The 133334-nt window shown below is 43.0% G+C and overlaps 1 protein-coding gene across 1 annotated transcript; it reads left to right on the forward strand.

The window, feature by feature from the left end:
* The first annotated feature begins 34210 nt into the window (after positions 1-34210).
* On the forward strand, positions 34211-121186 carry LOC111957536 (glutamate receptor ionotropic, delta-2-like). Its single transcript, XM_023978389.1, has 2 exons — positions 34211-35062; positions 119845-121186. Exons 1-2 carry the CDS (start codon positions 34975-34977, stop codon positions 120093-120095), a joined length of 339 nt encoding a protein of 112 aa, XP_023834157.1. The 5' UTR covers positions 34211-34974; the 3' UTR covers positions 120096-121186.
* Positions 121187-133334: the final 12148 nt, after the last annotated feature.

Raw genomic sequence — 133334 nt, forward strand, 5'->3', positions numbered from 1 at the left:
TGAGAATGCGGGCAAAGCAAACAGACTTGGAGCACAATGGAAGCATTGGTGAAACAACTGGTGGAGGCAAACATAGCGCAACAGGCTATGTATCGGGAGCTGCTGGAGGAACAGTGTCAGCAGACCGCTCTCCTGCGAGCTGAACTCAGCCAGCTGACAGCCGCCCATGCCGACGTGGCTGCAGGCGCAGCAGTCTCTCGTCTCAAACCCAGTATGTTTATACTGAAACTGACAGAGGCTGACAACATCGAGGCTTACCTCCAAGCCTTCGAGAGGAGAGGCTAGGGAGAAATTGCCCCATGAGCAATGGGCCAGCCTGCTAGCACCCTTCCTGTCAGGCGCTGCACAGAAGTATCAGGATCTGACGGCTGACCAGGCGACGCATTACGAGGGGCTGAAAAAGGAAATTCTGCGCCGATATGGTTACACCCTGATTAGCAGGGCGCAAAGATTCCATGATTGGGCATATGATGCCACAGCGCCCCCCTCCCCCCCCGATCACAAATGCATGATCTGATTAGGCTGGCCAAGAGCTGGCTAACTGCTGAACCACTGACGATCATGCCCATCTAGAATGTGGTCATAGATACATTTCTACGCTCTCCCCCATTCTAAGCTAAAAAGTTAGCAAGTCAAGCTAACCCGCAGAGCACGGATCAGCTGGTGGAACTGGTAGAAGGTCAGCAGGTGGCTTTGGAGGTCCTGCACAGCGGACAACCACGGAAGGCTGAACCCTCCACTTGCCCGAAGGAGTGAAAAAGGATGGAGGACCCTGCCTAGACCCCGGCCAAGGATGGAGGGACACCAACAGCCAGCTCCCCGAGTAGACGCCCCGTCCTGAACCTGGACAGCAGGAAGTGCTACGAATGTGGCGAGCCGGGACACATCGCCTGGAACTGTCCAAAACGCGATGTCCCGATGCCTTCGGCCTCAGCTAGTGAGGTAGCCACCGGGCATCCCTGCAGCTTGCTGGTGACATGCTGGGTTAAGGAGAGTGGTCCTTCCCCTGTCACCCCGATAAGAGCCAAAATAAAAGGACACCACAACACTTTTTTTACTCCGGGAGTATGGTGACCCTGATCCGACCTGACTTCACCCAGTCCCCAAACCTGACTGACACCGTGGCCATCACGTACATACACAGTGATACCAACGACTACCCTACCACACTCCTCCACCTACAGACCACAAAGGGACAACACACGGGGCCAGTGGGAGTCGTCCCAAACCTGCCAGTGCCGGTCCTTATCGGGAGGGATTTCCTGATGTTCCGCCAATTGTGGACCAGTATGTCCGGAGCCGTGGGGAACCGAGGGAACCAGCAGGGAGGAGGAAGCCGGAGATGCGGAAGGGACACCAGAAGGAGTGATGCCCGGATATGTGGATTCCAGGAAGTGGACCCCCAGGCGTCAACAGAACATCTCTCTTTATCCCCCACTTTGCCTCCCTAGCCAGCCCCCTGACAGATCTGACCAGGAGCCGATGGCAGGGAGTGGTGAAGGGAGTGGTGATTGAAGGAAGATATCTTGCAGCTCGCTGGCTCCACCCCCAAGCCTTATATGGACTTCCTGCCTCAACGAGGCAAGCCGGTGGATTATTGAGCCATTGAGTACTTGGGGATAAAAGAGGAAGCGGGCTGCACAAAGAGGGAGAGGACCGAGAGGGAAACAGGTGTTATGGAGAGTGTGAGAATTATCTGTACGATTACCCGCTGTGAACTGGTTGCTGGATTCCCCCCCTTTCCCACCGTGTGCAAATATCCCTTATAAATTCTCCATTTGCATTCTTGTTGTGCTCCCTGTGCGTGTTTGGTTATTGAACTTGGTGACGTGGAAACCCCACACCCTTGAGCCTGCTACAATATATATATATACAGTTGAAGTCGGAAGTTTACATACACCTTAGCTAAATACATTTAAACTCAGTTTTTCACAATTCCTGACATTTAATCCTAGTAAAAATTCCCTGTCTTAGGTCAGTTAGGATCACCACTTTATTTTAAGAATGTCAAATGTCAGAATAATAGTAGAGAGAATGATTTATTTCAGCTTTTATTTCTTTCATCACATTCCCAGTGGGTCAGATGTTTACATACACTCAAATAGTATTTGGTAGCATTGCCTTTAAGTTGTTTAACTTGGGTCAAATGTTTCAGGTAGCCTTCCACAAGCTTCCCACAATAAGTTGGGTGGATTTTGACCCATTCCTCCTGACAGAGCTGGTGTAACTGAGTCAGGTTTGTAGGCCTCCTTGCTCACACACACTTTTTCAGTTCTGCTCACAAATTTTCAATGGGATTGAGGTCAGGGCTTTGTGATGGCCACTCCAATACCTTGACTTTGTTGTCCTTAAGCCATTTTGCCACAACTTTGGAAGTATGCTTGGGGTCATTGTCCATTTGGAAGACCCATTTGCGACCAAGCTTCAACTTCCTGACTGAATGAAACTTCCTGACTGACATTCCTGAATGTCTTGAGATGTTTCTTCAATATATCCACATAATTTTCCTGCCTCATGATGTCATCTATTTTGTGAAGTGCACCAGTCTGTCCTGCAGCAAAGCACAGCATGATGCTGCCACCCCCGTGCTTCACGGTTGGAATGGTGTTCTTCGGCTTGCAAGCCTCCACCTTTTTCCTCCAAACATAATGATGGCCAAACAGTTCTATTTTTGTTTCATCAGACCAGAGTACATTTCTCCAAAAAGTATGATCTTTGTCCCCATGTGCAGTTGCAAACCGTAAACTGGCTTTTTTATGGCGGTTTTGGAGCAGTGGCTTCTTCCTTGCTGAGCGGCCTTTCAGGTTACCCGGATATAGATACTTTTGTACCCGTTTCCTCCAGCAGCTTCACAAGGAACTTTGCTGTTGTTCTGGGATTAATTTGCACTTTTCGCACCAAAGTACGCTCATCTCTAGGAGACAGATTGCATCTCCTTTCTGAGAGGTGTGACGGCTGCGTGTTCCCATGGTGTTTATACTTGCGTACTATTGTTTGTACAGATGAACGTGGTACATTCAGCCATTTGGAAATTGCTCCCAAGGATGAACCAGACTTGTGGAGGTCTACACATTTTTTTATGAGGTCTTTCCTGATTTCTTTTGATTTTCCCATGATGTCAAGCAAAGAGGCACTGGGTTTGAAGGTAGGCCTTGAAATACATCCACAGGTACACCTCCAATTGACTCCAATTATGTCAATTAGCCTATCAGAAGCTTCTAAAGCCATGACATAATTTTCTGGAATTTTCCAAGCTGTTTAAAGGCACAGTCAACTTAGCATATGTAAACTTCTGACCCACTGGAATTGTGATACAGTGAATTATAAGTGAAATAATCTGTCTGTAAACAATTGTTGGAAAAATTACTTGTGTCATGCACAAAGTAGATGTCCTAACCGACTTGCCAAAACTATAGTTTGTTAACAAGGAATTTGTGGAGTGGTTGAAAAACGAGTTTTAATGACTCCAACCTAACTGTATGTAAACTTCCGACTTCAACTGTAAATATAAAAACATTTATCAGGGGGTGCTGCAGCACCCTCAGCAGCCCTAACTCCCATGGCTATGCATGTACTTCTATTTTATTGTCCATATGCAGCCTACATAAGTGTGTTTTATGAGCAATCAAGTGGTGGATATTTAGTGTGTATTTCAGGCTAGAGAGGAGCGTAAATCTATATGGCAGAAAGTGGTGGTTCTCAGATGAAGGACTCACAAGACACAGCCTGGAGCTACAGTACAGTCGAACAATGATGGATGACAATCCTCAATATGTGCACCACTTTAGCCTATTACATTCACACCAAACTTTAGTGACTGCAGGCCCTTTCATTTCTGTGACATGGGTGCTAGTCACAGTGTGCTCTCTACATTGTGTGCCCATCGTTGTTCCACATGCACATTAACAGCCCATTATCAACATCTATGCAGGCCCACACTTCCTGGAACTCTCCCGGATTTCCACTCTGAGAGAGACTATATATCCTGTTCCGTTTTGGATTCCACCACAGCTGCTCCCATACACTGATACGCACCCCAGTTTAATTTCAGCAGGTGTCTACACGTTCTACAGCCGAGGCTAGAGAGTATTCATTTATCAGGCTTTACGGCACCCAAGATGTATTGCAGCAGTGAGCAGTCATGCATCTCGGTGATAATGATGACCCACCGACTCTGTGATTGCATTAAATCTGTGTCGCTGCGACTGTGGAAGAGTAAACGCTAGCACGTGGGCTCTCACTTTGGTTCCTACCTGCTTCAATTAAGTTCCTGCTGTTCTTCATTTGGGGCATGCGGCTTCTTTAACCTCCTCTTCAACTTGTTTTCCTCTATTAACCAACCAAACAAAATCTCCCTCCACTCTGCTCTCTTCACGGGGCCGAAGGGCCGCAGAGAGACTCAGAGACTGCCTTCAATCTCAGCAGCGGTGAAAGAGGATGTTCTCATCTCACGGCTCGGCTCCTCTGCTACTCGCCTATACGTGAGTGGCCATTTTAATCCACGCAAAATTCTCTCATTTTCTCCCGGCAGTGTCTCAGGGTGGCCGCAGCCCAGACAGTCCACCTCATTTCATCTCAACTCGCTTTCTCCTGCTTTCAGGGTGTCAGCTACAAAGCCAATTAGACCGTCTCTTTTTATCACCTGTATGTGTACATGTGTGTGGGGCTGTTGGTGATACAGAGGCGAACGTCTTCCTTTTGAGACCCTGAAAGGCCTTAATAAAGCACACCTAGTGAAAAGCTGTTTATGAAGTGCACCTTTTGCCGAGGGTAACCAGACCAAACTAGACAAGTGCAAGGGCAAGTCATTTCCAGATGAAATACTCAAACTCAGATTGAGGCACTGAACACACAACTACAAAAGTGCATGGTGTTCTATCGGAACAAATTGTAAATCATAAAAATGAATGACCCAATTTCTCCCTCCACAAAATAATCCTGCTCTTCGCGCAGAAGAGCTCTTGTGTAAATAAAAGGAAACACAATGGCAGGGCACAATGCGACGACAAATTTAGAAAACAGATCACCAAAACACCAGCTTTCTCACAAATCGCAGTACATGGAGGATTGATGGAACTTATATCCGTGCCCGAATTGACAATTATTCGGAAGATGAAATTGGAATTGGGTCGTAGATGTGCCAGAGATCTATTTCAATAAAGCAATGCAAATATTGAATAATTTACATGAGGAGTTGATGCACTGTGTGCCTCATATAGTTGGTGATTTAATAGGCTAGTTTGACTGAAATTCATAGGGCTGATGAGAGAGAGGGAGCAAGAAGGAGAGCTAGCTGTGGGTGATAGTCTACACTCCATCTCTGTTCCCCTGAAGTCCCTCCTCTTCCCCGCCTCTCCTCTCCCAAATGCATCCCGCTACTTTAATGGTTAGGGTATTGGGCCAGTAACCCAAAAGGTTGCTGGATCGAATCCCCGAGCTGACAAGGTAAAAATCTGTCGTTCTGCCCCTGAGCAAGGCAGTTAACCCACTGTTCCCCGGGCGCCGAAGACGTGGATGTCGATTAAGGCAGCCCCCCGCACCTCTCTGATTCAGAGGGGTTGGGTTAAATGCGGAAGACACATTTCAGTTGAAGTCATTCAGTTGTACAACTGACTGGGTATCTCCCTTTCCCGTTCCCTTACTTCAGGCTACAAGCAGCAGTAGATATTGTTACCAGTCTGCAAGGTGATCCATTAATTATGCAAAGCCAATGACTACAGAGACTAAGGAGGTCACCCAAATGGCACCCTATTCCCTACATAGTTTACTACTTTTGAAGGGAGCGCTATGTGTCCTCTTAAAAGTGGTGCACTATATAGGGAATAGGGGGTCATTTGGGAAGCAACCTAAGGACATTTCCCAGGAAGTACAACGCTTCCACTGCCCCCGTCAACATGTCTGCTTGTCTCCAGGGGGGCAACTCTGCACCTCTTCAACATTTATTACAACCAGTGGCGATTTTAGCATGTAAATCTTGGCGGGGCATGCAGGACGGACGTAGTCGATATAACTATTTGTTTAGCACTTTTGAAATGTACAGCGACAGAATTCAGAACAAGGGCTGTTCTTACAGTGTTCTCCCTGTACACCAAGTCAGAACCGTAGGATAAATAAAGGGGGCATATAAGCAGACAATGAAAGCTACAATATTCAGAGACCATGTTTGTATGCGGCTTCATTAACTGAATGATATATATTTTTTACATTGTTTGCAAACTGATATGTGACACGTATTAATGCCAATATAACATGCAAAACAGGCAAGTCCCACCTGCCCTGAATGACGGGTTGTCACTGATTACAACTATCCATGTCCTTGAAAATATGGGCTGTATATGAGATGAGAAGTCACCCCAACACAACCTAATGCAGGCAAACATATACTTTTTAGTTACCAGAGGGTAGGACTTTCACATATGAGTTAGAAACACATATTGCCTCACCTGTGTGTGGATCTGTCAATATCCCTATGAAGTGAGCGGAGAACTGTGTGTGTGTATCCATGCGTGCGTGCGTTAATTTGTTTGTTTCTTGCCACCATGCACAGGGATATGTTGCAGGTGTGTGTTGTTTTGATGCTGTGTCATTGTTCTTTGGACAGGTCTGTAGGTGATAGCTCCTCTCTAAGGACAGAGGCTGATTGATTTAAGCACTGTCCGATTCACCTGATACCCAACTGTAAATAATCTACAGCTCCATTAGTCAGTCTCTTCTGCAGGGATATTGACCCTAGTACACCATACACACACACACGCACGCACGCACGCACACGGCACACACGCACACGCACACGCACACGCACACACACACACACACACACACACACACACACACACACACACACACACACACACACACACACACACACACACACACACACACACACACACACACACACACACACACACACAGTCACACAGTCAAGATCGTGGAAAACCCCATCCACACACACACACACACACACACACTAAAAGAGGGATGACTCAAAGGTTTACTCTGCATTAGCCTTAGATAGTAAAAACAAGCAGGGAGTTGTGCCAGAGCCCAGGAACATCTCTTGGTTACATCAAAGGATACATTTATATGCACAAATATTCCAGATACTGATCTGTTACTTGCTGTAGTTTGTTTCTCTGTGAACTTAGCAAGCGGATAGATGATATATGGCATCTGTATCATCAAGCTGAAGTTTTGCATTTTGACATCTCTTTACCTGGTGTGAACTGCCTTGTGTATTCAACCTAATGAGCCAGGCAGTTTAAATATAAGGGAGACCTCTGCTGTTTAGTACTGGTACTCCAGACATCATGATTTGAAATAACAAAAAATACCTTTGAAAAAGGAACACAATGTTCATGATTAATGATAGCCTATATTTCGCAGTGTATTATATTAACTTTATTTAGTACAGTCAAATATTGCTTTCATGTGATTATATACCATGTCCAGGTCAGCTCCAATGATGATGATGGTGATGAAGACGTTCAAGTGGGCCGCAGCTGTTTTAAAGTAGGGCATACAGCCTGAGCAGACAGCTCTACACCTGTCTCTTATACACATCTGCCGCAGCTGTTTTAAAGTAGGGCATACAGCCTGAGCAGACAGCTCTACACGGTGAATAGCTCCTTCTCCTAGCACTGAGAGACTGGCAGGGATTGTGTTGGAGCAGACCCTTGTTTTAGCACCGGCTTAGTGGACAGCTCCACTGTTCTAAGCTGGAGCGTGGGAAATGTCTTGTGCCTCATTTCCTCTTGACATTTCCAACCATCCTTGACTCTCACCTTATGTCGAGAGTTACTACTGTATCATTACCCCTGAGCCGCTCCTCTCCTTGACTCGGTTCAATACCCCGCCTGAGGGGCTAGCTAGGGTTCTCTCAAGGTAGAGAGAGAGGAAGGAGGAAAAAGCATCTTGGGACAGCGCAGTTGAAACATTTGACCGCCGAGTGAATGTTGTGAAAGACAAGTCTATCACGAAGAGCTTGTTTGTTGAGGAGGCCATCAAGTACAACATGCTATTTGATCAGGACAGCAGGAGTTCAACACTGTAAACACTGTTACCACCAATCACACTCATACTCTGTTAATATACGTTCCTCGTTCAGTATCAATATGTCTTTGCCTCCAGGGTCTTGGTTTATTCTTTGATCAGCTGTCACCCATCTCTTTCCATCAATATTTATCCTCCCTGGATATGATCTGCTGCATGGTAATGCATCTTTTGTTACGCTCCGGGGTGAAGTTTCCGCTAGGTGCAGATCTAGGATCAGCCCCGCCCCCTAATCCTAACCTTAACCATTAGTGAGAAAAATTATAAACTGACCCAAGATCAGCTTTTCTAGAGGCAACTTCTCCCTACACCTCTCTGTACTCCTCAAAACCACACTTCAATCCCTTCTGTCTCTATGGCAGACAACCCATTTATTACCCTTTACCCGATTTTATATAGTATACAGTATCTATCTACCATATGGCAATGAATCTTATAGCAGAGCAGGCTGATTGGTTACCAAAGAATCCTCTCAGGCTCTATTCTCTAGGACGTGTCTGAAATGGCACCCTATTCCCTATATATGGCACTACTTTTGACCAGGGCCCATATGGCTCTGCACCACTGATAGGTCTCTGGTCAAAAGTAGTGCCCTCTATAGAGAATAGGGGGGCATTTCAGATGCAGCCTCTATGCAAAAAGATCTCCTACTGACTCCATAGACGCCATGATGTCAGTCACTGCATGCACCGTACAAAAAAAGTCTCGCCACTTCATAAAGCTTCTATTTACACGGGATAAAGTGGAAGGCGCTGGTAACTCCTGAATCAACTCGATTGCTTTTTCCCGCTCCAATGTCGAGAAGGCAGCACTTTGATTGCATCTTGTTTGTTTGTTGCTATCAATTATTCACAGAGTGCAGATCACAATGTTTGGGTCTCTTCATTCCAGCCGCAGATTTAGTGCCAGAGAATAGGGAGTGATATAATGGTGCTCAGAGTGGAGCATCTCTCCGTTGGGTTCAACTGCTAACAAAACCATACACAGTGAGCTCCAAAAGTACTTCAGGAGCTCACTGTATTTCTCTCTCTCATTAAGGCGCTACTAAGTAGGAATTAAAAAGGAGCATAGGCACATAGCACTTCAGAAATAACCTAGGGAGATAGACAAAAGACAAAACAAGGTAAGGAAGCTGGTATAGGAAACAGTGGTCATTCGTCAGCGCTGTGTGGAATCAATAGGATACCCAGGGAGAAACCAACTCGTGAGAAGCGAACTCATGAACAGTGTCTTTGTCTGTGTTTGTACCTCTGAACTAAACAAACTTTACTCTAATAGCTTTTCAGCGATGTGTGTGTGGTTACGTGTCTTCCCCCCAGTCAAACAGAAAGGTTAATAAACGCCTGCCTTTCGGTTAATGAAAGGAATCACAAGTTGAAATACAATAACTGCAAGGCTTTTCGTCACCATCCACTTCAATGGTCTTCAGTCCAAAGACAGACATGCAGGCTGGCAGACGGACAGACAGACAAGACAGACTCTGCTCTCTGGTTTAATGATGTAGCAGCATCTCTCCAACACAGAAGTGTCCTTGAGGCAGCATACTATGTCAGTCATCACACACCTGAATTGCTCTTTTTATCTCTGTGATGCTGGGTCTCACAAGCTGCTGTAAGCTCATCAGAAACATTTATACACACCCCCTGATTAGATCTTAAGCCACACGCCACCCTCCTCACCAAGGTGACATTCTCCCAATGTGCTATATACACAACCTGATGGTGAACCTGCACGTCTTGGAATAGAAACATCCCCGCTGTGCTTTAGTCAACGTTATGTCTACAGCAAACATTTGCCTCACACTTAGTTTCAGGTAATGGTGTCACATGTTTTTAATTGTATAAGTTATGTGCGGTGTCCGTCTGCTTGTCTGTCTGTCTGCTTGCCTGCGGTAAAAAGGGCCCATGAGCACCAACGGGAAGTTCACAGGAGCGTGTCAAATTGGGTGTCAAATGAAAGCTGAGTGTACAGTTGAAGTCAGAAGTTTACATACACCTTAGTCAAATACATTTAAACTCAGTTTTTCACAATTCTTGACATTTAATCCTAGTAAAAATTCCCTGTCTTAGGTCAGTTAGGATCACCACCTTATTTTAAGATTGTGAGATGTCAGAATAATAGTAGAGAGAATGATTTATTTCAGCTTTTATTTCTTTCATCACATTCCCAGTGGGTCAGAAGTTTACATATGCTCAATTAGTATTTGGTAGTATTGCCTTTAAGTTGTTTAACTTGGGTCAAATGTTTCGGGTAGCCTTCCACAAGCTTCCCACAATAAGTTGGGTGGATTTTGACCCATTCCTCCTGACAGAGCTGGTGTAACTGAGTCAGTTTTGTAGGCCTCCTTGCTCGCACACGCTTTTTCAGTTCTGCCCACACATTTTCTATAGGACTGAGGTCAGGGCTTTGTGATGGCCATTCCAATACCTTGACTTTGTGGTCCTTAAGCCATTTTGCCACAACTTCGGAAGTATGCTTGGGGTCATTGTCCATTTGGAAGACCCATGTATGACCAAGCTTTAACCTCCTGACTGATGTCGTGAGATGTTTCTTCAATATATCCACATAATTTTCCTCCCACATGATGCCATCTTTTTTGTGAAGTGCACCAGTCCCTCCTGCAGCAAAGCACCCCCACAACATGATGCTGCCACCCCTGTGCTTCATGGTTGGGATGGTGGTCTTCGGCTTGCAAGCCTCCCCCTTTTTCCTCCAAACATAACGATGGTCATTATGGCCAAACAGTTCTATTTTTTTTTCATCAGACCAGAGGACATTTCTCCAAAAAGTATGATCTTTGTCCCCATGTGCAGTTGCAAACCGTAGTCTAGCTTTTTTATGGCGGTTTTGGAGCAGTGGCTTCTTCCTTGCTGAGCGGCCTTTCAGGTTATGTCGATATATGTAGGACACGTTTTACTGTGGATATAGATACTTTTGTACCTGTTTCCTCCAGCATCTTCACAAGGTTGATTTGAACTTTTCACACCAATGTACGTTCATCTCTAGGAGACAGAACACGTCTCTTTCCTGAGCGGTATGACGGCTGCGTGGTCCCATGGTGTTTATACTTGCGTACTATTGTTTGTACAGATGAACGTGGTACTACACATTTTTTTCTGTCAAGCAAAGAGGCACTGATTTTGAAGGTAGGCCTTGAAATACATCCACAGCTACACCTCCAATTAACTCAAATGATGTCAATTAGCCTATCAGAAGCTTCTTCAGCCATGACATCATTTTGTTGAGTTTTCCAAGCTGTTTAAAGGCACAGTCAACTTAGTGTATGTAAACTTCTGATCCACTGGAATTGTGATACAGTGAATTATAAGTGAAATAATCTGTCTGTAAACAATTGTTGGAAAAACTACTTGTGTTATACACAAAGTAGATGTCCTAACCGACTTGCCAAAACTATAGTTTGTTAACAAGAAATTTGTGGAGTGGTTGAAAAATGAGTTCTAATGACTCAAACCTAAGTGTATTTAAACTTCCGACTTCAACTGTATATATTTTTTTTAAGGCATATACATTTTAATTAAGGCATATACATTTGAATCATGTTCCATCCTAAAAATTTGGAATGAGCAAAGTTTTAGATTTCTTGATGGAAAAGGCATCTTAGAAGACATCTACCAGAAAAAGTATTTGAAGGTATTAGAAATACATAAACACAATAATAATAAAGTAAAGACCCCTGCCAACTAATATTTGTTTCTGTCTTCTGTAAGTTTAAAAAACATTGCTTTGTGCCTTGAAATTCCATTACCAAAACCCCATATATTTTAGATATTTTCTCATTTCTCTCCTTCGTGAGGGAGGATAATGAAAGTTCACCGTTACAAGTAAAGGTAGACCTACCAATTAGTGTTTTTACTGATTGATCAATTTTGTTTATGAATTAAGTGATTCAAACTCGAAACCCTGTTATTAAATCGGTAACAGAATTTCAGAACAAGCGGTAACGGAATTTCTGCAATTGATTTGGCTACAATAGGAAATCATAGTAGTCACAAACCACAGTTGGGTCCCTGCTACTGTCCTCCCTTCCACTGGCATACTGTTATGTTCAGCTGAGAACTGGTTGTCAAAGCAAGAGCGTGAAAAGTCTGGACAACCCATCTCTCTCTCTCTCTCCTCTCTATATCCAATTAATGTCACCTCTCCCGGCTCTTTCATCCCATTCTTTCTGCAGACATCTTTGAATCTTAATTCGGAGCAGATATTTAATTAAGAGTTTTTCGAAAACATGGTCATATAAAAACGGAGGGAAATTTTAACGAAATTCTGTTCTTCCAGTAAATGTGTTCTCGTACAATTTTCAGCGTAAATTGTTAAAAGTAGTAGTTGTGCATAGAATGGTATGGTTTGTTAAACTTTGAAATCAATGTTTTTTATTTGGCATACATTTTAAGTGAAGAGTCTGAGTGGAATTTCCCCTGCCTGTCTGCCTGCCCCTCTATCTATCTGCCCGTTTATCTATCTGTCTGCCTCTGTCCCTCTGTCCACTCTTAAACAGTCGACCTGTCGTTATTGATGACCCCTGCATTATTAATCCCAGCATGCATTAACATGCTGCACCTTCCCTTTTCTTTATCACACACCTCATCCAATCACTGTAGTTAATGGGGTCGCACTGGCTCATTCAGTCTTCTCAATACAGCGTGACAGCAGCAACTGTATTCTCCACTCCCATGAGCCTCTCTGGTTCCGCCGGGTCACTCTGCTCTCTCATCAATCTGGCCTATCCATAACAACCAAGGCACACGGACATAAAATTATATGTGTGCCAAACTCATATTGACAGTGAGAGTAGCCTGCTACAGTAAATGCTTTATTGGAGATAGTGGTGATTTTAGCACATGCACAAACAATCGTGTTAAAGTATTGCATTGATAGAAATGTGGGTTTATGTCATTGATTTTGTTTCACTGCATGGTGCTGTGGCCAATGTAATAAGATTAATAGCAGCTAGAGTAACGTGTAATTACACTGTAACAAGCATTGTAGCTAATTGTACAAACCAAGTTACACTGTAATAACAACATGTAACTGGTGGTAATTGCAGTCTGTAATTACAGTGGTGTAACAACGAATGCTTATTACCGTGCTTGTTAGAAATGGGCAAGTTTCCACTAAATTCACCAATTTAGTGTTTTGTTTTTAAGTCAGTTGCATACGATTCTGTAATAACTATCACAAGGTTGTAATCTCTTATTGACAGATGCGCTGGGTGTCTCGAGATTGCATAGGCTCTATGCTGTGAATGCACACTTCAACATTTCCACTCACTGTTGATGCTAGCACTTGCCCCCAAAAGGTGTACAATCTGGGTTAAGTTTAAGTTTACAAAAACAAATCCTCAAGTGAGAGGATAAACCACGGAGTACATGTCAAATCTGCATAAGTGCAATGTTACACCAACACAATCTCACGCTCAATTCCTGCAAATATGTACAAAAAGTATTTCAGCATATTTCATGTGTTTTTGTGCGTTTTTTTGTGTAGTTTAATTCGTGTGAAAAGACTAATTTGGGTGTGACTTAATTTGTAGAAAAATACCCATTCGGCTATGGGTTTCACAGCCCTATAATAATGATACAAGTTACACTACCGTTCAAAAGTTTGGGGTCACTAAGAAATGTCCTTGTTTTTGAAAGAAAAGCACATTTTTTGTCCATTAAAATAACATCAAATTGAGCAGAAATACAGTGTAGACATTGTTAATGTTGTAAATGACTATTGTAGCTGGAAACTGAATATTTTTTATGGAATATCTACATATGTGTACTGAGGCCTATTATCAGCAACCATCACTCCTGTTCCAATGGCATGTTGTGTTAGCTAATCCAAGTTGAACATTTTAAAAGGCTAGTTGATCATTAGAAAACCCTTTTGCAATTATGTTAGCACAGCTGAAAACTGTTGTTCTGATTAAAGAAGCAATAAAACTGTCATTCTTTAGACTAGTTGAGTATGTGGAGAATCAGCATTTGTGGGTTCGATTACAGGCTCAAAAAAGCCAGAAACGAAGAAATTTCTTCTGGAACTTGTCAGTCTATTCTTGTTCTAAGAAATGAAGGCTATTCCATGGGAGAAATTGCCAAGAAATTGAAGATTTCGTACAACGCTGTGTACTACTCCTTCACAGAACAGCACAAACTGTCTCTAACCAGAATAGAAAGAGGAGTCGGAGGCCCCGGTGCACAACTGAGCAAGAGGACATGTACATTAGTGTCTAGTTTGAGAAACAGACGCCTCACAAGTCCTCATCTGGCAGCTTCATTAAATAGTACCCACAAAACACCCGTCTCAATGTCAACAAGGAAGTGGCGACTCCGGGATGCTGGCCTTCTATGTCATGTCATGTCACCTTGTGGGACTGTGGATCAATTAACCTTGTCGGAGTGGGCACCCTGATTCTAGTTTGTGAGCTAGGTAGACTACTGCCTGGGAAGGTCTCCTACTCAGAAGTACGAGATGGGGAGGGGGGTCGGGGGTAGGTTGACCTCAGGTCTCCCCACTGGAAACCCGAGGTAGGGGGAGTGGGGGAATCTATCAAATAGCGCACCTCTAACTTTGTACAGTACTAATGCAATTAGTAAAATCAGTCACGTCTACGTAATGCTACCAAATAAAACACAATTCATTCATAATACTGTGAATATATAGTTTCACAAACATATTGTTGCATTTTTTTCTGGTTTCTGCGAAATCGTTAAGAATAATGTAAAACCAGTCTGCATACCACAAAGGTGAATTGGTTTAGTCTTGACTTTTGGTTGACAGTGTTGGGGGATGGGTAATGTATTGATGCTCGAGTGCCAAATCAACACAAATTTGTTTCTATTTGTCTTTGTTAATTCTTTTTGATATGTATGACTTATTTTTGTATATATATTTATTTATATATAGTTTTAAATGTTATGATTATTTATTTGTGTTGTTCCAGATGTCTGAATAAAAGTTACAATTTGTGGAGAATGGTGCTTTTATTTATTTTGGGGGGGGGGACGCTGAACGGGGGGTTCGCCCAGGGAGCCATACAAGCTAGAACCGCCACTGCGTGTGATATCTGAAAATGTAGCTAGCTAGACTATCTTACCCATATACATGGATGGACGCTTCACCCTCTCTGTCACGGATGCCATGGTTGCCCTTAGTTTGAAGATGTAATCCAGAGACAGGTGTTTTATACAACAGCCTTCTGTGTGTTCTCTTTTCAAATCTGTCTGCATATTTGCAGTCAAACTCCAGAATTTTCTCCATCTCCTTAGCTATCATACTCTAATGATTTCATAACTCAGTCCTCCAGAAAGTGGAGGGCAACACTTATGCAGTTATACTACGTGATATCGTTCAAAAAAGCAGCATTAGAAAGGATTACCTACACATACTGACCAGCTTATGTTATAAACAGTTGGCTCATCTCTCGGCATGTCCAACCCACTCAATCTCAGCCAGTCATGGCTAGTGCGAAGGTTGCCCGCTTTTTCCCTGGCTAAACCAACTAGGCTTATAATTTAACAATTGTATTCGTATTTACAGATGGCATACAAATGTGTTATTAAGGCAAATGAAAGTTCACATGTTCCAGAAGGCATTTCCACCAAACCTTCAAATGGCTCTCCTGTGAAGTAGTGACACGTGACATACGCCTAGTTTTCTGAAACGAGTCACATAATATAAGTATTTCGTGACAACCTGGTTGATTAATAATATTGGGTTGTTAACACGTTTTCTTTTATATAAATAAATGTGGGACACAAAAAAGGAAGTGTAGAACACACAAATGCATTGCTCCAATAACTTTCAAAATAAGTTTGTCCTCCAAAAATGTATTTTCCAATGAATGAAGTCGCATAAAAATGTGTGTCATTTCCTACGGATTAAGTCGCACAAAAATGTGTGTATTTTCACACTAATTAAGCCACACAAAACGCACTAAATCTCCTGAAATACTTTTTGTACATATTTGCATGAATTGAGTGTGAGATTTTGTTGGTTACACAGGATTTAGCTAGTTAAAATGAAGCGCATCTTGCGGAATTCTTACTTGTAATTTATGTGTACTTATATTCCATTACCGATCCAGACAACCTGACCGTAATTTTAAAGCTTTTGGAAGCAACATCCAAGTAAGAAATTAAACACACTTGTACACCACAAAGTACATGTAATATATGCATTGGTACATTGTAATTACTAGGTGTTACACAGGATTTAGCTAGTTACAATTCAGTGTATCTTGAGGGGTACTTACTTGTAATTAGTGGACCTACAACGTATGTTACCCATCCTGATAATCTAATCGGCAGATTCTGAAATTGTCATCCAAGTGAGAAAATAAACACACTAATACACCACAGAGTACATATTTGTAATATCTGCGTAAGTACAAGGTTGTCACTAGTTGTAACACAGGATTTAGCTATTTCAAATTAAGTGTAATTTTAAAGTTACCTATGAGCAGTTTCCATATAATCCCTTACTACTCATTACCAAGTGAAATACCTACGAACAAAATATTTGCTTTTCCTTTTGTCAACTTTATTGCAACATGTAAAAATGTATTTCTACATTTCAAGGATTTTTATTGTTCGATTAATAATTTGATTAATTAGATTAAACAAAGATGTAGGCCTACTCAATAACATGAAAATAACTATTCTAGTGGTGGTGAGTAGTATTCTAGATAGCTCATTTAGAAAAACGGAATTGCCTTTTACTTCCCTTTTAATATTAGAAGTAATAGTGGAAATCGACACATTTGTATCTGTCTTCATCTGGTAGTTTGTTTTAAGCATTTTCCAATCCTGGAGTCTGAGACCTTGTGGGAATCTGTGGTAGAGAAGAAGAATGTAGCTATGACAATTCACCCTCACCGGCCAGTTTATTAGGTTCACGAAAATGGATCGCTCCTACAGACATATAAAGCAGGCAGACGGGCATCTGCCTGCGGGCTCTCCTTCACTGCAGCCGAGGTGAGTAAAACATTTAAACGTGTTAACCCTCGCAAGGCTGCAGGCCCAGACGGCATTCCCAGCCGCATCCTCAGAGCATGCGCAGACCAGCTGGCTGGTGTGTTTAAGGACATATTCAATCAACCCTTATCCCAGTCTGCTGTTCCCACATGCTTCAAGAGGGCCACCATTGTTCCTGTTCCCAAGAAAGCTAAGGTAACTGAGCTAAACGACTACCGCCCCGTAGCACTCACTTCCGTCATATGAGTGCTTTGAGAGACTAGTCAAGGACCATATCACCTCCCACCTTACCTGACACCTAAGACCACTCCAATTTGCTTACGCGACCCAATGGTCCACAGACGACGCAATCGCAACCACACTGCACACTGCCCTAACCATTGGACAAGAGGAATACCTATGTGAGAATTGCTGTTCATCGACTACAGCTCAGCATTTAACACCATAGTACCCTCCAAACTCGTCATCAAGCTCGAGACCCTGGGTCTCGCCCGCCCTGTGCACTGGGTCCTGGACTTCCTGACGGGCCGCCCCCAGGTGGTGAGGGTAGGTAACAACATCTCCACCCGTTGAATCCTCAACACGGGGCCCCACAAGGGTGCGTTCTGAGCCCTCTCCTGTACTCCCTGTTCCCCGACTGCATGGCCATGCACGCCTCCAACTCAATCATCAAGTTTGCGGAACAGCACTACGTGGTAGGCTTGATTACAACAACGACGAGACGGCCAACAGGGAGGAGATGAGGCCCTCGGAGTGTGGTGTCAGAGAAATAACCTCACACTCAACGTCAAAAAACAAAGGAGATGATTGTGGACTTCAGGAAACAGCAGAGGGAGCACCCCTATCCACATCGACGGGACTGTAGTGGAGAAGGTGGAAAGTTTTAAGTTCCTCGGTGTACAACATCACGGACAAACTGAATTGGTCCACCACACAGACAGCGTTGTGAAGAAGGCGAGCAGCGCCTCTTCAACTCAAGTGAGGTAAGAAATTCGGCTTGTCACAAAAAGCACTCACAAACTTCTACAGATGCACAATCGAGAGCATCCTGTCGGCTGTATCACCGCCTGTACGGCAACTGCTCCACCCACAACGTAAGGCTCTCCAGAGGGTAGTGAGGTCTGCACAACGCATCACCGGGGGCAAAATACCTGCCCTCCAGGACACCTACACCACCCGATGTACAGGAAGGCCATAAACATCATAAAGGACAACAACCACCCGACCACTGCCTGTTCACCCGCTATCAATCCAGAAGGGAGGTCAGTACAGGTGCATTCAAAAGCAGGGACCGAAGACTGAAAAACAGCTTCTATCTCAAGGCCATCAGACTGTTAACAGCCACCACTAACAGTTAGTGGCCGCTGCCAAAATACTGACTCAACTCCAGCCACTTTAATAATGGGAATTGATGGAAATTATGTAAAAAATGTATCACTAGCCACTTTAAACAATGCCACTTAATATAATGTTTACATACCGTACATTACTCATCTCATATTATATGTATACTTACTGTACTGTATATCATCCACTGCATCTTAGCCATCTTTATGTAATATATGTATCAATAGCCACTTTAAACTATGCCATTTATGGTTTACATACCCTACATTAATCATCTAATATGTATAGACTGGTACACTATACCATCTACTGCATCTTTGCTATTGCCGTTCTGTACATCACTCATTCATATCTTTATGTACATATTCTTTATCCCTTTACACTTGTGTGTATAAGGTAGTAGTTGTGGAATTGTTAGGTTAGAATACTTGTGGTTATTACTGCATTGTCGGAACTAGAAGCACAAGCATTTTCGCTACACTCATATAACATCTCTAAACATGTGTACTGTGACAAATAAAATTTGATTTGATTTGATTGAGGCATTCAGTTACTGTTCGATTGAATGTTAGAATGGGCAAAACAAGTGACCTAAGCGACTTTGAGTGTAGTATGCTTGTCGGGGCTAGGCGTGCCGGATCCAGTACCTCAGAAACGGCTGCCCTCCTGGGCTTTTCACACACAACAGTGTCCAGGGTTTACCAAGAATGGAGCGACCAACAAAAAACATAAAGTCAGCAGCAGTCCTGTGTGCGAAAAAAGCTCATCGATGAGAGTCAAAGGAGAATGGCAAGAATCGTGCCAGTTAACGGGGGCCACAAACAAATAACGGCGTAGTACAACAGTGTGCAGAACGCCATCTCGAAACGCACAACAAGCAGCAGACGACCAAACCAGGTTCAGCTAAAAAGAAGAAGTGGCTCCAATGGGCACGTGATTACCAACACTGGACAATTAAGGAGTGGAAAAACATTGCCTGGAACATGACAGCGAGTTCAGTTTACTTGAGTGGCCTGGTCAGTCCCCAGACCTGGTCAGTCCCCAGACCTCAATACAGCATATTTTTAAATGAGATGGAATGGGCTGTACACAGCATTAATGTAACGCCATCCAATCTGCAGCAACTGCGTGATGCCATTGTGTCAGCATGGACCAACTATACTGTGGAATGTTTCCGACACCTTGGAGAATGCCCCAGATAATTCAGGCTGTTCTGGAGGCAAAGGGAGGTTCGACCCGGTACTAGATGGGTGTACCTAATAAACTATACTAGTTATCATCGTAATATCGATAGTTTAGGCATGCTACCTAGGTAGTTGTTGTGCTATCCAGCTAGCAATAATAGAGCATGCTTAAAACTAAGTTAGCTAGTGTTTAGTTACATTGAAAAGGAACTAATGTTACTTAAAATAAGATCCTTCGATTGTCATAAAACAATGTGACAAAGGAGGAGGAATTTGTATACAAAACAAATGTGACTATGTGAGTGAATGTCGCCGACAACTATCTAAAGGTGACTTCTGTCACAAACTGAATAATGACCCTCCCCTAGAATTACAGCATAATATCACATCCACATTGGAAAGCTATTAGGAATCAGGACAAATCACCAAAGAAGTATGTGAATTTCTACGTGTGAAATTTCCTAAGATACCAACACTAGAGTCACTAAATTACCCAAACAAGTGTCTCCTCCCCCAGGTAGACCCATTGTAGCAGCAATTGACTATGTGATGTCCATCATTTCTAAGTTTGTGGACCACCACATTAAACTGAAGGTTGAGAGTCTCCCATCTTATGTCAGACACTAGTCACATGATCTCATTGATAGAGGGCTTAAGAAGGATACCAGAGGGCACCCTGCTGGCCACTTTTGATGTGGAGAGCTTGTACACTAACATCCCACACACTGGAGGCTTGCAGGCACTGCAACACTTCCTTCAGCAGAGAGACCTTACCCTCGCTCCATCCAATAATTGCATATTATTATTTTGCATCTTACTGAACTGGCATTATCCAATAACTACTTATTCTTTGAGTCAGATTTTTTCCTTCAATTTCGGGGTGTAGCCATAGCCCCTTTTGCCCCCAACTATGCGAAGCTGTATGTGGGACAATTTGAGAAAATATTTACAAAACAGAGAGACACCCCCTACTTTCTAAAATCCTCCTATGGAAGAGATACATAGATGATGTCTTTGTGCTCTGGGAAGGAAGTCAGCAGGAACTAAATTAATTCCAAACTCTGTTAAACGAGAAAAAAATGAATTACCTGGATCAACAAAGGGAATGATGCATTACATACAGACTAATACACAAAGCCCACAGACCGCAATACCATGCTATCCCCTCAAGAATGGTCTACCATATAGCCAGTTATGCAGGGTTAAACACAGCTGTGGCCACCAGTCAGATTTTGACAGCAATGCAATTCAAAATGAGAGGCTACAAGGACAAAACTCTTAATGCTGCCATGATGAAAATATCGCAAAAGCCCAGAGAGGAATTACAAAAAACGAAGAACAACAGAGCAACTGTGTTTTGCACCAAGTACACCAAGTGTTCGGTGAAAATGAAAGGAATCCTGAAAAAGCACTGGCATATTTTGCAATCAGACAAACTAATTGCACACCTCTTCAAGAAACCACCACTGGTGGTCTATAAGCCTGGTCGCTTATAACCATTTTTTTAATGAAATTGGAAATATTTAAATATATACAGTATCAAGGTTTGGACACACCTACTCATTCCAGAGTTTTTCTTTATTTTTTACTATTTTCTACATTGTAGAATAATAGTGAAGACATCACAACTATGAAATAACACAATCTTTAAGTCATACCACAGATTCTCAATTGGATTGAGATCTGGGATTTGACTATGCCATTCCAAGACATTTAAATGTTTCCCCTTAAACCACTCGAGTTTTTCTTTAGCAGTATGCTTAGGGTCAATGTCCTGCTGGAAGGTGAACCTCCGTCCCAGTCTCAATTCTCTGGAAGACTGAAACAGGTTTCCCTCAAGAATTTCCCTGAATTTAGCGCCATCCATCATTCCTTCAATTCTGACCAGTTTTCCAGTCCCTGCCAATGAAAAACATCCCCACAGCATGATGCTGCCACCACCATGCCTAACTGTGGGGATGGTATTCTCGGGGTGATGAGAGGTGTTGGGTTTGCGCCAGACATAGTGTTTTCTTTGATGGCCAAAAAGCTCAATTTTAGCCTCATCTGACCAGAGTACCTTCTTTCATATTTTTGGGGAGTCTCCCACATGTCTCCCACATGCCTTTTGGTGAACACCAAACATGAACACCAAACATTCTTATTTTATTCTTTAAGCAATGGCTTTTTTTCTGGCCACTCTTCCGTAAAGCCCAGCTCTGTGGAGTGTACAGCTTAAAGTGGTCCTATGGACAGATACTCCAATCTCCGCTGTGGAGCTTTGCAGCTCTTTCAGGGTTGTCTTTGGTCTCTTTGTTGCCTCTCTGAATAATGCCCTCCTTGCCTGGTCCCTGAGTTTTGGTGGGCGGCCCTCTCTTGGCAGGTTTGTTGGGGTGCCATATTCTTTCCATTTTTTAATAATGGATTTAATGGTGCTCCGTGGGATGTTCAAAGTTTCGGATATTTTTTTATAACCCAACCCTGATTTGTACTTCTCCACAACTTTGTCCCTGACCTGTTTGGAGAGCTCCTTGGTCTTCATGGTGCCGCTTGCTTGGTGGTGCCCCTTGCTTAGTGGTGTTGCAGACTCTGGGGCCTTTCAGAACAGGTGTATACAGTGGGGAGAACAAGTATTTGATACACTGCCGATTTTGCAGGTTTTCCTACTTACAAAGCATGTAGAGGTCTGTSATTTTTATCATAGGTACACTTCAACTGTGAGAGACGGAATCTAAAACAAAAATCCAGAAAATCACATTGTATGATTTTTAAATAATTAATTTGCATTTTATTGCATGACATAAGTATTTGATCACCTACCAACCAGTAAGAATTACGTCTCTCACAGACCTGTTAGTTTTTCTTTAAGAAGCCCTCCTGTTCTCCACTCATTATCTCTATTAACTGCACCTGTTTGAACTCGTTACCTGTATAAAAGACACCTGTCCACACACTCAATCAAACAGATTCCAACCTCTCCACAATGGCCAAGACCAGAGAGCTGTGTAAGGACATCAGGGATAAAATTGTAGACCTGCACAAGGCTGGGATGGGCTACAGGACAATAGGCAAGCAGCTTGGTGAGAAGGAAACAACTGTTGGCGCAATTATTAGAAAATGGAAGAAGTTCAAGATGACGGTCAATCACCCTCGGTCTGGGGCTCCATGCAAGATTTCACCTCGTGGGGCATCATGATCATGAGGAAGGTGAGGGATCAGCCCAGAACTACACGGCAGGACTGGTCAATGACCTGAAGAGAGCTGGGACCACAGTCTCAAAGAAAACTATTAGTAACACACTACGCCGTCATGGATTAAAATCCTGCAGCGCACGCAAGGTCCCCCTGCTTAAGCCAGTGCATGTCCAGGCCTGTCTGAAGTTTGCCAATGACCATCTGGATGATCCAGAGGAGGAATGGGAGAAGGTCATGTGGTCTGATGAGACAAAAATAGAGCTTTTTGGTCTAACTCCACTCGCCGTGTTTGGAGGAAGAAGAAGTATGAGTACAACCCCAAGAACATCATCCCAACGTGAAGCATGGAGGTGGAAACATCATTCTTTGGGGATGCTTTTCTGCAAAGGGGACAGGACGACTGCACCGTATTGAGGGGAGGATGGATGGGGCCATGTATCGCGAGATCTTGGCAACAACCTCCTTCCCTCAGTAAGAGCATTGAAGATGGGTCGTGGCTGGGTCTTCCAGCATGACACGACGCACGAACCACACAGCCATGGAAACTAAGGAGTGGCTCCGTAAGAAGCATCTCAAGGTCCTGGAGTGGTCTAGCCAGTCTCCAGACCTGAACCCAATAGAAAATCTTTGGAGGGAGCTGAAAGTCCGTATTGCCCAGCGACAGCCCCGAAACCTGAAGGATCTGGAGAAGATCTGTAGGGAGGAGTGGGCCAAAATCCCTGCTGCAGTGTGTGCAAACCTAGTCAAGAACTACAGGAAACGTATGATCTCTGTAATTGCAAACAAAGGTTTCTGTACCAAATATTAAGTTCTGCTTTTCTGAATGTATCAAATACTTATGTCATGCAATAAAATGCAAATTAATTACTTAAAAATCATACAATGTGATTTTCTGGATTTTTGTTTTAGATTCCGTCTCTCATAGTTGAAGTGTACCTATGATAAAAATTACAGACCTCTACATGCTTTGTAAGTAGGAAAACCTGCAAAATCGGCAGTGTATCAAATACTTGTTCTCCCCACTGTATATACTGAGATCATGTGACAGATCATGTGACACTTAGATTTTACACAGGTGGACTTTTTTAAACTAATTATGTGACTTCTGAAGGTAATTGGTTGCACCGGATCTTATTTAGGGAATTCATAGCAAAGGGGGTGAATACATATGCACGCACCACTTTTCAGTTTTTTATTTTTAAGATTTTTTTTAAACAAGTACGTTTTTTCATTTCACTTCACCAATTTGGACTATTTTGTGTATGTCCATTACATGAAATCCAAATATAAATCAATTTAAATGACAGGTTGTAATGTAACAAAATAGGAAAAACGGTAAGGGGGGTGAATACTTTTGCAAGGCACTGTATATTCAATATGCTGTGGTCTTTTAACAGTTTCGCTCAATTTATTCTGATCAACCTAGCAATTACGACCCACCCCTCACTATTGTCATTGGTTGCACTAATTGCACTGTTTGTCTACATTACCTGTTTCAAGCATTCATGACATAACCCAAACATTGTTTTTTTTACCCAATAAATTACTGGGAGGTTTTACATAATGGAGTGTGCAACTCTCTTTGTTTTTATAGCTTACAGTTTATTCACCTTTCGTGAAATAAACAATAAAAATCAACAGTAAACATTACACTCACAGAATTTCCAAAAGAATAAAGACATTACAAATGTCATATTATATATAGATACAGTGTTGTAACGATGTACAAATGGTTAAAGTACAAAAGGAAAAATAAATAAGCATAAATAATTGTTGTATTTACAATGGTGTTTGTTCTTCACTGGTTGACCTTTTCTTGTGGCAACAGGTCACAATTATTGCTGCTGTGATGGCACACTGTGGTATTTCACCCAGTAGATATGGGACTTTATCAAAATCGGGTTTGTTTTCGAATTCTTTGTGGATCTGTGTAATCTGAGGGAAATATATGTCTCTAATATGGTCATACATTGGGCAGGAGGTTAGGAAGTGCAGCTCAGTTTCCACCTCATTTTGTGGGCAGTGTGCACATAGTCTGTCTTCTCTTGAGAGCCAGGTCTGCCTACGGCGGCCTTTCTCAATAGCAAGGCTGTGCTCACTGAGTCTGTACATAGTCAAAACTTTCCTTAAGTTTGGGTCAGTCACAGTGGTCAGGTATTCTGCCACTGTGTACTCTCTGTTTAGGGCCAAATAGCATTCTAGTTTGCTCAGTTTTTTTGTTAATTCTATCCAATGTGTCAAGTAATTTTCTTTTTGTTTTCTCATGATTTGGTTGGGTCTAATTGTGTTGCTGTCCTGGGGCTCTGTGGGGTGTGTTTGTGTTTGTGAACAGAGCCCCAGGATCAAGTTGCTTAGGGGTTAAGGGACTCTTCTTCAGGTTAATCTCTCTGTAGGTGATGGCTTTGTTATGGAAGGTTTGGGAATTGCTTCCTTTTAGGTGGTTGTAGAATTTAACGTCTCTTTTCTGGATTTTGATAATTAGATGGTATCGGCTTAATTCTGCTCTGCATGCATTATTTGGTGTTCCACATTGTACACTGAGGATATTTTTGTAAAATTCTGCATGCAGAGTCTCAATTTGGTGTTTGTCCCATTTTGTGATTTATTGGTTGGTGAGTGGACCCCAGACCTCACAACCATAAAGGGCAATGGGTTCTATAACTGAATAAAATATTTTTTGCCAGATCCTAATTGGTATGTTGAATTTTATGTTCCTTTTGATGGCATAGAATGCCCTTCTTGCCTTGTCTCTCAGATCGTTCACAGCTTTGTGGAAGTTACCTGTGGCGCTGATGTTTAGGCCAAGGTATGTATAGTTTTTTGTGTGCTCTAGGGCAATGGTGTCCAGATGGAATTTGTATTTGTGGTCCTGGCGACTGGACCTTTTTTGGAACACCCTTATTTTGGTCTTACCGAGATTTACTGTCAGGGCCCAGGTCTTGCAGAATATGTGCAGAAGTTCTAGGTGCTGCTGTAGGCCCTCCTTGGTTGGTGACAGAAGCACCAGATCATCAGCAAACAGTAGACATTTGACTTCAGATTCCAGTAGGGTGAGGCTGGGTGCCCTTGCCAATTCGTTGATATATATGTTGAAGAGGGTGGGGCTTAAGCTGCATCCCTGTCTCACCCCACGGCCCCGGGGGAAGAAATGTGTGTGTTTTTGCCTATTTTAACCACACACTTGTTGTTTATGTACATGGATTTTATAATGTCATATGTTTTTCCCCCAACACCACTTTCCATCAATTTGTACAGCAGACCCTCATGCCAAATTGAGTTGAAGGCTTTTTTGAAATCAACAAAGCATGAGAAGACTTTGCCTTTGTTGTGGTTTGTTTATTTGTCAATTAAGGTAGGCAGGGTGAATACGTGGTCTGTCGTACGATAATTTGGTAAAAAGCCAATTTGACATTTGCTCAGTACATTGTTTTCACTGAGGAGATGTACGAGTCTGCTGTTAATGATAATGCAGAGGATTTTCCCAAGGTTGCTGTTGACGCATATCCCACGGTAGTTATTGGGGTCAAATTTGTCTCCACTTTTGCGGATTGGGGTGATCAGTCCTTGGTTCCAAATATTGGGGAAGATGCCAGAGGTAAGGATGATGTTAAAGAGTTGTTGTCTGTATATTTGATCATTTCATTGAGGATATCATCACAACCTCAGGACTTTTTGGTTTGGAGGGTTTTTATTTTGTCCTGTAGTTCATTCAAGGTATTTGGAGAATCCAGTGGGTTCTGGTAGTCTTTAATAGTTGTATTTGATCATGTATATGTTTTTTCTGTTTGTTCTTTGTTATATTTAAAAGCCAAAAAGACTGGAGTAGTGTTTTACCCATACATCTCTCTTTTGGATAGATAATTCTTCGTGTTGTTGTTTGTTTAGTGTTTTCCAATTTTCCCAGAAGTGGTTAGAGTCTATGGATTCTTCAATTACATTGAGCTGATTTCTGACGTACTGTTCCTTATTTTTCCGTAGTGTATTTCTGTATTGTTTTAGTGATTCACCATAGTGAAGGCGTAGACTCAGGTTTTCCGGGTCTCTATGTTTTTGGTTGGACAGGTTTCTCAATTTCTTTCTTAGATTTTTGCATTCTTCATCAAACCATTTGCCATTGTTGTTCATTTTCATCGGTTTTCTATTTGAGATTTTTTAGATTTGATAGGGAAGCTGAGAGGTCAAATACACTGTTAAGATTTTATACTGTCAAGTTAACACCTTCACTATTACAGTGGAATGTTTTACCCAGGAAGTTGTCTAAAGGGAGTTTAATTTGTTGTTGCCTAATTGGTAGGTTTACAGACTACATTCCTTCCATCTATAGCATTTCTTAATATTACTCAGTTCCTTGTGCTTTGATGCCTCATGATTGAGTATTGCTCTGTTTAAGTAGACTGTGATTTTGCTGTGGTCTGATAGGGGTGTCAGTGGGCTGACTGTGAACGCTCTGAGAGACTCTGGGTTGAGGTCAGTGATAAAGTAGTCTACAGTACTACTGCCAAGAGATGAGCTATAGGTGTACCTACCATAGGAGTCCCATCGAAGCCTACCATTGACTATGTACATACCCAGAGTGCGACAGAGCTGCAGGAGTTACCCATTTTTGTTGATTATGTTGTCATAGTTGTGCCTAGGAGGGCATATGGGGGAGGGAATGCTGTCACCTCCAAGCAGGTGTTTGTTCCCCTGTATGCTGAGGGTGTCAGGATCTTGTCCGGTTCTGGCATTTAGGTCGCCACAGACTAGTACATGTCCCTGGAAATGATTGATTTTACCCTCCAGGATGGAGAAGCTGTCTTTATTAAAGTATGGGGATTCTAGTGGGGGGATATAGGTAGCACACAGGAGGACATTTTTCTCTGTTAAGATAATTTCCTTTTGAATTTCTAGCCAAATGTAAAATGTTCCTGTTTTGATTAATTTAATGGAGTGAGTTAGGTCTGCTCTATAACAAATTATCATACCCCCTGAGTCCCTTCCCTGTTTCACACCTGGTAGTTTGGTGGATGGGACTACCAGCTCTCTGTAACCTAGACGGCAACCAGTGGGTCCGTCTCCTCTATACCGGGTTTCTTGTAGGATGACAATGTCTGTATTTCTGATTTCTTTGATGAAGTCCAGGTTCCCACTCTGTAGGCCAAAGGCAGATGACCTCAGGCCTTGAATATTTCAGGATGAGATAGTGAAGGCTTTGTGTTCCATAAAGTGTCCAATGTTGTTGGTCGTGTGGTTTGGCCTCAGGCCAGTAAGTGTGAGCAGAGCCTGCTGAGCATCTGGTACATGCCATTGGCTTGGGCTAGTGTAAGAGTTTATAACTCTTCTGCAGTAAAGTCTTGTACACTCAGGTACATCTCTGCAGCTGCCACCTACACTCATTCAAAAACCAGTGTCCCATAGCACTACTTTGACCCTATCTGCTCCTGCACCATGCCAACGGCCTGGGAGGACGGTACACCACCACTCAACACACCCTGGAACTCTTCTCAAGTGAAATCTCGTATACCCAAATACTTCTCTGCAGCTGCCACTTGAACATGTATTTTCTGTGATTTCTGTTCCATTTCTGCAGTACAGTTAATAACCATTGCTACGAACGCTAAGAAGCCAACGTTACTGAAGCATATTTCACTCGTTGGCCTATCCCTCTGTGCAGCAACAAATATCCTCTCAGGATTCTTCACCCTTGACCCATCCGCCTCTATTTTCTTCACTGCCTCAGCTTTCGACACCTTATACAAAACTCTGACTCTGGCCACTTCAACCTGCCTCACTTGCACCGGACACTTCCGATCCCCAGCAACATGGGCACCCCTACAGTTGACACATACTTTATCCACCGAAACTACACAATCCTCTGTCCCATGTCTTCCTGCACACTTGTCACATCTTGGAATCTCCCTCCTACAAACTGCTGCAACATGACCATAAATGTTGCACCTGAAATAGCGCAAGTGGATTTCGACACAAAAGCTCGAACAGGATAACTGATATACACTAACATGACTTTGCCGGGTAGAGACTCTTGACTCAAAACTCAAAAGGACTGACAGTGACTCCTCTGTTTCACCACGCTCCCCACTAGGTCTGTGTTGCACCAAAAGGCGGCCGTCACAAAAACCTGGAGTCTTCAACTTGAATTGCTCCACCTCCACACTACCCCAGAAATCGACGCTACCCCAGGAATCACTCCATTAAATGGTGCCCTGTTCCTAAGAGCAAATCAAGAAACGGATCTTGACCCAAGTTTATGTCTGGATTTTGCACAATGACCTTCTCAACCCGTTTTTTGCCCCACTGTCACAAGACGTCAGTGTCAACAAATTTGGTCCTATTCAAGGTTGTCGTTATTTTGAGCGTGTTGCGCAGATGGGTAGATGTTGACATGATATTAAATAATTGCAACGATGCATCCAAAGTGAGAATGTTCCTGAACAGCGAAACCCTTGCAAGGTTAAATGATGGAATAAGAGTTTGTTTTATGAAAATGTCAAGTCCATTGATAAACCATTATTCAACCAAGCTTAATAGGCTTACAATTTGGCAAGCACAAATGACTATCTCACAATTTTAACCATAACTGTTTTTATGTGTCTATAATTGTTTCATTTATGGTTAAAGTAATTGACCCATTGTCAATTGATTAATTGATTTAACAATTTAAAGTATGTTTAGATGTGAACCAAACTCCAGAGGCCTTTACTGCAGACTTGTGTCAATGAGGTGGTCGGTTTTAAATTGGCTAACACTTATCACATGGTTTGTGCAGGCTGACATATGGTGCATTTGGATATATAGTTGGGCTGCTATCAGCTACTTTAACATTTCTAACAAGCATGGTAACACACATTCATTGTCACACCTACACCTCTGTAATTACAGCCTGCAATTACCACCAGTTACATGTTGTTATTGTAGTGTAACTATGTATTACTACAATCAATTACACTACTTGTTAGTGTAATTACATATGTAATTGCACTCTAATAATTACCCCTTAAAATGAAGTGTTACCGACGTGTACTTTCTTTCATTGCTATTGAGTTTAAAAATCCAACTTCAGATTTGACCTCACTTTCAATGACATGGGTAGATTAAGCTTTTAATTGCTCAAATTCTTATCATGTTTTATGGTTTAAACATTATAGTTTAAAAATTGTGCTGTACATTAAAATATACAGATCAACTTTATGGGTATGTTACAGAATATGATATTGCATTTTATTAATGTGGTCCATGAATTGGTAATATTGAGCTCATCAAGGTTTTGCTTGAATTTGATTTTATGTATGTTGGAAACTTACACATGTACATAATTGTAGTTTAGTTTGAAGGTTGAATACCTATTTAAAAGGCACATACAATGGAAAAAGTTGGATGTAGGGTTCTCCAGTGACGACTTCCTCTGGTGTATTAGGGTGGAGGCGTATCAGTTTGTGTGTGTGATGCCTTTTGTAAGTGGTGTAGGCTATGTCCAGTGTCCACTCTACTGCACTCCCATTGGTCTTCTCTAGCTAATGAGAAGACAGACAGTGTGATGAAGAAGGCACAACGTCGCCTCTTCAAACTCAGGAGGCTGAAGAAATTTGGCTTGGTCCCTAAGACCCTCAGAAACCTTTACAGGTGCATCGTTGAGAGGATCCTGTCGAGCTGTATCACCGCCTGGTATGGCAACTGCACCGCCCGCAACCGCTGGGCTCTCCAGAGGGTGGTGCAGTCTGCCCAACGCATCACCGGGGGCACACTGCCTGCCCTCCAGGACACCTACAGCACCTGATGTCACAGGAAGGTCAAAAAGATAATCGATGACATCAACCACCCGAGCCACGGCCTGTTCCCCCTGCTATCATCCTGAAGGTGAGGTCAGTACAGGTGCATCAAAGCTGGGACCGAGAGACTGAAAAACAGCTTCTATCTCAAGGCCATCAGACTGTTAAATAGCCATCAGTAGCCCGGTTACTCAACCCTGCACCTTGGAGGCTGCTGCCCTATATACATAGACATGGAATTACTGGCCACTTTAATAATGGAACACTAGTCATATTAATAATGTTTACATACTGCTTTACTCATCTCATATGTATATACTGTATTCTTGTCACGTTCCTGACCTGTTTTCTCTTGTTTTTGTATGTGTTTAGTTGGTCAGGGCGTGAGTTGGGGTGGGCATTCTATGTTATGTGTTTCTATGTTTAGGTTCATTGTCTGTTAGCCTTAWATGGTMCTCAATCAGGGACAGGTGGTATTCATTTCCTCTGATTGAGAATCATATATAGGTAGGCTGTCTCACACTGTTTGTTTGTGGGTGATTGTCGCTGTGTCTGTGATTTTTTGCACCACACGGTACTGTCTCGTCTCGTTCGTTCTTTCCTGTTCATGCGTTCTTCGTTATTTTATGTGTTCTCATGTTCAGGTCTGTTTAGTTCGTTTTGTTATTTTGTAATTTCTAAGTGTCGCTTTGTCATCGTCCTTTTGGTCAATAAATACATCATGTATTCATCACCGCTGCGCCTTGGTCCACTCTCTCACCAAAAGACGACCGTTACAGAATCACCCACCACAAAAGGACCAAGCAGCGTGTGAAACAGCAACAGGACCCACCTACACAGGATTATGGCAATGGGAGCAGGATCTGGCTACACTGACGGGAGGATCGACAGTGTGGGCGATCGACCAGGGCGAATGCCGGAGCCCGCCTGGGATTCTCTGGCGCAGTGTGAGGAGGGATACCGGCGAATGGAGGCAGCACGACGACGCGGTAGGAAGCCTGTGAGTCAGCCCAAAAAATGTCTTGGGAGGGCTAAAAGGGAGTGTGGCGAAGTCAGGTAGGAGACCTGCGCCTACTCCCTGTACTTACCGTGGAGAGCGGAGAGTACGGGCAGACACGTGTTACGCAGTAGAGCGCATGGTGTCTCCTGTACGTGTGCATAGCCCGGTGCGGTACATACCAGCTCCTCGTATCGGCCGGGCTAGATTGAGTATTGAGCCAGGTGCCATGAAGCCGGCTCAACGCGTCTGGTCTCCAGTGCGTCTCCTCGGGCCGGCTTACTTGGCACCAGCCTTACGCATGGTGTCCCCGGTTCGCCTACATAGCCCGGTGCGGGTTATTCCACTCCCCGCACTGGTCGGGCGACGGGGAGCATACAACCAGGTAAGGTTGGCGGCTCAGTGCTCAAGGGAGCCAGTACGCCTGCACGGTCCGGTATTTCCGGCGCCACCTCCCCGCCCCAACCCAGTACCACCAGTGCCTACACCACGCACCAGGCTTCCTGTGCGTCTCCAGAGCCCTGTTCCTCCTCCACCACTAGCCCTGTGGTGCGTGTCTCCAGCCCATTACCACCAGTGCCTACACCACGCACCAAGCCTCCTGTGCGTCTCCAGAGTCCTGTGCGTCCTGTTGCTGCTCCCCGCACTAGCCTGAAGGTGCGTGTCCTTAGCCCACCGACCTCCAGTTCCGGCACCACGCACCAGGCATACAGTGCGCCTCAGCGGCCAGAGTCTGCCGTCTGCCCAACGCCGTCGAGCTGCCCGTCTGCCAAGCACTGTCAGAGCTGCCCGTCTGTCCCGAGCCGTCAGAGCTGCCCGTCTGTCCCGAGCCGTCAGAGCTGCCCGTCTGTCCCGAGCCGTCAGAGCTGCCCGTCTGTCCCGAGCCGTCAGAGCTGTCCGTCTGTCCCAAGCCGTCAGAGCGCCCCGTCTGTCCCGAGGCTTCAAAGCCGCCCGTCTGTCCCGAGCCGCTAGAGCCGTCCGCCAGACAGGAGCCGCTAGAGCCGTCCGCCAGACAGGAGCCGCCAGAGCCGTCCGCCAGCAGGAGCCGCCAGAGCCGTCCGCCAGACAGGAGCAGCCAGAGCCTTCAGCCAGACAGGAGCAGCCAGAGCCTTCAGCCAGACAGAGCAGCCAGAGCGCAGCCAGCAGAGCCAGAGCTTCCGCCAGACAGGAGCAGCCAGAGCCTTCCGCCAGACAGGAGCAGCCAGAGCCTTCCGCCCGACAGGAGCCAGCCAGAGCCTCCGCCAGCCATGAGCAGCCAGAGCCGTCAGCCAGCCATGAGCAGCCAGAGCCGTCAGCAGCATGAGCAGCCAGAGCCGTCAGCCAGCCATGAGCAGCCAGATCCGTCAGCCAGCCATGAACAGCCAGATCCGTCCCTCAGTCCGGAGCTGCCTTCCCTCAGTCCGGAGCTGCCGTCCCTCAGTCCGGAGCTGCCGTCCCTCAGTCCGGAGCTGCCCCTTAGTCCGGAGCTGCCCTCATTCCGGTGCTGCCCCTTAGTCCGGTGCTGCCCCTTAGTCCGGTGCTGCCCCTTAGTCCGGTGCTGCCCCTTAATCCAGTGGGGTTAAATTGGAGGGTGGTCATTGGGAGGAGGCTACAAAAAGCGGGGATTGACTATGGTGGGGTGGGGACCACGCCCAGAGCCTGAGCCGCCACCGTGGACAGATGCCCACCCAGACCCTCCCTAGACTTTATGCTGGTGCGCCCGGAGTTCGCACCTTGAGGGGGGGTTATGTCACGTTCCTGACCTGTTTTCTCTTGTTTTGTATGTGTTTAGTTGGTCAGGGCGTGAGTTGGGGTGGGCATTCTATGTTATGTGTTTCTATGTTTAGGTTCATTGTCTGTTAGCCTTAAATGGTGCTCAATCAGGGACAGGTGGTATTCATTTCCTCTGATTGAGAATCATATATAGGTAGGCTGTCTCACACTGTTTGTTTGTGGGTGATTGTCGCTGTGTCTGTGATTTTTTGCACCACACGGTACTGTCTCGTCTCGTTCGTTCTTTCCTGTTCATGCGTTCTTCGTTATTTTATGTGTTCTCATGTTCAGGTCTGTTTAGTTCGTTTTGTTATTTTGTAATTTCTAAGTGTGCTTCGTCATCGTCCTTTTGTTCAATAAATATATCATGTATTCATCACCCGCTGCGCCTTGGTCCACTCTCTCACCAAAAGACGACCGTTACAATTCTATTCTAATGTATTTTTGTCAATGCCACTCCGACATTGCTCGTGCTAATATTTATATATTTCTTAATTCCATTATTGTACTTTTGAATTTGTGTATTGTTTTGAATTGTTAGATAATACTGCACTGTTGGAGCTAGGAACACAAGCATTTCGATACACCCGCAGTAACATCTGCTAAATATGTGTATGTGACCAATGCAATTTGATTTGATTTGATTTAGTTGGTTTTGGGTGTGAAACTATGTAATTTGATTGAAAAGATATATAAGTGAAACACACGATTATTTCACTTTACACCTATCAAAAGCGATCAGATGATCCAAAGTGTTTTCCTACTGAATCTTTAATAGACGATTGTCATCAGATTTAAGATTAGCCTATGCCCAGGGTCCCCCGGTCTATGAGGAAGGAGCATGGAGATGCCCACCACTGAACCAGGGCGGAGCCAGAGCCTGGCCAGATTGCCTGTCTCGGTTCATGTGAGATATCCCCGCCCTCTGTGCATATCATCCTCTCTCTGCCTCCATCAGTCTTCCTTCCAGGTAATTCTGTTCCAGAAAATGCGCGGCTGGCAACTGCAGCTGCTGTCCCTGTAGTTGGCTCTCTCTACCGGGCCTCCTTCCACTCAGTATACCTCACCCACCGACTGCTAGAGAGAATCCGCATGCGGAGCCTCATCGCGCGCACCGTGGTGAATTTAGACTTGATTTTCTGTCGCAGAAGAGTGGTATCTAGCAGAAGAGTGGTATCTACGCTTGCCAAATTCTTGAATATGGAGGTCCTTGTGAAATATAAATGTTATAATTTTTTTGTTTTATGTCTTAAATATCAGTGATGGATCCAGTCTTTGAAACCGCATGAAAATGCAAGTTTTTCAGTTTATTTTCATTCGTTCAAGCTGAGCAAATGCGTCGTGTCTGAGGCAGAATCTACGGTCTCCTCCAAATCAGCCCAGGATTTGCGTATGAGAAACGCAAACCACAGCGTTCCTATTTATCAAACATTGCATTTGGCTTGCCTTTATCCCCCCGTTTCGGATTGATCGGATGCACCTGCGTTGGATGCGACTGTGGAGAACTGCATAGCTTTCAGCATGATTTGATGTAAAGGGTTTTTCAACAGGGTAACTGGACGTCTACCTTTCTGAAAACAGCTACATTCAAGTCAAGTGCGAAAGCCATCGATAGATCATCCCTATATGGACTAAATCTTGGTTCCTCGGGATTTTAAAACTAGCAGGTCACACTCATCTTGGTTTTGGCGCTTCTTGGGGAAATTGCCTTAAACTGCGGGAGCCATGAAAGTTGTTTCAGCAGTGTTGTTCCTTGCCATATTTTGGAGTCAGGAGTGGGAGCCCGTGAATTCTGATTCGATCATACACATCGGTAAGTGCGCCTTCTCCCAAAATGAGTACGCTAATAAGGGTGCCATCCCTCTGCATGGATTTGCCTCGGCATAGATTTGGGTAGCCTATCTGTAATTGGCAAATCATTTGTGCCACCACACACCTCTAACGACATGGACATTGTCAGTTCCGAAGCATGATATTGGTACGGGATACATTATTGTTCAATAATACAATTCATTTTAACCTCATACTGCAAAGCAATTTTTGATCTAACATCTCATGCGCAATTATACATAATGACTATTGAAGTTGCCAGCTGAGTTTTGCATATAATTATCGTGTATGTTTTAGTTAGGGATTGCATGAATTATAATATGTTTTTATATTCAATAACCTAAAGATGGGAAATGTGAATACATGTTTTATACCGTAGGCTAACATGTAATATTAACTTACTGTATAGAATGGGTCTCCTGTTCATTGCGTCAATTCTCCTGCCGCCTGAAAACAGGTGGTTTGAGAATTGCCTGATGTCTGCGGATTAGGAAGGAATATGCTGATATTCAATTTCTTACAGCAATATCTCCACAATTACATGTTAGCTACATGCAATTCACCTGGAATAGCCTCAACAATATAGGAATGGGACCACTGTAGCAGAGGAGGCTGGTGGGAGGAGCTGTAGGAGGATGGGCTCATTGTAATGGCTGGAAATGGAATAAATGGAACAGAGTCAAACATGTGGTTTCCATACGTTTGATGTGTTTGATACTGTTCCATTCCAGCCATTACAATGAGCCCGTCCTCCTATAGCTCCTCCCACCAGCCTTCTCTGCACTATAGACAATGAGGCTATGTTGAGTGTGCAGATTGAAATGGGGTGTAGGAAAAATTGTGCTTAGATGTAGGCAATGAGAGGAGGGTCGGCTGAGAGATAGTGTATACGCTCATGCGTGTCTTGCTTGTGTGCGCGATAGGTTCATATTTGAATGGACACACATTGTGACCTCAAATAGAGCTTGCCAACTTGTAGTCCTTAAAACCAGAAATGAGTTACCTATGGTTCGTTCAGCCATTCCTGGGGGAAATGAATGGGGGAATCAAAAATAAGGTCTGAGGTTAACACAGGCTTCAGCGATCTTATACCTTTTGTTCTATGAGATAATATCAGTCAGTTAACATGACCTTTATGAAATATGAAGACTTGCCTAGTTAAATAAAGTTTAAATACAAAAAAGTATTTAAAAAATGTGCCGTATATGCTTGTTTTGATTACATAAATGCTTAAATTCACAAAAAGTGACGTTAGCTGATGAAGATGACCTCATAGAACAAAACGTTTAAGATCTCCTAAGCCTGTGTTTATCCCCAGCCCATATTTTCAGTGTTTATCCCCCCAAAAAACATGAATTTCCCAATAGGCTTTCCTTTGGTCAATGAGCCATGGTGGAGTTGGCCTCCGTTAGTGCCTAAAAAAAATATGATCATTATTGCTCTCTGTGGGGGATGGAGAGATGGAGAGAGAGAGAAATGCACACCAATTTAGGGTCTCAACAATGGTACATTGCAACACACTGATGGTTAAAATGTTATGAGCAAGATAAACCTGATAGTGTTAGGTGCACTTAACACAAAACGCTTTACCTCATCTTAAACCACCCTCTCTATATAGCTGTCAATCTCTCAAGTAAATTGGCCTTATTTATCTGATCATTCCAATCCCCAAGACTTTATGATAGCCTATTGTGAGGCCATTGTCATGCAATGCAGAGAAGTCAATTTAGTGCATCAGAAAAATTGCCAGTGTGAAACAAGGTAGGTGTAGGTGATTTACAGTAGCCTATTTGTAGCTGTAGCTATTTGGGAAGATCAGGGACTTGGTTTATGGATGGTCTTTGGACAAGCGGCTTCTCCAGTGAAAAACGGGGAATTTTCAGCCTACAGTATTAGTTACGTCCTATTATATGTACATTTCATTTTTCACCCAGTTGTAATGTGATTTTAATGTCATTCTCTTTCTAATGAATGACAATAAGCCATTGTTTGTTCATTTTTCCTCGATAAACAACCTTTGGTGGTGCTTTTGAGTCATTACTTTCTTCCCCACCCTCAATCGATAGCTCATTTCCCTTGCTAGACGTTCCTATTTTGAATCACTAGGCCTACATGAAAGGTTACCCTTACGATTCCCCTCCCTGGTGGAAATGGCAGACTAGGCCACTTATTTGTTGTGATATTTCCTTGCATGTCACTGTCAAGTGAGAAAAGACAGCAAAAAAAAAACATGTCAGGCCTAGGTATAGGCCTAATTATTAAAGGAACAACATTGTGTTTCATTGAAATACTTAGGTCTACATTGTCTACCAAAACAAGTGAGTGGTCAGGAGAATGAAAAGCTACGTTAAGTATAACTTTGACGATGTCAGAGGTAATCCCTTTCTAATCTATTTGTTGCTGTTAAAGAAGGAAAGGGGAAAACCTGAAATCAACAGACCGATATAGCCTAGTTGGCATAGCTTATAGCCTACTGCATCATCCTTTCCTGTGACGCTAGAATTTGAGGGGGCCATTTTCATATCGCACGCGTTACTTGATTGCTGAGGAGCCTTCTAATGATCTGCATGCTGAAGGGACAGGCCATGCACCGTGCACGGCATCGCAATGGCGTGCCACTTTACGAGGCTATTCAGAAAGTCACTTTGATTTATGTTGCAGGAAAGCCCCAAAGTCCCTCATATTATCCGAGCTGCCTGGCATCGTCCTCACACAGCACATCCACCCGCTCACCATACACTAATGCAGAGGAGCCAAACATTCCCACATGACAGTCCCACTTCAGGCTACTTTGTTCCTTCCGCAGACTAACAAAGATTCACGATTCCCTGTTTAATGCAGATGCCCTCTGTTTATGTTTTGCACCTAGTCAATTGAAATACAAAGTGCCCAAATCGAAATGCAGGAGGACAGGCTTATTATATTCCCCGGCCCCCCTAGTGGTCGTATTCCCCGGCCCTTCTAGGGGCCCCACTAGTGGTCGAGTCTTTAAAGCTTTTCAAGCTGTAATGTTGTATTAATATTCAATACTCCTGAGGGGGAAAATCTCATCTTCATTATTTATTTTTTAAATTATGTAATTTTTACGTGATGTATTATGGAAGTGACCTTAATAAATAATCTTCTTTTAGCTGTAATATGACAGGAGAACATTTCTGTTTTTCTCTTTGCCATGGTAGTGAAATTCAAAATGTATGGGTTTATAGATTTGGGTGTTCCTGGCGTTTTGCTAACCCATTTCGCAGCTGTCAAGGCTACGCCCTTTTTAACGATGAGCTACACGTTTGTATGAAGTGCTTCCTATCTATCCACCCATTGAGTACTGGAAGTGACATCGACCTACAGTGTGCATGTTGGTGAGGCACTCATCCAGTAGCAAGGGTGTAACTTTGTGTTGGATATTTGAGGGTGGGGGGGGNATTTGAGGGTGGGGGGGGGGGGGCTGTCAATGTGTTCCGGTGTGAAATGGGTAGCTGTGAAATGGTTGTTTCTGGTGAATTTTGAAGGGAAATATTTTTTTTTAATCCTGATAATTTGGTTACTATACCCCAATCACAACTGAAAGGATATTACTTTAAACTGTGTTCTTACTCTTAACAGTGAAGAAAGTTACCACCATGCCCCTTCTTTAACTACATGTAAATGTCAAAACCCCTTTAATTCTAGTTGTGTACCTTTCACCAATCTTGGCTAGTACATGGTCTTGAATAACACATTTCTTATACCCAGTTAACTCAAAAGGAGTTAAAGCAATTTGAGTCTATACACTTCTTACTTAGTTACACAATTTAATTGCACTATTAATTAATTAAATAATTCAGTGACAGTGAGAATATACAGTAAATCTTCAATATGGAATCAAATGTTCACGCAATTGACTTAAAAAATATGGCGCCTTCAGAAAGTTTTCACACCTCTTGACTTTTTTCACATTTTGTTTGAATTTAAGAATGATTAAATTGAGATTTTGAGCCGCTGATCTACAGTCGTGGCCAAAAGTTTTGAGAATGAATATTAATTTCCACAAAGTTTGCTGCGTCAGTGTCTTTAGATATTTTTGTCAGATGTTACTATGGAATACTGAAGTATAATTACAAGCATTTCATAAGTGACCAAGGCTTTTATTGACAATTACATGAAGTCGATGCAAAGAGTCAATGTTTGCAGTGTTGACCCTTCTTTTTCAAGACCTCTGCAATCCGCCCTGGAATGCTGTCAATTAACTTCTGGGCCACATCCTGACTGATGGCAGCCCATTCTTGCATAATCAATGCTTGGAGTTTGTCAGAATTTGTGGGTTTTTGTTTGTCCACCCGCCTCTTGAGGATTGACCACATGTTCTCAATGGGATTAAGGTCTGGTGAGTTTCCTGGCCATGGACCCAAAATATCGATATTTTGTTCCCTGAGCCACTTAGTTATCACTTTTGCCTTATGGCAAGGTGCTCCATCATGCTGGAAAAGACATTGTTTGTCACCAAACTGTTCCTGGATGGTTGGGAGAAGTTGCTCTCAGAGGATGTGTTGGTACCATTCTTTATTCATGGCTGTGTTCTTAGGCAAAATTGTGAGTGAGCCCACTCCCTTGGCTGAGAAGCAACCCCAAACATGAATGATCTCAGGATGCTTTACTGTTGGCATGACACAGGACTGATGGTAGCGCTCACCTTGTCTTCTCCAGACAAGCTTTTTTTGCCCCAAACAATCGGAAAGGGGATTCATCAGAGAAAATGACTTTACCCCAGTCCTCAGCAGTCCAATCCCTGTACCTTTTGCAGAATATCAGTCTGTCCCTGATGTTTTTCCTGGAAAGAAGTGGCTTCTTTGCTGCCCTTCTTGACACCAGGCCATCCTTCAAAAGTCTTCGCCTCACTGTGCATGCAGATGCACTCACATCTGCCTGCTGCCATTCCTGAGCAAGCTCTGTACTGGTGGTGCCCTGATCCCGCAGCTGAATCAACTTTAGGAGATGGACTTTCTTGTGTGCCCTGAAGCCTTCTTCACAACAATTGAACAACTCTCCTTGAAGTAATTGATGATCCGATAAATTTAGGTGCAATCTTACTGGCAGCAACATCCTTGCCTATGAAGCCCTTTTTGTGCAAAGCAATGATGACGGCACATGTTTCCTTGCAGGTAATCATGGCTGACAGAGGAAGAACAATGATTCCAAGCACCACCCTTCTTTTGAAGCTTCCAGTCTGTTATTCAAACTCAATCAGCATGACAGAGTGATCTCCAGCCTTGTCCTCGACAACACTCACACCTGTGTTAACGAGAGAATCACTGACATGATGTCAGCTGGTCCTTTTGTGGCAGGGCTGAAATGCAGTGGAAATGTTTTTGGGGGATTCAGTTAATTTGCATGGCAAAGAGGGACTCTGCAATTAATTGCAATTCATCTGATCACTCTTCATAACATTCTGGAGTATATGCAAATTGCCATCATACAAACTGAGGCAGCAGACTTTGTGAAAATTAATATTTGTGTCATTCTCAAAACTTTTGGCCACGACTGTACACACAATACCCCACAATGTCAACGTAGAATTTCGTTTTTATACATTTTTACAAATCAATAAATTTTTTCAAGATTAAATGTCTTTGGTCAATGTGTTCAACCCCTTTCTTATGGCAAGCCTAAATATGTTCAGTAGTATACATTTGTTTAACAATTCACATAAGTTGCATGGTCTTACTCTGTGTGCAATAATGGTGATTAACATGATTTTTTAATGATTACCACATCTCTGTACCCCACACATACAATGATCTGTAATGTCCCTCAATCATGTAGTGAATTTCAAGCACAGATTTAACCACAAAGACCTGGGAGACAAATTCACCTTTCAGCAGGACAATAACCGGTTGTTATATTTTACTGTTGAAATAGGGCTTCAGAATAAATAGTGATTAAAATGCCTGCATTTTTATGTGCACTCAGATTTTAGGCAAATTTAATTGGGGGGTAATTCACCAACAGTGTAGGCCTATTTGGAAACTCAAAACACATTAGCTAGATTGCTAACTCTAAAAATAATACCCACTCCTAGTAGCCATGCATTCATCTAACAGTTAATTTAATGTCCAAAAAAAACGTTGCAGGTGTGGCCTACCGACCAATGAGGACTATGCTATTGCAATGGCCAATATGCGCATTTCGCGTGCTCCGTATCTCAAAAACATCAAATATCTTGGTTGTCAAATAGTTTTGAGCTCAAAATTGACAGTTGAAAAATAACAATTATACCTACAGAAAGCTGAGAACATCCTCTCTTCAACTGTGACAATATGATAGTTGTGTTTTGCCCACAATTGGATTTTAAAATGTTATACAATCAGAACACCTTTTTTCTCACAGAGCATTTTCTTCCCCGGGAAAGGAAAGAGAGAGAGAGTGGCTCGCTGGACACAGCAGCAGGCAGCGGTTTAAAAAGTAGGCCTACTCAATTGTCATACCTGAGAGAAAGTTGTTTTTTTGTTTGTTTTGGGTAGGTATGTAGACATGGAAGGAGTTGCAAGACGGTTTTAAAATGGCCTTTTGTCCGGGCATCTCGCAAACACACTGTCAGCACCATCTGTAGTTATCTACTTGAACCGACTCCGAGCTGGGGTAGTTTGTTTCAGGACCTCGGCCTGTGCCGCAAGAGGGCGGAGTTAGACGTTTGAGAGAGTGGTGAATGTGCAGATATAAAAGCACATCTGGGAGGCAAATCCGGGGGACGCAGGCGAACATAACGAACAAACTACTGTTCATGATTCCACTCGTTCACAAAGAGGCAGGCACGATTATAACTCAGTCAGATCAAGAAAATAAGCATTCTGAGCTTTGATCAATGTTGGGAGCAATATTTAGATGACCCGTAATTGATTTGATTTATTGTGTACAAGTGTGCCTTCTTAAAAGTTAATTTGTGGAATGTCTTTCCTTCTTAATGTGTTTGAGCCAATTAGTTGTGTTGTGACATGGTAGGGGTGGTATACAATGTAGAAAATAGTAAAAAAAAAATAGAAAAACCCTTGAATGAGTAGGTGTGTCCAAACTTTTGACTGGTACTGTATATATATACCTACTCATTCAAGGGTTTTTCTTTATTTTTACTATTTTCTACATTGTAGAATACTGGTGAAGACATCAAATCTATGAAATAACACATATGGAATCATTGCTTTGATGACAGCTTTGCACACTCTTGGCATTCTCTCAACCAGCTTCATGAGGCAGTCTAATTAATTCGAATTAAGTTAGAATGGATGCAAAAACATTTGTTGTAGCACTTGGTCTACAGTGCTCTCTCTCTCTCACTCTCTCTATTGCCTGTATTTTAACTCTGCCATAATCATATGACCAAATACCATTATCATATGAGAAAAATGGCTGGCCTTATTGTCAATGATGGGGTTAGCTTATTAACATAAATTTGTTTCTGATTTTATGTGCTGAATTATTTATTTACTGTCTGGCTAGCTGACTACATAGTACCAGTCTATTATGAATTGTACAGTGTAGTTAGCTAGCTAGCTATGTAGCCATTTATTCATATACAGTCCTATGCGCTCCCCGCAAAATATGATGTCCTGCTCTTTTCTCCTCTTTGTTGTTGGCAACACTTATTCATTGACTCACTGAGTGCTGCTCATCTAAAACTGCACTTGAAAAGGGGAAGATACTGTGCTAACGTTAGCCTAGCTAAAATAGCCAACCTAGCGTTGTATCACTTGGTATAAAACCATTTTTACACAATATGATCTCATCACCATGGCAATAGTTCACTAGTTACACAACAACATAGAAATGCAGTTGAAGTCGGAAGTTTACGTACACCTTAGCCAAATACATTTAAACTCAGTTTTTCACTCAGTTTTTCAATTCCTGGCATTCAATCCGAGTAAAAATTCCCTGTCTTAGGTCAGTTAGGATCACCACTTTATTTTAAGAATGTGAAATGTCAGAATAATAGTAGAGAGAATGATTTATTTCAGCTTTTATTTATTTCATCACATTCCCAGTGGGTCAGAAGTTTACATACACTCAATTAGTATTTGGTAGCATTGCCTTTAAATTGTTTATCTTGGTCAAACATTTTGGGTAGCCTTCCACAAGCTTCCCACAATAAGTTGGGTGAATTTTGTCCCATTCCTCCTGACAGAGCTTGTGTAACTGATTCAGCTTTGTAGCCTCCTTGCTCACACACACTTTCAGTTCTGCCCACAAATTTTCTATGGGATTGAGGTCAGGGCTTTGTGATGGCCATTCCAATACCTTGTCTTTGATGTCCTTAAGCCATTTTCCACAACTTTGGAAGTATGCTTGGGGTCATTGTCCATTTGGAAGACCCATTTGCGACCAAGCTTTAACTTCCTGACTAATGTCTTGATGTTGCTTCAATATATCCACATAATTGTCCTTCCTTATGATGCCATCTATTTTGTGAAGTGCACCAGTCCCTCCTGCAGCAAAGCACCCACACAACTGATGCTGCGCCCCCCGTGCTTCACGGTTGGGATGGTGTTCTTCGGCTTGCAAGCTTCCCCCTTTTTCCTCCAAACATAACGATGGTCATTAGCCAAACAGTTCTATTTTTTTTTTCATCAGAAAGTACGATCTTTGTCCCCATTGGCAGTTGCAAACCATAGTCTGGCTCTTTTATGGCGCTTTTGGAGCAGTGGCTCCTTCCTTGCTGAGTGGCCTTTCAGGTTATGTCGATATAGGACTCGTTTTAGTGGATATAGCTACTTTTGTACCTGTTTCCTCCCAGCTCTTCACAAGGTCCTTTGCTGTTCTGGGATTGACTTGCACTTTTCGCACCAAGTACGTTCAATTCTAAGACAGAACGCGGTCTCCTTCCTGAGCGGTATGACGGCTGCGTGGTCCCATGGTGTTTATACTTGCGTACTATTGTTTGTACAGATGAACGTGGTACCTTCAGACGTTTGGAAATTGCTCCCAAGAATGAACAAGACTTGTGGAGGTCTCCAATTTTATTTCTGAGGTCTTGGCTGATTTCTTTTGATTTCCCCATGATGTCAAGCAAAGAGGCACCGAGTTAGAAGGTAGGCCTTGAAATATATCCACAGATACACCTCCAATTGACTCAAATGATGTCAATTAGCTTCTAAAGCCATGACATAATTTTCTGGAATTTTCCAAGCTGTTTAAAGGCACAGTCAACTGAGTGTATATACACTTCTGACCCACTGGAATTGTGATACAGTGAATTATAAGTGAAATAATCTGTCTGTAAATAATTGTTGGAAAAGTTACTTGTGTCTTGCACAAAGTAGATGTCCTAACCGACTTGCCAAAACTATAGTTTGTTAACAAGAAATTTGTGGAGTGGTTGAAAAATGAGTTTTAATGAATCCAACCTATATGTATGTAAACTTCCGACTCCAATTGTACATTTATGAAATGTTAAAGAACTTTTACTCGTTTCAAACTTTCAAAACATTCATATATTGAAGTGTTCGTGAATATATCTTCGTCTCAGCAAACACCACAAATAGAAAGAGAGAGGGAGAGAGTGTGTAGTGCGCGCTGCTTAACTGCTAATGCAGACCAAAACAGTACATCGCAAAAGGGAAAGAAAACATAAAGCCAGTAGCTGCCTGGCACTTTACAGTTACGCCTGTTGGACCAGTTGTGTAGAGAGAGAGAGAGAGAGAGAGAGAGAGAGAGAGAGAGAGAGAGAGAGAGAGAGGGATTTAAAATGTATGCCAAACAAAATGTACTGGAAGAACTGTGGCGATGCAAAGGTTGGTAACAGATTTACTCTAGAATCTCCCTTAGATTCAAAGATGTCTGCAGAAACAAGGGCAAAAAAATCTATTTTGGTTATTGAACTACAGTAAGGAAAGGGATTTACACCCGGTAACAAAATTACATCATGGGTCCCTGATCTGTACTACATATATATGCATAATTATGGATTTAAATGTCTTTCTCTTCATGGTGATGTATCCTGAATAGGTACACAAAGGTAGAATTATGCAATATCATTCTTTGCTTATATGGGTATTATTCTAATGAATAACACATTTGGTTGGTTCGGACCAAATCTGAACCAATCATAGATGTCTGTTTCAAAAGTTTGGACATCACAGTATAGCACAGTAGAGCACAGCACATCAGACTACAGTAAAGTATAGTACAGTAGAGTAAAGTATAGTACAGTAGAGTACAGTATACTGTACTCTACTTTAGTGTGCTCTACTGTACTGAACCATATTGTACTGAACTGAACTATACTCTTCTTTACTGTACTGTACTCTACTTTTCTTTACTGTACTGTACTCTACTGTCCTTCACTGTAATGTACTCTACTCTTCTTTACTGTACCTACTGTGCTTCACTGTACGTAACTCTAGTGCTTCACTGTACTGTACTGACTACTCTTCTTTACTGTACTGTACTCTAACTTTTCTTTACTGTACTGTACTCTACTGTCCTTCACTGTAATGTACTCTACTCTTCTTTACTGTACTGTTACTGCTACTGTGCTTCACTGTACTGTACTCTACTGTGCTTCACTGTACTGTACTCTACTCTTCTTACTGTACTGTAGCTCTACTGTGCTTCACTGTACTGTGTCTCTGATCTGTGCTTGCACTGTTACTGTTGATCTACTGTTCTTACACTGTACTTGTATCTACTGTGTGTTCACTGTACTGTCTTCTACGATGTCACTGTGGTATGTCTTCTGTTATGTTTCATTGTTACTGATTGGACTTACTCTACTGTGCTCACTGTATGTGCTCTACTGTGCTTCACTGTCTGTAGCTCCTACTGTTCTTTCACTGTACTTTGTGCTTCTACTTGTTTTCTACTGTAACTGTACTCACTGAATCTCCTGATACTGTCCTCTATCCCTGTTCTTTCACTGTACTGTACTCTCGTGTTGGCTTCACTGTGACGTGTATCTTGTTGCTTTTAGCTGGTGACTTTGTTCAGTATGCATGGCGCTTAGACTGTTTAATGTCTACTGTACTGTGACTTCTAGTGCTTACTGAGTGCTCACTTTCTTCGACTGTACTTGCTCTTATGGCGTTCATTAACTTCTCTACGGCTTCACTGTACTGTAGCTCACTAGAGTGCTTCTATGTATTGTCGTCTAGTAGCGTGGCTCTCACTGTACGTGCTCCGTTTCCATGACTGGCTATTGTACTGTAGTCTCTACTGTCTTCACTGTACTGCTCACGTGCTCCAGAGTACGTTCTGTGCTTCACGTACTGTGCTCTATGACTTCATGTCTGTGCTTGACTATGTTCTCAGTACAGTACTCTACTTGTGCTTCACTTCGTGCAGACTGTGCTCTACTATGATTCACTGTACTACTTAGTGCTCACTGGTTAGTGCTCTCGGTACTGTCTGTTCTACTGTGCTTCACTGTTGTCCACTGCTTCTTCACTGTATTACTCTTCTGTTTTAGGACTGTTGCATACTGTACTCTTCACTGTGCTGTACTGCTACTGTGCTCTGATTGCTGCTGTCTTCACTGTACTGTGCCTACTGCTTCACTGTATGTTGCTCTACTTCTGCACCTGTACTGTACTCTACTGTGCTTCACTGTACTGTGCTTCGTGCTTACTGTATCTGTGCTCTATGTGCTTCAACTGTACTGTACTCTACTGTGCTTCTACTACCCGTGCGACTTGTATACCGTACTCTCGTATGTTCTCTACATGTTACTGTACGTGCTCTACTGTGCTTCACTTAGACTTACGGTTACCTACTGTTCTTCACTGTAAAGCTGTACTACCTACTTGTACATGTTACTGTGTTGTCTATGTGCTTCAATCTGTAACTGTACTCTACTGTGTCCTGTACTGTGCTACTGTGCCTCAGTGACTGACTCTGGCTGTCACTGTACTGTCTCTACTGTGCTTCACTGTACTGTACTCTACTGTTCTTCACTGTACTGTACTCTACTGTGCTTCACTGTACTGTGCTCTACTGTGCTTCACTGTACTGTACTCTACTGTGCTGTACTCTACTGTTCTTCACTGTACTACACTGTACTACAGTACTTCACTGTACAGTGCTTCACTGTACTGTGCTCTACTGTGCTTCACTGTACTGTGCTCTACTGTGCTTCACTGTACTGTGCTCTACTGTGCTTCACTGTACTGTACTTTACTGTGCTTCACTGTACAGTGCTCTACTGTGCTTCACTGTACAGTGCTCTACTGTGCTTCACTGTACTGTGCTGTCCAAACTTGTGAATCATAGACGTCTATGATTTTCCGTTAATTCTGTTACCGATTTGGTAAAGTTTAAATCACTTAATAATTAATAAACAAAAATTGATATCAGTAAAAACACTAACTAAGTCTACCTTTACTTGTTACTTCTGTGAATCTTCATTATCCTCCCTCCCCATGAGGGTGTGAAATGAGAAAATACTGTATCTTAAAGATATGCGGGTTTTGGTAATGGAATTACAAGGCACAAGGAAATGTTTCTTAAACTTACAGAAGGCAAATCATTTATCCGAAACAAACTATATGTTGATGTTAGTTGGCAGGGGTCTTTAATTCAACATTATTGTGTTTTGATGCATTTATAATACCTTTCAAGACTTTTTCTGGCAGATGTTTTCTGAGACCCATTTTCCATCTGCTTGACCAGAAATCAAAGCCATTACTTCATTTAGAAGATAGACAATTGTTGAAAAATGTATCTATGACTTCATTTCCCAAAAATATCAACTCTTTGCTTTCATTTGACACCCAGTTTGATTTGCTCCTGTGAACTTCACATGTTGGTGCTCATGGGTCCTTTTACCATATGAAAATAAGGTATTGCTAAAAAGGTTTTAAGATCTACGTGATACAAGCTACGTATAAATGTAATTTATTATATGAATTCTCTCTTCTCTACTTTTTGTCTCCGTCTTTATTATTACAAACGTGTACGTTGGAATCTAAGGCCGACTAACATGTAGGTACCTAATCCGTGTAAACAGCGGGTAGGGTAGGCCAGATGGACTGGACCATTTCAAACGTGCTATTTTTGGAGAACAACAGAGGCCCTTATCCCAGGAACATACTGATAATGAGGAGTGTGTGTGTACCCGAAGACTGACTGCCATGTAAAGGTTTTGGCTTAATCCCTTCCTAGCCCAGCGACTATCCCCAGCAGGCCTCTGCCTCCAGGTGTGTGTGCGTATGTGTGTTTGTGTGTGAGTGGACGGAAGGCCAACATGCGCCAATAATCTCGCCAGGGCCGGAGTTATGAACGGACCTTAGGGGGCCTGGCCCGCCCTGCAGTACCTCCTTGCCCATCTAAATAAAATATTGAAAATGTATCATTTATTTGACCGAGACACGCTCTGACAGAAAGAGGCATTACTCGCATTATTTTCAAAATTCTTCAAGCTCTGTCAAATTTGTTGTTGATCATTGCTAGACAAACATTTTCAGGTCTTGCCATAGATTTCCAAGCAGATTTAAGTCAAAACTGTAACATTCACTGTCTTTTTGGTAAGCAACCCCATTGTAGATTTTGCGTTTTGTTTTAGGTTATTGGCCTGCTGAAAAGTGAATTTATCTCCTAGACTAAGTACAGGATTTTGCCTGTACAACTCCCCATTCCTTAACGATTACAAGCATACCCATAACATGATGCAGGCACCACTATGCTTTAAAATATGGAGATTGGTACTCAGTTAATGTGTTGGATTTGCCCGAAACATAACAATTTGTATTCAGGACAAAAGGTGAATTGCTTTGCCACATCTTTTGCAGTATTACTTTAGAGCCTTGTTGCAAACAGGATGCATGTTTTGGAATGTTTTTATTCTGTACAGGCTTCACTCATTTCACACCATCAAGTAGGTTAGTGTTGTGGAGTAACTACAATGTTGTTGCTTCTTCCTCAGATTTGTCCTATAACAGCCATTAAACTCTGTAACTGTTTTAATCTCACCATTGGCCTCATGGTAAAACCCTTGAAAAGTGTCCTTCCTCTCTGGCAACTTAGTTCTGAGCGACGCCTGTATCTTTGTAGTGATTGAGTTAGGGTTAGTCTAATGAATAACTTCACCATGCTCAAAGGGATATTCAATGTCTGCTTTTTTTTTATTACCCATCTACCAATAGGTTACTCTCTTTGCGAAGCATTGGCAAACCTCCCTGGTCTTTGTGGTTGAATCTGTGTTTGAAATTCACTGCTTGACTGAGGGTCCTTACAGATAATTGTATGTGTGGGGTACAGAGATGAGGCAGTCATTCAAAAATCATGTTAAACACTATTATTGCACACAGAGTCCATGCAACTTGTTAAGCAAATGTTTTACTCCTGAACGTATTTAGGCTTGCCAGAGCAAAGGGGTTTAATTTTTTGACTCAAGACATTTCAGCCTTTCAATTTCATTTAAAAAAATAAATAAATTGAAAAGCATAATTCCACTTTGACATTATGGGGTACTGTGTAGGACAGTGACAAAAAAAAATCTAAATTGAATCCATTTTAAATTCAGGCTTTAAAACAACAAAATGTGGAAAAAGTCAAGGGGTGTAAATAGTTTCTGCAGCTACTGTGTCTGATGCTGTCTGGTGAAAAATACTATGCCATTTAACACTATTTCTGGCCAGACAGCATCAGATACATGGGTTACATATAGTAAGATGGAGAGATGCGTTTTCACTCACTCGGATGTTTTCTCCGGTGAGATAGATTCAGCAGAGAGGAAGATTAGATTAGATTTGTATTTAGTCACATGCAGGTTGGTTACATTCATTTCTGTTAATGCATGTATTAATTACAGTCATTTACCGTTCTCATTCTCGGAGTGGAAACATTATTTGCAGAGTTCACAACCTGCTCCTCTTGTGAGACATTTTTTTGTTTATTTCATAGCCATCATTTATGAGATTTGTAAATTTTTTTATTGTCTTTTATTTCGAGTGTTCAATGTAACTAATGAGCACGTCTCTGGTTTCTCTGTCCTGATAACGTTGAGGTAGCGCACGCCTGGGAACGCATAGAAATAGGCCTACCTGGCCCGCTGCGTGCCAGTCTAGGAAAGTGCCCATTTGTGGATGTCTGATTTCTGACTGTCTTAACCCACCACGTCCACCACGATATACTGAGCTTCTCAGTCATTTTGTCTTTCGCTATCGAGAATAATACGATTTAAAAAAAACACTCTCCCAACCTTGATAATCATCAAGCCTTGGTGTGAAAGAGAAAAATAGCCTGGTCTGATGATCCCATATATCCAGTAGAAAGAGAAAAAAAACAGCTGTCTGTCCCGAGCTCACTGGCACAGGAAACTGAGGGCCTGGAATCGGCTAGTTGACACAATGTTGCGCGTTTGCTAGCGATAGCTTCCGGCCGGATCCAGTTGATTGATTTGATAGCCTACAGTGTTGCACTCCACTAGTGATAGCTCAAGTCAAGGCAGATAGAAAGGAGGGGGCAGACAGGCGGAGTAGAGAGATTCATGCAATAGAAATAACCTGAACTTTCAGCAAGATATTTTCTACTGTTTTTATTTGTCAGCTTTAGGCCTATGTATTTTACTTAGTTGATGATGGAAGTTATAGGCCTATTGCTGCATTTGGCCTATAGGCTGTCTCTGAGTTCCATGTACTCAGTTATTTAGCCGCCAATGGATCACAGTGTATTAATGTGTCCGTATGGCAGAGGCTGGTGCTCTTGCATTAGTGGAATTTTAATTCAGATTTGAATGATTAACCACACGGAAATGATTTTGATAAACGAAAACGTTATTATTGAAATGAAACTGTTCCACAAAAAAATATAATCACTGTCACGCAGATCGGTAGAAATGGTAGGAGAAATTGTGAGCTCCCACAAACTTGAAACTCAAGAGTTACTACCTAACACCTCCATTAGAGAGCAGTTATTCTTGTTTTCAGAGTGTAGAGAGTCGACAGTAAATTCACAGCACCGTAAAACAGCCCTTATTATAAAGGCAAATGGCAACACCAATGCCATATATTTCTAATTGACTGAACAACTTCAAAGCCTACAAGTTGCCACAGCTGACCTGAGCTGCAGTCCACTAATGGGCCATACTAAGTCTTTTCATTCTGCTTCCCTCACAGTTCACTGGACCTCTGCAACTGCCTCCCACTGAATTTTCATCCAGAAATCTCTGTTCATTTATTAGTAGGCCAGTCCCGAGACATGACAAAAAAAAGTGTTTAATATGCCTATAAACTATCGAGCAAGCTGTATACAGATATAGCCAGCCTACTTCTTTTTTTTTTTTTACAAGACTCACCACAGTCAAAGCGTTGAGTAGAGAAGGGTGTAAGATAAATGAGAGAGCGGAGAAGTAAAGAACACGGAGAGAGGCAGAGAGAAATCGACACCATATCATGTGTTTTACCAGTCCTCTTACTTTAGACCTGTGGACTATGCTTTGTATGACATACAGTATAGTACTGTATGTGTGGTCCTGTGCTGGGGCCACCCCACTGGGGCCACCCCTACGAAAATATATGCATGCACTACTGCATATTGATTTGCATAAAGGCATTTGCTAAATGGTATATGTTATAAATTATATTGGTATACTCTACATGGGTTAGCTGTACATATTGCTCGATTATTCACAGGGTGCATAACAGAGAACATTTCTCAGTTGCATTGTCTTTACAAAGTCATGTTGAGAACAGGGGTAATTTGCGCTGTGTTTAGTGAACAAGGTCTCAGTTGACTGCAGCACCGCAGTATAGTGAGCACGCCAATCAAGGCTCGCGCGGCAGCCATTATTTGCCTGGTACATGATCATGATTATAATACACCATCTTGAATGGAAAATGTCAAGCATCGTTAATTGTCCGCCCGGGTTTTATTCACTCCTCGACTGACAGAATTGACTGTGAATACAAAAGGTTTCACCTAGTTTGTCTGATTCCTCCTCAGTTTCCGCTAGGCAGTAACAAAAATATGAATAGAATTCATTGAAATCCCCACGAAGACTTCTTCAATGGGAAGTAGATATTTGTTTTCATTTTGAAATAATTTATCATTTGGTTTTATGCACCAACTGAAGACACGGAGCCAACAAGTGAGCCTTGGTGGTATTCATTTAAAAGATTCCCAGTTTCCCCTAAAATTATTAATGCCAATTAGCTGAATAACGGTTGCTAGCTGACCCTGTTTATTTAATAGTCAATAAATCAACCAGACATGGTTGCAAAGGCTTGAACAACACTACTGTATGATTCACCATGACCCTTTGTTGCTCAACTCATCTTTCCACGCCAGTGGCTACAGTTTACCTCCGCATTCATCTTTAACCTGGCTCTCTTACACATAGCACAGAACAACCCGGCTCACAGACGCAAGCATTCATTGTTGGTATGACAGTATTAAATACTGTATCAAAATAGTTGGATTTTCATCATGAATCAGGACTATACACAACTCAACCAGCATACCTTTAACGGGTCTTTAATGTGGGTTTGCTTGTTTAATTGACATGCTGTTTATTAGTTGAATGTATCACTTGTAGTCAGGACACTGTTATTGTGCCATTGCTGTTGGACTATTTAGCTCTGACTAGTAAGAAACAAAAAATGCTAAATAAGAGTCATTCTCGACATAACAGTGAGAGAGAGACAAATACCTGGCTTTACCAAGCACCACATTACTCTCTCCCTTCCACTAACAACTGATGCTGGGAAGAGAGAGCTGGAGCTGAGCCTCCTTGGGAGAGGCTGTGTCGGTGGTCATCATTACCCTCTCTGCTTTAGAGAGCCCTTTGCCCTTCACGCTCATATGTTGTTTTCTTCTGTTCTCTCCAGCCCCCCCCCTTCTCTTGTGTTGAGAAGATCTTAGATCTAAAGTACTCTCTTCCCTCTTCCTCCCCTTCTATATTTCTAACCCCATCTTCCCTCTTCTCTATAAGCATAAGAAAATTATTGTTTTTGTATGTCATTCCTCTTTAGGTGCAATCTGAAATGGTTACTGCTGTGCAATGTTCATGTCGAGTTCATTTTACCCCATATACTTATAATTTTTTTTATTTTTAAATTACCCCCTTTTTCTACCCAATTTCGTGGTATCCAATTGTTAGTAGTTACTGTCTTGTCTCATGGTTGGGCTGCGTTTCGGAGGACGCACGGACTCGGGAGAGGCGAAGGTCGAGAGCCATGCGTCCTCTGAAACGCAGCCCAACCAAGCCGCACTGCTTCTTAACACAGCGCGCATCCAACCCGGAAGCCAGCCGCACCAATGTGTCGGAGGAAACACCGTACACCTGGCGACCTGGTCAGCGTGCACTGCGCCCGGCCCGCCACAGGAGTCGCTAGTGCGCGATGAGACAAGGATATCCCTGCCGGCCAAACCCTCGCTTACTCGGACGACACTAAGCTAATTGTGCGCCGCCCCATGGGCCTCCCGGTCGCGGCCGGCTGCGACAGAGCCTGGACTCGAATCAGAGTCTCTGGTGGCACAGCTAACACTGCGATGCAGTGCCTTAGACCACTGCGCCACCCGGGAGGCAAACTTTTTACCCCATGTACTTGTCATCCTCAATTCCAAGGAATTGATGGGAGGATGATGAGAATATCTTTACAGAACATGCTTGATCATTGTACCACCAAGACTCACCTAATACCTTTTTTGCACTATTGGTTAGAGCCTGTAAGTAAGCATTTCACTGTAAGGTTGTATTCGGTGCACGTGACAAATAAACTTTGATTTGATTTGTTGCAAAACTCTGGGAAACTCTTTGTCTTTACTCTGGGAAAATGACCGAATTCCCATCATCTCTACTTCAGCACATCAAAGCATGCACGGTTGCATTGGACAGTTTTACTTAACAGAAATATATGTTTTTGTCGTATTAAATAAAACGAATTATAACTCATGCGATAATACTTGTGCAAATGCCTTATTCAATTACTGCCTGTCTTGAGCATAAGTCTTGTAAATCTTAGAAAGTTAAGCTCTAAATCCTCTTTCGAAGAAGCCCAGTCTAATCGTGTGGATATTGTTGTTCTTGCCCCAGGATTTCCTTTGATTTCATGTGACCCTGAAATGGGACATGACTCTGTGCTCTCAGGAAAGGTTAAACACTGACTCGTGTCATATGACTCGCCCTCCACCTCATCGTCATTTAGACCGCCCGCTGTGTCCGATACAAGTGGTGCAACACACTGTAGGGATAGAGCTTACAGGACTACACGTCATACAATAGGACACAGACATCATCATTGAGTAGAAGGAACGTTTTAGGAGGGGTGGGGTGATCGAGGTGGATTTACAGTAACTGTACGGCTAGCAGAGGAGGCTTGCTGACGTCAACAGAAGTACAGTGCCCATATACTATTTACAGCATAGAGACAATAAAACATTGTAAATGCTGTCTCTAGTGAGAAAACGTGTGAGAAACATAGAACAGTGGAGAAGCTCAGCCCGAATAAAAAATATCAAATACATTTTTTGGCCTAGGGATACATTTGCCCAAGGTGTGTGTGTGTGTGCGCTTGTGCGTGTATCTCGGTAGATGAATGTGTAGGTTGGAGGTGTGAAGCTCCCAGCTCCCAGGTCAAGGAGAAGTATATCCTGGGCGATGTTGGATAATAGGGCCTGGGTTGGTTCCCCAGGGGTAGCGCTGTGGCGTACACATCAACACACCCGGGAGTTGTGATTAGGCACCTGGCCAAGGCAGTGCTACGTTAAGGCTGTCTGTTGGAGCTACTGTACCAGAGGGTGCATCGTCATACTAGGTGTGTAATCTCATAGGATGTGGGGTAAAAATAGGACATGACAGGAGTTCTGACATTACTGTACTTGGGATTCATCCTGCGAGCTGTAAACTTTGCTGGCCAATAGTGTTTGTTTACTCTGTGGCAGACATGACATATTATTCTCACATTTATGCTACTGTAGTGTAGATACTTGGGTGTACAGTACCCATATGAGGATGATGATGGCTTTAGTTGTATCCACCAGTCAATTATTTGTGTGTCATACACCACGCCTGTATACAGATACTCACCTAGATAAATGCACAGTGTCTCATTTCAGATGCCAAATGTTTTTCTCTTCCTGGGAGGTATTCCTTTGCTGGCTTTAGTTTGTGGAGTTAAACCTGCTCTTAAATCGTTCACACACGATACTCTTACTACACCCTTGCCACAGCACCACCCCAACCCCCCAGCTGCAGCTGTCCCCAGGTATTGCCGAGTCAACACAATGATTTACTTGGTGAAGCCGCGTTCCCTGTTGAGGCACTAATAGTGGTCACCTTCACATTATACCTTTCCCGCCTGTGGTCATATCAAGCTGTTCTCTGGAGATTCCAAGCTGAGGGCTCACTTATCATTCCTTACCCTTAACCCCTGCTGTCCACCACCGCATTACTCCCTACCCACACCTCATTACTCTTGGCTCTTGCCTTGAAATCCATCGTCTTTTCAGTTTTCACCTGCATGCGGTTTAGTCTCCTCCCTGCGGTGGTCTAAATTCATAGCCACAAACCTCCCCTTTTGACCCTTCTCATCATCCCTGGCAGTCGTGGTTGTGATAGGCCTCGGCCAAGGCTCTAGTTGACAGACTTAATGCAGCATAACCAAACAGGTGGAGAGGTCAGCAGGCCTCAAGCCTTCTGGCCCGGCTCCCTCTTAGCCCTTCTTGATTCTGTGATGATGGGGTCACTTCAAGGGCTGTCGCCGGTCACATGTACTTCCCTTAAAGCTGTGGCTGGTCACACCTTACACCAGTGGCTTTGTTGTGGGTCAGCATTCTTATAAATCGATGCAACAGTACCGGCCCCTTTGACAGAAAGGTTTCTACGTGAAAGCAAAAGCTGAAAGACCTCAACGGTCCTCAAAATCTCATCTTTAAGGCACCAGCATACTAGATTCGGCTTGCTCCTAGTAGAACTCGTCTAGGCGACGTGAACGTCTGTGCCTCACATACTCCCTTAAAAAACCTTCTCTTGAAAAAAAATGAAAAAAGCGGCAATATTACTGTTTGTCCATCTTGAGACACCATAGCAACGAGGGCTGATTCCATTTAGTCGACTGGTCGATTGTTTGGTTGATAGGCTGTTGGTCGACCAAGAATTCTTTAGTCGAGCAGTAGCAACAACGACAAAATATATATATATATACATATATATATTTATCATGGTGTACAAGACACCTGTCTGATTTGCACCTGTCTGAGTGGACCAATCCATTGTGGAGGCGGGGGGATATGGCACAGTCCATCGCTAAGACATGTGCTACTGAAATTGTATATGGTTATATTACAGTACATAACAACAATGGTGCAACACTAATACAAATTATATTATTTTATAACATGCGCTTTCTTCCGTGTTGGGAAAGTGGTCGCTGTCCGTGGTTCTGAACAGATCAGTGCACTTTTGAATTGGCGCCTTTTCCTAGACCATGTTGCTATGTGCATAATAGCAAAGTTAACCAGCCTATTGGTGTTGAGAACAATGCGGCGGAAGCAGCAGTGGAGTTAGGAGATGAGAAAACAGCCCTTGCCTTATTGTCTAAGAAAAGTGAGGAGAGAGGAAACCCCAACTTTATCTATGGTCAATAGCCTAACTATTAAATGTGCAATGGCTTTATAAATCATCACAATTTCACAAATTCGTCTGTTTTTAATATTTGCTTTGCTGTAATAAATGATTTACACTTTTTTTTTGTTAGAACAGCCTCTCTGGTATTACTTATAATTGATTTAGTCTTGTTTACACTGTTCCAAATGGTCTGAAAAATTATATTTATAATAATAATAAAGCTCCTTTTTCTTAATCTCCTTGTTATTGTTATTATTACTATTATTATAATGATGATCATCATTATAATAATAAGTCATGTCATTATCATTAGTAGGCTTAGTATTGCAGCCTTGTATAACCACCATTGAGTTGTAGGCCTAAGAGAGCATCCTGTTTTGTCTCAGTATCGTAACTTATTAGCTATATTTCAAAATCTATATAGGGTACTGTATCAATCAATCATTCATTCGTTCATGCCATCACACAGCATACGACGCATTCATTATTCGAAATGCAATCAAGCATTTTAGCATTTAGTTGAATTAATTAACTTAAATAGTAAATAAACCGTTCCATTTCGGAAATTGCATTCACGAATGAATGCGACTGTTTCTAGTCTTTGCTGTAATGAAGAATTGACAAAAAAACTTTTACAATAAGCTCTCTGGTACGAAAAATTATATTTGGCACACATAATATGCGCACAGCTCTTGCTCTTTACCTAATTTTTCTTGATCTCCAGTATTTTCTACAACTAGTCAAATGTAATTCCACACATCTGAGCTCCCCTTTAACTAATGAGCAACCACTAAACATTCCTCGTTTCGAGTTGATTTGTCACGTCCTCTGCATCCATTTTGTTGTTTTGGTGTTTGGAGTTTGTTATAACCAATTTTTTGACGTGATTATGATATGCTATAGATCAGTCCCTATAGGTCACGTCCATGCGATGCATACACGTGTCATGTAAAGAGAGGAAGTGTTAAGGGAATAGGGAATGTTTTTCCTAAACAAACGAGGGATTTCGGTAACAGACATTTTTTGGGGCTGTAATTATGTTGCAGCTTAAGCAACATTGTCACGATCGTCTTGATAAGAGAGAGTGGACCAAGGCGCAGCGTGATATGAATACATCTTTTTATTAGACGAAGACGTAACACGAAACACTTATACAAACTAACAAAACAACAAACGACCGTGAAGCTACAAACGCAAGTGCACACACAAACTACTTACGTTCAACATAGACAATTACCCACATTAACCTAATGCCTATGGCTGCCTTAAATATGTTCACTAGCGACTCCTGTGGCGGGCCGGGCGCAGTGCACGCTGACATGGTCGCCATGTGCACGGTGTTTCCTCAGACACATTGGTGTGGCTGGCTTCCGGGTTAAGTTTGTATTGTGTCAAGAAGCAGTGCGGCTTGGTTGGGTTGTGTTTCGGAGGACGCACGGCTATCGACCTTCGCCTCTCCCGAGTCCATACGGGAGTTGCAGCGATGAGACAAGACTGTAACTACCAATTGAATAGAATGAAATTGGGGAGAAAAGGGCGTAAAAGTAACAACAAAAAATAAATAAAATTCAAAAATTCAAAAAACTTTATGCTGATATTGATGATCCCGTTTTTCTGAGCTCGATTTGACCAGGAACATGTTTTTTCTATAGTTCTGTACTAACAGTGATAAGAAAAGGTATACTATATTTTTTACTTTCAACTGCTACTTTTTTATCCCACACGTGTACACATGCTCTAGAGTTTTGGACGAATGGCCCATAATATCTGAACAAATAGTGTGAAAAGGGGTTGAGAGGTTTACGTTAAAGGTTGAGAGGGTTTTGAGGGGAAGACTGAATGGAGAAAAGAATGCGAGAGGAGAGATGGGTGGAGAGGAGAGGTCGGGCAGCCCTGCATTCGCTGTGTTTTGTCATGTGTTTGATCTGCCAGTGCTGCCCTGTCAGCCTGTCACCCAGTCAATCCACTGTGGAATTCAGCACAGCGCAGGGATCAGCCGTCTAGCCACACAGCTCATTTAGCCCGCTTCCCCATTTCATATGAGCCGAGTTGCACACATTCATGTTATCTGACGGGGAAATTGCCTTTCTTGTTATCGGATCTCGCTCTTTTACACAACGCCAGAATAGGTGCCGTTTCGTTTTTGTCGTTGTTGTTAAAGCCCTTTCATTCCGCTCCAATGTGTTTATCATAACTGGCTGGGAGATTACACAGTGTGTATTAGACCTGTTTGTTATAATTAGAATGGCCAGAGGCTACGTGGAGCTCTCTCCCCCATCATGTTGTAAATGGCTTTGGGCTGCTGAGGGCGAGGAGTGGGAGATACAGCGGCAGTGCCGCTGATGGCCATTTCATGTGGCAGTTCACGTTACTGTCACAAACACCGTCTCGAGCAAGAGAGAGATGACGGTTTACAAAGAAGTCCGTTCACCAATGAGATGCATTTTCAAGCATTTCAAAGAGCTGTTTTATATTTACAGATGTGTCTTCGAGGCGGCTTACAACATATTCTGTGGTTTGGAAATGAACTCACTTTTCGAGTTTTAACTTGTTAACAGTAACACGAACCTCAGAGCAAGTTGCAATGTGGAGAATTTACACAATGAGGGATCACAGGGAAACACCAGTAGCTGTGGTCACTGTTCCCCCTGGCCATTGTTGCCCTTTCCAAACCACTGGCATTTCTATGGTCAGCTCTGTCCCCGGCTTCATCTGCTCACTCCAATCTGTGTAGCGCTTGTTTGTATTTTAGGGTTTTGTCCCTGGACTAAACACCGCATGCAATTCCTCAAAGGCATGCTACTGTGTGTCCGCCACACATTGAACTGTCCATGTTTAGCAACTGTCCGAGCAGCCTTCAGCAGTACTGTATGATGGTTGGACTGGATAACATTGCAGTTATGCGTTATATTTGTGTTTCTCCCCAGTTATTCTTTGCTCATGTACTATAGATGTAAAGTCCCTTCCATCTTGCTCTTCAGATGCTCATATCTGGTAGATTCAGGCGGACTGGTGCTGTGCTTCATTTTGCATGATTGTGCAGCAGACCCACATCCAACTGAGCTGCTCGCTAGTTTAGCACAATTCCCCCTGTCCGTTTCCATCCACCACTCCTTCACATAAATGGGCCTCTTTCCTTCCTCCACCCTTCCCCTGTCTCTTTCCCTCTCTCCCCCCCCCCTCTCTTTCCTCCGCCTTCCTCTCCTTGGCCCACAGATAATTGGAGCCTGGACACATTCCAGAGATTTTCTGCTTAACATCGCTTGCTACATGGAGACGCGGCATTTCAATCCTCTTCAATATTGAATCGCTGCGGCTGTGCACGGCCATTAAACATTTATACAATAAAATGTTTTTAATATGTCGAACTTTATATACGTGTCGGAGCTGAAAACAGAATCCATAACCGTGTCTGGAACTGCTCCAGTCTTATCTGAGCTCTGTCTTCACCATGGGTTTGTTTAACTCAGCTATAGCGCTGCTGCTCCCAAGCTACCCACCCTTTAGCTATGGATCTTTGAGCTGTCGGTGATACAGTTTTAGCCCTCATGAATACAGGATGCGTCTGAGGAGAGCGAGAAAAGTGCACAACACCGCTGTACACGGTGGGGGTCTGTGCTAATTTGAACTCTCCCTCAATGAAGCGCAGAACAAGTCAACTCATGAAGCGCCCACACTTGTTAAACGCCACCGACTGAAACAGGCTTCTTGATACTAACATTGACACGTTTTATATTGACGGACTGGATCCAAACCGTCAGCGTCCATAGGGCCTTAGTCAGGTTGTGACCCCAGAAAACCTCAGGTTCACCCCAGGTGGTGCCGCTAGCACCGGCTTCACACATCGCTCATTAGTAGACCCTGTAGCAACTGACAATAATGTCACAGCTGCTAATAATGTAATAACTTTTGCCTTTATAAAGTAATAAATGCTATAATGTAATACATTGCCAATAATGTAATCAATATGCTGAACGCATAATGTAATAACGTTATTATTGTTGATTGTTACATTATAAAGTGGGTCACATTTCTTTCGTCAATATGTAATAACCCAAAATCCCTCTCTTTCTTTAATGGGATGCATATTAAGTGACACACTTGAGGGAACTTTGCATTTGCATCCATTGCCACAACAGACTTGCATTCTGACCTTGCAGCAACAACAAAAAAGCACTCCTCAATTTGAAGACACTACTTTGTCAGGTGATTAGCCAAATTCTAATTATCATAAAAATATGAAAACAATTTCCCTCCCCCTTATCCCAGGATTGACCAGGCTATTTTGCCTTACACTTACAGGGTGGAGATGGAACCTGTCATGGGTCTGTGTACATCTTCCGTCTCCACACAGTAGGGAGAAGTAGTTCTTTGGCAGCCAAGAGGCACCCATTAGAGGGTGCACAAAGCACATGAGGATGGAGGGGGTGTGCTGCTTGCCCCTCCGAAAGTTGGAGAAGTTCACATTTTTCAAACACCTGAAATAGCTTTTTCCTGAAATCTAGAGCCATAGTCAAACATTGTGTGTTTACAAAATACCGCTGACAGATATTTTATATATAATTATGATAAAACGTGGGCTTAAAAATGAAGTTTAGTAATTCATTTAACATCAGATTTTTTGTTGTTTAAAAGGACAAATCTGAGGGGGTACGTGCCTTTGTGCCCCCTATGGGCTTGATGCTACTGCGAGCACACCAACACCACCCCTATGACCGTCAGAGAAGGGTATGTTTCAATTCAGTCAACAACTCAGTTATATCTATAAAAACCATGCCTATCTGTTGAGATTTTAGTAGTTGTTTTTACGTTATCACTAAGCTACAGACCGCATTGGCACATCGTTGTCTACTTAAGGTTGCCAACCAGCCTTGTGGTCCTCTCCTGGTCCCTACCTCCTACCTAGCCCCTTTCTTTCTGGCCTCGCATTGCAATGAACTGGGTGCCGCATGTGAGGAAAGCTGTAAACATAGAATGCAATTAGGACAATTGTCATTGGTATGATGTTGTGTCAAAGGCTTGATTACCATAAGAAACATGTCACTACAAAGAGCCTTGACACGCTGTCATCATTCATACTGTGGTACGGCACTCAACACTGCTTGACTTGTAAGTGTGTGTGTGTGTCTGCTCCTCTTTAATAGCCCATTCCAGGGTGCAGCAGCTCTCTTCATCAGATGACTATTGGAGAATTATTAAATGTTATTAAGTCTTACACTTTGGGATTGAAGCCTCATGCAAACGTGTTGTACAGTATCCAATTTGTCAGGATTGCAAACTAACTTCATTATTATGTTTGCGCTCAATGTTTAAAAGCAACCCTGAGTACCTTGTTGCTCATGAATGTTAAAAGTTAAATGTTCAGACTCTGAGTAAAAAGAAACACCCTCCTTCAAAGAACAAAGTTAATTAGCTGTGGAATGGCAAGAGTTGATAAATGGAGGTACTGAAGTGTAAACACAACTTTTGAGCTCTTCGTTTCTCCCCCCCAAAAATCTATTTCAGAAATGTCAAGAGGCCAGTGTTGCAAAATCTCCGCTTGAAGACGGTTTCATTGAAATGGTCAGGCTAAATGAAAATGAAAAATATGTATTTATTTGGCAGTGGCGTGTCTGGTGTTAGTCCGGAGTTTCGAGGCACGGTGAGTGAGAAGGAAAAACACATGGTTGACTGATGATCCGGGCGGACATTTTGTGAGAAGTGAGACGTTTTCCAACTAACGCAAACAAATGAGTTGTTATCTGATGAGCTAACCTTTAGTAACGGGCGAAGATCTTTCGATCTACTGTATGGGCTCCTGTGGTGGTGTATCTGTGGCTGCGCTCCTGTTGTGTCTGATATCCTCCTCAATATCTAGAGGGAATCATAATGACAGCAGATAAAACTCCACTCAGAACAACACAAAAGAAGAGACTCCAAAGAAATCTCTCGGCAGCAGGGGTCGCCTATGATTGGCTCTTAAGGCCCCATTATGCCTATTCAGGTTTTCACGTCAACTCGTCACTCGACAATTGACTGCTTGGTCCATCTTTAGCTGGAGCTGATGTCCCATCTCTTGGACATGCTGTCCATGATATCCATGTCATCCTGTCATGATCTCCTATTGTCACTTCTGTCACCATCCAAGAGCTACAGCGAGCCCGTCTGTCAGTGAGCTGATGCCATATCTACATTAAAGTGATCTTGGAATCGATTGAACATGACTCCATTTGAACAAACCCACATACGAAGACCATCACTGTCTTGAAGACCAGTAATGGAGCCTCCATGGATGATTTGTTGAGGTAGTCTGTCGTATTGTCTTACTATGTGTTACTCTCTACTCAAAGTGTTTCCTAGTGCTATTAATGAAAGCCAGTCAGTCAGTCACTTAACTGTCAGGCAAAGGGAAGATAGTTGGCAGCTTCTCCATCATATTATAGTGCTGCTTATCTCCCATTTACTCCCAAAACAAATGTTTTGCAGACGAAAGCATATCAAATGCCAATGACGGCTAAATGACAGTGTCTCAATCATCTGCTCTTCTTTGCTTCCAGAGTTTGCTTGTTTCCAGCAAAATAGGATTTTCTGTGTATCAAAGACTCTAGTCACCCAAGTCATAGACTGTTCTCTCTGGAGCGCCAAGTCTAGGACCAAAAGGCTCCTAAACAGCTTCTATCCCCAAGCTATAAGACTGCTGAACAATTAATCAAATGGCCACCTGGACTATTTACATTGACCCCCCCCCCTTTGTTTTTATCCTGCTGCTACTCACTGTTTATTATCTATGCATAGTCACTTTGCAAATTACCTCGACTAAACTGTACCCCTGCACATTGACTCAGTACCGGTACCCCCTGTATATAGTCTCGTTATTGTTATGTAATTTGCTCGTGTCACTTTTTTTATTCCATTTTTGTACTTTAGTTTACTCTATTTCTTGAACTGCATTGTTGGTTAAGGGCTTGTAAGTAAGCATTTCACAGTGAGGTCTACACCTGTTGTATTCGGCACGTGTGACAAATACAATTTGATTTGATTATCAAAATTCTATGACAAGCTTTCACATCAAGGCTGTGCTCGATTTTAATTAGTAATTGTCCTGGGAGCTTTTACGTTCCCAGCTATTTCAGAACAAAGATTATATTTTCCTTTTACAAATCGGTGCATTATCAATTGGAAGGGAATGGGGAAATGATTCCTATACAAGCTCGCAAGTAGTTTCGGTTCGTTTAGCCAATACACATATGCGGAATATAATTATTTGGAGAACTAGACATGCCTCTCTCAAGGTTCACGGCTGATGTTTATTTCAAAAGTATCGATTGAGTTGTAAACTGCAGCGGCGAGGCTTCCATTTTGCCTGTGTGAGTTCCTCGGCACATCTTCAGCCGAGGGAGAGCAGGTCTTTCGTTCAGTCTCCAACCAGTATACAGGGATTGATCTCCTGTAGAGAAATGCTTAACCTGAGTCATACGGGAACACAGGTAAACCAGTGTCTTCCTGCTACATATCAATGTTTACCCAAGCCTGAGAATGAGAGGAGACAGAAAACAGAGTGGGGGTGGAGAGCCTGTGTGTCAGGAGAGAGATTGGCTAATAGAAGAGCTTGGCTGTGTGGTGCGGTAGTGGTGGTAAGGAATCTGTGTGCAGTGTTTTTACCGGCTCTTTGCCCAGAGAAACACGCCCCTGTTGATTAAGCACACAGCTGTGGCCCCTGTGGCTCTCCTTCTCCGCTTCCTCGCCGAACAGGAAGTCCCAGCATGCACTGCTCTGATGTTGAGGGTCAGAGTTTAGCCTCCGGTTGTGGGCTGTGCATATGACATGTAGGGCCAGGAGCCTTTACCTGACCATGTGACCTGACCAGGACAAACTCGGGGCCTAATTGTTACAGCTTATAACAGGGTCCAACGCTTTTTCTGGTCAAGTCACGGTGAAGCTGAGTCACCCCACTGTCTTTGTCCCATCCTCTAGCAGTCATTTTAGTAGATTAGATTAGAAAAAATGTGATGTCCTCAATGAGGGAATACATTTTGCAGCATACACAATAAAGATACAGACAATTTTTTTATTTTTTATTTTTTTTAACAGATAAGCAAAGTATATTTACAAGCAATAGACTTGTATGTATGTTAGATGAGTGCAACATTAGGCAGGTAGCCTAGTGGTTAGAGCGTTGGACTAGTAACCGAAAGGTTTGAAGATTGAAACCCCGAGCTGACAAGGTAAAAATCTGTCGTTCTGCCCCTGAACAAGGCAGTTAACCCACTGTTCCTAGGTCGTCATTGAAAATAAGAATTTGTTCTTAACTGACTTGCCTATTTAAATAAAGGTAAAATAAATAACTTTAGTCCAACATCGGTCTATGCTCAATTGTTTTGTGGTTAGGAAATGCTATACCGCACACACAATATATTTCTCATATTAATTTAACAGCGGTGTTGGCTGTGAGATCTGATCACTCTGTGCTGTAGGGACCTGAGGCAGACATTTGACAACTTTGAAAGTTGAAAAGGGAAACTGCACTGTGCTATTATGGTAGATTACGCATTCATAAATCAAGCGCTACCATGTTAACCAGCCCAAATTAAATCCCGGGCCATTTTAATGCTGCATGATTTCGTCGGCTGATTGGGCTCCTCTCAGGGTTCGTGTTGCATTGTACTGCTGCTGTTCCAGGGTATGAGGAAATTGTTCCATATTTAGGAGGTGATGTGTTGAGTGGGGATATAGGCGACGTGGAGACGACTCTGTTCAGCCCAAGGCTCCCTCAGGGTAGAACAGCAGCACTTTTTCTTTGTATTAATACACAGAGGACAATGCCACCATTTATGTCTTTGTGATGGTAATGTTGTGTCGGTTTGGGGTCTGAAATACAGTGCCTTCGGAAAGTATTCCGACCCCATGACTTTTCCCACATTTTGTTATGTTACAGCCTTATTAAAGCATTTATTAAATTGCTTTTTTCTCATCAATCTACACGCAATACCCCATAATGACAAATCAAAAACAAGTTTTTAGATATTTTAGCAAATGTATATAAAAAAAAACAGAAATATCACATTTACAAGTATTCAGACCCTTTACTCAGTACTTTGTTAATGCACCTTTGGCAGCGATTACAGCCTCAAGTCTTCTTGTGGATGACACTACAAGCTTGGCACACCTGTATTTGTGGAGTTTCTCCAATTCTTCTCTGCAGATTCTCTCAAGCTCTGTCAGGTTGGATGGAGAGCGTTGCTGCACAACTATTTTCAGGTCTCTCCAGAGCTGTTCGATCGGGTTCATGTATGAGCTCTGGCTGGGCCACTCAAGGACATTCAGAGACTTGTCCCGAAGCCACTCCTGCGTTGTCTTGGCTGTGTGCTTAGGGTCGTTGCCTTTTTGGAAGGTGAACCTTCGCCCCAGTCTGTAATATTTTTATTTCACCTTTATTTAACCAGGTAGGCTAGTTGAGAAAAGTTTCCTTTGCAACTGCGACCTGGCCAAGATAAAGCAAAGCAGTTCGACACATACAACAACACAGAGTTACACATGGAGTAAAAAACAACATACAGTCAATAATACAGTAGAAAAATAAGTCTATATACAATGTGAGCAAATGAGGTGAGATAAGGGAGGTAAAGGCAAAAAAAGGCCATGGTGGCGAAGTAAATACAATATAGCAAGTAAAACACTGGAATGGTAGATTTTGCAGTGGAAGAATGTGCAAAGTAGAAATAGAAATAATGGGGTGCAAAGGAGCAAAATAAATAAATAATACAGTAGGGGAAGAGATAATTGTTTGGGCTAAATTATAGATGGGCTATGTACAGGTGCAGTAATCTGTGAGCTGCTCTGACAGCTGGTGCTTAAAGCTAGTAGGGAGATACGTGTTTCCAGTTTCAGAGATTTTTGTAGTTCGTTCCAGTCATTGGCAGCAGAGATTGGAAGGAGAGGCGGCCAAAGGAGGAATTGGTTTTGGGGGTGACCAGAGAGATATACCTGCTGGAGCGCGTGCTAGAGGTGGGTGCTGCTATGGTGACCAGCGAGCTGAGATAAGGGGGGACTTTACCTAGCAGGGTCTTGTAGATGACCTGGAGCCAGAGGGTTTGGCGACGAGTATGAAGCGAGGGCCAGCCAACGAGAGCGAACAGGTCGCAGTGGTGGGTAGTATATGGGGCTTTGGTGACAAAACGGATGAACTGTGATAGACTGCATACTTTATTGAGTAGGGTATTGGAGCTATTGTGAATCCTGCCGAAGTCGAGGATCGGTAGGATGGTCAGTTTTTACGAGGGTATGTTTGGCAGCATGAGTGAAGGATGCTTGTTGGGAAATAGGAAGCCAATTCTAGATTTAACTTTGGATTGGAGATGTTTTGATGTAGTCTGGAAGGAGAGTTTACGGTCTAACAGACACCTAGGTATTTGTAGTTGTCCACATATTCTAAGTCATAACCGTCCATAGTAGTGATGGCTGGATGGGCGGGCAGGTGCAGGCGGCGATCGGTTGAAGAGAGATGCATTTAGTTTTACTTGTATTTAAGAGCAGTTGGAGGCCACGGAGGGAGAGTTGTATGGCATTGAAGCTCGTCTGGAGGGTTAACACAGTGTCAAGAAGGGCCAGAAGTATAAGAAGGGTGTCGTCTGTGTAGAGGTGGTTCGAGACCAGCAGCAAGAGCGACATCATTGATGTATACAGAGAAGAGAGTCGGCCAAGAATTGACCTGTGGCACCCCCATAGAGACTGCCAGAGGCCCGGCACAGGCCCTCCGATTTGACACACTGAACTCTATCAGAGAAGTAGTTGGTGAACCAGGCGAGGCAATCATTTGAGAAACAAGGCTATCGAGTCTCCGATAAGGATGTGGTGATTGACAAGAGGTCGAAGCCTTGGCCAGGTCAATGAATACGGCTGCACAGTATTGTTTCTTATTGATGACGGTTGAGATATCGTTTAGGACCTTGAGCGTGGCTGAGGCGCATCCATGACCAGCTCGGAAAACCAGATTGCATAGCGGAAGAGGAGCGGTGGGATTCGAAATGGTCGGTAATCTGTTTGTTAACTTGGCTTTCGAAGACCTTAGAAAGGCAGGGTAGGATAGATATAGGTCTGTAGCAGTTTGGGTCAAGAAGTGTTCCCTTTGAAGAGGGGGATGACTGCAGCTGCTTTCCATCTTTGGGAATCTCAGACGACACGAAAGAGAGGTTGAACAGGCTAGTAATAGGGGTTGCAACAATTTCGGTAGATTTACTTTTAGAAAGAAAGGGTCCGATTGTCTAGCCGGCTGATTTGTAGGGTTCAGATTTTGCAGCTCTTTCAGAACATCAGCTGACTGGATTTGGGAGAAGGAGAATGGGGAAGGCTTGGGCGAGTTGCTGTGGGGGGTGCAGTGCTGTTGACCGGGGTAGGGGTAGCCAGGTGGAAAGCATGGCAGCCGTAGAAAAATGCTTATTGAAATCTCAATTATAGTGGATTAATCGGTGGTGACAGAGTTTCCTATCCGCAGTGCAGTGGGCAGCTGGGAGGAGGTGTTCTTATTCTCCATGGACTTTACAGTGTCCCAGAACTTTTTTGAGTTTTTGTTGCAGGAAGCAAATTTCTGCTTGAAAAAGCTAGCCTTGGCTTTTCTAACTGCCTGTGTATATTGGTTTCTAACTTCCCTGAAAAGTTGCATATCACGAGGGCTGTTCGATGCTAATGCAGAACGCCATAGGATGTTTTTGTGTTGGTTAAGGGCAGTCAGGTCTGGAGAGAACCAAGGGCTATATCTGTTCCTGGTTCTAAATTTCTTGAATGGGGCATGCTTATTTAAGATGGTGAGGAAGGCATTTAAAAAAATAGCCAGGCATTCTCTACTGACGGGATGAGGTCAGTATCCTTCCAGGATACCCGGGCAAAGTCGATTAGAAAGGCCTGCTCGCTGAAGTGTTTCAGGGAGTGTTTTACAGTGATGAGTGGAGGTCGTTTGACCGCTGAGCCATTACAGATGCAGGCAATGAGGCAGTGATCTCTGAGATCTTGGTTGAAAACAGCAGAGGTGTATTTAGAGGGCAAGTTGGTTAGGATGATATCTATGAGGGTGCCCGTGTTTACGGCTTTGGGGTGGTACCTGGTAGGTTCATTGATAATTTGTGTGAGATTGAGGGCATCAAACTTAGATTGTAGGATGGCTGGGGTGTTAGGCATGTCCCAGTTTAGGTCACCTAGCAGCACGAGCTCTGAAGATAGATGGGGGGGCAATCAGTTCACATATGGTGTCCAGAGCACAGCTGGGGGCAGAGGGTGGTCTATAGCAGGCGGCAACTGTGAGAGACTTGTTTTTAGAGAGGTGGATTTTTAAAAGTAGAAGTTCAAATTGTTTGGGTACAGACCTGGATAGTAGGACATAACTCTGCAGGCTATCTCTGCAGTAGATTGCAACACCACCCCCTTTGGCCATTCTATCTTGTCTGAAAATGTTGTAGTTAGGGATGGAGATTTCAGAGTTTTTGGTGGTCGTCCTAAGTCAGGATTCAGACATGGCTAGGACATCCGGGTTGGCAGAGTGTGCTAAAACAGTGAATAAAACAAACTTAGGGAGGGGGCTTCTAATGTTAACATGCCTGAAACCAAGGCTATTACTATTACAGAAGTCATCAAAAGAGAGCGTCTGGGGAATAGGAGTGGAGCTAGGCACTGCAGGGCCTGGATTCACCTCTACATCACCAGAGGAACAGAGGAGGAGTAGGATAAGGGTACGGCTAAAAGCTATGAGAATTGGTCGCCTGGGACGTCCGGAAACAGAGAGTAAAAGGAGCAGGTTTTTGGGGGCGATAAAATAGCTTCAAGGTATAATGTACAGACAAAGGTATGGTAGGATGTGAATACAGTGGAGGTAAACCTATTGAGTGATGATGAGAGAGATATTGTCTCTAGAAACATCATTGAAACCAGGTGATGTCATCGCATGTGTGGGTGGTGGAACTGAAAGGTTGGATAAGGTATAATGAGGTTTGTTCGGGTCACGGCGATTCAGACAGCTAGCCGGGCCATGGGTAGCAAGCTGGCAGAGGATGGAGGTCTGTTTTTAGCCAACTCGTGCGTTTCCGTTGGTAGATTAGTGGGGTTTCGTGTGGTAGAGGGTACCAATCCAATTGGTGTAATAGATATAGTTATAGTGACCCAAGAAAATTGTCCGATAGACCTATTCAGATAGCAGCCGATAAGACAGCTAACGATTAGCGGGCCGCAGATGGGCGTTCAGGTTACGTCGCAACGGAGGGGCCAGTTGGATAACTCCCTCAGGCAGATAACGTCAGTAGTCCAGTCGTGAAGGCCCGGCGGGGCTCCGCATCGGCAGTAAAACAGGTCCGGATAGGTGATTGTAGCCCAGGAGTGGCTGATGGAACTCTTCAGCTGGCTAGCTCCGGAATAATTGATGTTTGCTCCGGGACCGACGTAAGCCAGTAGTCACTCGGATAGCAGCTAGCTAGCTGCGAGATCCAGGTGTAAATGTCCAGAGCTTGCGGTAGAAATCCGGGGATATGGAGAGAAAATAGGTCCGGTATGCTCTGGTCTGAGTCGCGTTGTACAAATCTGGTGATAGCTTTTCGAGCTAAAGGATAGCTGATGACCGCCAACCGTGGTTAGCTGAATACTAACGTTAGCCAGTGAACTGGCTAGCTTCTGGCTAGCTTCTGTTGTGGATCTCAGATTTGAGGTGAATAATACTTTCTTTTTTTTATTGGTGAGGCGGGTTGCAGGAGAATGTTTTGAAGTTGAGTTTTTAGAAAAAATATATAAAAAGATATGCGAAGAAAAGATGTAAATATATATATACACGACAAGACGAGGACAAACGACGTCTGACTGCTATTGTCACGTTCCTGACCTGTTTTCTGTTGTTTTGTATGTGTTTGATGGTCAGGGCGTGAGTTTTGGGTGGGCAGTCTATGTTTTCTGTTTCTATGTTGGTTTTGGGTTGCCTGGTATGGCTCTATTGAGGATGGGTTTGGGTGTTGACGTTTCCTGATTGAGAGTCATATTAAGGTAGGTTGTTCTCACTGTTTGTTTGTGGGTGATTGTCTCCTGTGTCAGTGTCTGTATGTTACGCTACACGGGACTGTTCCGGTTTTTGTTTGTTGTTTGTTCGTTTTATGTAGTCTGTTTCCTGGTTCATGCGTTCTTCACGTTGTATGTAAGTTCGGGTCCAGGTCTGTCTACATTCGTTATTTTGTTTGTAATTATTCAAGTGTTTGTCGTGCAGTTTTGTTTATTAAATTATTATGTTATTCACAACCCGCTGCAGTTTGGTCGAATCACTACTCCTCCTCTTCGTATGAGGAGGAGGAAGCCCGTTACAGAATCACCCACTAAACCCAGATCAAGCAGCGGGTTAACGGACAGCGCACGAAGCAGGATTTATGTCTTGGGAGGAAATCATGGAAGGAAAAGGACCATGGCTAAAGTTGAAGTGAATCGCCGCCCATGGGAACAGCTGGAGCAGCTCGAGAGCGGAGGAAACCGGAGAGAGGACCGGCATTACGAGGGACGCGTCTAGCACGGAAGCCCGAAAAGCCCGCAAGTACAACCCAAAAATTCTTGGGGGGGGTTAAGAGGTAGGTGGTCTAGGGAGGTAGGAGACCTGCGCCCACTTCCCAGGCTAACCGTGGAGAGCGGGAGTACGGGCAGACACCGTGTTACGCAGTAGAGCGCACGGTGTCTCCTGTACGTGTGCATAGCCGGTGCGGGTTATTCCACCTCCCCGCACTGGTAGGGCTAGATTGAGCATTGAGCCAAGTGCCATGAAGCGGCTCTACATATCTGGCCACCAGTACGTCTCCTTGGGCCGGCTTACATGGACCAGCCTTACGCATGGTGTCCCCGGTTCGCCTACATAGCCCGGTGCGGGTTATTCCACCTCCCCGCACTGGTCAGGCGACGGGGAGCATACAACCAGGTAAGGTTGGCAGGTTCAGTGCTCAAGGGAGCCAGTACGCCTACACGGTCCGGTATTTCCGGCGCTACCTCCCCGCCCAGCCCAGTACCACAGTGCCTACACCACGCACCAGGTTTCCGGTGCGTTTCCAGAGCCCTGTCCTCCTTCACGCACTCTCCCTATGGTGCGTGTCTCAGCCAGTGCTCCAGTTCGCGCCACGCACATAAGCCACCTGTGCGTCTCCAAGCCCTGTACGCACTGTTCCTTCTCCCCGCACTCGCCCTGAGGTGCGTGCCCTCAGCCCGTACTCCAGTTCCGGTACCACGCACCAGGCCTATAGTGCGCTTCGAGAGGTCAGTGTGCTGTTCCTGCTCCCCGCACTAGCCTTGAAGTGCGTGCCGTCATCCCGGTACCTCCAGTTCCGGCACCACGCACCAGGCCTACTGTGCGCCTCAGCAGGGCAGAGTGGCCGTCTGCCCAACGCCTTCTGCACTGCTGTTCCTCGCCTGTCTGCCAGCGCGTCTGAGCCATCTGTCTGCCCAGCGCCGTCTGAGCCATCTGTCTGCCAGCGCGTCTAGCCTCATGCTGCAGCGGTCTGAGCCATCTGTCTGCCCGCGCCGTCTGAGCATCTGTCTGCCCAGCGCCGTCTGAGCCAATCCGTCTGCCCAGCGCCGTCTGAGCCATCCGTCTGCCGCGCGTCTGCCACGTCTGCCAGCGCCGTCTGAGCCATCCTCTGCCCAGCTTCTGAGCCATCCGTCTGTCCCGAGCCGTTAGAGCCATCCGTCTGTCCCGAGCCGTTAGCCGTCCGTCAGTCAGGAGCCGCTAGAGCCGTCCGTCAGTCAGGAGCCGCTAGAGCCGTCCGTCAGTCAGGAGCTGCCAGAGCCGCCAGCCAGTCAGAGCTGCCAGAGCCGCAGCCAGTCAGGAGCTGCCAGAGCCGCCAGCCAGTCAGGAGCTGCCAGAGCCGCCAGCCAGTCAGGAGCTGCCAGAGCCGCAGCCAGTAGCGCGAGCCAGCGCAGAGCTGCCAGAGCGCAGCCAGTCAGGAGCTGCATGAGCTGCCTTACAGTCAGGGCTGCCTACGGTCATGAGCTGCCTACGGTCATGAGTGCCAGGTCATGAGCTGCCTACGGTCATGAGCTGCCCTACGGTCATGAGCTGCCCTACGGTCATGAGCTGCCTACGGTCATGAGCTCCCTCCAGTCATGACTGCCCTCCAGTCATGAGCTGCCACCAGTCCGGAGCTGCCACCCAGTCCGGAGCTGCCACCCAGTCCGGAGCTGCCAGTAGGACAGAGTTGTCCCTCTGTCCGGAGCTACCTCTCTGTCCGGAGCTACTCTCTTGTCGGAGCTACTCTCTGTCCTGAGCTACCTCTCTGTCCTGAGCTACCTCTCTGTCCTGAGCTACCTCTATGTCTGAGCTACCTCTCTGTCCTGAGCTGTCTCCTCTATGTAGGGGGCCTTAGTGAAGGTTCCTGGACCTGGTCGGGGGCGAGGGTCGCCACTCAAAGGACGCTAAGGAGGGGGACAAAGACAGTGGTGGAGTGGTGTCCTCGTCCACCGCGGAGCCGCCACCGCGGACAGATGCCCACCCAGACCCTCCCCTTGAGTTTTAGGGGTGCGCCCGGAGTTCGCACCTTGAGGGGGGGGTTCTGTCACGTTCCTGACCTGTTTTCTGTTTTGTATGTGTTTGATGGTCAGGGCGTGAGTTTTGGGTGGGCAGTCTATGTTTTCTGTTTCTATGTTGGTTTTGGGTTGCCTGGTATGGCTCTCAATTAGAGGCAGGTGTTTGACGTTTCCTCTGATTGAGAGTCATATTAAGGTAGGTTGTTCTCACTGTTTGTTTGTGGGTGATTGTCTCCTGTGTCTGTATGTTACGCTACACGGGACTGTTCCGTTTTTTGTTTGTTCGTTCGTTTTATGTAGTCTGTTTCCTGGTTCATGCGTTCTTCACGTTGTATGTAAGTTCGGGTCCAGGTCTGTCTACATTCGTTTATTTGTTTTGTAATTATTCAAGTGTTRGTCGTGTTCTTCAGTTTTGTTTATTAAATCATTATGTATTCACAACCCGCTGCAGTTTGGTCGAATCACTACTCCTCCTCTTCGTATGAAGAGGAGGAGGAAGCCCGTTACAGCTATGCCATCTTGGAAATGAATGTGAATATGAATATGCAGTGTTCAAATGTCCTTCAGCACCTTCAATGGGCACGAGACATCCATTATGAGCGAGCTTGTGCCTAGCATGAGCTCAATTTGAATGAAATCCCATGACTTTTTTAATGTCATTGTGTTTCCCAGATGCATCTTCTCATAGAAGATTGGTTTTTGCTCCAATCCTAATCTGGCGCACCTGATTCTAATAATTAGCTGGTTGATAAGCTGGATCAGGTTAGTTGAAACTCGGGTTGGAGAAAAACCTATAGAAGAGTAGCTCTCCAGGAACAGGGTTAGAGACTCCTGGTGTATACACACGACGCACAGACACACAATACGAACTGGAGAGCAATGCCACTGCTGTATTGCGGGAGCAGTCACAAGACATTCTTCTCTGTCGGTAGGCCAATTTGCCGCTTTTCTGTTTTGGTTTGCGGTGCCATCACTGAATTATGGAATGATTATGATCTTTATTGGTTGTGAGCAGTATTGAGGTTAATAGCATTAATGCCCACTCATTTCCAAATGTAGTTTTTCATTTAACCAGGAGTTGTAAAACTACAATCAGCTTCCCTGTGTTGTAAATCTAATAACATAAATGGTTGACTACGGGCCCTTATTGGTTTGTCACTGTGGCACTTCAATTTGTAAGGCGTATTCCCTAATCACCTGCCAACATTTCACTGTAATTGCCCTGCTAGCACGATGAAGGGAATATTTACTGGTCTTATTCAGTGGTGTGGCATGAATGAGCCCTTACAAGCTTCAGCCAGTGTCCACCAACCATGCGGCAATATAATAAGAGCATGAAACGTAGTTAAACACCAAGGGGCAGCTGTCGTAAAGTTTAATGTGTACTTTAAGAAGATGGCAAGGTCACAGGAAATGTTATGAAATATCTTGAGACTTTACAATGGGCATAATGAACTTATATTCGCCGTAGTCGATAAGCCTTTGTTCTGCTTCGAGCACATTAAAGTAATGGGTTATTCATGTTAGCCTCTTAAAAGGTTTATCACTCAATTTGAAATATATGTTCTCAGTCTTTACACTGGGACTATGGATATGCCCTCGTGAGTCCCTCGGTGGAAAGGCTGACATTGTTCTGCCCTCATGAATATCAGTCGCTCGCTTCCTCCACCTAATTGCCAGTACAAGCTCGACATTTGCCAGCACTTTGAGGACTCAAGTTGTGGAGGAGCAATGCCCCCTGAAAGTACAAGTCTGGAGCATTTTTTTTCTGTCTTTCATGCGATCGATCGCATCAGGAACGGGTGACTCACACTGTGCAGACATCAAAGGGAGGGGGGGGGAGGGGGGTTTCAAAGGCTACTAGTGTGTAGGGCTCTGTAGTTGAGAGAGCCATGGAGAGCAAAACTCATTGGACATGGGTGGGTGTGGAGACGCCACTGTGTTCCTGTGGAAGAGGGATACCCGGCCTACCCGGCCTCGCCTCCACACAGCACACCCTCTCCGTAATTTACATAGTGTTAGGTTCTAAATTCTGGTTTAATAATCCAGACCAATACCAAAGAAAGCTCAGGCTAGATTTATTCACCACACTGGGTGTTGTACTGTAACTTCCAAAACAAGATACAACATAACAAGCACATACTGTGTATTTAGACCCTCCGACTAGAACCCCTTCTCAAACAGACCCCCATTCTGTATCTATGGTGAACAATCAATCTCCGTGGTTTGCAGTAGTGTCTTCATATTAAGAGTATATAATGGTATAAAACAGTAAAGATATAAGAACATGTTATAGAACAGTAATTATTATTATCTATCAGCTCTAACTCCTGACACTTGGCTCCTATTCAATTCTTATGGAATCATTCTTGCCCTCAGAGACAAGCCCCCTTGGTACTTTCCCTCTGCCCAAATACAATGCACATGGAATAATATCCATCTAACCATAGCAGAATGATTACTACTGCTAGGCTAATTATAGAATGATATTAAAACAGGCTCAAATCAAAATGCATTGGTCACATAAACATATTTAGCAGGTGTAGCGAAATGCTTGTGTTTCTAGCTCCAACAGTGCAGTAGCATCTGACAATACACACAAACCTAAGGATGGAATTAAGAAATATAGAAATATTAGGATGAGCAATGTCAGAGTTATATATATGTGATGGGATGTATATCCAACAATAGCATGGCCAAGATTGGCTCCCCTTATAGAAAACATATAAAGAAGATTGAGTACCGAGTACTAAATCTCGTAAAGCAATCTCACAAGAGCAGGTGAAGGATAGAGGATGGGCTGGTGTTCAATGTTTGGAGTATTTAGGATGACAATAGCAACTCAATGCAAAGTATGAGTAGACTTAATCAATTAAACAGGTTCCATGTGAAATGCAACCCCATTTCAAAGGTCGAAATTTAGTAGCTCACCCATGAAATGTGCTTTTATCAAAAGGAGTCGCATAATCAAATGTACATACTGTATAAGGTCGCCGTTGTGAATTGTTAAATTCATAATCAAATGTAATGTCACAGATTTCAGTGTTTCAATGTTTTTTTCATGGATTATCACTAGTAGCTTTGAGAACAGCAATGATCTTGGCTGTTACTGCACCTTTATTCCAGCAAATCCTGGACTTTTTAATTGGTGCCAAATACTGTAACAGCTATCCCATATAATTTGGCTTCAACACACTTTTATAAAAATGCCTACCTGAATTCTTAACTTGTTTTTAGATCATTTTGACCAAGATCACATAATTGTGTGCCAGAGTTCACACCACACAGGCTGCTAAAGACCCTTAGTATCATTGATGCAGCCAGATGTATTTTTTTTATTATGCCCCCAGACCACAAAAGATAACCCTCATCTCAACCTAATGTCACCTCCAGTGGGCTTCGTTTAATCAGGCAGCCCAATTCTGATACTTATTTCACTAATTGGTCTTTTGATCAATAAGATCAGCTCTGAAAATGATCTGATGTGAAAAGATCTGATGTGAATGGTCAAATAACCAATTAGTGGAAAAAAGATCAGAATTGGTCTGGCTTTGTAAACGCAGCCAATGAGTATGTTATATTTTCGCTGACCTTATTAAAGCTGCAATATGTAACTTTTGGGGACGACCACACCAAATTCACATAGAAATGTGAGTTCTAGATCTGTCATTCTCATTGAAAGCAAGTCTAAGAAGCAGTAGATCTGTTTTATGTGCGCTATTTTTATCCTTCCCGTTTTTAAATTCAGCTTTTGCGTCTTTTACTTTCAGTTTTGTACATCAGCTGAAAATACAATATTTGTGGTTATTGAAAATATATTTCACAGCGGTTTACATGTTACAATGATTCTCTACACTATGCATGACTTGTTTTGTCACATTAACTGAAATTAGGCAAACTATTCGATTTCTGCATATTGCACCTTTAACAGATTTTATATCACCTACAAAAAAAGTCATCTGAAAACTTGGCTATGCATTACTTTTTCCCCAGGGAGTATCTTGATATTGCATGTTTTCCCTCCCCACATCTCACTGTGTTGGCTGTGCATCCCAAGCCATTATGAATGGAGGAAATCATTTAATGGCATCGCATCCAGTGCAGGTTGCTCTCCATGGCTCTGCCAGAGAGGTACAAGCGAGGTCAGAGAGGTGAGCCTTCCTGTTTCCCCCCTCATAAACAATCGGCCATGACAGTTTGCACAGCATGGCTTGTGCTCCAGACAGTAGGTGAACAACACCACCATAGAGAACAGTACACATTTTTGTCTTATGTTCTCTCTGTGTAAAACTAACATGAACAAAATATAGGGCACACTCTTGACTTCAGGCCTCAGAAGCCCTTACATGTTAATAGAGCTAGGTTTGAATTAGTGTCTCGTTTTGCATCTCGTTGGTCTTTCTTTTGCTGACGCCAAAGAAAAGGCTACTTCTGATTTCCTCCTCGTCGTTTCTGTCTAATTTGTGTCACCACGGCACTTTGAAGCTTTCTGAGCAGCAATGTTTATATATAGTTTGACTTGAACCATTACCTACGAGAGAAGCTTATGTCATTAGGTCATTTACTTTCTTAACAGCAAGCTTGATAAAAAGACGAGGTTATGGACTGCAGAATGGGTCAAAAGCAAGTTTGACCTGAGCTTGTTTGGAAGTCCACTGGTTGAATGTAGATTTTAGTTAATTACTTTATTCTTCAGGTAGTGTATAGACGAGGGGTGGGCAATAATTTTGGCTCATGGGCCACATTGGGAATTATTCTGAAAATGCTTTTACTTAAAAATCCCCCGGGCCGGATTGAATGATTTTGAGGGTTGAAAAGGAGCAGTAGGGTGAGAGTACTCCAGTAAAAGGGGGGCTGGTGGTTTCTAAGCATGCATCTCCTCCTCTGAAGCTGGGGGAGTGAGGAGAGGAGAGGAAAAGGGAGACAGGGAACTCTTTCCTCATTTATCGGCTTACATAATGCATGATGTGAGATTTTGCGAGTAAACGGTTGGTGAATTTTTCATGGGTTCAAGTTGACCAAGTTTTGTCATCTGAGGAGAAACAAAAGATGGTGAAAGTGGACATCCGAATAACAGAAAGAGATGTATCATGGGGAAAAAAGGCTTTGACTAAAGCTATATTATTTAAGGTATGTTTGAGCTCTAGGATGATATTGCTAAACTGTGTGTGGAAGGCTGGATGGCGGTCTCGTTCTTTAAGCTTGTGTGGCCTACCACTTCGTGGCTGAGCCGTTGTTGCTCCTACTTGTTTCCAATTCACAATAACAGCACTTACAGTTGACCGGGGCAGCTCTAGCAGGGCACACATTTGAAGAACTGAGTTGTTGGAAAGGTGGTATCCTATGACGGTGCCATGTTGAAAGTCACTGAGCTCTTCAGTACGGGCCGTTCTACAGCCAATGTTTGTCTATGGAGATTGCGTGGCTGTGTGCTCAATTTGATACACCTGTCAGCAACGGGTGTGGCTGAAATAGCCAAATCCACTCATTTGATGGGGTGTCCACGTATTTTTTGGCCATGTAGTGTGCCTTGTCCATCATGTAGAGGTCTCTGGGATCTTCAATGCTTTTGTAGCTTGCATTTGGAATTTGTTGTTAAAAATGATTACATAATCAAAATGTGTTGTAGACAAAATAACACAATGGGCTCTCTGGTATCCTAAATAAATAGACAAAGATTTGTAGTTGAACAAGTCATTGCCCGTGTAGACGTATTTTTTAAAACTTGTGACTCGACTTGACTTGCTCTTAGAATGCACGACTTGGACTTGACTCGAGATGACCCGTTTTACTTGGGACTCAAAACAAAATGTTGTTTGTATACAGGGGGCGGAGGTTTGGGTGCCAGGTGAGAATTTGTCGGCGAGTGAGTAAACCACCACTTCCCTCTGTATTATTGGCCAACGTGCCAATAATAAAAAACAAACTGGACGATCTACGATTAAGAATATCCTACCAATGAAACATTAAAAACTGTAATATCTTATGTTTCATCGAGACTTGGCTGAACGGCGACACGGATGATATAGATCTGGCTGGCTTCTCCGTTTCTCGGCAGGACAGAGCAGCTACGTCTGGTAAGACGAGAGGCGGGGGTGTGTGTCTATTTGTAAATAACTGCTGGTGTGCAATGTCTAATATTAAAGAAGTCTTGAGGTATTGCTCGCCTGAGGTAGAATACCTCATGATAAGATGTAGACCACACTATCTACCAAGAGAGTTCACATCTATATTATTCATAGCCGTCTATTTACCCCCACAAACCGATGCTGGCACTAAGACCGCACTCAACGAGCTGTATAAGGCCATAAGCAAACAACAAAATGATAATCCAGAAGCGGCGCTCCTAGTGGCCGGGATCTTTAATGCAGGCAAACTTAAATCTGTTTTACATCATTTTTACCAGCATGTCACATGTGCAACCAGAGGGAAAAAAACTCTAGACCACCTTCACACCACACACAGAGACGCATACAAAGCTCTCCCTCGCCCTCCATTTGGCAATTCTGACCATAATTCAGGCCTTCTGATTCCTGCTTACAAGCAAAAACTAAAGTAGGAAGTACCAGTGACTTGCTCAATGCAGAAGTGGTCAGATGACTCGGATGCTACGCTACAGGACTGTTTTGCTAGCACAGACTGGAATATGTCTGGTTGGGAAATGTACGTACGGTCACCGTGGGGCCGACGTCGCCAAAGCACTTATTGATGAAGCCAGTGACTGAGGTGGTATACTCCTCAATGCCATTGCTCTGCTGTGCTGTGCTGCCTGCCCACTCACTTCCTGACATTATCCGAGCATGTAGGATTATATATTTGCACAACTTTTATCGAGCCAGTCATGCCACGGTGCCAGCCTGGCTGAGCCGAACATTTTATTCTGTCCAGTAAAGATGAAACATTCCCAACTCTGAGGAGTGACTGAGGAGTATACCACCTCAGTCACTGGCTTCATCAATAAGTGCTTTGGCGACGTCGTCCCCACGGTGACCATACATACATTTCCCAACCAGAAGCCATGGATTACATCCGCACTGAGCTAAAGGCTAGAGCTTCCGCTTTCAAGTAGCGGGACACTATAAGAAATCCTGCTATGCCCTCAGACGAACCATCAAACAGGCAAAGAGTCAATACAGGACTAAGATTGATTCCTACTACACCGGATTTGATGCTCGTCGGATGTGGCAGGGCTTGAAACCCAGCCGCGAGCTGCCCAGTGACGCAAGCCTACCAGAAAAGCGAAATGCCTTTTATGCTCGCTTTGAGGCAAGAAACACTGAAGCATGCATGAGAGCACCAGCTGTTCTGGACGACTGTGTGATCACGCTCTCGGTAACCGATATGAGCAATACCTTTAAACATTCATAATGCCGAGGGGTCAGACGGATTACTAGGACATGTACTCAAAGCATGCGGACCAACTGGCAAGTGTCTTCACTGACATTTTAAACCTCTCCCTGGCCGAGTCTGTAATAGCTACATTTCAAACAGACCACTGTGCCCTAGATAGCGAAGGTAACCTTCCTAAATGATTACCTCCCGTAGCACTCACGTCGGTAGCCATGAAGTGCTTTGAAAGGCTGGTCATGGCTCACATCAACATCATCATGCCAGAAACCCTATACCCAATTTGCATACCACCCCAACAGATGCATAGAAGTCAAGGACCAAAAGGCTCCTAAACAGCTTCTACCCCCAAGCCATAAGACTCCTGAACAACTAAACTAATCAAATGGCCACCCGGACTATTAGCATTGTTTTTACACTGCTGCCACTCGCTGTTTATTATCTATGTAGTCACTTTACAAATTACCTTGATTAACAAGCTCTAAATCGTGTTTGATGCACTCTGTAAGTGAAATTTTTGCAGTACTGTTTAATCTAGATGATAGGAACACTGTAAACAGTTTTCAGCAATTTTCAACCATGAAATTGAAAAAACACCACTTTTCCATAAACAAGCTCTAAATCGTGTTTGATGCACTCTGTAAGTGAAAATTTTGCAGTACAGTTTAATCTAGATGATAGGAACACTGTAACCAATTTTCAGCAAGTTTCAACCATGAAATTGAAAAAACACCACCTTTCCATAAACAAGCTCTAAATCGTGTTTGATGCACTCTGTAAGTGAAATTTTTGCAGTACWGTTTAAACTAGATGATAGGAACACTGTAACCAATTTTCAGCAAGTTTCAACCATGAAATTGAAAAAACACCACTTTTCCATTAACCTGTACCCCCGCACATTGACTCTGTACCAGTACCCCCTGTATATAGCCTCATTATTATTATGTACATTTCTTGTGCTACCATGTGATTGATTACATTTTTTTTACTTCCGTTTATTTAGTAAATATTTAAATAACTCTATTTTTTGATCTGCATTGTTGGTTAAGGGCTTGTAAGTAAGCATTTCACGGTAAGGTCTACACCTGTTGTATTCGGCAAATGTGACAAATACAATTTGATTTGACTCGACTTGGACCTTTGTCTGTCACTAACCTTACTTTAAATGGCTAACATACATTACAACTTGCATACATTGCCAGGCCCCTGTAGTAAAAGAGGTTTCTAACCTCAAGGGCCTTTTCTTGGTTAAATAAAGGTAAATAAATATAAATACATTGCATAGATTACAACAACATGCTGCATATTTATGTGTGTGAAATGTTAAAGCACTGCTTTGAAGTGAACTATAACAATAGCTAAAAGCCATGAAGTCTGTACTATATCATATTATTTCACTAGCCTCACCAGGCTTCCATTTTACTGCCGTCAGATTTAATAACGTTCTCTTTGAAGTCGAGCTATTTGAAAATTAATACGAAAGGTTGATTGTCACCGGATTCACGCTAGACTCAATTACATAACATTTTATTATGTAGAGTTGGGAATGTTTCATCTTTACTGGACAGAATAAAATGTTCGGCTCAGCCAGGCTTGCACCGTAGCATGACTGGCTTGATAAAAGTTGTGCAAATATATAAGCCTACATGTTCGGATAATGTCAGGAAGTGAGTGGGCAGGCAGCACAGCACAGCATGCAGCCGCTGAGACTACAATATTGTGTGCATGAAATTCTCCTTTAATAAGAAGAAAACCTTTTTTCGCTCACTGCTGATTTCCTATACGGTGATGCAGTGCGGAGAGTTCAGAGTAAGATATTTGAGGGACAGGTGAAGTGAAGAGAGGAGCATGACCCCATGATGAAACATCTCTTCTTCTCTAACCACAGCCACTCGGACCTGAACTCTTCTCTTCTCTAACTTTTTCCCCCTCATTTGGCAAGGATAAACTAGAGGCCATGAGTAACTTGGTAAAAAATAGTTTGGCCTATAGGGGGAGCTTTTAGAAGCAATCTCACTTGGACCCTACTATCCTAAATGACTTAAATGTAAATGTATCCGTCGCCCCGTTTGACCAAGAGACTTGAAACTTTCTATGTAGGGGACTTTCCTAATGCTGAGCACATTTGCCTCAAGGACCCATAAGGTCTGTCAGGATAGATTTCTCTCCATCTAAGCTAAGGGATTGGTTAAGTGATGGCAGAGTTTTTGATAAATCAGAACATCTGATTGTACATGTCCATTTAACACTAGAACCGGTAAAGCAGTCATTCTGCTCATGAATAATTTATGTATTTATTACTCTGACATTTTTTAAGTCCTGTCCCCGTCCATCCATGACTTTTCCTAAATACGTCTATATACACACTGCCGTTGTTAGAATCTTAATATCACAAACAGAACTGGAGTTATAACCAGTTTTATGAGGGCATGTCATTTTTCTATGGTTTTCCCCGTTGCCCCTCCTTTTCCACAGTAGGGCCTGCTCCACTCCTTCTCCCGACACTGGAATGTGCTGTGCCCAGTTGATAATCACCCCAATAATTGCCTCGCAACTGAACCTAAACTATACCGAAACAAATCTCACACATACAGTAGAAAGTGGAAAGTATTCAGACCTCTTGCCTTTTTCCACATCTTGTTATGTTACAGCCTTATTCTAAAATGGATTAAATAGATATATTTTTTCAGCAATCTACACACAATACCCCATAATGACAAAGCGACAACCGGTTTCTAGAAATTTTTGCAAATGTATTAAAAATATAAAAACAGTTCACTTTTAACGTAAGTATTCAAACCCTTTGCTATGAGACCTTCCAACCTGACATAGCTTGATAGGATCTGAAGAGAAGAATGGGAGAAACTCCCCAAATACAGGTGTGCCAAACTTGTAGCGTCATACCCAAGAAGACCCGATGAGGTTATCGCTCAACAAAGTACTGAGTAAAGGGTCTGAATACTTATGTAATAGTGATATTTCAGTTTTATTTTTTGTAAATTAGCAAACATTTCTAAAAACCTGTTTTGCTTTCTCATTATGGTGTATTGTGTGTAGATTGATGAGGATAAAAAACGATTTAATCAATTTTAGAATAAGGTTGTAACGCAACAAAATGTGGAAAAAGTCAAAGGGTTTGAATACTTTCCTGAAGGCACTGTATAACAACAAATAATTGAAGTAAAGTACAGTGTGATGGGGGAGAATGGGTGAGTTGTTGAGCGAGGGGAAGCGAACGATGCATAATTATGGAATCACCAATTTTGAATGACGAGCAAGACGGGCCATTCTATTGTATTGGTATATTCAAATTATAAACTGAACATGGTATGTACCCAGTATCAGTCCACCAAATCCAAGCAGTTTTATCAGTCTACTCTGGCCTACTTGGAGTACACAGTGAAAGTGTGCGTAATTGACAATGGCAAGAAGACAAAGAAGAATGGATGCACATGCTGTGTTAGCGCTGCTACAAGATCTGAACGAAAACGACTCAGATGTCATGGAAGAAGTTAATCATGACATATCTGATGATTATTCTTCTCATTCTGAGCCTCAGCCTGAATAACCTCCGAACCCTAAGCGCAAAAAAAGCAAGAACGGTGTACACTGAGCGCACCATTACCAAATGAAACGGTGAGACAGGAGACCATTTAGATGGAACAAGCCAGGGACAATGCTACGGGCAGATTATCAGCACAAAATGTCATCGCTGAGAAAGCAGGCCCTAGATCTCAAGCAAAAAACAACATCAGCGATGCTCTCACCAGCTTTCATTGTTTATGTGTCATGGACGTGCTGCAACATTCAGGTACTGAGGCTAACATGCTGACCACACAGCCCGCGTAGCATGCACGAGAGTTGCAAAATAAATGTACACATACATGTTATTCAATCATTGTACCCACACTGCTCGAGCGCGTCAACGTGCGTCTGTGTAGCCAGGCGCTAAAATAGAACTTTTATTTGTGACGCTTGACGCCCTGTAAGTCCCGCCTCTCCCATCTCCTCATTGGTTTTTAGGAGCATATACCTACATGGGTGATTGAAAGATGAACTGAGGTCCACACTCCAGTCCAGTTGGTGGTGGTAATGCACCTTAAAGTTGGTTGCCAACCGCCATATAAAGTCCAAAGTAGAAGAAGAAGCCTGACGGAGAAGAGATTACTATCTGTGGATTAATTGTCGGAGTAGAGGACCTTGTGCATTTCAGGTAAAATAACAACACAGTGTTTATATCCCAGGACAAATTAGTTAGCAGCAGCAAGTTAGCTAGCTAAATTGCCATAAATGTTTAATGCTTTTCGATCTGTCCCCAAATTAATATAGTTGGTTCAGGGTTCGTTTTGATATTTCAACCTGCGTGTCCTGGTCGAGTCTTCTGTGGGTGGACAAAATCAAAATTCGTGCGAGAGCAGTGTGGTGAGCATGGAAGGCAAACACGTAGCATGGAAACACTGCCTGGAATATGTCTGTTGATGAGCTGGAAGCCTTCATTTCAATCCTGTATGTTTGTGGAGCATACAGTGGAAAGAGTGTGCATATGGAGAGCTTCTGGTCAGACATGGATGGGACACTTTTCTTTGGAGAAACCATGTCACGGGATTGCTTCAGAGAGATCACGCTTTACCTTCATTTGGATGACAAAGAAACAGAGAAATTCACCATGGTATCCGACGTATAAATAATTGACTATCCTTGACTGTCATATCGACACTTATATTCATTATAATGCCATTATTACTTTTGTGCTGATTTTCACGATTTGTCAAGCACACTTGGTGATTATAATGATATTTAGGCTTTTAAAAAATATATATATATTTTTTTAGGATGTTTTCATAATTTGACTGTGCATCTTGTGTCTTGCGTCTTGGTGGTTGGGTTATTTTGGGCAATTGTTTTAATTTTGTTGTTATAAAAAGACGCTGTTACCTTGTTCCACACATACGCTTTCTGTTTCATAGTTGTAAAAAAGGCACTCCACGAATAAATTTGATTGAACAATTAAACATTTTATTTTTTTATTTTTTTATATACATATAGCCTACAGCAACAAACTAATGAAAATTATATTGTGTTAATAAAAAAAGTATTCTAATGTTATCTTAGACCTTCATAAACACAACCAAGAGATTGTTTTATGATAGCATATATGAAATGTATTAATTATGCTGTTAGATTTTTGCAATCAAAATAACTGCTCATTAGCTTGAAGGGGGATCCCTCGAGGCCCAGCAGTTTTAGTGTTAAATCCTTTGTAAATCCACTCCACAATGGACTATCACCTTCAAAAACGTTTTAGAGTCATCAAAGACATTACCATGATGAACCAAATTAAGCTTGGCATTGATATTTAAAAAAATTATTAGACTTAACAATTCACTTTTTTGAAATATGTAATGCTTAAAATAATCATAACAAAACTTCTTCTCATGGACTTAAACTCAGATTCACAAAAAATGGGGGGCCATGTCACACGTCTTGACTTAGTTTGAGAAACGTTAAGGGATTGGTCAAAGAGTTATTGACAAATCAAAAATCTGATTTCACATGTCCATTTAAGCCACTGTAAATCCACTCCACAGTGGCCTATCAACTTGAAACTGTTATATAATATCAAATCAAATGTTTGTCACGTGCGCCGAATAGAACAGGTGGAGACCTTACAGTGAAATTCTTACTTGCAAGCACTTATTCAATGATGCAGTTTTAAGAAAAAATAAGTGTTAAGTAAAAAATAGATAGGAAAGAAATAAAAAATAACAGTAACAAATAATTAAAGAGCAACAGTAAAATAACAATAGCGAGGCTATACACAATGGTGTACCGGTACAGAGTCAATGTGCAGGGGCACCGGTTAGTTGAGGTAATTGAGGGAATATGTACATGTAGGTAAAGTTAAAGTGACTATACATAGATAATAAACAGAGAGTAGCAGCAGTGTAAAGGGGGGGGGGGGAATGCAAATAGTCTGGGTAGTCATTTGATTAGCTGTTCAGGAGTCTTATGGCTTGGGGGTAGAAGCTTTTAAGAAGTCTTTTGGACCTAGACATGGCGCTCCGGTACCGCTTGCCGTGCGGTAGCAGAGAGAACAGTCTATGACTAGGGTGGCTGGAGTCTTTGACCATTTTTAGGTCCTTCCTCTGACACCACCTGGTATGGAGGTACTGGAAGGCAGGAAGTTTGGCCCCAGTGATGTACTGTGCCATGCGCACTACCCTCTGTAGTGCCTTGCGGTCGGGGGCTGAGCAGTTGCATTTACATTTACATTACATTTACATTTAAGTCATTTAGCAGACGCTCTTATCCAGAGCGACTTACAAATTGGTGCATTCACCTTATGATATCCAGTGGAACAACCACTTTACAATAGTGCATCTAACTCTTTTAAGGGGGGGGGGTTAGAAGGATTACTTTATCCTATCCTAGGTATTCCTTAAAGAGGTGGGGTTTCAGGTGTCTCCGGAAGGTGGTGATTGACTCCGCTGACCTGGCTCGTGAGGGAGTTTGTTCCACCATTGGGGGCCAGAGCAGCGAACAGTTTTGACTGGGCTGAGCGGGAACTGTACTTCCTCAGAGGTAGGGAGGCGAGCAGGCCAGAGGTGGATGAACGCAGTGCCCTTGTTTGGGTGTAGGGCCTTATCAGAGCCTGAAGGTACGGAGGTGCCGTTCCCCTCACAGCTCCGTAGGCAAGCACCATGGTCTTGTAGCGGATGCGAGCTTCAACTGGAAGCCAGTGGGAGAGCGGAGGGGAGCGGGTGACGTGAGAGAACTTGGGAAAGTTGAACACCAGACGGGCTGCGGCGTTCTGGATGAGTTGTAGGGGTTAATGGCACAGGCAGGGAGCCCAGCCAACAGCGAGTTGCAGTAATCCAGACGGGAGATGACAAGTGCCTGGATTAGGACCTGCGCCGCTTCCTGCGTAGGCAGGGTCGTACTCTGCGAATGTTGTAGAGCATGAACCTACAGGAACGGGTCACGCCTTGATGTTAGTTTGAGAACGACAGGGTGTTGTCCAGGATCACGCCAAGGTTCTTAGCACTCTGGGAGGAGGACACAATGGAGTTGTCAACCGTGATGGCGAGATCATGGAACGGCAGTCCTTCCCCGGGAGGAAGAGCAGCTCCGTCTTGCCGAGGTTCAGCTTGAGGTGGTGATCCGTCATCCACACTGATATGTCTGCCAGACATGCAGAGATGCGATTCACCACCTGGTTATCAGAGGGGGGAAAGAGAAGATTAAGTGTGTTCGTCTGCATAGCAATGATAGGAGAGACCATGTGAGGATATGACAGAGCCAAGTACTTGGTGTATAGCGAGAATAGGAGAGGGCCTAGAACAGAGCCCTGGGGACACCAGTGGTGAGAGCACGGTGGCGGAGACAGATTCTCGCCACGCCACCTGGTAGGAGCGACCTGTCAGGTAGGACGCAATCCAAGCGTGGGCCGCGCCGGAGTTGCCCAGCTCGGAGAGGGTGGAGAGGAGATCTGATGGTTCACAGTATCAAAGGCAGCCGATAGGTCTAGAAGGATGAGAGCAGAGGAGAGAGAGTTAGCTTTAGCAGTGCGGAGCGCCTCCGTGACACAGAGAAGAGCAGTCTCAGTTGAATGACTAGTCTTGAAACCTGACTGATTTGGATCAAGAAGGTCATTCTGAGAGAGATAGCAGGAGAGCTGGCCAAGGACGGCACGTTCAAGAGTTTTGAGAAGAAAAGAAAGAAGGGATACTGGTCTGTAGTTGTTGACATCGGAGGGATCGAGTGTAGGTTTTTCAGAAGGGGTGCAACTCTCGCTCTCTTGAGACGGAAGACGTAGCCAGCGGTCAAGGATGAGTTGATGAGCGAGGTGAGGTAAGGGAGAGTCCTCCGGGAAATGGTCTGGAGAAGAGAGGAGGGGATAGGGTCAAGCGGGCAGGTTGTTGGGCGGGATCAGCGTGAAGGATGTGTTGTTACCTACCCTTACCACCTGGGGGTGACCCGTCAGGAAGTCCAAGATCCAGTTGCAGCAGGAGGTGTTTAGTCCCATAGTCTTTAGCTTAGTGATGAGCTTTGAGGGCACTATGGTGTTGAACGCTGAGCTGTAGTCAATGAATAGCATTCTCACGTAGGTGTTCCTTTTGTCCAGGTGGGAAAGGGCAGTGTGGAGTGCAATAGAGATTGCATCATCTGTGGATCTGTTGGGGCGGTATGCAAATTGGAGTGGGTCTAGGGTTTCTGGGATAATGGTGTTGATGTGAGTCATGACCAGCCTTTCAAAGCACTTCATGGCCACAGACGTGAGTGCTACGGGTTGGTAGTCATTTAGGCAGGTTACCTTAGTGTTCTTGGGCACAGGAACTGTGTTGGTCTGCTTGAAACATGTTGGTATTACAGACTCAGCCAAGAACAGGTTGAAAATGTCAGTGAAGACACTTGCCAGTTGGTCAGCACATGCTCGGAGTACACATCCTGGTAATCCGTCTGGCCCTGCGGCCTGGTGAATGTTGACCTGTTTAAAAGTCTTACTCACATCGGCAACGGAGAGTGTGATCACACAGTTGTCCAGAACAACTGATGCTCTCATGCATGCTTCAGTGTTATTTGCCTCGAAGCGAGCATGAAGTAATTTAACTCGTCTGGTAGGCTCGTGTCACTGGGCAGCTCGTGGATGTGCTTCCCTTTGTAATATGTAATGGTTTGCAAGCCCTGCCACATCTGACGCTCCTTGAAAGCGGCAGCTCTACCCTTTAGCTCAGTGCGGAGGTTGCCTGTAATCCATGGCTTCTGGTTGAGGTATGCGCGTACGTTCACTGTGGGGACGACGTCATCGATGCACTTATTGATGACGCCAGTGACTGATATGATGTACTCCTCAATGCCATCGGAAGAATCACAGAACATATTCCAGTCTGTTGTAGCAAAACAGTCCTGTAGCTTAGCATCTGCTTCATCTAACCCCTTTTTTATTGACTGAGTCACTGGTGCTTCCTGCTTTAGTTTTTGCTTGTAAGCAGGAATCAGGACGATAGAATTATGGTCAGATTTGCCAAATGGAGGGCGAGGGAGAGCTTTGTACGCGTTTCTATGTTTGGAGTAAAGGTAGTCAAGAGTTTTTTCCCTCTGGTTGTACATGTGACATGCTGGTAGAAATTTGGTAAAACAGATTTAAGTTTCCCTGCATTAACGTCCCCGATATGAACTCAGTAATTAAATAAGGATTTTAAGAATGATTACCTACCAACATCACTAGACTAAGCTTAATTTTCATCATCCTTGTGGTATTGAGAGAAAGACATGGTAATGCTTTCACTGATTACACATAAAGGAAGATATCCTACAAGATATCCTACAATATATTCTACATGTCATCCTTTGAACCCCGTTCATTGCTGCTCGCAGCTATTTTTTATAATATTTTTTCACCTTTAAGTTGTTTGCTAAAAATATATACTATTAGCCTGCCAATACATATTCATAGCCTAGATAAATGATTAATGATTCACATATTTTGGGAGCTTGCAGTCTGTTTTTATTCAGTTCTATACTGTTTTTACCATTAAATCCTCCATTTTTGAGAGTTGTGCCTTCAACTGTACAGAATAGTCTTTACTCAACAAAAGTACATATAGCTTTGTCCTTCAGAATATTTCTCCAGTATTTTGGTGTTTATTTAAAATGGTCTTGCTTGACCAGGCCAAGAATAACTCAGACAGTGAAGCAACATAAGAGCGATTCTACGCCAGCGAGAGCATAATTTGTTTTTTGTGTCTCAGATTGTTTTAGCAATTCTCACATAGAAACTTCATTGTTTGATTTGCCTTTTTAAGTTTGTATCACCATTTTTGTTGTTGTTGAAAATGTACCATTCACTGTGTTGGTGATGCTCATAAAATTAATCACAACTTCATTATTAGCAGGGAGCCAACTTTGGAAATTGGATGTACTTGTAGAGTATATTGTTCCCAACAATATGTCTTAAAATGAACTAAATCAAAAAGGATAGTTTTGTGATATTCACATAAATGTTTATAATGTTGAATCAATTAATGTGAAAATGTGTATTTCTGAATCTAGACATACTCCATATGTTAGTGCACACTATAAGGACTATAATGACACCAATATGTTGTCTGTATCATGTACGGTTTCTCAAAAATGGTTTGTGATACAAATGTAAAAAGCATGTCAAACATCCTTCGTTCTATTGAAGTTCCTATGTGAGAATTGCTAAAACAATCGGAGTAACCAAAAATATGTTCTGCTCCCGCTGGCGTGGAATTGCCCAATAAACAGAAGAGAAGTAATTCACTTAGAGGGGCCGATGGGAACGGTGGGGGGCCTGTTGTGGCTGGTGCAAGCTGACCTTCACTCACAGTGTATGAGTCAGGCTGCCAATGAGAAGAACACTATATTGTGATGGAGGAAGAGGAGTAGGAGATGGAGGGAGGGAAGAATGGATGGAGTGAGGGAGGAGAGGGGGAGTTGAAGGGTTTTGCAGCGGGGTGCCATTGAGCTTGAGGTCTTGAATAAAGAATTAGTAAGAATCAGTGCTTCACTCAACAGGCAGTTCTAGAGAAATCCTGCTCCCCTTTTTACTCTGCAGACGGTCTGAAAAAAACAACCTTGCTCAGACCAATGGAAAGCCTTGGTGCTATCCTAGAGAGCTGACAAAAACACCTCTCTTTATCCCGTTTACAGTTCCCATGATGAAACATGACAGTTTAGCATGCTATGCCCCATAAAGCCTCCATTAATGTGGGCTTCTGAGTGTCACCGTGATGTAGACCTGCCATGTGTGCCTTAACACCATACAGAGCCAAGAACAGGGGATAAAATGCAGGTCCCAAGGACGACTGGTCACCAGAGACAATAAGTAATACCATTTAGTTAATGTTCTCGTGTCAGGCGGCCTGCTTTGCTAACCTTTTACTGCAGTGAGCTAAACCAGGGTCACACAGAGTGTTTCTTGGTAGTCTTTAACAAATCTACTTTGAAACAAAAGTATCCACCTCACAAACATGGGTATGGGCTTAAAAAAGGAAGACACGTGCACCATGTCAGATATAGAGGTGAAATGTATTACATTTTTAGTTTGCATCCCAATTTTACAGTTTATATATAGTGCATTTGGAAAGTGTCCCTCAATCTACACTCCACAAAGCGAAAACAGGTTTTTCGACATTTTTGCAAATGTATTAAAAATAAAAACAGAGATACCTTATTTACGTACGTTTTCAGACTCTTTGCTATGAGACTCTAAATTGAGCTCAGATGCATCTTGTTTCCATTGATCATCCTTGAGATGTTTCTACAACTTGATTGGAGTCCACATGTGGTAAATTCAATTGATTGGACATGATTTGGAAAGGCACACGCCTGTCTAAGTAAGGTCCCATAGTTGAAAGTGCATGTCAGAGCAAAAACCAAGCCATGAGGTCAAAGGAATTGTCCGTAGAGCTCCGAGACACGGTCGTGTCGAGGCACAGATCTAGGAAAGGGTAACAAAAAATGTCTGCAGCATTGAATGTCCTGAAGAACACAGTGACCTCCATCACCCTTAAATGGAAGACATTTGGAACCACCAAGAGGGGGTGACCAAGAACCCGATGGTCTCTCTGACAGAGTTCCTCTGTGGAGATGGGAGAACCTTCCAGAAGGACAACCATCTCTGCAGCACTCCACCAATCAGGCCTTTATGGTAGATTGGCCAGACGGAAGCCACTCCTCAGTAAAAGGCACATGACAGCCCGCTTGGAGTTTGCCAAAAGGCACCTAAAGGACTCTTAGACCATGAGAAACAAGATTCTCTGGTCTGATGGAACCAAGATTGAACTCTTTAGCCTGAACGCCAAGTGTCATGTCTGGAGGAAACCTGGACCATTTAATCAATTTTAGAATAAGGCTATGACGTAACAAAATGTGGAAAAAGTCAAGAGGTCTGAATACTTTCCAAATGCACAGTGCATCACAGAAGACTGAAATATAATAAAACCGCTTGAAATAGAAACAATTATGAGAAATATTAATAACATTCAACCCATGAGGCCACTAGGTCATTTGACTGCAGGCAAGGGTTATGATACCTCTGATTAATACTTCTCAAGATAGCACATACTGTAGTAGTAGTAGTAGTAGTCAGTGACAAATATCGAAGCTAAGGGCTGGGCTTGGTTAAAACCCTGGATAGGCGACCAAATGAAAAGCTGTAGATAGATCAACATTCCAGTAGGAGGTATTGCCCAGCCTATAGTTTTTTTCTGATAGTCAATATAACCATCAGATCTGACGTTGTTTCCAAGGTACAAATTCAATATATTAGAATATTTGTCTATGTGGAAAATTGGTTACAATGATTACATAATGCTGTGGTAAAAATTTCAGTCAATTTGATTTTTTTTTTTTTCAAATGCGATGTTTTTCCCACATAGATACTACGTCACAATACGTTGAAACAACGTTGATACAACCAGTTTGTTCCCAGTGGATGTTACTTGCTTAATGGAGATCCCTCATACTTATGTAGGGGAGACTTGGAGGAGGAATGAGCTGTGACTGTTCTGTAGAAGAAAAGTGTGTAGCCTTTGGTCTATAAATGATCCACACGGTCATGTGTAAGAGGTTTCGATTCCCAAACAGTCATCTTCTAATCACAGTGCCCCGCGAGGGAAAGACGATCCAAACTTTTTGGGGGGAGATCCTCTAGTGCTGTAACCCACATGTTAAAAATTCATGTTTTCAAAAAGCCAATTCATTTTAACCTATTGTACCATGAAGACTGTGACCCAGTTAGGAAATGTAAATAGGGATTTGATTTGAAGGGGCATATTAATTGGAACAGATGCCTTCTCCACTATTAACGTCTCTCACAGTGTACTTGCGTGAGCTGAATTTACCCTCCGCGTTTGTCCTCCCGCTGAATGCTTCATCCGTGGTCTTAATCAGGGGCCAATAAAAACTTTCTGAAGAAGGTCCTTTCTGAAGATAGACTGAATAAACACACGGTCATTGCCATCCACGGGGGCCCTATGAAATCAGTCACCAGTCTCCACTTCCTGGTCTAATGAACACACACTCTGACACGATTACCCAGGGGGCTTCAGACAAGTCATGCTGACCCAAGGGACAGCCTGTTTAAGAGACATACAGTGGCTTGCGAAAGTATTCACCCCCCTTGGCATTTTTCCTATTTTGTTGCCTTACAACCTGGAATTAAAATAGATTTTTGGGGGGTTTGTATCATTTGATTTACACAACATGCCTACCACTTTGAAGATGCAATTTTTTTTGTGTGTGAAACAAACAAGAATTAACACAAAAAAATAACTATTCACCCCCCCAAAGTCAATACTTTGTAGAGACACCTTTTGCAGCAATTACAGCTGCAAGTCTCTTTGGTTATGTCTCAAAGCTTGGCACATATAGCCACTGGGATTTTTGCCCATTCTTCAAGGCAAAACTGCTTCATCTCCTTCAAGTTGGATGGGTTCTGCTGGTGTACAGCAATCTTTAAGTCATACCACAGATTCTCAGTTGGATTGAGGTCTGGGCTTTGACTTGGCCATTCCAAGACATGTTACATGTTTCCCCTTTAACCACTCGAGTGTTGCTTTAGCAGTATGCTTAGGGTCATTGTCCTGCTGGAAGGTGAACCTCTGTCCCAGTCTCAAATCTCTGGAAGACTGTAACAGGTTTCCCTCAACAATTTCCCTGTATTTAGCGCCATCCATCATTCCTTCTATTCTGACTAGTTTCCCAGTCCCTGCCGATGAAAAACATCCCCACAGCATGATGCTGCCATCACCATGCTTCACTGTGGGGATAGGATTCTCGGGGTGATGAGAGGTGTTGGGTTTGCGCCAGACATAGGGTTTTCTTTGATGGCCAAAAAGCTACATTTTAGTCTCATCTGACCAGAGTACCTTCTTCAATGTGTTTGGGGAGTCTCCCACATGCCTTTTGGCAAACACCAAACGTGTTTGCTTATTTTTTTTTTCTGGACACACTTCCATAAAGCCTAGCCCTGTGGAGTGTACAGCTTAAAATGGTCATATGGACAGATACTCCAATCTCTGCTGTGGAGCTTTGCAGCTCCTTCAGGGTTATCTTTGGTCTCTTTGTTGCCTCTCTGATTAATGCCCTCCTTGCCTGGTCTGTAAGTTTTGGTGGGCGGCCCTCTCTTGGCAGGTTTGTTGTAGTGCCATATTCTTAAACATTTTTAATAATGGATTTAAATGGTGCTCCATGGGATGTTCAAAGTTTCAGATTTTTTTTAATAACCCAACCCTGATCTGTACTTCTCCACAACTTTGTCCCTGACCTGTTTGGAGAGCTCCTTGGTCTTCATGGTGCCGCTTGCTTGGTGGTGCTCCTTGCTTAGTGGTGTTGCAGACTCTGGGACTCTTTCAGAACAGGTGTATATATACTGAGACCATGTGACACTTAGATTGCACCCAGGTGGACTTTATTTAGCTAATTATGTGACTTCTGAAGGTAATTTATTGCACCAGATCTTATTTAGGGGCTTCATAGCAAAGGTGGTGAATAAATATGCACGCACCACTTTTCCGTTTTAAAATGTTTTAGAATAAAAAAAAGTATTTTTTTTTTACATTTCACCTCACCAATTTGGACTATTTTGTATGTCCATTTCATGAAATCCAAATAAAAATCATCTTAAATTACAGGTTGTAATGCAATGTAATAGGAAAAACGCCAAGGGGGATGAATACTTTTGCTAGGCACTGTAGCCACGACACACTGAATTATCTTTTATGAACTGCGTCAATGTATTTCTGCATCACGCCAAAAAGCCTTCAAAGTAGAGGTTGAGAGACAAGCTTTTATGGTCATTATTCCAATATATTACTGATTAAATCGAGGTGAGTGCAAATTTTCTTTCAGGGATTAAAGATTATTCCACTATGCAGATTCCCCCTTTCATACTAATGAATGAAAGGTGACTTGTACAAGCAGGTCCAAGTGTCTGTAATTTAATGGTCATTTAAAATCAATTCAGTCTGCAACGTTCATTATGAGCAACTTTTAGCCTACCTGGGTTTCCTGCAAGCATATCAGTGTGTGCAACATAAGCCACAAGCTGCCATCAGGGACCAGCACTGGCATTTACAGTCTATAGATCCACAACCAGATCAGTCCAGATCAAGCTACTTTGCAGGTTTTGTGCTTATCTGACCTCCCTCTTCTTGCTACCACAGCTTTGTTGCTTTACAGCATCTTCAATTCTCCCTGCGAAGGCAAAAAGCCTGTAAAATACACACCATCCAATTTACTAGACCAGAGTGGGAGTGTTATTTTTTATCCAATACTTTGTTCTCTGTGTTCTTGCTCCTCTGTATTTGTTACATCATATTTTCAAAGGTTTTTTATTTTATTTTATTATTCCTAGAAGCAATAGTATGTACTTTATCTTTATCTCAATTGTCTATTTGAAATTTTAAAAATTGCATTAATACAGTAGTTGGGGACCTTTTGTAAAGATATCATGTTTGAGACATTTTGATGGAAGAATGTAAGGGGAACAATATAAAATGACCTCCCAGCTTCAGGGACACAAATCAGCCATCAGGGAACACTGTAATGAGTAAATTGAATTCTGTGCCTTTATGATTTCATATTGGTTATCCATTAGATTTGATGTTCCAGGTTGAAATGGGGAACCTGGATAAAATGAAAGTCACTCACTCCAAGTACTGTATGTGGCAAGAGAGTTCTGCACAGTCCATGAAGCACCAAGCAGTCCAAAGCACAAGGTCGCCGAAATCTAGGACAGTCCCTCCTCCGGCTCTCTCTGTCCATCACCTTACTATCACCTAATGGTTTCTCCCCCTCAAGACCTTGACACTTCACCCTCCCCCGCTGTCCATTTCTTTCCCCCTCCCCCTCCCTGCTTGGCATGATTGATGACCATGATCCCTTGCTCTTGGGCAGATTATTAACTCTCTGCAGCGGGGTGGACGGCGCGCCGTAAATTTCCTTTATGTTGTCATTACTTACACTGAAGTGCCGACAATAATGGCTGCATGTGCCTTACAGCCTCAGATCAAACTCCATGACTTCTCGGCCGAAGGGAAATAGCAACATTAATGGCATGTTAATAACTAAATATATTCACTGTTGTTATCCAAATCATTCCAAAGGGTAGGTTTAACAAAGCATATAAAATGTAACCATACTTTATAAGTCGTATATCATATCATCAGTGATACCATTTAGGCCTATATAGTATTTGCAAAGTTGTGAACAGTTATTGTTTCAATTCAACCCAGGGTTCAACTAAAAATAGACAATACATATAGGCCTAGGGTTTCAAGCTTTGGTTTATTTAAAATGTAATCTCCAAGTTAAAGGTAGACTCAGCAAAATGACGTTGCCACGACCAGCACCGCAGATATGGAGATGAGCGAGATGTTCACAGGTTCGCTTCACGCTGTTCACTGCGGTGTAGCCAGGTCGCCAAAAACAGCTGAGAAGTTGAGCCTCGCGATTTAGTCCAATTCTTTAACTTCGAATTGTGTTTGGTTGTCATGCAACCAAATATCAACATTTGAAGGAGATGTATGTTTTGCTTGGATAGTTCCATCTGTGCCACTGACTTAGTTAGTCTGGGTTTAAAGAGGAACTGGACCTGCTGATTTTAGCTTGGTCTTCAAGAAATGCTGGCGGCCATGACAGAAGTGAAACGTGAGTTGACTTGGGGGTGTGGCTTGATGGGGGTGTTTCTTGGGTGTGTCCTTGCCACCACCAAAATACACTCATCTGTCAGGACCTTGCCCGCAGCTGTTTCCTCCCCACTCAATCACAACAAATAAACCTCCTGCAGGTGGAGTTCAATAGCTAGAGGCAGAAGTATGCTGAGATGCAGGAGGAAGCTTTGAATAGGTCGGTAGCCTACAGAATAATATGAGAAGAATGCAATTGCTGAATTTATGTAGATATTCTAAACTAAGTGTTTTGATAACTTTCAAATGTAGTAACAGGTCCATGTAGATTAAACAAGCCTTTACATAATACCATAGAGGCAGTCTTCTGCTAATATAACAATGTGCACCTTTCACCTTTCATTGTCATTCCCAGCTGTGACCGATAATTTGCCTATTGGCGTTTTTGTCTGCTGGTAATGGGGCTACCTTGGCAAACCTATGTCAGAGTGGTCATACCTTCCTGTGTGGTGTCCTGTATACAACAGGAGTTCCCAGATCCTGGTACAGAATACACAGGGTTTTTCCCTCCCCATACTGACTGATACCATTCAAGTCAACAATTTAAAAAAAGACAATACAAGTAAAAGTTGTGGCTAGTAACATTTTAATGCCTAGTGCCAGGTCTCTCTCCATTCAGAGACATCAGTATCAAGCCTGTCTGGACTTCATCACATAATCTTGCAAGTGCTGGCACCATAGATGCATCTGTGAACCCTCACATGCTGACCAGACCGGACACGTCGCGTGTGCGAGCGTTGCAAAATAAATTTAGAAATCCATGTTATTCAATTATTGCACCAACACTGCTCGCGCGCGCCAAGGAGCGTCTGCGTTGCCAAGGGCTAAAATAGAAGTCATTCCTATTTCTGACGCAGATCGCGCTGCAAATCCTGCCTCTCCCATCTCCTCATTGGTTTATAGAAGCAGGTACCCACGTGCCATCTCCTCATTGGTTTTACCCACGTGGGTGATTGAAAAATGGCGCCGGAGGAGATGGCCGCCGGAGGAGATGGCCGCCGTTTTACGGTCTCCTAACCAATTGTGCTGTTATGTGTTTTTTTTTAGATATTTGTAAATGATTTTGTACATAATGTTTCTGCAACCACATCTTACGGCAAAAAATAGCTTTTGGATATCAGGACAGCGATCACTCACCTCGGATTAGACAAAGATTTTTTCAACAACAACAAGCAGGACTCACACGATATTCTCCAAACACCCCGCAGGGCAGACATCCCAATTATTCGTATAAAGAAGCGACGCAGAGGAAGTAGGAAAGCTGCCGTTACTGTCAATATTACTCGCCAACGTGCAATCATTGGACAATAAACTACACGAGGTACGATCACGAATATCCTACCAACGGGACATCAAAAACTGTAATATCCTATGTTTCACGGAATTGTGGCTGAATGACGACATGGATATTCAGCTAGCGGGATACACGCTGCACCGGCAACATAGAACAGCACACAGTAAGATGAGGGGGGGCGGTCTGTGCATATTTGTAAACAACAGCTGGTGCACGAAATCTAAGGAAGTCTCTAGATTTTGCGATAAATTGCAGGCCACACTACTTGCCTAGAGAGTTCTCAGCTATACTTTTTGTGGCTGTTTACTTACCACCACAATCAGATGCCAGTTGGTCAGCGCATGCTCGCAGTATATGTCCTGGTAATCCGTCTGGCCCTGCGGCCTTGTGAATGTTGACTTCTTTAAAGGTCTTATTCACATCGACTGCGGAGAGCGTGATCACACAGTCTTCCGGGAACAGCTGGTGCTCTCATGCATTTTTCAGTGTTATTTGCCTCGAAACGAGCATAGAAGTAGTTTAGCTCGTCTGGTAGGCTTGTGTCACTGGCTAGCTCTCGGCTGTGCTTCCCTTTGTGGTCTGTAATGGTTTGCAAGCCCTGCCACATCCGACGAGCGTCAGAGCCGCTGTAGTACGATTCGATCTTAGTCCTGTATTGATGCTTTGCCTGTTTGATGGTTCGTCGGAGGGCATAGCAGGATTTCTCATAAGCTTCCGGTTTAGAGTCCCGCTCCTTGAAAGTGGCAGCTCTAGCCTTTAGCTCAGTGCGGATGCTGCCTGTAATACATGGCTTCTGGTTGGGGTATGTACAGTGGCTTGCGAAAGTGTTCACCCCCTTGGCATTTTTCCTATTTTGTTACCTTACAACCTGGGATTAAAATACATTTTTTGGGGTTTGAATCATTTGATTTACACAACATGCCTACCACTTTGAAGATGCAATATGTTTTTTATTGTGAAACAAACAAGAAATAATAAGAAAAAAAAATCAACTTGAGCGTGCATAACTATTCACCCCCACAAAGTCAATACTTTATAGAGCCACCTGTTGCAGCAAATACAGCTTCAAGTCTCTTGGGGTATGTCTCTCTAAGCTTGGCACATCTAGCCACTGGAGTTTTTGCCCATTCTTCAAGGCAAAAGTGCTCCAGCTCCTTCAAGTTGGATGGGTTCTGCTCTTGTACAGCAATCTTTATGTCATACGACAGATTCTCAATTGGATTGAGGTCTGGGCTTTGACTTGGCCATTCGAGACATTTAAATGTTTCCCCTTAAACCACTGACGTGTTGCTTTAGCAGTATGCTTAGGGTCATTGTCCTGCTGGAAGGTGAACCTCTGTCCCAGTCTCAGATTTCTGGAAGACTGAAACAGGTTTCCCTCAAGAATTTCCCTGTATTTCGCGCCATCCATCATTCCTTCTATTCTGACTAGTTTCCCAGTCCTTGTCGATGAAAAAGATCCCCATAGATGATGCTGCCACGACCGTGCTTCACTGTCGGGATGTTGTTCTCGGGGTGATGAGAGGTGTTGGGTTTGCGCCAGACATAGGGTTTTCCTTGATGGCTAAAAAGCTCAGTTTTAGTCTCATCTGACCAGAGTACCTTCTTCAATATGTTTGGGGAGTCTCCCACATGCCTTTTGGCAAACACCAAATGTGTTTGCTTATTTTTTTCTTTAAGCAATGGCTTTTTTCTGGACACACTTCCATAAAGCCCAGCTCTGTGGAGTGTATTGCACACAGGTGGAGTGTAAAATGCACACAGGTGGACTTTATTTAACTACTTATGTGACTTCTGAAGGTAATTGATTGCACCAGATCTTATTTAGGGGCTTCATAGCAAAGGGGGTGAATAAATATGCAAGCACCCCTTTTCCGTTATTTCTTTTTAAATATATTTTTTTAACAAGTTGTTTTTAAAATTTCATTTCACCAATTTGGACTATTTTGTGTATGTCCATTTCATGAAATCCAAATAACAATACATTTAAATGACAGGTTGTAATGCAACAAAATAGGAAAAACGCCAAGGGGGATGAATACTTTTGAAAGGCACTGTACGTACGGTCACTGTAGGGACGACTTCATCAATGCACTTATTGATGAAGCCAATGACTGATGTGGTGTACTCCTCAGTGCCATCGGAGGAATCCCGGAACATATTCCAGTCAGTGCTAGCAAAACAGTCCTGTAGTTTTGCATCTGCTTCCTCTGACCACTTTTTTTATTGATCTAGTTCCTGGTGCTTCCCCTTTAGTTTTGCTTGTAAGCAGGAATCAGGAGGATGGAATTATGGTCAGATTTGCCAAATGGAGGGTGAGGGAGAGCTTTGTATGCATCTCTGTGTGTGAAGTATAGGTGGTCCAGAGTTTCTCTGGTTGCACATTTAACATGCTGATAGAAATTTGGTAAAATGGATTTAAGTTGGATTTAAGTCCCTGGCTACTAGCAGTGCTGCCTCTGGTTGAGCGTTTTCTTGTTTGCTTATGGCGGAATACAGCTCATTCAATGCTGTCTTAGTGCCAGCCTCTGACTGTTGTGGTATGGCTGGGGGCACTTATAACGTCTGCCTTCTTCTCCGGCGCGATCTTACCAAACCTGATCACCTGATTGCTCCACCAGGCTAAGTTATGAAGGTGAATTGGGACGAAACTCGAAACTTTTTTTTAACCTTTGACCATGTCAAATGTCACCAACCTGATTCAAGTGTCCTCCCTATTCCATTATTAGGAATGCTAACAACGAGTGCATGTCTGTGTGATGCTGAGGGTCCCCATGTTGGTGTTCTCTATGTTGCACGTTCGGTTGCAAACTGGACATCTCTCAAACAACTGCAGCAGACAATTCTCATAAACAATGTACTTCCTCATCTTATGAGGTGGTGTTGACTGGGAGGGCATCTGACAGGGTGATACAATAGACAAAGTGGTAAATTGCAGTTTGTTATAAGGAAAGGACATAGCTTTTTGATAATGCACTTCACAACCAAAATGACTACTACTTGTATCTGCTTGGCTGGGTAATTAACCTACTAGTTTATCAAACCGGGTAGTTTTTAATAAAACTTTTCACATTAAACACATTACCGTTATTGTTGAAGCCGTTTGTGTCAACAGGGGGGTCAAGCTAAATCTAGCTAAATCAGCCACAAAGTCATAAAGGCCCGAGTAACAGGCTTTTATTTTTATTTGTTTTTTAAAAACCTTTATTTAACTACGCAAGTCAGTAACAAATTCTTATTTTCAATGACGGCCTACCGAGGAACAGTGGGTTAATTGCCTTGTTCAGGGGCAGAATGACAGTTTTTTACCTTGTCAGCTCAGGGATTCGATCTAGCAACCTTCCGGTTACTGGCCCAACACTGTAACCACTAGGCTACCTGCCACCTACATTTTACTGGCCACTCGTTTTAGTTTATTTCCCCATCTTCGGGATTGAACTGCAGGGGGAAAACAGTGTGGTATTTGATGGGCGAGCATAGCTCTATGGCCCATGACATAGTGTTTCCAGGCTTGTGCTGCAAAAATATCTGACAGATAAATAGTGCACACTCTTCTCTCTCTTTCTATTCATCCTGGTTTTCCATCATTCTGTATTCTCTCTTCTGGCCTATTTCCTCTCTATCGTCCTGAGAGAAAAAGCTCTTATTTCCTGTACGCAACCTTGAACCTGCACACTGATTTGTTGTAACCAGCACGTACAGTGAGGGAAAAAAGTATTTGATCCCCTGCTGATTTTGTACGTTTGCCCACTGACAAAGAAATTATCAGTCTATAATTTTAATGGTAGGTTTATTTGAACAGTGAGAGACAGAATAACAACAAAAATATCCAGAAAAATGCATGTCAAAAATGTTATAAATTGATTTGCATTTTAATGAGGGAAATAAGTATTTGACCCCTTCTCAATCAAAAAGATTTCTGGCTCCCAGGTGTCTTTCATACAGGTAACGAACGGAGATTAGGAGCACACTCTTAAAGGGAGTGCTCCTAATCTCAGTTTCTTACCTGTATAAAAGATACCTGTCCACAGAAGCAATCAATCAATCAGATTCCAAACTCTCCACCATGGCCAAGACCAAAGAGCTCTCCAAGGATGTCAGGGACAAGATTGTAGACCTACACAAGGCTGGAATGGGCTACAAGACCATCGCCAAGCAGCTTGGTGAGAAGGTGACAACAGTTTCTGTGATTATTCGCAAATGGAAGAAACACAAAAGAACTGTCAATCTCCCTCAGCCTGGGGCTCCATGCAAGATCTCACCTCGTGGAGTTGCAATGATCATGAGAACGGTGAGGAATCAGCCCAGAACTACACAGGAGGATCTTGTCAATGATCTCAAGGCAGCTGGGACCATAGTCATCAAGAAAACAATTGGTAACACACTATGCCGTGAAGGACTGAAATCCTGCAGCGCCCGCAAGGTCCCCCTGCTCAAGAAAGCACATATACATGCCCGTCTGAAGTTTGCCAATGAACATCTGAATGATTCAGAGGACAACTGGGTGAACGTGTTGTGGTCAGATGAGACCAAAATGGAGTTCTTTGGCATCAACCCAACTTGCCGTGTTTGGAGGAGGAGGAATGCTGCCTATGACCCCAAGAAACCATCCCCACCGTCAAACATGGAGGTGGAAACATTATGCTTTGGGGGTGTTTTTCTGCTAAAGGGACAGGACAACTTCACCGCATCAAAGGGACGATGGACGGGGCCATGTACCGTCAAATCTTGGGTGAAAACCTCCTTCCCTCAGCCAGGGTATTGAAAATGGGTCGTGGATGGGTATTCCAGCATGACAATGACCCAAAACACACGGCCAAGGCAACAAAGGAGTGGCTCAAGAAGAAGCACATTAAGGTCCTGGAGTGGCCTAGCGTGTCTCCAGACCTTAATCCCATAGAAAATCTGTGGAGGGAGCTGAAGGTTTGAGTTGCCAAACGTCAGCCTCGAAACCTTAATGACTTGAAGAAGATCTGCAAAGAGGAGTGGGACAAAATCCCTCCTGAGATGTGTGCAAACCTGGTGGCCAACTACAAGAAACGTCTGACCTCTGTGATTGCCAACAAGGGTTTTGCCACCAAGTACTAAGTCATGTTTTGCAGAGGGGTCAAATACTTATTTCCCTCATTAAAATGCAAATCAATTCATAACATTTTTGACATGCGTTTTTCTGGATTTTTTTGTTGATATTCTGTCTCTCACTGTTCAAATAAACCTACCATTAAAATTATAGACTGATCATTTCTTTGTCAGTGGGCAAACGTACAAAATCAGCAGGGGATCAAATACTTTTTTCCCTCACTGTAGGTACACATTTTCTGTTCTCTGGCATCCTGCTTAAGTAAACCAGATGTGTGGGTGGGTGTGTGTCTGTGTGTGTGTCTGTGTGAGTTTGTGCGTGTTTGAAGAACTGTCGAGTGTAAATCCTATTTAAATCAGACAGATTAAAGTGGGGGCAGAATATGTATATCGTGTCGGGGCCTGGGGGTGGCAAGGTAAAACACGCTACGAAAAGGAAAGAACACAGGAATAGTCACGTCAATGACAATGCAATTTAGTGCAGTAGTAACACACAGGAGATTGCTTTGTTTATGAAGGTCATATGGCTTAGGTATCGTTTGAATAGCTCGCCGTGGCTGAGTGATTTTTTTTAATCATATTTTGAGAATAATCCAATATACAGTATGTTCCTTTGCTGAAAACACAGTTGAGAGATTACCACAGGGGAGGGAGATCCACAGGGTGTGCAGGATTTTGTACCAGCCCAGTCACACCGGATTCAACTTGTCAAAGACTTGATGATTAGTTGACGAGTTAAATAAGGTGTGTTAATTAATGATGGGCTGAAACAAAAGCCTGCACCCCGTGGGGTCTGCAGGACTAGGACTAAAGGACATTGCTATAAGGGCTTTTTAGAATCTGTTCATAGAGAATCGTACTGGAATCGTCTTTCTCATTGCCATGTCAGATGGGTTGAGAAAGAAACACTCGGGTAATATGTTTCAATGTATTCCATGTATGCTGTCAGTTTTGGAGAGAGTCTAGGCCAGGGGTGGGCAATCATTTTTGCTTAAGGGCCACGTCAGGATTTCAATTTATTTTCGGAAAGATTTGTTCCTCAAATGCAATTTTCAGGGCAGAAAAAGGGCAGTTATTTGAAAATGTATCGGTCCATTATAATTTCGACATACTTTCTATCTAGTTTTAGACGTTCAATCGTGGCCTGGAGTGTTTTTTTTAACCCAAAATAATATATATATTTTTTTTTACTGAAACCTCGGGCCAGATTGAATGGGCTGTTATCTCTCCCCTGTCTTCCATACGAAATATGGCACACTCCGCTCACATTACAAAGAGCTTAGACCTCAGATACAGTATAGATGTAGGAGCACGTCTAGATCTGATGGGAGGGTACCATAGCTGGCATGAATACATTATCTGTACAGTATGTTTTCCACAAATGTGCCTCTCAATAGTGTGATCCTTTGAGAAACATTTGAAGAGTTGCATTCATTAGGATATTAGAAATACTGCAGTTCACAGTGCTCAAAGAAAAGGTTAACTATGTGGGCCTGTGCTGTCTTCACAGGCACATGGCAGTGGTGTTTCATGACAGAACTAGCCCCGTTTGAAAGTGCACTATGATCTGACTTGCAGTTCTGTAGTATCTCCAGACATCATAAGGTTTTGTTCTTAGATCCCCCCCCCCCCCCCCRCAGATGTGATGGTCCAAATAGAGCACAGTGTCCTCAGTAATCCAGGGGGGTACAGAAGAGCATGTGTGCCGCATGGCAAGGCTTTGAAAGCATCGCTGAGCCCAACACGCTCATTATAGCCCGTCTGATCACTGTTTTGAAGCCAAATATACACACATGCCATCCTTTGCTGCTTTTGGTGAAGCTAGACTAAGCTAGACAAAGTCAATGCTTGATCAATACAGTATCTACAGTGAAAACACTGGAACTATTGATATGCATGGCCCCTTAACGTTTTGACTGATCTCATCTGGGAAAGTCTGTTGTTGTTTGTTAGACGCTCCCTGCTGGGAAACATCAGTCAGGAAGTTAAAGCTTGGTCGCAAATGGGTCTTCCAAATGGACAATGACCCCAAGCATACTTCCAAAGTTGTGGGCAAAATGGCTTAAGGACATCAAAGTCAAGGTATTGGAGTGGCCATCACAAAGCCCTGACCTCAACCCTATAGAAGGTTTGTGGGCAGAACTGAAAAAGCGTGTGCGAGCAAGGAGGCCTACAAACCTGACTCAGTTACACCAGCTCTGCCAGGAGGAATGGGCCAAAATTAACCCAACTTATTGAAGCTTGTGGAAGGCTACCCGAAACATTTGACTCAAGTTAAACAATTTAAAATCATTGCTACCAAATACTAATTGAGTGTATGTAAACTTCTGACCCACTGGGAATGTGATGAAAGAAATAAAAGCTGAAATAAATCATTCTCTCTACTATTATTCTGACATTTCACATTCTTAAAATAAAAGTGGTGACCCTAACTGACCTAAGACAGGGAATTTTTACTAGGATTAAATGTCAGGAATTATGAAAAACTGAGTTTAAATGTATTTGGCTAAGGTGTATGTAAACTTCCAACTTCAACTGTAATTGCTACAAGCAGATGGTCCATTAAAGGATTCTCAATACAGATTTTCCTGTGCAATTGTATTTGAGCAAACTGCAGTCTTTTTGTGAGGTCCGGTGCAAGCTTGTGTCGGCTGAGGAACCAGTACAGGGGTAGCATCCATTGTCTTGAAATGCCACTGCTTGAGATGAGAGTGGAGTACTTATCCAGGCTCTTACAATAGTTTCACCCCATTAATGTCTTTAAAATGGAATACTCTCCACAGGATTTTAATCATTCAAGGATTACATTTCCCTCTTCAAAGGAAAAACATGTATACATTTGCACAAAAGTTCTTCCGGTTGTCTGATCTGTACACAAGAGATTTTCACAGCATCTTTTGTTGTCTCCCATCTCTGCATTAAGCGGCGTAACCAGCTGTATGAGCCAGAGTCATGGAACACAATTCTTGGTCATCATGGGATGTCCTTTGCTGTCCTTCATAAGACATTCAGACCATTTTTATAATGAATAATGTAACACATTCATAGTTGATGTGATAGGCCTGAAGCTTGAAAATGTGCCCTTTAACATTTGTTCTAGTAAACAGTTGCAGGTATTCAGCAATGCTTTAATCTATAGAAAGGTAATAGGTTCAACCCACAAGGCTTACAAGGCTTAGACAAGATGGATCAGTTTTGGCATTGCTAAGTAAGGACTCTTTAAAGATGACCAGTATGGGGAGAGACAGAAACAGTTTGTCCGAGAGACATGGCAGCGATCCTTGGTACTCCGTCAGACAAAAGACGAGAGTATCCGTGTAGTTTTCTAATTAAATGTTTGATTCGAGCGGTTCAGTTTCCTTAATCCTCGTTAATTACCTAATTAGAGTGACTCTGTTTAGGGAGCCAAGAGAGCACAGAGAAAATGTATTTATGTTGTGATGTTTGTTCTCCTTCTCAAAAGGTAAGCAAAAACAACAACAAGACAGAACAAGGAACCATTTGTTTCCCTTGGAGAATAGGGTTTAGGGAACTTGGCACCAAGTTCAGCAGGCTCTGGGTCCTTTGCAATTGAGCAGAGTGGGACCAAGTCCTGAGCAAAGGAGATTAGTAGTGGACAGTACCGAGTGGGACCATGACCATGATGTGCTTCTGCACAATTAGTGAATTCTGCTGTCCAATATTTGGAGAAAATGTTGGAGAATATAAATTCGTGTATCTTTCTCTCAGTAACAAATAGGCACAAGTGTGGAAAGAGGAATGATTGTTTGGGGATGTGTGAGTCATTTGTGATTGAAGTGAAGAGGATATGCAGCCACTGTTGGAGGACAATGGAAGATGATAAAGAAGCATTTTTATCATCCAAGTTCCATTGTCCTCCAAGAGTGTCTGCATCCTCTTCACTTCAGTTTTCTCCTCAAGATTCTTGCAACAGGTGTAGGTTTGTGTGTTTGATAAAACGACAGAATTGAATGTACAGCCCATTTGTAACACAATGACTTCACCCCACATCAAACTCTTCTCATTTAACTGAAAAGTGTTGGTTGGGGAATATCAAAGCAAACCAAAAAAGAGCAAATTGAAATGACAGTGAGAGCTGAACAGATTGTTAAAGCAGATTGGAATTTTATATGCAATTTTCCAGCTCATATGCGTAGATGACTGCTCTTGAAATCCTCCGAAATGAGGAAATAAATACTGTATCTGGTTATTTTTATGTGTGCTTATCCACATCGTATCATTAATCCATAAATTATTGAAGGGGAATTTAAGAGAACAAATTCCATTCTCCCCAATGTGGCTTTGTGCAATGCTTATTAATCTATATTAAGTGTCTCTGGAAAATGATCTGAAGGCTGGCTTATGCTAGGAATGGTAATGCGAGGCTTCTGTGTGGTTTTTGTCACTGACTTCAAATGTCAGTGGGGGTTATAATAGTCTAATAGTAGTTTAATAGTAGTTTAATTTTTTCCTGAAAATGATTTGGATTGAAGTTACTGGTGGATTCTGTGTCTGTATCTGTAGAATAGGTCCACTTACCACACAACCTCTGTCTAAAAAACGACCCTAAGTCGTAGTGCAAAGTAGGTCTTACATAGAAAAATTGCTTAAGTTAACCCACAAAGACACCATATACACAGTATTCTCTAAGCAAGCAAAGTGTGTTTTATTGAGACTCATAGGCCTACATACAGTAGCACTTGGCTCCATCCTCCAGGCCACCAAGTTTGCTGCAGTGATGAATAAAACAACAGGCTTGGTTTGTTATGTTCTGCTGAGTCGCAGGGTTTTAAATTTAAACTAGCTGCTAGCAGACATCTGGGCTGCCACCGCTCCAGACTCCAGACTAGCTAGCTAGTCCCCATCTCTGTAAGGTCAGACTGCTCTTGGACGGCCTGCTCCCTGAAAGGCTTGCAGTGCTGATGGAGCACCCTGAGGAATAGACTGCCTACCTGGGAGGAAATGGCTAGATCTGTCTACATCAGGTCTGAAAATGACCGGAGTGCACCAAGTGGCAGTGTCTGTCTAAGTAGGTTTTGAGGCATGTATTTTTTTAATCTCTTACTTTACCCATGTTTTATTGACATTGAGTGGGCACCCTATACTTGGTGTACGGAGGAATTGCTATTTGGGGTATGGGGTAACACATACAAATACTACTAGAGGGATATGTTGACTACACTTTTGTAACCTAACCTTTGATTGTCATTAGTGAGAGTTTGATATTAGTATGATCTTTCATTTAGACTGCATTGTGGTTATTATTACAGACATTGTGCATCCTATCTGTGTACTGCTCTCTCTCTCTCTCTCCCGTTCTCATGCTGTGTGACAACCCCCTGTGATGAGGGCCACGTTGTGTGTTAGCCTTCACAATTGGCTCCGCATTCCATTAGTGTCAAGCACCATAACACTCTGCACTAATTCCCTTCCCACACTCCACTCAGCCGGATGAGCGCGAAACATCTGGAAATATTGACATCGTCATTATCATTGGCGCTCATTAACGATGCTTTCTACACACACTGACCTCTGGAAAGATGTTAATGGCTATTCAAATAGAGATATTAATTACAGAGTTATGGGTTTTCAACTGACTTCAAGCCCAGTGATTCTAACCCAGCTGACACATTTGGTTCCTTGGTAGTTGTGGGAACGTACATCTTTGGTTTCCCATTGGTTCTTGTAACGAAGCCATAAGTTTCCTGTCTGAGAACGGAAGTGAAAATGTTTTCTGTTCTGACTTGAAAGTTTTCCTGGGAGGTATTGTTAACACTCTGAGAACAGAAATGATAGATTATTTAAGGTAATCAAAAAACTTTCTGAGAACATGTTTTAGTAACACTGCTAGCTTAGGTTAACTGTGTTGTACTCCAAGCACAGATAGGACACATGGACATTCATTTGCTTAGGCATTAATCATGCAAACACATTTCTTTCTTTTTTTATTGTAGCACAGCCTCAATGAGATTTGAATCTATGATCTTCTGCCGCTCTATCCATGGAATTAGTCCACTGCGTCACCAGGATGGAGATAGCATGTCATGTTTTTTTAACTTATACAAAGCTGTTCATTTTAGTCTATTCAAACAGACCCCATTTCAAAGGAAACAAGCACTCATTAAGATCAGGTGTGGCCAATTAGTGGATGTGGCCAACACACCTGAACACACTTACCAAGATAGAGGATAGAGAGAGTTTTGTTGCTGCTGAGAATGGAATGTATATGTTTTTTAACCTGCGGAATATATTATGCGGAAGTACTGAAATTCCCACAGAGCAATGTTGTTTCTTAAAGTTCTCTAAACAATCGGAGAAAATGACTTTAACGTTTTCTACAGGTTATGCTGAAGTACTGAAATTCCAACCTAAGACACATATGGTTCTCAGACCGTTGGGTATCCTGCACCCTTCCCGGTACTTTTTATTTTAATTTGATTTAACCTTTATTTAAGGTTGGGAAGGTTGTATGCAAAATAACCACAGGACAACCACGCTCTCACCAAGCTCTAGGAAACATATGGTTCTCAGAATGTGATGTGCTAGCTTAAGTTATATATTAACTTTGAGCCTACTGTGCTGTTTTAGGCAGATGTTAACCAAACACCCCAACACCATCTGAAATGGCATGAAGCGGCGTGTGTATGTGTGTGTGCATGTCCACGTTCGTGTGTGTGTGTGTGTGGCAAGGGGTACACTCCACATGACGCCTGTACCCACCCAGGTGGTACAAATCCAGCAACACCCCAAGCATCTGTGTCTTGATTGATGTGACATTTTCTGTCATTTTTACATTTTTATTTGTTGAAAATGTGAAATTGTAAATTGATAGTGTTGTTTTGAGACTGATCATGTTGGTTTATTGTTCCCAGGGCACCTTGACAATGAGACCCTGGTCTCAATGGGTTTCCCCTGGTTAAATAAAGGTTGAATATAAAATGACCCCAATCTAATGGGGAACTTGCCCTCCCAGGCCCCATACGTCTGAGGCATCCAGTAGCCCCATTTAAGCCCACTTTTATTAAATGTCAGGGAGAAGGTGTCCCCACAGCCGGGGAAGGTGAGGGACAGCCATGGAGAGGCTTTAGATTGGCTCAGCAAAGCCAGGGAGCTGGCTGGCAGCTTCGCCGCCGCGTTAATGATGAAGACATTTATTACCATGATAATCATGAAAGTGTGTATTCAGCCAGCAGGAGAAGGGAAAATGGCACATGTGGATTTCACAGTACAAACCATGTCCTCGGCATCATTTCAATTTTACACAAAGGCGGTAATAGATTTCACAGAAGCAGATTGCTGATACCCACGTACACGCGGATATTTTTGTCACTTAGTCCTACCGTAAGATTTAGTCTCCTTCCTGCTGTATGAGAATTGACATGCCTTCTCCTTAGTCTATTTCAGGAACACATAGTTCCCTACTGACAGTGGCTGCTGTGAACTCACTCACCACTGCCCACACACCATTATATTCCTGCTAGCACAGAGTCACACATAGTGGAGCTCTGTGATAAGCTCTGTGACTCTGCCTGCCTGGTGCAGGGGTGGACACCTAGCCAGTCTCATCAGAGGTAGAAATTAAAGAGGGCTCTGTGTTTGTATGCGGCGGAGTAGTGATGATGAGAGGTGGCTGGGGCCGACCAATGAGACGTGGAGTTATTACGGCATGATAAACATGGCGGTGTGTTGCCGTTTTCTATCACATTCTATCAGACGATTACTGCTCTCCCCTGGGCCTCCCGGAGCCAATTAATCACCCTTGTCTCCCAGGTGTCAGCTGCCACGTCCTTCTTTCAGACAAGGCATGGGCCGTAAATCTGACCGCCCTCACATGTGCACTCACAGGCCTCCCCTAAACACCACGACTCCATCCACTCCCCCCGGCAAAAGCATACTAATTCTTCATAATCATCACCCACGCTGTCTCAATCTTGCTTTCATCATAACACAGGACCATACATCACCTGCGTGTTGGATATATGCTCTCCTGTATGGTCATGAGCCTTCAATTGCTATCAAGGAGGGCGGTTCCCTCCCCTCTGTCATTGTCATTGTCATCAAAAGCTCTTCCATTATCATCATTATAGCCAGAACCGCCATGGGGCTGCTCCGTCACAATCAGCCCATACTAGGCTGTGGAGACCAGTGTAGGGAGAGATATTCTTCTGTATCTTAGTGGAGTATTGCAAGTTGGCTTCAGAGAGAGAAAGAGAGAGATTGATTCAGTATACAGGTATAGCCTATATAGGAATGATGTGCAATTAGAGCTAATAACTCTCCATCTTCTCTGCCACCACTTAAATAACCTTGTGAATCCTGCCTCTGCTTGGACAGCCTGAGAGACGTGTCTTTTCCTATCCAACTGCACAGTCATCTTCTAACTGGTCTGGACACTACAAGGCTGACAAGTCTGTTTCCAAGTCTAACCCTGTCAGGAGAGAACAAGCTTCCTTCACACTCCCTCAACTCTTATTGTAAGTGAAGTCATTCCCGTCCAGACAATTGCTCATTAATGCTCAATTATTTAGTCTAAATACACAGGCTAATTATGTGAGCTCTATTGACGTTGTGAAATAATAGTGCTGGAAATTGGAAAAGAGCCTCTGTTCTGTTGGGTGATTTGCTGTAGTTAAAACGGAACTCATGTTGATTCTCTCAGTGTGTATTTTAACAATGTGTACTTTTCATTCAACAGAATAAAGGCCAAACGATACAGTGGGGAGAACAAGTATTTGATACACTGCCGATTTTGCAGGTTTTCCTACTTACAAAGCATGTAGAGGTCTGTAATTTTTATCATAAGTACACTTCAACTATGAGAGACGGAATCTAAAACAAAAATCCAGAAAATCACATTGTATGATTTTTAAGTAATTAATTTGCATTTTATTGCATGACATAAGTATTTGATACATCAGAAAAGCAGAACTTAATATTTGGTACAGAAACCTTTGTTTGCAATTACAAGAGATCATACGTTTCCTGTAGTTCTTGACTAGGTTTGCACACACTGCAGCAGGGATTTTGGCCCACTCCTCCCTACAGATCTTCTCCAGATCCTTCAGGTTTCGGGGCTGTCGCTGGGCAATACGGACTTTCAGCTCCCTCCAAAGATTTTCTATTGGGTTCAGGTCTGGAGACTGGCTAGGCCACTCCAGGACCTTGAGATGCTCTTAGGAGCCACTCCTTAGTTGCCATGGCTGTGTGCTTCGTGTCGTTGTCATGCTGGAAGACCCAGCACCGACCCATCTTCAATGCTCTTACTGAGGGAAGGAGGTTGTTGGCCAAGATCTCGCGATACATGCCCCATCCATCCTCCCCTCAATACGGTGCAGTCGTCCTGTCCCCTTTGCAGAAAAGCATCCCCAAAGAATGATGTTTCCACCTCCATGCTTCACGGTTGGGATGGTGTTCTTGGGGTTGTACTCAACTTCTTCTTCCTCCAAACACGCAGTTGAGTTAGACCAAAAAGCTCTATTTTTGTCTCATCAGACCACATGACCTTCTCCCATTCCTCCTCTGGATCATCCAGATGGTCATTGGCAAACTTCAGACAGGCCTGGACATGCACTGGCTTAAGCAGGGGGACCTTGCGTGCGCTGCAGGATTTTAATCCATGACGGCGTAGTGTGTTACTAATGGTTTTCTTTGAGACTGTGGTCCCAGCTCTCTTCATGTCATTGACCAGGTCCTGCCGTGTAGTCTAGGGCTGATCCCTCACCTTCCTCATGATCATTGATGCCCCACGAGGTGAAATCTTGCATGGAGCCCCAGACCGAGGGTGATTGACCGTCATCTTGAACTTCTTCCATTTTCTAATAATTGCGCCAACAGTTGTTTCCTTCTCACCAAGCTGCTTGCCTATTGTCCTGTAGCCCATCCCAGCCTTGTGCAGGTCTACAATTTTATCCCTGATGTCCTTACACAGCTCTCTGGTCTTGGCCATTGTGGAGAGGTTAGAATCTGTTTGATTGAGTGTGTGGACAGGTGTCTTTTATACAGGTAACGAGTTCAAACAGGTGCAGTTAATACAGGTAATGAGTGGAGAACAGGAGGGCTTCTTAAAGAAAAACTAACAGGTCTGTGAGAGKCGGAATTCTTACTGGTTGGTAGGTGATCAAATACTTATGTCATGCAATAAAATGCAAATTAATTATTTAAAAATCATACAATGTGATTTTCTGGATTTTTGTTTTAGATTCCGTCTCTCACAGTTGAAGTGTACCTATGATAAAAATTACAGACCTCTACATGCTTTGTAAGTAGGAAAACCTGCAAAATCGGCAGTGTATCAAATACTTGTTCTCCCCACTGTAAGTGTTGTTTCATAAAAGGGAAGTCAGCAGGAACCTGCTACTGGAGACGTAATTGGACTAACTGACAAACTGGATATTCGTCAGGAAACCATAGTAAACAACAACAGGAATATCAGATACATGTTTAAAGCACTCAGGAATCAATAGCATTTCACAAAATGAATGTATTCTGCCTCCAATCCAAAATAGCTGTTGTGGAAATAGCAATGATTACATATTGTGCATTTGAGCCCTGTTGCCCTTGGTGCATCGGTGTAAAGCTAGATGCAATGCCTTTATCGTCTCCTCTGATATATGTTGTGACGTTTGCCTTTTCCTCACAATCCAATTGTCCAAGAGCTGGAGGAGCCATGCTGGAGAAGAGTTTAGAGCAGGAGGAAGGCTGCTTGTAAATCAGCACGCAGTGCTGCCATCCACATCATACCAGTGCAGTCCGCCAGGCCTGCGTCCACACACACACACACACACGTGCACAATTTTTTTATTTTTTATAATCTTCACTTTTTCTCCACTAGAGAGAGCTTGGAGACATTAATCAATGTGACAATGGCCATAATGTGCACAGTGGGGCCTTGACCTTCTGCTCTCTTTTGCTATGTGCTTTGTATGAGTTTGCAGCTGCTGGCAGGTGCCAGTGTGCACAGACTAGTATGGTCTACCATCCCTTGATAACGTATCTGGTCACAGCTCTGAGATCAGATGTAGAATCACTCATTATTTCCCATCTGGGGAACATTAGGAGACAAATGAAGAGAGAGATAGCAAATATCATAATTTAACAAGCTCAGTGATTTAAGTTGTGTTTGAAGGTCAGTAGAAAGTAAACAAGTTATTATTATTTATTTATATTAAATTCAGTGGATTCCAATGCCGACCTTCAAAAGCTCATTTGTATGTTTGGAGACTCTGTCCGTTGATTATTCATACTATTTTGATTAATCATATTTGATGAATATATATGGATGAGCTCATTCCTAATTCATGTTTCTATGGGTATAAAGGCTCGATGCACTTAATCATCATCAATGGATCATGAATCACTCACGGAAATGAAAACTAATCACAGGTGGAAAGGCCTTAAAATCAACCCCCACCAGTAATTTATTTCCATTAAGATGTTTGAATTATTCTACCATTTAAATATCTGATGGTTTCAGTTAAGGGAACATTGAGGGACATTGAGGGAAAATATTGTCCCCCTCTATAGCATTTCACACCGCCACCGGTGCGATATGCAGCTTTAAAGCGTGTTTTGAAGTCTCCACCTTGAGTTTTGTTTCTATGGCAACTCAATTCTGGGGCCCAGATAAAAGAGCTATTATTTTTGCGGAGGATTGGAGACAAAGTGAGTACGTTGCTGCTGGTTGGGAGGGAGATTTGTCTTGTCTGACAGAGTTCTGCAGGGCTTTGAAAGCACTGTCTTTACCAGGCGATTTCACAACCGACCACCAGCTCACATTTGATTTCATCCCAGTAAACGCTGATATTTAATAGTATATTTACCATACTACTGTACAACCAGTCAGACATAACACCCCCATCACAGAGGGCTAAATGACATCCTGTATGGTATAGGCCTATGCCCCACGCTCTCAAAGGGATAGGTATTCTATTCTTTGATCTGTTTCAATCAGACCTCTTTGTGGGAAAGGTTTCTTTAGATTCACCCTGAACCACATTTGAGTCGCATCGGTAATGCAGCTTAAATAGATGAAGGAATGTGTCTTTTATTTGGCCATTTATTCATGGGGCACTGTATTTTTGTTTGTCTTTTCTCGTTCATATTGCATGGCGTTTAAGACAATGCAAGGAAAACAAGACAACACACCGAACAATCATACAGTGGATGTCTTTTTTTAGGACAGACTGTCGCTTGATGTTTGTTAGATAGTGGACCCTACGGTCTTTTCAGGGGTGCCAAGCGTCAGCAGTCAGGTGGACTTCAGGTGCAAAATGGTGGTATTTATTTACAGGTGCAGAAAAGGTCAATAAAGCTGGAACCATTAATATAATTTACATGATGCGTTGGCAAACATTTGACTGGCAAAATAACAAACAAACTAAATGGCTGATACACCGAAGCTGCTGGCTTCTAGCTACCGTTTTCAAACTAGTCAGACCTATAACTTTGTGTCAATATTTCCTCGCACAGCTGAGTTAGAGAGCCCTGGGACAACATATCACTCTAGCCTAATAAGCTCTCAGGAAATGGGCAATCTGAAATCAAATCAAATGTATTTATGTATATAGCCCTTCTTACATCAGCTGATATCTCAAAGTGCTGTACAGAAATCCAGCCCAAAACCCCAAACAGCAAGCAATGCAGGTGTAGAAGCACGGTGGCTAGGAAAAACTCACTAGAAACGCCAAAACCTAGGAAGAAACCTAGAGAGGAACCAGGCTATGAGGGGTGGCCAGTCCTTGAACCAGGCTGTGCCGGGTGGAGATTATAACAGAACATGGCCAAGATGTTCAAACGTTCATAAATTACCAGCATGGTCAAATAATAATAATCACAGTAGTTGTCGAGGGTGCATCAAGTCAGCACCTCAGGAGTAAATGTCAGTTGGCTTTTCATAGCCGATCATTAAGAGTATCTCTACCACTCCTGCAGTCTCTAGAGAGTTGAAAACAGCAGGTCTGGGACAGGTAGCACGTCCGTTGAACAGGTCAGGGTTCCATAGCCGCAGGCAGAACAGTTGAAACTGACGCAGCAGCACGGCCAGGTGGACTGGGGACAGCAAGGAGTCATCATGCCAGGTAGTCCTGAGGCATGGTCCTAGGGCTCAGGTCCTCGAAAGAGAGAAAGAAAGAAAGAGAGAATTAGAGAGAGCATACTTAAATTCACACAGGACACCGGATAAGACAGGAGAAGTACTCCAGATATAACAAACTGACCCTAGCCCCCCCGACACAAACTAATGCAGCATAAATACTGGAGGCTGAGACAGGAGGGGTCAGGAGACACTGTGGCCCCATCCGATGATACCCCCGGACAGGGCCAAACAGGAAGGATATAACCCCACCCACTTTGCCAAAGCACAGCCCCCAACAGGTTAAAAGCCCAACTTCTAACACTGGAATAATCCAAAATGCACCTAAACAGGTATTTCATCAATTAATATATCTCACCAAAACCAATATTTCTGATTTAGGTCAATGGCCATTACATAATTAATTTCAACATATCAGGACACGATCTCATAACATTCAACATATATTGGGAAAACACCCTTCAACATGGAACATTACGATTACTGTGCACGTGAACCTGTTGGTTAACTACGCTTCCGGTCAAAAGTTTTAGAACAGCTATTCATTCAAGGGTTTTTCTTTATTTTGACTATTTTCTACATTGTAGAATAATAGTGAAGACATCAAAACTATGAAATAACACATATGGAATCATGTAGTAACCCAAAAAGTGTTCAACAAATCAAAATATATTTTATATTTGAGATTCTTCAAATAGCCACCCTTCGCCTTGTTGACAGCTTTGCACACTTTTGGCATTCTCTCAACTTCATGAGGTAGTCACCTGGAATGCATTTCAATTAATAGGTGTGCCTTGTGGAATTTATTTGCTTCTTAATGCGTTTGAGACAATCGGTTGTGTTGTGACAAGGTAGGGGGGTATACAGAAGATAGCCCTATTTGGTAAAAGACCAAGTCCATATTATGGCAAGAACAGCTCAAATAAGCAAAGAGAAAACAAAGACATGAAGGTCAGTCAATACGGAATATTTCAAGAACTTTGAAAGTTTCTTCAAGTCCAGTCGCAAAAACCATCAAGCGCTATGATGAAACTGGCTCTCATGAGGACCGTCATAGGAATGGAAGACCCAGAGTTTCCTCTGCAGCAAAGGATAAGTTCATTAGAGTTACCAGCCTCAGAAATTGCAGCTCAAATAAATGCTTCACAGAGTTCAAGTAACAGACACATCTCAACATCAACTGTTCAGAGGAGACTGCGTGAATCAGGCCTTCATGGTTGAATTGCTGCAAAGAAACCACTACTAAAGGACACCAATAATAAGAAGAGACTTGCTTGGGCCAAGAAACACGAGCAATGGACATTAGACCGGTGAAAATGTGTTATTTGTTCTGCAGCGAACCGCCAACCCATCTGGTTTGGGCTTAGTGGGACTATCATTTGTTTTCAACAGGACAATGACCCAACACACGTCCAGGCTGTGTAAGGGCTATTTGACCAAGAAGGAGAATGATGGAGTGCTGCATCAGATGACCTGGCCTCCACAATCACCTGACCTCAACCTAATTGAGATGGTTTGGGATGAGTTGGACAGAGTGAAGGAAAAGCAGCCAACTAGTGCTCAGCGTATGTGGGAATTCCTTCAAGACTGTTGGAAAAGCATTCCAGGTGAAGCTGGTTGAGAGTATGCCAAGAGTGTGCAAAGCTGTCATCAAGGCAAAGGGTGGCTATATGAAGAATCTCCAATATAAAACATATTTTGATTTGATTAACACTTTTTTGATTATTTCATGATTCCATATGTGTTATTTCATAGTTTTGATGTCTTCACTATTATTCTAGAATGTAGAAAATTGTAAAAATGAAGAAAAACCCTTGAATGAGTATGTGTCAAAGTTTGACCGGTAGTGTATGTGGACTTCACAGGCGTGTTCGTTCTCCAAACTAGTCCACAAACAACATGCAGTTGTGAGTAGGCCTACAGGCTGGCGATACAATGCACCTTAAATTCTAAATAACCAAAGTTAAAGGTCCAATGCAGTCATTTTTATCTCAATATCAAATAATTTCTGGGTAACAATTAAGTGGGCTACCTTACTGTGACTGGTTTAAATAAAAATGGTAAAAGGAAACAAAAATTGCTTCTTAGCAATTTCTCAAGCAAGAATTTTGCTAGGACAGTCTGGGAGTGGTCTGAGTGGAAAAACTGAAAACTAGCTGTTATTGGCTTAGAGTTTTGGAACTCTCTCTTATTTGTTTATCAACTAATTTACCACCTGGTTATGTTACCAGGAAGGGCAAAACTCCATCCCACCAAACCAGGCTGAAATTTCAGGCAGTGGGACATGTCTAGCAGTAGGAATGTGCTTGAAAACGCTAGGAAACATTAACAATCATTAGCAACATTTGCAAAGTGTGTTTGACACCTTCTCCTCCAGTGGGTTTTGAGAAGGAAGAGAGGAGAGAGGACGCGAGAAGTATGCAATTGAGATTCTTCCAATGTACTTAAAATTATAAATAAACAATCTTAACCTGCGTGTGATTGGACATGTCTAGCAGTAGGACGCTTGAAAATGCCAGTAACATGAACAAACATGATGACACGTTTACAAAGTGTTCTTGTTGCTAAATGAGGGGATGGCAATGGGATTGGAATGTCTAACTTGAGGGACACTCTCCAGTGCACATTGTCCCAAGGACTGACTTTGTCGCTTGACGTGGTTCATAGCATAGGCTACTGCAATCCTCAGGATGTTACCTTGCTGTAATTTTTGTGAAGGTCTATGAAGAGGGTGACCAAAAATCACACTGACCCGCAATCGGCCCCAAAATGTGAGATTAGCTCCGAATTGGTGAGTTTACTGTATGAATCACCAATCTGTATCATACACGCAATCTATTTCTAAATGATGACTATTTGCAGGTCAGCAAAATGCATTTAGCATTGCTTCAGTGAGCAGTTGTAAACAATTACTAGCTCATTTGCTGCAGGCAACAAGCAGAGAGGAAATGCAAGGCCAAAAGAAGAGATACTGGCTCTATTTGGATTCCTGCAGGATGTAGGTAGAATGTTCCTGTATTGTATACACCCATTGACTGTGGCATACCTTACTTATTTCCCAGCAAATGGATTGTTGCTCTATTGATGTTTAGGCACACGTACAATATGAGGCCCAAGAGACTTTCCTTAGACACGATGATCACTTATCATTCCCCTTTCCTCCCTCTCTCCCCCCTCTTGCTCTCTCTCTCCTCCCTTCTTTCTCTTTCCGAAGGGGCCATCTTTGATGAGTCTGCCAGGAAGGATGACGAGGTGTTCCGCATGGCTGTGGCGGACCTCAACCTCAACAACGAGATCCTGGAGACGGAGAAGATCACCATCTCCGTGGAGTTTGTGGACGGGAACAACCCTTTCCAGGCGGTCCAGGAAGGTAAGGCCTTGCCCTGCCCTCGACCTCACCCTGCAGTCACTACAACCACCACCAGCAGTCCATCTCACACTCAGCGAGGCCAGAGGAGTGGCTGACAAAGTCCATTATTTTCCCCCGACGACTCTGCATGGTTTTTGTGTGGATATGCTTCAGCCTTTCAGAATGTCAGATGGAACCCACATGAATCTGAAAATCCCTCAATTTTCAGACCGAACCTTGATCAATGACACACTGAACTGAATAGCACTATATTAGGTTTTGAAGGTGTTCCCCAGAAAATGAAGAAAAGGTTTGGGTTTTGGACATCTCTTTTACTGTTACAGTAGTTGCACCATTCTGAAAATGGTGTCTGTTGGATTTCGCTGTACTTTACCCGTGATACTCTCGGTCACTGTTGATATGCACTCTAGGATTGGGAAGATTATAATTTTTTATTAAAAGGCTCGTCATTTTGGTTGATATTCTTCCAATATTTCTGAAATACGTTTCAATACGGCCATTACTTGAAATGCTGCTAACAATTAATTAAGCTGGTAACGTCGATGGCATTTGTCTCGGGAGATATCTGATTAAAATGCAGAGACATGTGGCACAAAATATAAATGAACTCCTCTAGCATGATTCCATGATTTAATTAACTGATAAATGATAACAAAAAAATACAATTCAGACCAAAACCTGTGTTCGACTGAACAGACCTCATCTAAAAGAGTCACATTTCCCTGGGTTTTAAATAGGTCCCTTCGGTTCCTTCTGACATCAAATAACCCTTACTATAACAAGCTCCTAGCATCATGTCATATTGTCGCCGGTAGCTACTCGGCCCTTATAGACCCCTAGCCTGGGAAGTCTGAACACAAGGAGAAGTCTGGTTGGAACCTGTTTAGCTAATGGACACTGGTTATTTGTGGATGGCGGCAGGTGTACAGTCTAGTGCAGTCTAAGAGCCTAATAGTTATTACCACTGGTGCTTTTGTTAAGCCTCTCTGGAGCATCTGTACCTGAGATGCTCTCTTGTCTTTGAAGTCTCATTGTGAGTAGTGCTATTACTGAATACATTACATGTGTTCTGGCTGAATGATGATGGTGGGTCTGCTGGAAGCATCTTTTGTTACTTGTATCGAAACACCTTTTTATCTGTATCTCTGCGAACAACGACAATAAAATCCAATTTGCTTTTGTTAATTAAAAAGGGTTCTTAATTAATTTCTGATCATGGCCTACGGAGTGATATATTATTATAGTGATTGTATTTAGTGATATATTATCAGAACACACTTTTTTGTGTAGATGCATTGATGTGAAGAAAACATATTACAGGACTATGCTCGGTCTTAATTTAGAATAATTGTTTTCCACCTCTGCTCATTTATAAACAAATAACTGTGCACAGAAAATAACAATGCATGATTCATGTTGGTGTTATAATACATAATATAGAATATAAACTCAGCAAAAAAAGAAACGTCCCTTTTTCAGGACCCTGTCTTTCAAAGATAATTCTTAAAAATCCAAATAACTTCACAGATCTTCATTGTAAAGGGTTAAAACACTGTTTTCCATGCATGTTCAATGAATCATAAACAATTAATGAACATGAACCTGTGGAACGGTCGTTAAGACACTAACAGCTTACAGACGGTAGGCAATTAAGGTCACAGTTATGAAACCTTAGGACACTAAAGAGGACTTTCTACTGACTCTGAAAAACACCAAAATAAAGATGCCCAGGGTCCCTGCTCATCTGCGTGAACGTGCCTTAGGCATGCTGCAAGGAGGCATGAGGACTGTAGATGTGGCCAGGGCAATAAATTGGAATGTTCGTACTGTGAGACGCCTAAGACAGCGCTACAGGGAGACAGGACAGACAGCTGATCGTCCTCGCAGTGGCAGACCATGTGTAACAACACCTGCACAGGATCGGTACATCCGAACATCACACCTGCGGGACAGGTACAGGATGGTAACAACAACTGCCTGAGTTACACCAGGAACGCCAGAATCCCTCCATCAGTGCTCAGACTGTCCGCAATAGGCTGAGAGAGGCTGGACTAAGAGCTTGTAGGCCTGTTGTAAGGCAGGTCCTCACCAGACATCAACGGCAACAACATTGCCTATGGGCACAAAACCACCGTCGCTGGAACAGACAGGACTGGCAAAAAGTGCTCTTCACTGACGAGTCGTTGGATCGGAGGGTGAGGGCTAGGGCCATTCCCCCCAGAAATGTCCGGGAACTTGCAGGTGCCTTGGTGGAAGAGTGGGGTAACATCTCACAGCAAGAACTGGCAAATACGGTGCAGTCCACCAGATATTGACTGTTACTTTTGATTTTGACCCCCCTTTGTTCAGGAACACATTATTCAATTTCTGTTAGTCACATGTCTGTGGAACTTGTTCAGTTTATGTCTCAGTTGTTGAATCTTGTTATGTTCATACAAATATTTACACATGTTAAGTTTGCTGAAAATAAACGCAGTTGACAGTGAGGACGTTTCTTTTTTTGCTGAGTTTGTAATACATATAGTATGTGCATACATCCATGTAAACATAGGCACGTACACTACTTTGGTGAGTCTGATACTATTTACACATAGGTCTTAGCATGGCTCTTAGCAGTGACTTACCGCTAATGCTCAGCACTTGCCTTTTTCACACCGACAGAACTTGTTGCTAAACCATGGCATAACATTCCGAAGGAGTGTTTATTCCAAACCTGGGACTTAGCTTCTCCCATCTGCCTTGGTTTATCCACTACAATGCTCCCCGTACGTCTAACACGTCCTGTAATAGGCTTGGCGCTGGATTTGAATGGGATGGAAGAAAGGGAGCCCTGTCGCCTTGTTGTCATCTCAAACAGCAAAGACTGAACAAAGGCAACGAGAGGCGCCAAGAAGCCTGTCCAAGTCTTCTCCATTTGGGAGGTGTTATGTCGTCACTGAGCATCTTTTTGTCTTACAAACATGTGGACACACACACACACACACACACACACACACACACACACACACACACACACACACACACACACACACACACACACACACACCCAGCAGCTGGGTGTCTGCAAACTCAACAGGCCTGTTTGTATTTGTATTTGTATTTATGATGGATGCCCATTAGCTGCTGCCAAGGTGTATTTATATCTGTTTTTTAAATTCGATTTTACTGCTTACATGAGTTACTTCATGTGGAATTGTTACGTGAATTATGTTCTCAATGTTCATAAACTGAACTTCAATTAAACTGCTCAGTCTGAAACCCAGAATTTGTAAGATTATGGTTGAATGAAACAGACAGTCCCAGCTACAATAGCCAAAATGTTTATTCACGAGGACGTCCCCCTCCGTTGGACAAAACCATCCATTTTATACTGGCTCCTGGCGCACATACCTTCACACACAAACAGCAGGTATCCTACGCACATACTGTATCACTACCCAGCCGACAAAGATTAGGGAGACCGTGAGAAGTACTTCCTGTCCTCCCCCAAGATTAGGGGGACCGTGAGAAGTACTCCCTGCTCTCTCTCAAATCTCCCAGAGGCTAGCCAGGTCGGCACCGAATTTTGCTCAGATAGTCTGTGTTTAAGATACTATAAAGATATATTGTACAGATATATTGTTTTACCCTAATTCTGACTAAAACTACACACATCATTAATTATAATTTGACTGACTATAATCAATTTCATACAATTATATGGTTTCAGGGTGGAATATTCTAATTATTAATTAAACATATAAATTCTATTATCAGGAATAGAGTTCCATGTAGTCTATTTACATTTACATTACATTTAAGTCATTTAGCAGACGCTCTTATCCAGAGCGACTTACAAATTGGTGCATTCACCTTATGATATCCAGTGGAACAACCACTTTACAATAGTGCATCTAACTCTTTTAAGGGGGGGAGGGGGTTAGAAGGATTACTTTATCCTATCCTAGGTATTCCTTAAAGAGGTGGGGTTTCAGGTGTCTCCGGAAGGTGGTGATTGACTCCGCTGACCTGGCGTCGTGAGGGAGTTTGTTCCACCATTGGGGTGCCAGAGCAGCGAACAGTTTTGACTGGGCTGAGCGGGAACTGTACTTCCTCAGAGGTAGGGAGGCGAGCAGGCCAGAGGTGGATGAACGCAGTGCCCTTGTTTGGGTGTAGGGCTGATCAGAGCCTGAAGGTACGGAGGTGCCGTTCCCCTCACAGCTCCGTAGGCAAGCACCATGGTCTTGTAGCGGATGCGAGCTTCAACTGGAAGCCAGTGGAGAGAGCGGAGGAGCGGGGTGACGTGAGAGAACTTGGGAAAGTTGAACACCAGACGGGCTGCGGCGTTCTGGATGAGTTGTAGGGTTTAATGGCACAGGCAGGGAGCCCAGCCAACAGCGAGTTGCAGTAATCCAGACGGGAGATGACAAGTGCCTGGATTAGGACCTGCGCCGCTTCCTGCGTGAGGCAGGGTCGTACTCTGCGAATGTTGTAGAGCATGAACCTACAGGAACGGGTCACCGCCTTGATGTTAGTTGAGAACGACAGGGTGTTGTCCAGGATCACGCCAAGGTTCTTAGCATCTGGAGGAGGATACAATGGAGTTGTCAACCGTGATGGCGGATCATGGAACGGGCAGTCCTTCCCCGGGAGGAAGAGCAGCTCCGTCTTGCCGAGGTTCAGCTTGAGGTGGTGATCCGTCATCCACACTGATATGTCTGCCAGACATGCAGAGATGCGATTCACCACCTGGTTATCAGAGGGGGAAAGGAGAGATTAATTGTGTGTCGTCTGCATAGCAATGATAGGAGAGACCATGTGAGGTATGACAGAGCCAAGTGATTGGGTGTATAGTGAGAATAGGAGAGGGCCTAGAACAGAGCCCTGGGGGACACCAGTGGTGAGAGCACGTGGTGCGGAGACAGATTCTCGCCACGCACCTGGTAGGAGCGACCTGTCAGGTAGGACGCAATCCAAGCGTGGGCCGCGCCGGAGATGCCCAGCTCGGAGAGGGTGGAGAGGAGGATCTGATGGTTCACAGTATCAAAGGCAGCCGATGGTCTAGAAGGATGAGAGCAGAGGAGAGAGAGTTAGCTTTAGCAGTGCGGAGCGCCTCCGTGACACAGAGAAGAGCAGTCTCAGTTGAATGACTAGTCTTGAAACCTGACTGATTTGGATCAAGAAGGTCATTCTGAGAGAGATAGCAGGAGAGCTGGCCAAGGACGGCACGTTCAAGAGTTTTGGAGAGAAAAAGAAAGAAGGGATACTGGTCTGTAGTTGTTGACATCGGAGGGATCGAGTGTAGGTTTTTTCAGAAGGGTGCAACTCTCGCTCTCTTGAAGACGGAAGGGACGTAGCCAGCGGTCAAGGATGAGTTGATGAGCGAGGTGAGGTAAGGGAGAAGGTCTCCGGAAATGGTCTGGAGAAGAGAGGAGGGGATAGGGTCAAGCGGGCAGGTTGTTGGGCCTATGGGTATGGGTCTATGACTCTATGTAGTACTGTGCGCCTCCCATAGTCTGTTCTGGACTTGGGGACTGTGAAGAGACCTCTGGTGGCATGTCTTGTAGGGAATGCATGGGTGTCTGAGCTGTGTGCTAGTAGTTTAAACAGACAGCTCAGTGCATTCAGCATGTCACTTCTCACAAATACAAGTAGTGATGAAGTCAATCTATACTCTACTTTGAGCCAGGAGAGATTGACATGCATATTGTTAATGTTAGCTCTCCGTGTACATTTAAGGGCTAGCTGTTCTGCCCTGTTCTGGGACAATTGTAATTGTCCCTCTTTGTGGCACCTGACCACACGACTGGACAGCAGTCCAGGTACAAGCAACAAAACCAGGGCCTGTAGGACCTGCCTTGTTGATAGCATTGTTAAGAAGGCAGAGCAGCGCTTTATTATGGACAGACATCTCCCCATCTTAGCTACTGTTGCATCAATATATTTTGACCCTGACAGTTCAACTTGCTCAATTTCCACATTATTCAATACAATATTTAGTTGAGGTTTAGGGTTTAGTGAATGATCTTTCCTAAATACTTAGCTTTTTTGTTTTTAGGACTAACTTATTTCTTGCCACCCATTCTGAAACTGACTGCAGCTGTTTGTTAAGTGTTGCAGGGATTTCACTTGTTGTGGTAGCTGACATGTATAGTGTTGAGTCATCAGCATACATAGACACACAGGCTTTACTCAGAACCAGTGGCAGGTCATTAGTAAAAATTGAAAAAAGTAAGGGGCCTAGACAACTGCTCTGGGGAATGCCTGACTCTACCTGGATTATGTTGGAGAGGTTTCCATTAAATAACTCCCTCATTGTTCTGTTAGACAGGTAACTCTCGATCCACAATATAGCAGGGAATGTAAAGCCACAACACACATGTTTTTCCAGCAGCAAATGATGATCGATAATGTCAAAAGCTGCACTAAAGGCTAACAGAGCAGCGTTTTATTATCAATTTCTCTCAGCCAATCATCAGTCATTTGTGTAAGTGCTGTACATGTTGAATGCCCTTCCCTATAAGCATGCTGAAAACATTTTGTTCATTTGTTACTGTGAAAAAGCATTGTATCTGATCAAACACAATTTTTTCCAAAAGTTTATTAAGGGTGGTAACATACTGATGGTTGGCTGTTTGAGCCAGTAAAGGGTGCTTTGCTATTATTGGCAAGCGGAATGGCTTTTGCCTCCCTCCAGGCCTGAATGCACACACTTTCCTGTAGGCTTAAATTGAAAAGATGGCTATCATCCTCTGTAATTTTCTATCCAAGTTGTCAGACCCAGGTGACTTGTCATTGTTGATAGACAACAATCATTTTTTCACCTCCACAATGCTTGTCTTTCATAATTTGGTCAGTTATGCATGGATGTGTAGGTTCAGAATTAGTTGTTGGCATGTCATGTCTACGTTTTCTAATCTTGCCAATGAAAAAATCATTAAAGTAGTTGGCAATATCAGTGGGTTTTGTGTTGAATGAGCCATCTGATTCAATGAATGATGGAGCCGAGTTCCAACAAAGTTAGCCTGACCACGAGAGGCTCCTGAACTCCAATCCCACCATTAACAAGGAATCTATAACGCTATGTATAAGCACACTTTTTTTTGTCCTCTACAAGGGGATTCTTGCAGGCACTACCCATTACTGTTCACATTAATAAGGACAAACACACAGAGAGGACTTCTTGAAGCCAGATATTTATTATTATCTAGATTGCAGGGATGATTTGCCAGGATCGTACACAGGGATTTGAAGGCGATGTTCTCAACATCAACATCAGTCCTCTTTAAACCATCCCTGCTGCTGGAGCCCGAGCCGCCCGGGAGCTTGTAGAGATGTTCCTTCTCACCCGTCTCTGTGTAGTACCGCTTCAGCTTTGGAAGGTGTTTTTGGAGCATTTTGCATCTGGTTCTAAAATTCTATGGAGAGCGGGTGTGTGCTAAAGGAACCAGGCACAGCCTGTTCTCATTGCTTTGCATGTGAAACACGGTTAATTGCGAAAGGTATGCTGATGCCACTTATGTTTAGACACTGCGTTATATCTCATCATCTCCCGCCATAACCAGATGAATTAGTGAAGAGGTAGATGTGCGTGCGTTCACGGCTCATATTGATCAAAGCAGTAAGGGGGACTGTAATTGGATAACAGCACGAGGGGTGCGTGGAAGAGGAGCTTTTCGCTCATGGAGGCTGCTTGTGAGTTCTAGTCTTCTTGTCTTCTGCTCTCAGATGTAGCGATAAGTAATGATTCCCAGTAACACACCAAGCTGACAGCACACGGAGCTGTGGCTGAGACTGAGGTGGATAGGGCTTAGCAAGGCAAGTCTACAAAGTCTTCTTGGGAGGGCGAGCGACTTTTGAGGAAAAGAAGGGTGAAATGCTATATGACTGACAGACAGGTTAAATAATCTAGTTAAATGACATGCTGCTCTGTAGCAAAGTTGTGCCATACCTACCATTTTGTTGAAAGTGTCAAGAATATTGAAAGCGAAGGTGATAATGAGGCGAGACTAGGGTTGCAAAGCTACCGGTAATTTACCAAAGTTACTGGAATCTTCTGTAATTTTGGTAACAGATAATCTATGGCAATCTATGGTAATTTAGGTAATTTATGCTTGAATAACAAAACAAATCTGTATTCATTTATAGTATAATTTGTTTTATATCTGTGTTCATATATTGTCCATGAGTTTCTAGTGGATAGACCATATGGTTCAATAGAAAATAGCTTAATTAATGATAAAAGCATCTAATCAACAATGGAATTATTTTCAATTAACTCTGCAACACCTCCAACTATTGTTTTTTTACACGACCGCCACCCGTTTGGCGCCAAAACATTTACAACAAAGACATATAAAAATAAAAAATAAAAAAAAAGGATATTTCATGCTGAAACCCTCATGTTAGCCCTTACACTCGTGGGAATTGGCCTATATGGATAGAGCTACATTGAAATGTTTCTTACAGAAGAAATATGGATAGCATATGCATATGCAGAGCAATCAAAGGGGAACAGTTTGGAGATTATGGGAAAATTATTAGACTGAATCCAAACATTACACAGTTGATTTTATGTGCATTTGATATTTACTGTACTTTTTGCATTATTTGTTGATAACAAAATCTGACTATAATCAGTATTTGGGGTATATGCAACATAAGACAAAAAATGGTTTGAGTGAGAGGTATAACGTCTGCAAGTGGCCACATAATTCTCCAAAGTGTGCACAATTCCTACGCAATTTCAATGCACGTTTTCGACTCAAAGAAGAGTCTTCAACTTTAAGGTGCTATTTTGAGCTCTCCTAGATGTGCTATATAATTAACATTTCATTATTTATTTATTTTTTCCATATTTTCTCATTGTTTCTGTCATCAAAAAATCGAATTAACAGTTAAATGAAATTCTTTAAGAGTCCTGTTTAAGTAGTATTTTAGTATTTTGATACTTTGTGCAATGCAATTGATAAGCATTGATAAAGCATTGATAAGCATTGATAAAACCTGTGGATGGGGCCTCACAAGTGGTGCAGTGGTCTAAGACACTGCATCGCAGTGCAAACTGTGTTGCTACATATGCTGGTTAAATACCCGTGCTGGCCGCAACAAGGTGACACACAATTGGCCCAGCGTCGTCTGGGTTAGGGGAGGGTTTGGCCGGCCGGGATGTCCTTGTCCCATCGCACTGTGGCGGGCCAGGCGCATGCATGCTGACACGGTCACCCAGGTGTACGGTGTTTCCTCCGACACATTGGTGCTCTCGACCTTCGCCTCTCCTGAATATTACGGGATTTGCAGTGATGGAACAAGACAATTGGATATGACAAAAAGGGGGTTAAAATAATTTTTACAAATGTGGATGGGTATAATTTGTTTGTATAAAATGTATAATAGTAATATTTAAAATGACTAAATCTGGAAATGTTGTATACATTTATTTAAAATTGCATCGGGCTGCTTCTGGGGGGAATCTGGTAAGATGTTGGCTGAATTCCGGTAGACGGAAACAGCCCGATGTACTTGGGCCGATTCTGGGCAGTCATTCATTTTGATTCCGGGCCGAGTCCAACACCCGATTCCGGGCCAATTCAACCAGTTCCGGCCCCCCGGAAGAGGGCCGCTTCTAGGCCGATTCCTCATTGCTAGCAGGGATAGGCTCATTCTGTTCAGAACAACCCAGGGTATGACACCATGTCATCTTGCACATCGAACATAGTCATCATAAATGTCAACACTGAATATTACAGGGGTTTTATGATTTGGAAATGTGCAGTAATGGGTGTTTGTCTTGCTTGTATGACATCAAAGCCGTAGTTATTATAATCCTCAACATCTCACCCTTCGAAATGCATCGAGTCCGCTTTATTTACAGGATTTCCCTCACTCAGACTCCAAAAAATGTGAACATGTTGCCCAATTAGCGGGAGGCAACTTTTTTATCGCTCGCAGTGTTCAAGTTCAGAACCGCTGTCAGTCAAAGCCAATACTGCGCTGTGAAGCAGAGACCTTGAACTCTGACATCATGTATAGCATGTTACTGTACAGCCACTGCCTTCCAATTTAGGTGTTTATCAGTGTCCAAATCTGCTATTTTGAAACCCGATATGGGTACGAGTGTAAAACGCTAAGCACCAATGGTACTCACTAAATTTATGGTTTATATTTAGGATAATGTTTTACACTTTGTCATTCAATTTTTTCTTAAAAAATTATCTTATTTGTTTTTTTAAATATATATTTTACATGGGCCAGAGATAGTTACAGACACCTTTGATAATCTCAAGTACCCACAAGGGCTACTAGATGCCTTGTGATAAATAACATAAAATCCTTGAAAGTTACCAACATTCTGGTAGTATACTGGAAAACGTTGAATGTTTCCCGTAATATATCATAAGGTGAATGCACCAATTTGTAAGTCGCTCTGGATAAGAGCGTCTGCTAAATGACTTAAATGTAAATGTAAATATACACTTGCAACCCTAGGCGAGACAGACATCATAGAAATTAAATAAATGGAGTGAGATGAATATCTTCATGTTTGAGCTTTTTTTGTCGTGAACAGCCAGGATGGAGAGGATTGTGATTTTGATTGGAATACAATGGTACAGGAAGCAGCAGTAGACACTTAGAGCAATCAATGAGTCTGTGTGTTCTCATATTTGGTTATACGATAAAAAGCCTCTGCAGATATCCGCATGTCTCATTCTCCAGCCTCTCTGCGGGATTCCTCACCGGATTCTCAGAAAACAAGCTGAGTTTTTGACCAGAGCATATTTAATGACATCAATATTTTAGTGTTCGATGAAGCCACTCTGAGTTATGAAAGATACAGAGTTCACAGTTGGTTAGGATTGTGCTTTTGTTTGTTTTCGTAGGTGGGGGGGGGATCACAGGAAGGGAAAATGTCAGTGATTCATTCCCAGGTTAAGACAACAGATGTTTGCTCTATACAGCCCATTTATATAATCGACTAGGGACATGGGCTATACCCAACAGGGTTAGCTATCTGATGAGGTGAGGCACCATCGGGCTTCTCACCTGTTCCACGCATGCATGCATGCAAGCAAGCACACACACACACACACACACACACACACCTGTCTCTTATACACATCTAGATGTGTATAAGAGACTCATTCAAATGCGAATGTTGTACCAGATGGCCAGTGATATTGTAACCTTTTTATTTAGTAATTATGTTATGTGACCCCCTCAATGGAATCTACAGTATAGTCTCAGCTTACTAAGCAATGTAATGCATAAGACCATTTCATGTGAGTCATCTTTCTCCCATCCCTCCATCACCTATCCTCCCCCTGGTCCTTGGCTGTGCCTCGGTCAGCCTGATATCCTAAAAGGATTCCTTCTAAATGCCAGCATTCAGCTTCATCGCCACAATCCAATTATCCAGACTCTAATCAATGGCGGGCATTTCCAGCGGTGAGGCTGTCATTTGTAATAAAGTGGCAATATGATAGCATTCTGCAGCTGACAGCTGGGTGAAACCCTTCTGCTGGGGCCCGTTGGCTCCTCAGAGGGACTTGGCCCCCAGAATGGCATGTCTGGCAACCCCTCAATGTGAACCTGGCAAGTTTTCCCAGAAATGATGGACAAAAGCTCCTTTAGTTATGAATGTTTGCGAGGCAGCGTGCCGCCGTAGGCTACATCTCTATTGAGCGCAGTGGTTTCCTGCTCACTCCGTGTGGTGTAATGGGTCCTACTGTGGTGTTGTCTGCAGGACTTAGCCTGGCAGAGCTTCCCCCTAACCACAAAGACCCTCCTTTATTGGTTCCCGGCAAAGCTGCAGAGCCCAATATGATGACATAATCATAAACAAACATAATCATCAATGATGACCATACAAACATACAGTATACATTCAAATTAAACATTTAAATAGTATGCCTCCCGAGTGGCGCAGTGGTCTAAGACACTGCATCGCAGTGCTAGCTGTGCCTGGTTCGAGTCCAGGCTCTGTCGCATCTGGCCACAGGGATGTCCTTGTGCACTAGTGACTCCTGTGGTGGGCAGTGCACGCTGACACGGTCAGCGGTGTTTCCTTTGACACTGGTGTGGCTGGCTTCTGGGCATTGTTTCAAGAAGCAATGCGGCTTGGTTTAGTTGTGTTTCAGAGGACACACGGCTCTCGACCTTCGCCTCTCCTGAGTCCGTACGGGAGTTGCAGCGATGAGACAAAACTGTAACTACCAATTGGGTAGAAAAAGGGGCACATCCGTCCTGTCTCCCTGTAGCGCTGTCTTAGGCGTCTCACAGTACGGACATTGCAATTTATTGCCCTTTATTGCTCATGCCCAAGGCACGTTCACGTAGATGAGCAGGGACCCTGGGCATATTTCTTTTGGTGTTTTTCAGATTCAGTAGAAAGCCCTCTTTAGTTTCCTAAGGTTTCATAACTGTGACCTTAATTGCCTACCGTCTGTAAGCTGTTAGTGTCTTAACGACCGTTCCACAGGTGCACGTTCATTAATTGTTTGTGGGTCATTGAACAAGCACGGGAAACAGTGCTTAAACCCTTTACAATGAAGATCTGTGAAGTTATTTTGATTTTTACGAATTATCTTTGAAAGACAGGGTCCTGAAAAAGGGACGTTTCTTTTTTTTTGCTGAATTTACTGACATTCAGTAATCTTGCTCTGATTTGTCATCCTGAGGGTCCCAGAGAAAAAATATAGTGTAGTTTTGTTTGAAAAAATATATTTTTATATTTAAATGAAGGAACTGGATTCTCCAGTTTGACCCCACTGTTGTCTCTAATTGCATAATAACACAAGGCTACAACAACAATAAATATAAGTTTGCCAGCTCCAGGTAGGCTACACAGGTGGCACAAGTTGATTTGCAATGACTCCATTGATATTGTCATTTCAGCATATTTATTGTATAAAATAAAGAAAAACCCTTGAATGAGTAGGTGTGTCCAACCTTTTGACTGGTACTGTATATTTAAGAAATTGTCATGGTGGCCACGATACAAATTAGAAGTAGCCCAAAACCTGCAACCCGGGACTAATACATTTTTACCTGCGACATTGAATTTTCAAAGTAGCCCAATTTGTCTAGAAAACTGTAGACACAGAAACCCTGGTAATGGGTCACATATATACAGTGGGGAGAACAAGTATTGGATACACTGCCGATTTTGCAGGTTTTCCTACTTACAAAGCATGTAGAGGTCTGTAATTTTTATCATAGGTACACTTCAACTGTGAGAGACGGAATCTAAAACAAAAATCCAGAAAATCACATTGTATGATTTTTAAGTAATTAATTTGCATTTTATTGCATGACATAAGTATTTGATACATCAGAAAAGCAGAACTTAATATTTG

This window comes from Salvelinus sp. IW2-2015, linkage group LG33, assembly GCF_002910315.2.
Source record: "Salvelinus sp. IW2-2015 linkage group LG33, ASM291031v2, whole genome shotgun sequence".
Lineage (NCBI taxonomy): Eukaryota > Metazoa > Chordata > Actinopteri > Salmoniformes > Salmonidae > Salvelinus > Salvelinus sp. IW2-2015.

Excerpts from the sequence above, each read along its gene's own strand:
- LOC111957536 (XM_023978389.1), top strand. The coding sequence starts at position 34,975 with ATGAAAGTTGTTTCAGCAGTGTTGTTCCTTGCCATATTTTGGAGTCAG. Across the intron at positions 35,063-119,844 it reads TGATTCGATCATACACATCG|GGGCCATCTTTGATGAGTCT; the intron begins GTAAGTGCGCCT and ends CTCTTTCCGAAG.